Source organism: Elephas maximus, chromosome 1 (genome assembly GCF_024166365.1).
Source record: "Elephas maximus indicus isolate mEleMax1 chromosome 1, mEleMax1 primary haplotype, whole genome shotgun sequence".
In the NCBI taxonomy this organism is placed as follows: Eukaryota; Metazoa; Chordata; class Mammalia; order Proboscidea; family Elephantidae; genus Elephas; species Elephas maximus.
This window is the reverse complement of record NC_064819.1, coordinates 161,304,452-161,448,630: the sequence shown is the minus strand read 5'-3', so window position 1 is coordinate 161,448,630 and position 144,179 is coordinate 161,304,452. Positions and strand designations below refer to the sequence as shown.

At 39.0% G+C, this 144,179-nt stretch overlaps 1 protein-coding gene across 5 annotated transcripts; it reads left to right on the top strand.

Annotated features, from left to right (window-relative positions):
• The first annotated feature begins 49,732 nt into the window (after positions 1-49,732).
• On the top strand, positions 49,733-94,484 carry GPR63 (G protein-coupled receptor 63). 5 transcript variants are annotated; one of them, XM_049897528.1, is made up of 4 exons: positions 49,733-51,230; positions 52,384-52,614; positions 71,724-71,816; positions 89,005-94,484. In XM_049897528.1, exon 4 carries the CDS (start codon positions 89,155-89,157, stop codon positions 90,412-90,414), a length of 1,260 nt encoding a protein of 419 aa, XP_049753485.1. In that variant the 5' UTR covers positions 49,733-51,230; positions 52,384-52,614; positions 71,724-71,816; positions 89,005-89,154; the 3' UTR covers positions 90,415-94,484. The 5 variants fall into 5 exon arrangements, with proteins under 5 accessions (XP_049753485.1, XP_049753490.1, XP_049753488.1 ...); XM_049897533.1 differs by lacking the exon at positions 52,384-52,614 and having other exon boundaries at positions 49,733-50,162; XM_049897531.1 differs by lacking the exon at positions 71,724-71,816 and having other exon boundaries at positions 52,384-52,598.
• The last annotated feature ends 49,695 nt before the right edge of the window (positions 94,485-144,179 follow it).

The window sequence follows — 144,179 nt, the reverse complement described above, 5'->3', positions numbered from 1 at the left end:
CTGTGCAGGCTGTTCCACATCACATCTGTATGTCCTCCAGGTCCCCAAGTGTTGCCAATATTATCAGGCAGCCTATGGGCAGAGCAAAATCTGTGTTCCATCAACCATAGCTCTGGTTGGCCTTCTAGGTATGAAATCCAGGGGTTATATCATTTAGAGCTTTGGGGAAATTGGCGGCATTAGTTTCAATTAAGGAATTACATGTTTTATTTAGTTAATGTTGTAAAATATATATAATGCAACATTTGCCAACTCAACATTTTTCAGGTGTACACACACACACACACACGTCCATGTGTGGAGTAGATTCTGACTCATAGCAACCCCTATAGGACAGAGTAGAACTGGCCCCATAAGGGTTCTTATGCTGTAAATCTTTATGGAAGCAGACTGCCACATGCCTCCCTTGAGGAGTGGCTGGTGAGTTTGAACTGCTGACCTCTCGGCCAGCAGCCGAGTACCCCAACCACTGCACAATCAGGGCTCCTTTCAGGTATACAATTTAGTGACAGCAATTACATTAATCATGTTGTGCAACCATCATCCATAATTGTTGCCAAATTTCATATCGTATACTGGAAGAGTTTTAACTCACATTGTAGGGTTATTTGGAGTGTCTTGGAGAAAGCGGGTGGTGATTGTGGGGTTGCTAAGGTGCGGTGGTTAAAGCAGTTGACTGCCAACTAAAAGGTCTGCGGCTGGAAACCACCAGCGATCCTGCAGGAGAAAGATATGTACAGGGATAGCAACTAGAGTCACATAACAATTATTGTATAAATTTTTGGTTAGGCCATGATTCCCAGTATTGTGTGATTGTCCACCATTTTGTCATCTGAGGTGATTTTCATAGGTGTTGTAAATCTTAACCTCTGTGATGTTAATGAGGCAGGATTAGAGGCACTTGCGGTAATGAGTCAGGATTCAATCTACAAGATTAGATTGTATTTTGAGTCAATCTCTCTTGAGACATGAAAGACAGAATGAAGCAGAGAAATGTGGACCTCCTCCCGCCAAGAAAGTAGAGGGAGGAGCAGAGTGCATTTTTTTGGACCCAGGGTCCTGTGCTGAGATGCTTCTAGACCAGGGGAAGATTGATGACAAGGACCTTCCTCCAGAGCCGACAGAGAGAAAGCCTTCTCCTGGAGCTGGTGCCCTGAATTCGAACTTCTAGCCTCCTAGACTGTGAGAGAATAAACTTCTGTTTATTAAAGCCATCCGCTTGTGGAATTTCTGTTACAGCAGCACTAGATAACTACGATAGCAACTTAATTGGGTGGCTGCATGCATGTGTTGGGCAAGGAGTTGGAAGGGGCTTTGTATTTTACGTACTTTCAGTTTTCCTTAACTTTAGTATTACTTTTATTTGGAAAAAAAAAAAAAAAAGGAGTTTCCCGTGGGAGAAAAAGAAATAAATGTTGCAGTTTGGTGTGGACCCACTCTGCTTGGGCCCTGACTACTCTCAACATTGTTGCTGTGAGTTGTCCTTGAGTCAGCTCTGACTCATAGAGACCTTATATATATAAGACAATGTTTTGTTGTGTTATATGCTCCTCAACATAGCTAGGTCCAAATTCTAGTTGTTTTGCAGTTGCTTTTTGCAGTTCCATTCCACTGCTTTCTTTTTGCTCAGTGTTGCTGTCCTTATCCTGGGGCCCCTCTTGCTTTCCTCAACCACCCTCTCTCTCAACACCTTGAGCAAACCAGAGTGAACTATTCCTCCCACCCACGGTCAGATTAACCAGTAAGCAAGGTACACAGGGTTTACTTGTGTTTACTTACTAATATGTGATGAACAATCCCATCTCTCCTATAGCCTGCCTTTGCCTTCCAAACAAAGAGCTGTTTGTGAGATCCAGGGACTTTTTTTGACCTAATTTCTGGAGAGATCTTGCTGCTTCCTTGATATGATGAGTTGTGTGTCCAGACTCTGTGCCTTTCCTCACCCAGGTCCTGTCTGTCTGCACAGTATCTGACAGATATCTCTTGATATGGTTGGTAATTCAATGGCTCATTTCCCCTGCTTCCAGTGCTGATGTGGGCTCTGCCTCCATTTTTACATTTCCTTAATTGTTTTGGTCTGGATCAGAAAGTGGGGAGTTGACTGTCTATATTCCTGTTACCAACTTCAGTTAGAAGTCACAGAGGCCAGGCCCGGGGGAGTGTTTAAAGCAGAGGGAATAGTACAAGCAAAGGCACAGAGATGAGAGAGAACAGAGTACATTGAGGAAACTGCAGGTAATTAGGCGTGGCTTTTTTTGAAGGGGATGTTGCAGGAATATAAAACATATGCCCTTAGGCCATAGCTACCCTTCTTCCTGTACACATAGACAGCCACCTCGTGCCTGTGGCAGACATCACAGATTTGTTATGGAAGTGACCTCAGAATCCCTCTCTACGGAGCTCTCCAGCAGGAAATCATGTGTGGGAACTGGTATATAAGAGGACACACATTTTTCCATCTCAGCTGTGAAGTCTCCCTTGAAGCCCCAGGAAAAGTTGATCACTATCTGTGTAACCACTATCTATTGCAGTCATGGCAATAACATTCTAACCATTTTCAATGGGTGACACTCATTCTAATTATTTAGTAATTAAGGATTTTCGCTAACCTTCCTATTCATCTTTGGTGGGCAAATGGCTGTCCAAAGAGATGAAGATTGCTTGATACTCTGGAATAGAATGTTACTGTGTGGTTGAGAAGGAAGCCCAGCACTGAAAGAGTCATTTTGATTTAAGAGTGATAGAGGGAGCCACTTTTCTCTGCTGATGTATGAATTATCTCTTGAATGCTTCTCACATTTTCCATTGGATTGGTATTTCTTAAGTTTTAAGCTATTTACTCTCCTTGTTTATTTGCTGACAAGATCCATGACACGGAACTTTAGGGCATTAAAATAAATGTTTCAGTGTTAGTATTTGGGAAGCAAAGATGTTTATTTTATAGTTGTTTTTATTTCTGAAGCAATTAAGATGTACTTAGAGCTATGTTTGACAATCCACTTTTTCTCTTGGAAGAATAGAGTTTTGAAGTTTTTGCAGTCTATACAGCCATGAAATTATGGGCTAAATCTAAGTGTTAAGAGGGTACTCTTTGAATCCTTCGGTATAGTACTATTTCAAGTTCTTTCTGTTTTCAGTTAGTAAGACTTTTAATGATCATCATTTAAGTGTTCACGGTTAAGTTTAAATCCAATTCTTGTAACAAAATGCCTCAAGCAATATTCAGATTAATAAAAAAAAACCTTGGAATTTTTATGTTTTTGAAATTTACTGACCAAACCAGATAAATAAAATGAAAATAAAGGAAGAAAGCATCCTCTCACGATCCTGTTGTTGGTGACGTTAGCTGCCATAGAGTTGACCCCCGACTCATGGCAACCGCAGGTACAAGCAAAAGAAACTCTGCCCAGTCTTGCACCAGCCCCATGATTGGTCACGGATCAGACCATTGTGATTCATAGGGTTTTCATAGGCTAATCTTTGGAAGTAGATTGCCAGGCCTTTCTTCCTAGTCCATTTTAGCCTGGAAACTTCACTGAAACCTGCTCAACATGTAAGCCTCCTCAGACGCTCCACTGGCAGAGAGGTGGTGTCTATGCATGAGGTACATTAACTGGGAGTCAAACCCAGGTCTTCCCATGGAAGAGAATTCTGCAAGTGAGCCACAAGTAGTGCCCCCTCACAATCTTATCCTCCAACATATCAAACAGTTTTCAGTTTTCTCTGTTCTCTTTAAATTCTTGTCTATGTATATCAGAAATTTAAAAAATAAATGTACTATAACGTTAGAAAACCGGTGTTTGTTATTATTTGGAAATTACATTTTACCTTTTATGACCAAGCTGTAGGTCTTTATAAATGTAAGTTTCCTATCATGCTTTCATGTTTTCTGATATTGAGATTTCTTGGATTCTCTACAGACTCCTTTTCTGGTGCTTTTTCTCACTGAATTTATGTGTTACACGGCCTCATCACTCATAAAAATACTCCCTTATTCATTCCATGACACAAAAGGCAAGAGAGCTCTCAAATTTTGAACTGGTTGGCTTTTTGATAAAAAATGATGGACAGAACTTCCTCTCTCCCAATACGGCAACTTGATATTTATTGAATTTTTGTTTTTACAACATGACATTTATACTCTTATCAGCCTAATGTATTTGATACTGGATGAAATTGAAATTTTATAGACCATCAGCACAGCAGATCCATTTTAAATAAGGAAGGCGGCGGGGAGGGAGCACTAGGTTTGTATCTAGCAGGTGGTTTCACTACAGAACTGGGCTAATGAGGCCAGTGACCTGGGATGATTTAGTGAAGAGGGTGCTATAAGAGATTGTGGCCATGGAAGTCCTGAAATCAAGGTTATATTTATTTCTTTAAAATACATTGACCTTGGAAGCATGGGAAGAGTTACCACTTTCTTTAAGATGGCCCTGAATGTAATTCAGATATTAACATAAAGGATTGGTATTCTTAGCAGGTTTATGCCACAAAGAAACTTGGGAAATGCGATTTTTAGTTTTAAAATCAAGATATAATTTTTTTTCTGTATACCAAGGCTTTTAATTTTCCTCGTAATGTCAAAATCCCACTGATTTTAGGAGTTTGGTACTAACGATGAATATGATTATCAAGAGCTTACAATATGCTACGTCCTTGTCGAAAGAATTTTTGTTTAATTAACTTGGTCCTTATAAAATCCTGTGAATTAGGCACTATCATCATTCTCACTTTTAAGATGAGTTGATTAAATTTAAGTAACCCGCCCAGCACTAAGTGGAGGAGCCAGGTTGATGAGTCCATGTGGTCCCACTCCAGACCTACAATCCTAACCCACCTGCAACATGGCATAGGGTAACAGAAGACTGTTGGCATGTTCAGAAGTCTGAAAATATTCAAGAAACCGTAGCTGCATTAAAAGGAAATAGGTATTGATAGAAATATCTAATTTGTAGTAATTTTGAATGTTTCAGAAAAAGTATTAGAATTTCAAATTCTTTGTGAAAGATAGTGAAAGTTTCCTGTTTTGTAACCTCTCTTAGGATGGAAAGGAATTGCTTGGAAGCAATGTATCAATGGAAGTGGTATAAGCCATATGGCATTAAAGCTCCTTCAGAATCTGGGTGGAAGTCTTTTCAGGCTGCATTTTAACCTCGGCTTTCAGGGAATGCCCTGGGTATCTTCACACAATAATAAGACCCAGACTCTTTCCCCTCATTTTTTTCTTTCAACATAAATCATCTTGCCTTGTCTTTTCCTTCAACTAATGCTCATGAGGTAATGTGCATCCTCATTATCATGCTACATGTCAACACCTATGCTTTAGCAGGTCACCGGGAGCTCAAGCCAAGAAGAGTTCATTAGGATAAAAAAAAAAAAAAAAAAGGATACTTAGGGGTAAATTTAAATTTCAGGCTCCTGAGCAAATTTCATGTTCTGAGGTGGTTATGTCAAAGGAACAAAGAGAGTCTGGCAACAGAGTAATTGAATGTAGAGAAGAAAAAAGATCCTACTTAAGATTTTGCCCAGGGCATGAACAGGGAGATCCCTGCATCTTCCCCCTCACTAGGCAACAGCTGGAAGGCAGGAGGCTTGCTTTTAATGGAGATTTGGCTTCCATCTGATTCAGTTGTTTGGATTCCTTGAAGCAACCAAAAAGTAATTTAGTTTAACTAGTAAAGAATGTCTGCTTGAGCATTGTGCTCTTTTAAGAACTATCTATATGGGATCAAACTGACAACAGCAACTTGGAAGATTAAATAAGAACCTCAGGGGGCAGTGAGTTCATGTCAGCGGAGGAACAACTTAGAAAAGGAGAGTGAGGATGGTTGCACAACTCAAACAATGGAATCAGTGTCACTGAATTGTACATGTAGAAACTGTTGAATTTGTATATGCTCTGCAACCACAAAATAAATAAAATGAAAAAAATCTTAACAGGTGCAAAAATGGGACAACTAATTTAGGATTCCAAATTTGGAGCTTCACTGCCTTAATAGACTGAATGCTTCTAATTAATGTGAAATTTAAGCAAGACTCTTTAAAAAATAGTTTTTTTTTTTTTTTAGTAACAATGACAAAACTAAAAACAGGAAAAAAAAAAACTTCTTTCCTGTAAATAAGGGCTGTTCTGTGAATGGAAGCATGAAAAACCCAGCCTGAACCAAGAGGGAAGAAGCCATCAGGTGCACTGACAAAAGCCAAGAGGAGGCATGAAGAATCTGAGTGTTCGCAAATTCCTGGTGTCTCTTCTAAACTTGATTCGGTTTTTGTTGCTTGCAGCTAAAATTGTTTTAACTAGTGTTATAAATAATATGAAAAACAAAGTCTTAAACATTTAATTCATGACATGGGTTTTTTGCAGAAAGGAGTATGCTGGAAATACTCAAATGCTGGGATTTGTTAGCCTTTCAAGGTTGTGCAAAGACGGGCCTCCTGGGGATGGAAGAGCTACTGCTCCAGCTTCAGGCCAAATCTGTACACCCAGAGGGGAAGGAATGTAATCTAAAGGCAAGGGGGGACCAGAGAGTCTCTACAGAAAGGCATGGTCCTGTCAGGGTAAGAGAAGGCTCAGACTCTATTTTTATGCAAATAACTTGCGCCTTCTACGTTTGTTTGCCAACTATTCCCTCCCCCCTCCCCGAGGTATTTTTGTAAGTGCACTATGCTAATTTTTTCACAGCAACTTGTAAAAAAAATTGGCATAGCAACACTTCTGAAGATACCTCATGGGGGGAGCAAGTGGTTGGCAAACAAATGTAGAAGGCATGCATTATATGAATAAAAATATGGTACTTCTGTTGGCCTATTAGTACTTCTGACTCATGAAGTTGATCACATATGAACAATAGAAAAATGTTGGATCATTTCAGGAAGGGCTTATGGGACACAGCTACTGGTGGGAGATGTCATCCCGACCAGATCTCTCATCCTGACAGGGCTTTCTGTTTTCATAAGATGCTTGAAAGGAAACCAAAACACCAAAATCCAAACCAGTTGCCCTGAGTTGATTCCGACTCATGGCGACTCCATGTGTGCAGAGTAGAACTGAGCTCTGTAGGTTTTTCAAGGCTCTGACCTTTCAGAAGCAGATTACCAGGACTTTCTTTCAAGGTGCCTCTTGGTACATTTGAACTGCAAACCCTCGGTTAGTAGTTTGTTTATGCCACTCAGGAACACAAAAGGAACTAGGAAGTAGGAAATGGAGAGAGAGGAAATCAAGATTTTAGAATAACTTTAAAAGAAGTAATGTAAGATTTACACAGGTAAAACACAAAAGAATATCTCTTGAAGTTGCTTCAACTGGTAAACAGAGAAGGGGCATGGGGATGTGTATACTTTAGAACTTAAAAATGGTTTGTGAAAGGAAATACAATGTGTGGATGAAGACAATATGGAACTGTTGTGTTTGTGAGGTACATAAGAGTATAGTACTGAGAAAATAAACACAGATGAGTCAGAATGTGAATGTTCATACTTGCTCAATTTAGATGCTGTATGTTTTAGGCTTGTCTTCTCATTTTTTTTTTTTTTTAGATACACAAACTAAAACAATTCTCTCACCCTAGAGGAATGTTAGTCCTTCCTTCCCTCAAGGAAAGAGGAACTAGTTTTAAGACTGGAACTCTGGGTATAATGGCCCTTCACAATTCATTGTGAAAAAATGAGGAGTATAAAGCAAAACCAAATCCTTTGCCATCGAGTGGAGTGCAACCCTATAGGGTTTGCTAGGCTGTAATCTTTACGGGAGCAGATTGCCAGGTCTTTTCTCCCATGGAGTGTCTGGTGGGTTCCAACTGCCGACCTTTTGGTTAGCAGCCAAATGCTTTAACCACTGCACTACCAGGGCTCCTTAGAGGGAGTATAGGGTTGTGGAAAGAAGCAAAGTGACTTGGAGCTGAGATAGGAGGAACTTCCCCAGCCAGCTTAGAATGAGATTCCCCTGGAAGTTGGGAGTGAAAGGACCTTGGGGCATCCATGAAAGCGCCCAGGAATGGCTGCAGGTGTGCCTGTGGAGGTGAGCTCCTAGGTATAGCGTTGCCAGGCTCCCAGAAGATCCTCATATCCTACTCATGGCATCTCAGCTCTGTCAATGAGGATACCTGCACTAACTATGACAAAAGATATTAGAGGACTTCCTCTTTCTCTGGACATCATGAATGCCTTCTGATTCTGATGCAGCTCTGGGATGGGAATAGGGATCCTAATAATGACCCAAAATAGAATTTACCTCCATCCCAGTGGGATGGGCTTTAAGACAGAACTTTGATTGAATAATGAAAATTAAATGATTGTACTTTTATGCCTAAAGTTGTGGACTGAGCTACATAGCCCAAGCACCAATGATGCACCTGCTCTCTTATTTTGTGAAGGCAATTTAGGTGCTCCCTTCTCTAGGAATGGTGTGAAGCATAGTTTACTTCCCTTTACAACACAACGTGTGCATTTTTTTTTTCCCTTATGAAACCTAACAGAAATACTGAAGATGAGTAAAATTACCCCAGATTTACAGGATACCATGTTTTCCCGAATAGATAAAAGTACTCCATACTCATCATTTCATTTAATCTTATTTAAAAAGATTAGGTATTAATATGTTTGACAAGGATTTGTTTGGGAGAGTTGGGCTTCAGTGCATTTGGTCATAAATTTACTTGTAATTCTCCTTCTGAGTAACATGGATATTTGGAACTCAGATTTATATAAGCAACTGAATTGTTTTATGTAATTGCAAGCCTGGAATTTAAACAAAAAATACTTTGGCTGAGGTACTTCCTGGTTAGAAAGGATGTCAAAGCCCCATTTTCTTTTCTTTGTGTTAATTCTCAGATAAAAAGACCTGAAGTGGAAAGAGCAAAGTTCTTCAATCTGAAATGATAGCTCAGGGGTCTTGACTTGAGAGAAATTTCTGTGAAGTAGAAGCAGTTGGAGGGCAGGTTTGGGTTTGATTTGGCAAGTGTTACAAAATACTGCAGGCTTTGCAAAGAGAAAGTAGTTTTCAAGGTGGAGACCCCCACTGTCAGTAGACACGTGGGACTGTTGGTAAAACTTGTTGGATCATATGTGTTTAAAAGCAAAGTTTTATTTCCCAAAGGAATTAAACACTAATAGGAGCCCTGCAGCTGACACTTAGACTGACCTGAAGAGAGAACAGGAGATAATATCTCTTCATTGACCCTCACAAATTGAGTTGAAAAATGTCCACCTGTAGTAAATCAGATCTGGGTTCCAATCCCAGTTGTTACTACGAAAGAAAGTAGGTAAATTAAACTCTTCCAGTATCCGTTTCTGAGTTCATCAGATGGTGAGAGTCATCTGTTCCACAGAGCACCAATCACCTGTTCAAACTTAACTATCTGTCTTCCACACTCAAGTGTGAACATTTTAGGACATTTTTTTTTTTATTAACTTTTATTGAGCTTCAAGTGAACGTTTACAAATCAAGTCAGACTGTCACATATAAGTTTATATACACCTTACTCCGTACTCCCACTTGCTCACCCCCTAATGAGTCAGCCCTTCCAGTCTCTCCTTTCGTGACAATTTTGCCAGCTTCCAACTCTCTCTATCCTCCCATCCCCCCTCCAGACAGGAGATGCCAACACAGTCTCAAGTGACCACTTGATATAATTAGCTCATTCTTCATCAGCATCTCTCTCCTACCCACTGTCCAGTCCCTTTCATGTGTGATGAGTTGTCTTCGGGGATGGTTCCTGTCCTGTGCCAACAGAAGGTTTGGGGACCATGACCGCCGGGATTCCTCTAGTCCCAGTCAGACCATTAAGTATGGTCTTTTTATGGATCATATGTGGAAGGGGAGAAAGCATGAAGATACCAAATTTGTTCTAAAAGAATTATTTTTCCTAATGATAAAAGTAGTACATGCTCAATTGAAGAAAATTTGGAATATAAAATATAGAGAAGAAAACATCCATAAATTTGTCGAGAAATAACTATATCATAATATAATAGGAATAACTACTATAAACATTTTGATGCATTTCTGTACAGTCTTCTGAATCTATACATACGTATATATATAGTTGCTATAGAATCAATTCTGACTCATGGTACATATATTCAGAATATACCTTATATTCTGTATACTATACATGTATTATAGATACTATTTTGTATCCTGTTATGTTCACTCAACAATAAATCATTAGCCTTTTGCCGTGTCTTTAAAAATCCTTCACAAATATAATCTTGAATGACTACATGGCCCACCAGAGGACTGTATCATAGCTTATTAGCCATTCTTCTTTTCTTAGGGATACTTTTATGGTAAAAATCATTGCACATAAACCTAAGACATGCCTTGATTATGTCCTCATGACAGATTTCTAGATGTGGAATTACTTGGAGGGGGGCGGGGACAGTGTAGAGGAGATATAAGCTTTTTTTTGTGGCTCTTATCATATTGTTTTCTAGAAAGTTTGTACCAGTTTATGTGAGAATGACCATTTTATTATACCTTGAAGGCCTTGAATAGTGTCTTCTAAAACTCTTTGCAATATAAATGGTTAAAAAATTGCAATTGTTCAAGTTTATATTTCTTTGATTACCAGTGAGCTTGAACATATTTCATGTTTTTAAGAGTCACATACATTTCCTCTTCTGTAAATATGACTTTTCTACTGGGAATTTTAGAGTTTTTCTTAATACATTGTATGACCTTGCTATAGATTGAAGACATTAATCCCTTGTTGCTTTTGTGATGGATTCCTGGTGGCACAGTGGTTAAGAGCTTCGCTGCTAAGCGAAAGGTCAGCAGTTCAAATCTACCAGTTACTCCTTGGAAACCCTGTGGGGCAGTTCTACTCTGTCCTATACGGTCGCTATGCATCAGAATTAACTCAATGGCAAAGGGTTTGGTTTGGATATTTGCGATACATTATCAGTTATATGGTATATATGTGCTTTCTATACCAAGGATATTAACTCTTTGTCTTCGTTGAAGTGTATTTTCACCAAAAATACATATCTTCCTTTGAAGTTCTTATCAGTTCTTTAAGATTCAAGGCAAATCTTATTTCCTCCTAAAAGCTTCCCAAGATTCCTGTGGTGAAATGAAGCTTCTCCTCTTCCACACTACCACCACATTTAGTTTTATTACTCCATAGCACTTGCTGTAGTCTGCTGTAGAAGAAAGCTGCCCTCTTTGAAAAGCAGTGATCCTGTTTCACTTACGCTGATATCCCTTAGAGTATTCAGTACAGCCCTTAGTACAAGTGTCCAATAAAGGCTTGTTGTGCTAAATAAAATTAAATTGAAACCGTTACAGCTTAACTTTGAGAGAAAATAGATTCCTACCACCATCCTGCAATTGCATGACGGGTAGACTTGAGAAAAATCAGCTACAAACTAGATGAATGATAAAAAGTCACCATGAATTTTCTCTTCATAATCCAGAGTTTTTAGTACAGGCATATACGGCCCCATTAGTAGTTTGGTTGAAATTAGTCACTCATATGAGCTTTTCTTAAACTATAACCTTGAGTCCCTATAATTGAATTTCACTATGAAAAATATATCAGAAAAACTAAGTTGACACAGTTATTTAAAAAAAGGAAATAAAAGCAAGACAGGTACACTTAATCACAACTTCTAATGAGATTAGAAATGGGAAAACAACAACCAAAAGAGCAAAGCATCCCAGAATACTGTGTTAAAATTTCCAGGAATGAGTCTGAATGGCATAATTGTGTTTTATAGGTACCCGGGGCTTTTAAAGATGCAGAATAGAGTGATAAACAGAATCAATAGACAGGACAGCAGATAATATAAACCCAAAAAAAACCCCAACTCACTGCTGTCGGGCCGATTCCAACTCATAGCAACCCCATAGCGGCAGACAATTCACCAGGAACACAGATATAAAAGGCTTTGACTCTTCCATTTAAAAAATCAAAACTTTAATTTTGAGAAGTAAGGGTTGTCTTGCTTATTTGAAAAATTCATATGAATATATGAATGGGCCTTGCAGCTAAGAGTAGTTAACCAAAAAAACCAAACCCATTGCTGTCGAGTTGATTCTGACTCATGATGACCCTAAATGACAGAGTAGAACTGCCCCATAGAATTTCCAAGGAGCACCTGGTGGATTTAAACTGCTGACCTTTTAGTTAGCAGCTGTAGCACTTAACCACTACACCACCAGGGTTTCCAAGAGTAGTTAAGGGGCCATTTAACAGCATGATTACTTGAGCCTCAGTCCCTTTTGGCGCTCAGTGGGCTCCTTTAGGATTCTGGTGGTATCTGGATGTGGTCACTCACTGGGTAGCAGAATCTATACCCTGAGGCTGGTACCACAAGGAGGAAATGATTTCCAGGTAAGCAGATCCTCCAGAACTTGGAAGCCCCCAAGAAGGAACCCCTAAATATATGATGTGCTGTTTTTTTAAGCTTTTAAGTTCAACATGTACAATCTGGGTGTGAAGCAGAAGAGATCTGGAACAGGCACACAAACTGCCCTGCTAACAAGATAAAAAAAGTTCTAATATTGAGTCATAGAGACTGAAGAGAAGTTATGTGCAGCATTCTGCCTCTCCCGTCTTCTCTTCCTGCCTCTCTCTCCTGTCTTTACTCCCTCTCTCAGGAATAAAATTTTTTGTTGAGAAGGGGATAAGAGCAGGGGGAGCTCTTCCCCTTTACTTTTGGGAGATTCCAGTGTAAAGGGAAACATCCCAGCAAATATTTCCAGTGCCACCAGCCACAGGATGTCTAACAGTGATGGTGGCAAAAGGGTAATGGCATGGTGTGTATGCCCACTGTGATCGTTAGGGTTGTGTGTCAGCTTGGCTGTACCATGATTCTCAGTGGTTTGGCAGTTATGATGTAGTTTGGCAGTCATATGACAATGTGATCACTTCCATGATGAGATTTGATATAATGTGATCCCTCCATGATGGGATCTGCTGTGAGTAACCCATCAGTTAAAAGGGAGTTTCCTTGGGCGTGTGGCCAGCACTGAATATATATGGACTCTCTGGCAAGGCTTGGGGGCTTTTGCTCACTCTGGACCTCCAACTGGCTTCTCTTCGTCTGACCTGTGGTTCTTGGGACTTGAGCTAGCAGCTTACCTGTGGTCTTGCCCACTGTTATTGGAATTCGTAGGTTTTTGAAGCCTGTGAGCAAGAGCCCTCCCTGCTGTCTGACCTGAAGATCTTGGCTTAAACAGTCCCTGTGGCTATGTGAATCAGAAGAAGCTTCCTGCCTGACCTACGGATTTGGGTAGTTCCAGCCTCTACAACCACATAAGCCATTTCCTTAATACAAATCTCTATATAGATATTTTATATGCTTTACTGGTTTTGCTTATCTTACAGTCAAAAATTAAGTAGTACACTGGGATAATAGTAGAAAAATTGTATTTTAGAACTGGACTACACCTAATGATGACCTATTCAAGCTCTCACATTTTAGAGATGAGGTGAGCTGACCAGAAAGTTTACTTACCCAAAATAATCCACCTGGTTGGTGGCAGAGTCAAGATTAGAACCCTAGTCTTCTATTTCCTAGGAAAAAAAAAAAACAAAACTTTTTTTTTTCATGTTTCCCAGTACACTAACTTCCAATAGTCCCAGAGTTTCCAGGCTCTCATCCCCAACATCTTTTATAGCTTTGTATTTTATATTTTCCCACATATTGAAAATATCTTATCAGGGTAAATATATTGACATCGTTGAATTTTACCTGAACCCTGTGATCCTGGAAGATATAGTGGTTAAAGATCTCTCCCACCCTTTGCATTCTAAAAAACCTCCTCACTGCAAATAACCACCCTTCCCATATGACTTAGATAAGACTCACGGATGCGCCCTTGTTTACTTATGACAAGGCCAGACACTGACCCTCCAAATTCCCATCCCTTGCCTCATAAATAATAAACTGAACTACATGCCCTTAGTCATTAATCAGAAACAAAATGCTTGTTAAGCTTCTCTCCTCCCAATCCCTGTACTTTGATCCACCCAGAGCCTGAGCGAACACATTATACCTGTTTAAGGGCCTTTCACAGAGAATAGGCTGGCCTCAGTGTAAAACCTGATACACTTCTTTCCTGGTATACTGTCCAATCATATGACCCTCCTCACCCATTTCTCAACAACTTGCTTTTTCTAGTTTTGTTCATTCTTATCTCTGTAAGAGAAAAACCTTTTTTTGTCTAACTATGGACACACTTGCTGATCTTATTGCCAGTGTTCTCCCTATTGCAATAGACCCCATCCCTATTGTAGTAACCCCTTTCCCCTTTTGTAATAGTCTTTTGTTCTGAAAAAACCCAAAGGCCAGATTTGTTTTTTATTTGACAGTTTCTATAAAGTTATTATTATTTTGTTTTAAAAGCAATAAACAAAACCACGGAAGACCTAGGAAGAAGACGCAATGAGCCCTTGGCTCAGCTTTCCTCTACCCTACTCTACAAAGGCAACTATGTTAACCCTCTATTTCTCTATTATTTCTTTTGGTCTTTATCTCAAAATAAAGAGCCCTGGTGATGTAGTGGTTAAGTGATCGGCTGCTAACCAAAGTGTCAACTGTTCCAACCCACCAGCCTCTCCGCAGGAGCAAGATGTGGCAGTCCACTTCCATGAAGATTTATAGCCTTGGAAACCCTATGAGGGCAGTTCTACTCTGTCCTATAGGGTCACATGTGTTGACTGCTTGATTTATCAGTTTTACATTTTACTTATGGGCTTAGTAGAAGAGAATTTAGCTCATTACACCTACCCTACCTCCCTTTCCTCCACCTCCCACACAATGCATCACCTTTTATTACCACTGACTTTCTTTAGCTTCCTGTTGCTCCACAGCTACTGGCACGCCATCACTGATCTGCAGAGCATTGCTCTAAGCCTTTTTTTTTTTTTTTCCTTTTCATTAGTTTTTAAAAATGTATATGTTTTTGTTTATAAATGTATATGGAAATTATATATTTTTTAACTCATGCATCTGATATAAAAATATACTGTTGATTTTTTTTTTAACTAATAGTTTTTATTTTTTTGGAGTAAAGAGCCCTAGTGGCACAAACAGTAAAGCATTCTGCTGCTAAATGAAGGCTGGCTGTTCAAACCCATTCAGTGACCCTGCAGGAAAAAGACCTAGTAATCTGCTTCCATAAAGATTACAGCTTTGAAAACCCTATGGGCAGTACTACTGTGTCACATGGGGTCATCATGAGTTGAAACAGACTCAATGGCAACTAACAACAACAGTGAAGTATTTTTTTTTTTTGTATGTCTATTGGCCTTTTTCGTATCGAATTCCATATTTATTTACTATTTTTTTGCCTATCCCTTTTCCATTTTTAGAAGATTTTTGTATATTCTTTGTAGCACATTGTATTTCCAGAAATTTCGAATTCCATATTTACTTACTATTTTTTTGCCTATCCCTTTTCCATTTTTAGAAGATTTTTGTATATTCTTTGTAGCACATTGTATTTCCAGAAATTTCTGGACCCACATACTCTTCCAGAACCTTGTCACTCCTCTTGAACCTATCCCCCTTCCCTTGTACCTGGGTGGGCCTTTGAAACTGCTCTGATGAGTAGAATGCAGCGGAAGTGATGCAGCATGATTTCAGACCATCTTATAAAAGGCACCAGCGTTTGCCTCACTCTCTTGCTCTTGGGGCAAGTGTCTTTGGACTATGTAAAAAGCACAGCTCCCCTAAACCTGCCAGGCTGGAGACGCCCCGTAGAGGTGCTATCTAAAGAGAGAGATGCTCAAGGGGCCCCAGCTGTTCTAGCCTACACACCAGACACGAGCGTGAAGGAGGCCTCAGATAATTCCAGAACCAACTACCACATCTGATTGTAATTCCATGAGAGATGCTGAATGAGAACGCCTAGATGAGTCTAGTCAGTTATACCTATGAGGGATAATCAAAAATGTTACTGTTTTAAGCCACTATTTTTTCATATATATTCAAGTATTTTCTCTGTAATTTGTCTTTTGACTTTGTTTATCATACAGTAGACTTTATTTTTTCAGAACAGTTTTAAATTCACAGAAAAATTGAGAATATGGTATAGAGAGTTCCCATATACCGAATACCCAATTTCCTCTATTGTTAACATATCAGTATGGTATATTTGTCACAACTAGTGAACCAATATTTATGCATTATTATTAACCCCAATCCATAGTTTATTCAGATTTCCTCAATTTTTACCTAATGCTCTTCTTCTGTTCCGGGATCCTGTCCAGGATACCACATTACATTTAGTTGTCATGTCTCCTTAGGCTCCTCTGAGCTATGACAGTTTCTCAGACTTACCTTGTTTTTGATGACCATGAGAGTTTTGAAGAGTACTTGTCAGGTATTTTGTAAAATGCTCCTATGTTGGAATTTGTCTGATTTTTTTCTCATGACTAGACTGGGCTTATGGGTTTAGGGGAAGAACGTCACAGAGGTAAAGTGCCATTTTCATCGCATCCTATCAAGGGTACATTCTATCATCATGACTCATCACTGTTGATGCTAACTAACCATGACCACTTGGCTCCTGCTGGTGTAAAGTTTCTCCTCCCTGCCTCCTTTCCATACTGAGCTTTTTGGAAGAAAGTCACTGTGTGCAGCCCACACTTAAGAAGTGCGGAGTTATAGTCCCCATGGATTTTTATTTTATCTAAACTGAACCGTAAACCTTTTCTTTTATGGCTTTCATGTTTTCTTTCTTAAGGAGGTCTCCCCACCGCAGCTATATGAATGTTTTCCTAAAATTTCTTCTAACATCTCTATAGTGTTTTTTTAACATTTAGATTTTTAGTCCATCTGGAATTTATTTTTATGTTGTTGTTCATTTTGTACTTAGATTTTTAAAAAGTGCACTTTCTGAGTGGGCCTACTTTTTCCAAATAAAGAATTATTTCTTTTCTATTTCATTAGATGGGAAGTCTGATATTAAATGATCCTTGCACTGTGTGTTCTAAAGCCTGAAGTCTTACAGTGGCTGATAAGAGAAAGGAAGACGCTGATTACCTATAAATGCTTTCCTGAAGTTTTAAAAATTTTATTCACCAACTTTCAATAGACTGCATGGTGCTGCAAGGGGTATAATTTTTATGCATTTAGAGTTCTGAAGGTATATCATAGAGCATTTTTGTCTGTTTAAAATGTACAAATATATGTAGGTGATCTTAGAATAGGATTCTTCATCTTACCAGAACACAAATACAAATGAATAGTTAATTTTTAAACAGATTTTATTTCTCTTTGAAATTATACATTTGCCTGAATTTTTTCTCTCTCTCACTGTTTCTCCTGTACATGCAGTATTTGACAAAAATCATATGTAGCCTGTACTGTCTGAAATTTTTAAATTAAGACTTCTTTTGTCAACATGCAAAGATAAATTATTAACATTTAAAAAGTATACATTTTCTCAACATAGAAAGTAGTTTAAGTAATGGTAAAACTTCAGTAAAAACAAGACTACATAATCTGTGTCTTATGGTAGCAATTATCTTACTCTGAAATTTTATCAAACTTCTCTCCCTATCAGCTATTTCCAGCTTCCATTTCACAAACACTAAATTCCTAAAAATTTTCTATTTACCTGGTAAGTTTATGAGTATCTCCTCAATTGAAGAAGAGATATTATAACCATAAGTTAAGGAGTTAAGGAAGAATTGTCATAGTGTTATGAATCTACTGTATTCTTTTTTAAAAAAAATTTTAATGTGGTAAAATATATATATAACAAAATCTGCCATTTTAACCATTTTAAAGTGTATAATTTAGTGACATTAATCACATTCACTATGTTGTTCAACCGTCACTATTATCTATTTCCAAAAATTTTTCATTACCTCAAATGGAAACTCAGTTCCCCATGAGTACTAACTCCCCATTTCCCCTCTTTCCCCACGCCTGGTAACCACTAATAAATGTCTCTATGCATTTGCTTATTCTAGATATTTCATACAGCTAGGATTATATGGTATCTGTCCTTTTGTGCCTGACCTTTCATTTAACATAATGTGTTCGAGGTTCATCCGTGTCGTAGCATGTATGAGAACTTCATTTCTCCTTAGGGCTGAATAATAGTCCACTGTTTATCAATTCATCTTCTGGTGGACACCGGGTTGTTTATACCTTTTGGCTGTTGTGAATAATGCTGTAATGAACATCGGCATACAAGTGTCTGTTTAAGTCCCTGCTTTCAATTCTTTTGGATATAGATTCATGATTGGAATTGCTGGGTCATAACATAATTCTGTGTTTAACTTTCTGAAGAAACACCAAACTTTTTTCCTCAGTGACTATCCCCTTTTACATTCCCACCAGGGATGCACTTGTTAGTTTCTGTTTTTCCTGAATTCCTGGGATAAATCCTACTTGATCATGGTGCATAGTCTTTTTAATATGGTGTTGAATTTGGTTTGCTAGTATCTTGTATCCAGTTTTTCTTCTGTTACTAATTTCTAGTTTCATTCCATTGTGGTTGGAGGAGATACTTATCTTTTAAAATTTCTTTATATTTGTTTTATGACCTGACCTGTGGCCTGTTTTAGAGGATGATCCATGGGCACAAGAGAAGAATGTTAATTTTTCTTTTGTTGGATAGGGTGTTCTATGTATGTTTTTTAGGTCTAATTGGTTTATATTATTAGTATACCTACTGTGCTCTTGAGGGATTAAAAAAACAAACATTCAAAGGCTAATACACTTCTTTGGAGGGTGAAAATTAAGTAGGATAGAATTTCCCCCTAAGATTTTTATTATTTGTTCTTTTTTTTCCTCAACTTCTTTTTATTCTCTGTTTTATTGGCATTTGGGTTGAAATAAACAAAAAGCCACACAAGTGGCAAGTTGTTAATAGCTCTGATATTTTCTACTCAAGTCTGTACTAATTGATGCTTTTCTAGTAAACTGTGTACACATGAAACCAGCTGAAGAGTGCTGTTCCCTGTGGGAATGTGGATTCCCTAGGTGGTTGGCAATAGCATAATCTTGGTAAATATATAACTGATTGTCAGTAGAAAAGCCGTGAACTAGCACTAGATGCTTTAAGAATATTCATGGAGTGAATTTCTAAACAACAGATTGTTCTTCAGGAATTGTATTAGTATCTGTTTTTTTTTTTTTTAATTTCTTTACAGTTCAGAAACAAAGGCTGTTATAATTTAGAAATGAAAACAGTATATATACACCATAGGCCTTTTGAAAACACTCTAATTTTATTATGAGTTATTTAATTGTTGATATGTAGTACATGTAAGTTAATTCTCTATTATCCATGCTTTCAGGGGAAGAATGAGGCTTTCCCAAATCCCACATTCATACCTCTTCCCCTCTGGAGTTCCCTTGTTGATAGTACAGTATATACAGGGACTAGGCCAATGGGGAAACAAAGATTAGGTTCATTTTTTTTAGGGGCATAGGCTCTGCTAAGTGCCTGAATTGAGCACATTCAGGCTGCTGGGCCTACCTCACTGACTTACCCAGTAAAGGACGTAGAAGTGAGCAGAGGAGTTCATCCAGGTCTGACTGGCCAGCGGTGTGGTTGGCTCACCACAGGAAACTGAAAAGCTTATTCTCTGTATACAGAAACAGAACCTGAAAGAAATGATTGGTGTGTTTTCTTCCTTGAAGGCTCAGTAACCCTGTGTGTTCTTTAATAGTGGCCTAATGAGGGTCGATCCATTCAGCAAATACTTCCTAAGGATGCATTTGACCAGCTACAAAGAATTTCACAGGCTAGAATGGCCTCTCCTCAAAATGTGTGCTCCAAAACACAGGTGGCACCACTCAGCAGAGATGTGTGGTCAGGAAAGTTTGAGAAGTGAGGATTATCACAACTAAGCAGGCTTCCTCTGGGAGCATTTCCTAGAGCTCTTAATATGCAGGTGGCATTGTGATTCTCCACTGGGGGCAGAACATTATAGTATTTCCCAAACTGATTTCTTAAGGGCCTGAAGTTCCATTGGAACATTCTTTAAGAAACATTGAGCCATCTCCTACACCCCACCCCCTCCTCTGCTCCAGCCACACTGGTCTCCTTGCTGTTCTTTGACTATTCCAGGATCAGAGGCTTCATCCTTGCTGTTAATCCCACCTGGGACACTCTTCCCCCAGATGTGCACTTCCTTGGTCACTCTGTAGGGATTTTATTGTTTATGGCTCTTCAAACACTCTTCATCTCCTTTCCCATCTTTATTTTTCTCCATGGTAATTATCATCTTCTAACATACCACCAAAAAAAAAAAAATTTTTTTTTAACATACCACGTATTTTATTTATTTATTTTGTTTATTGTTTGTCTACCCCAGAAGAATGTAAGCTCCCTGAAGGCAAGAGTTTTGACTGTTCTGTCCACTGCTGAATTCCCAGCTTCTGTAATGGCTCTTGGCACTGCATAAGTGACTGAGGACAAATTGCCCTACATCCACTGCTGTGAGTAATTAAAAGAGATAACATGAAACCACTTTAAAATTCTACACAGCTATTCTCATCTCTGAATATTTCACATTGTCCTTCCTCCCTTCTTCCCCATTTTTAGGAAATCTAATCCTTTAATGTTAATAATTTATAGCTTAACTTTAAAAAGAAAAATTACTACTTGATTTTAAAACTTGCCTCACTAAGATACTGCTTGTAGATAATTGAGAGATTGGTGTGCATGTTAAGGAAGTAGGCCTTGCTATAACATTTTTTCAGAGCTTAGGAAGCAGAAGTTCAAAAAGAAAAGATAAATATAATGTGTCTAGATAGATAAGAGTCTAAGAAGAGCTTCCTATTTTGATTTTAAGTTCATCTGTTTCCCTACATTGTCACTCTTAGAATGAATTCATTTTACAGAAATGTATCCTTACAAAGGTCCTGTGAACCTGGAAAACATACTCCTCTACCTTCCTCTTCCCCCAATCTTAAGTTAAATGCTGGTATACTAAATTGTAGTCAAACGTAATTTAGTTAGATTGTGTTCATTTATGCTTATATATTATATACATGTATATCACAACAAAGCTAACTTGTTAGAAAACTCAACACAAATAATAAAGAAGAAAATAATACAACTTATATTAGTTTCACTTCTCTTTTTTAAAAAAATACTATGAAAAGCTGTGCTTGAAATTTCTAACGTTTGATTTTTAAGAAGCATTGGGTGTGAATTCAAAGTTTTAAATTGGAGTGGAGTAGACATTGAAAGCCTTTTTATTAGGGAAGTTTTCATAACCAGTCTCCTCTGGCACTTATTATCTCCATGCATGCTAACAGCACTTCCACTTCTCAGCATCTGTGTCTGTGTCTAAGGCCTCTTTCTGACCTCTGCAGCCAGCTTTGTCCCAGCTTTGGGTAGGCCAGATATAAGGAAATTAGTAGCTTTCAAGAGCAACCTTATATTAGTGACTGATGGGAGTTCGTGGATAAATACCTCAGGTCCCTCACCTTTGGGCAAGATAACTTTAAGGTTGCTTGCTTTGTACCGGCTCCAGAGTTTTGTTTTGTTTTTTTTAATTATTATTTCTTTCTAATTTTGTGCTTTAAGTGAAAGTTTACAAATCAAGTCAGTCTCTCACACAAAAACTTATATACACCTTGCTACATACTCCCCATTGCTCTCCCCCTAATGAGACAGCCAGCTCCTTCCCTCCACTCTCTCTTTTCCTTTTCCTTTCGCCAGTGTCTAACCCCCCTACCCGCTCATCTCCCCTCCAGAGAGGAGATTCCAACATAGTCTCAAGTGTCCACCTGACCCAAGAAGCTCACTCCTCACCAGCATCCCTCCCCAACCCATTGACCAGTCCAATGCCTGTCTGAAGAGTTGGCTTTGGGAATGGTTCTTGTCCTGGGGCAACAGAAGGTCTGGGGGCCATGACCTTCTAGTCTCAGTCAGACCATTAAGTCTGGTCTTTTTATGAGAATTTGGGGTCTGCATCCCATTACTTTCCTGCTCCCTCAGGGGTTCTCTGTTGTGTTCTCTGTCAGGGCAGTTATCGGTTGTAGCCGGGCACCATCTAGTTCTTCTGGTCTCAGGATGATGTAGTCTCTGGTTCATGTGGCCCTTTCTGTCTCTTGGGCTCGTAATCGCCTTGTGTCCTTGGTGTTCTTCATTCTCCTTTGATCCAGGTGGGTTGAGACCAATTGATGCATCTTAGATGGCCGCTTGCTAGCGTTTAAGACCCTAGACGCCTCTCTCCAAGGTGGGATGCAGAATGTTTTCTTAATAGATTTTGTTATGCCAATTGACTCAGACGTCCCCTGAAACCATGGTCCCCAGACCCCTGCCCCTGCTACACTGGCCTTCGAAGCATTCGGTTTATTCAGGAAACTTCTTTGCTTTTGGCTTAGTCCAGTTGCGTGGACCTCGCCTGTATTGTGTGTTGTGTTTCCCATCACCTAAAGTAGTTCTTATCTACTATCTAATTAGTGCAAACCCCTCCCACCCTCCCTCCCCCTTCTTGTAACCATCAAAGAATATTTTTAATATTTAAATATTTAATATTGTTTAAACTATTTCTTGAGTTCTTATAATAGTGGTCTTATACAATATTTGTCCTTTTGCAACTAATTTCACTCAGCATAATGCCTTCCAGATTCCTCCATGTTATGAAATGTTTCAGATTCAACACTGTTCTTTACTGATGTGTAGTATTCCGTTGTATGAATATACCATAATTTATTTATCCATTCATCCATTGATGGGCACCTTGCTTGCTTCCATCTTTTTGCTATTGTAAACAGAGCTGCAATGAACATGGGTGTGCATATATCTGTTTGTGTAAAGGCTCTTATTTCTCTAGGATATATTCCAAGGAGTGGGATTGCTGGATCATATGGTAGTTCTACTTCTAGCTTTTGAAGAAAATGCCAGATCGATTTCCAAAGTTGTTGTACCATTTTACATTCCAACCAGGAGTGTATAAGTATTCCAACCTCCCCACAGCCTCTCCAACATTTACTGTTTTGTGTTTTTTGGATTAATGCCAGCCTTGTTGGAGTGAGATGAAATCTCGTTGTAGTTTCAATTTGCATTTTTTTTTTATGGCTAATGATCGTGAGCATTTCCTCATGTGTCTGTTAGCTATCTGAATGTCTTCTTTAGTGAAGTGTCTGTTATATCTTTTGCGAATTTTTTTAATTGGGTTATTTGTCTTTTTGCAATTGATTTTTTGCAGTATCATGTAGATTTTAGAGATCAGGTGCTGATCGGGAATGTCATAGCAAAAAACTTTTCCCTAGTCTATAGGTAATCTTTTAGCTCCTTTGGTGAAGTCTTTGGATGAGCATAGGTATTTGATTTTTAGGAGCTCCCAGTTATCTAGTTTCGCTTCTGCATTGTTAGTAATGTTTTGTGTACTGTTTATGCCATGTATTAGGGCTCCTTATGTTGTCCCTATTTTTTCTTCCATGATCTTATTGTTTTAGATTTTATATTTAAGTCTTTGATCCATTTTGAGCTCGTTTTTCTGTGTGGAGTGAGGTATGGGTCTTGTTTCACTTTTTTACAGATGGATATCCAGTTACGGCAGCACCATTTGTTAAAGAGACTGTCTTTTCCCCATTTAACTGTTTTAGGGCCTTTGTCAAATATCACCTGCTCATATGTGGATGGATTTATGTCTGGATTCTCAATTCTGTTCCATTGATCTATGTATCTGTTGTTGTACCAGTACCAGGCTGTTTTGACTACTGTGGAGGTATAATAGGTTCCAAAATCAGGTAGAGTAAGGCCTCCCACTTTGTTCTTCGTTTTCAGTAATGCTTTACTTATCCGGGGCCTCTTTCCCTTCTGTATGAAGTTGGTGATTTGTTTCTCCATCTCATTAAAGAATGTCATTGGAATTTGGGTCGGAATTGCATTAAATGTATAGATTGCTTTTGGTAGAATAGCCATTTTTATAATGTTAAGTCTTCCTATCCACGAGCAAGGTATGTTTTTCCACTTATGTAGGTCTCTTTTGGTTTCTTGCTGAAGTGTATTGTAGTCTTCTCTGGTTAGATTTATTCCTAAGTATTTTATCTTCTTGGAGGCTGCTGTAAATGGTATTGATTTGGTCATTTCCTCTTCGATGTTCTTTTTGTTGATGTAGAGGAATCCAACTGATTTTTGTATGTTTATCTTGTATCCTGATGCTCTGCCGAAGTCTTCAAGTAGTTTTCTTGAGGATTCCTTAGGGTTTTCTGAGCATAAGATCATATTGCCTGCAAATAGAGATAATTTTACTTCTCCCTTGCCAATCCAGATGCCCTTTATTTCTTTATCTAGCCTAATTGCACTGACTAGAACTTCCAGCACAATGTTGACTAAGAGTGGTCAAAAAGGGCATCCTTGTCTGGTTCCCAGTCTCAAGGGGAATGCTTTCAGGCTCTCTCCATTTAGGGTGATGTTGGCTGTTGGCTTTGTATAAATGCCCTTTATTATGTCGAGAAATTTTCCTTCTATTCCTATGTTGCTGAGTTTTTATCATGAATGGGTGTTGAACTTTGTCAAATGCCTTTTCTGCATCAATTGATAAAGTTATGTGATTCTTGTGTTTTATTTATGTGATATATGTGATAGATTACATTAATTGTTTTTCTAATGTTGAACCATCCCTACATACCTGGTATGAATCCCACTTGGTCATGGTGAATTATTTTTTTGATATGTTGTTGAATTCTATTGGCTAGAATTTTGTTGAGGATTTTTGCATCAAAGTTCATGAGGGATACAGGTCAGTAGTTTTCTTTTTTTTGTGGTGTCTTTACCTGGTTTTGGTATCAGGGATATGCTGGCTTCATAGAATGAGTTTGGTAGTATTCCGTCCTTTTCTATGCTCTGAAATACCTTTAGTAGTAGTGATGCTAACTGTTCTCTGAAACTTTGGTAGAACTCTGCAGTGAAGCTGTTAGGCCAGGGATTTTTTTGTTGGGGTTTTTCGATTACCTTTTCAATCTCTTCTTTTGTTTCTTTTTCTATTTAGTTGTTCTACCTCTATTTGTGTTAGTTTAGGTACGTAGTGTGTGTTTCTAGACATTTATCCATTTCTTCTAGGTTTTCAAATTTGTTAGAGTACAATTTTTCATAGAAACCTGACATGATTCTTTTAATTTCAGTTGGGTCCATTGTAATATCACCCATCTCATTTCTCATTTGGGTCATTTGTTTCCTCTCCTGTTTTCTTTTTGTCAGTTTGCCTAATGGTTTATCAATTTTGTTGATTTTTTCAAAGAACCAGCTTTTGGTCTTTTTAATTCTATCAATTGTTTTTCTGTTTCATTTAGTTCTGCCCTAATTTGTATTATTTGCTTTCTTCTGGTGTCTGAGGGTTTCTTTTGTTGCTCTCTTTGTGTTTGTTCAAGTTGTAGGGATAATTCTTTGATTTGGGCCCTTTCTTCTTTTTGTGTGATAGAAATTGGCCTCTGAGCACTGCTTTCACAGTGTCCCAAATGTTCTGATAGGAAGTGTTTTCATTCTCATTGGATTATGTGACTTTCTTTATTCCATCCTTAATGTCTTCTATAATCCAGTCTTTTTTGAGCAGGGTATTGTTTAGTTTCCAAGTGTTTGATTTCTTTTTCCTGCTTTTTCTGTTGTTGATTTCCACTTTTATGGCCTTATCGTCAGAGAAGATGTTTTGTAATATTTCAATGTTTTGGATTCTGCTGAGGCTTGCTTTATGACCTAATATGTGGTCTATTCTAGAAAACGTTCCATGTGCACTAGAAAAGAAAGTATACTTGGTGCTGTTGAGTGGAGTGTTCTGTATATGTCTACAAAGTCAAGTTGGTTGATTGTGGCATTTAGATCTTCCGTGTCCTTATTAAGCTTCTTTCTGGATGTCCTGTCCTTCACTGAAAGTGGTGTGTTGAAGTCTGCTACTATTATTGTGGAGGTATCTATCTCACTTTTCAATGTTGATAGAGTTTGTTTTATGTATCTTGCAGCCCTTTCATTGGGTGCATAAATATTTAATACGGTTATATCTTCTTGATTGTCCCTTTAATCATTATATAGTATTCTTCCTTATCCTTTGTGATGGATTTAACTTTAAAGTCTATTTTGTTGGAAATTAACATTGCTAGTCCTACCCTTTTTAGAGTGTTGTTTGCTTAATATTTTTTTTCTATCCTTTGAGTTTTAGTTTGTTTGTGTCTCTAAGTCTAAGGTGTGTCTCTTGTAGGCAGTGTATAGACGGGTCGTGTTTTTTAATCCATTCTGCAACTCTCTGTCTCTTTATTGGTGCATTTAGCCCATTTACATTCAGCATAATTATGGATAAGTATGAATTTAGTGCTATCATTTTGATGTCTTTTTTTGTGTGTTGTTGACAATTTCTTTTTCCCACTTAATTTTATGTGCTGAGTAGATTATCTTTATATATTGTCCTTGCCTCATATTCATTGTGGTTGATTTTGTTTCTGCTGAGTCTGTGTTTTATTTATTTATTTATTTTATTTTGATGAGTAGGATAGTTTGTCTCCTTTGTGGTTATCTTATTATTTACCCCTATTTTTCTAAATTTAAAACTATCTTTTATTTCTTTGTATCTTCCTCTCCATATGGAAGATCTATGATTACATTTATTAGTCCCTCTTTAGTGTTTCAGTTTTGTCTTATTTTATATAATAACATCGCTGTTACCCTGTTTTGTCTTGTTTTTTTTTATCTTGCTTTGTTTTTTGATTTCCCTATCTGGATTAACGTCTGATTACTCTGCCCAGTGTTCTAGTTTTGGGTTGGTACCTGATATTATTGATTTTCTAATCAAAGAACTCCCTTTAGTATTTCTTGTAGTTTTGGTTTGGTTTTTACGAATCCCCTAAACTTCTGTTTATCTGGAAATGTCCTAATTTCACCTTCAAATTTAAGAGACAGTTTTTCTGGATATATGATTCTTGGCTGGCAATGTTTTTCCTTCAATTTTTTAAATAAGACATCCCATTCCCTTCTTGCCTGCATGGTTTCTGCCGAGTAAACCAAAAACCCAGTGCCGTCCAAGTAGTCCGAGCTTACTCTTAATTCTTACTGGCTCTCCTTTGTAGGTGACTTTTCGTTTATCCCTAGCTGCTCTTATAATTCTCTCTTTATCTTTGGTTTTGGCAAGTTGGATTATGATATGTCTTGGTGACTTACTCTTAAGGTCTACCTTATGTGGAGTTTGATGAGCATCTTGGATAGATATCTTCTCATCTTTCACGATATCAGGGAAGTTTTCTGCCAACAAATCTTTGCCAATTCTGTCTGTATTTTCTGTTATCCCTCCCTGTTCTGGTAGTCCAATCACTCGTAGATTATTTCTTTTGATGGAGTCCCACATGATTCTTAAGATTTCTTCATTTTTTTAAATTTTTTATCTGATATTTCTTCAAATATATTAGTGCCAAGTGATTTATCTTCAAGTTCAGAAATTCTGGCTTCTACTTGCTCAATTCTGCTCCTCTGACTTTCTATTGAGTTGTCTACTTCTGTAATTTTACCATTCATCTTCTGAATTTCTGATTGCTGTCTGTCTGTGGATTTTCCCAGCTTATTAAATTTTTCATTATTTTCCTGAATAATCTTTCCAGTTTCTTCAGTTGCTTTATCTGTGTGTTCCTTGGCTTGTTCTATATGTTGCCTCATTTCCTCCCTGATGTCTTGAAGAGTTCTGTATATTAATCTTTTGTATTCTGCCTCTGGTAATTCCAGGAATGTACTTTCATCTAGAAGATCCCTGGATTCTTTGTTTTGAGAGGTTGTTGAGGTGATCATGGTCTGTTTCTTTATGTGGCTTGATATTGACTGTTGTCTCCAAGCCATCTATAAGTTATTGTATTAGTTTATGCTTGCTTACTATATCGTAGCTTCTTGCTTTGTTTTGTTTTGATATACCCAAATGGGTTGCTTGAGTGAGCTAGCTTGATTATTTTCACCTTTGGAGCTCTGACGTCCTGCCCCCAGCTGGCTAGAGCTGTTATCAGGTATATCAGTCTGGGAGTCCATTCAGTTTTCTTGTATGAATTCAGCTCAGGTTCCCAGGTAGCTGATCATCAAGTGTGTGGTGTAGGCTCTGTCCTACAGTCTTAGAGGGGCAGGGGTGATTGCGTGTATACTGGTATCTGATTGCAACAGGGTGTCACGCTCTGAACAACACAGAGGGCTGAGAACCAACCCCCGAGTGTTTCTTAGGAAAGCACACCCCTGTTCCCTAGAGCATGCAGGTGGGTGGGTTCTGCAGATGGACCATGGGCACCCAATGTTTTTGTTTGTAATGACTGGGAGATACCAGTTATCCTTGGACCCCTGTCGCAGGTGGCTGGGTGACCTGAGTGGAGCTACCAGTCCTTAGGTCCCTGATGTGGGTAGCTGAGGGCCCCGTTTAATAGGCAAAGCAATGTCAAACATCAAACAACCACCTCTCTACCACACAGCTGAAATGGCTGGAGTCTGTCAACAAGGGTCTTTTCTCCTGAAATAGGCCCACGCAGGTCCATGCAGAAGGGAAAGGTGCTCAAAGTCCACGGACCGTTTATGCCTGGACAGGAGCTGCTTCTGTCCTGATCTCCCCCGGTTAGTGGAGCTGGCAAATTATCTTTTCCCCCAGTTGCAAATTGTTTCCTTCTCCAAGGCCGGGAGGATGGCTCTAGGTGCTCAACAGGATCTATCTCAGGCCCAGGGAATTCAGCCGCTGAAGCCAGCTTGCGGGGGGTGCATGGTAAAATATACACAAGTACTTAGGTTTTGCCGATAGTACCGTTCTTCTCAGGTTCCGGAGGTGTGAGTAGGCTGTGTGGCTGGCTTCATCTCCCTGAGGAAACTGCAGCCGAACGGTAGTACTAGCCTGGTGCCGCGGCTCTGGGAATGGTGCCCGAGGGCTCCCTGTGGTTCAGGTCTGGTAACTCTTTTCCACTTCTGAACCTTCTCTTCCTCCCCCTGCCCCTCTGTTCGTTTTCTAAGCTCACCTATGATGCTCAGGGCTCCTAGCTTGTCATAAATATACTCGTATCACTTGTTTTTTTTTGGTCTTTGTGGTAAAGAGAGCTCACCAGAAGTGTCTATCTGTTCTGCCATCTTTGCTCCACCTCCCTCCAGAGTTTCTCAGCAGCATTAAATTCCAGTTGTGCACAGTGGGAATTTGCTTGATAACAAACCCTTTGTTGGCTTTCTCCCTTTCCTGCCTCATTTTTCCACATCCTAAATTAACTGCTTTCACTCAAATCCTTGTCTCTGCACCTTCTTCTAGGAGCACTAAGCCTCATCATATGCCTCAGATTCCTCAACTGTAAAAAATGAAACTGTTGTATAAGATTATTTCAAAGAATTCTATAGTTCTATTATGTTATAGTATATATTATGCTAACTGTAAACCAGACATCAAGTGACATCTTCTTGCTCCTTACGAGTCAGATAAAATGAGTTTACCTACCTCATTGCCAATTTCATGGCCACAGAATTCCAAAGCCTCCTTAAGATTTTTGAGAATTTCTGAAGAACTCATGCTTTTCTGGTCACAAATACTTCCTAGGTTTTTGTTTGTTTAGATAGATATTCTAGTCTGTAGTCTATAAACCTTGATAGAAATCTCAACTTCTTTGAATTCTCTTTAAAAAAAAAAAAAAATTCCTAAAAGCATTTGTGGCCTTGGTCAGACTTTTAATGAATTTCAGGAGAAAAGACGGAGGAGTGGTTTGGGATACAGTCACACATATAACTGAAGGAGAACAGCTCTTATCACAATCCTTACAATGTTCTTTGGAGAACCGCACAACTGAGGTGCTGGATCACTGGCCCTTCCACTCATCTATTTTCAGGCTCTCTCCCTCTCTTTCTTGTTTTCCTCTTCCATTCTTCACTTATCTCTCTGTGTTTGTTACTCTCAGGAGCAGTAACATTCAATCCCTTTGCCTGTCTCATGTATACTTTTGGAATGTTTTATTTGTCATCTAAATCTTTATGGTCTTATTTATATCAAGTGGCCTCATCAATTTAATTCTCCCAATGACACTTCCTTCCTTATGGAGAATTCTGGTACCAGCTGTTCAGCTAATCATCCCCTCTCCCCCTTCACATAAGTTAGAAATTTAAGTTAGAAATAGCTTTTTCTTTCTCTTCCTGTGGGCACTCGTGTTATCTCTTTACCTTGACAAAACAGGAATATTGGATTAGTTTTTACTTTTTCTTCTTCTTACTCCTCCGTAACAGTAGAAAAATCTTATTGCTTCATATATAAATATATCATATATATATATATATATATTTCTTTTTTCTGTCTTCTTTTTTCTCTGTGTGGCACATACCTTTAGTCCTGTCTTTCAGGCAGTCCTTGCTGTTGGTCCCTGCCTTGTTATAAACAGGTTACGCCTTTCTTAATGTTGCATTGGCTTCTCATTCTTTTACAGATAATGTACATGATGGTCCTTCCAAAAAGTCATCCTGTATTGAGAAAAGAAGTACACACTAACTCCCTGTGGCTTCCCTAGGCTGGCTATGCTACAACCCGCTTACTGTTTCTAACCAAACCTCAATTACACTCTTATCGTTGTCTCCTAGCTGTCAAATTCACGTTACCTGGGTTTGTTTGTCTGGACGCCCCAAGAAGCAGACACCAAATGGGATGAGACGTGCAAGAGATTTGTTGGTAGAAACGTCTGTGAAAGATAAAGAAGAGGAAGGAGAAGGTAAGTAAAGTCTTCAGACCGTGATGCGGGTCTTACATCAGAGGAAGGAGAGAGAGAAGGAAAGAGGTTGTGTAAGAGTCTCAGAGTGCAGCACGGTTCTAAGACAGTTTTGGTCTGGCTGATGCGGAGTCCTTGAGACAATGCTGCCCATTAGAGGAGTCCCATGTCTTTAGGAATGGATCAGCATTAGTATCCCAGCCATCGTCTGTGACTGGTAGGAGTAGACTCAGGGAAGCATGGTACATTGTGGTGGTGGATCCTTAGGGCAGCAGGCTGGCAGTTATCTGGGCTCCCTGCAGCTGGAAAACAGTGGTGCATTTTTATGGCCACCACACCGGGCTTATGTATGATTCAACACTTTCCTTTCTATTAGTATATTGATTTATTATTTTTTCCATTGTATATATGAATCATGTATCTATCTAAGATCAGCAGAAACTCTTTAGATAGGTGAATATTATAAGTAAAATAATTATGTGTATGAAGAAATTAGGAAAATGGCTCTACATAGTAATTTTGAGAATAATAATTGTTTTCTGTTAGTGATTTTTATTCTAACATGGAGGATTTTGACTTTTGACTTCCAAGAAAACCAATTTGAAAACAAAATTTATTTAAATTTAAATAAATGTTTATCCATTATCTTTCTTTAAAAATGCCAAAATTACTGAGATTTTATAACTTCTAAATATTCTTTAAAGGTTCTTGAAGTAATGCATTATTTTTAGGGCCAGTTATAATTGTTTTTAAAGACTTCAAATTGTGTGAAAAATGAGTGACTGCTAAAGAGATAAAAAGTGATAGAGCTATCAACCATGTAAGAAGCATTTCACTTGTGAAAAAATTCATGCTGTTGGTGACACTGATATCAAATATTGTTAGCTATATTCATTATTTTTTTATTGTACTTTTAAAGGTTTACAGAACAAGCTAGCTTCTCATTGAACAATTAGTACACATGTTGTTTTGTGACATTGTTTGCCAACCCCACAACATGTTGATACTCTCCCTTTCTCAACCTTGGATCCCTATTACAAGCTTTCCTGCCCCCACCTGCCTTCTCGTCCTTGCCCCAGGGCTGGTATGCCCATTAAGTCTCATTTTGTTTGATAGGCTTGTTTAATCTTTGGCTGAAGTGTGAACCTCAGGAGTGACTTCATTACAGAGCTAAAAAGGTGTCTAGGGGCCATATTCTTGGGGTTTCTCCAGTGTCTGTCAGACCAGTAAGTCTGATTGTGTGTGTGTGTGTGTGTGTAAGTTAGAATTTTGTTCTACATTTTTCTCCAGATCTATCCAGGACCCTGTATTGTGATCCCTGTCAGACTACTTGGTGGTGGTAGCCGCTAACCATCTAGCTATGCTGGTCTCAGTCTGGCAAACGCTGTGCTACTTGTGATCCATTAGTCCTTTAGATTAATGTTTCCCTTGTGTCTTTGTTTTTTTTTTTTTCATTTTTCTTTGCTCCAGCGGGGTAAAACCAGTGGAGTATCTTAGATGGCCACTCATAAGCTTTTAAATCCCCAGATGCTACTCACCAAAGTAGAATGTAAAACATTTTCTTTATAAACTATGCTGTGCCAGTTGAACTAGATGTTCCCTGAGACCACGGTCCCCACAGCTCAGTAATTCAGTCCCTCTGGGAGTTTGGATGTGTCTGTGGAGCTTCCATGACCTTGCCTTGTACAAGTTGTTCTGGCTTCCCCAGTACTGTGTACTGTCTTACCCTTCACCAAAGTTACTACTTGTCTATTGCCTATTTAGTGTTTTTCTATCTCCACTCCTCCCCTCGCTCGTAACCACCAAAGATTGTTTCTTTTTATGTGTAGGCCTTTTCATGAGTTTTTATAGTAGTGGTCTCATACAATATGTGTCCTTTCGTGATTGACTTATTCCACTCAGCATAATCCCCTCCAGATTCCTCCATGTTGTGAAGTGCTTCACAGATTCATCATTGTTCTTTATTTTTGCACAGTGTTCCATTGTGTGTATGTCCCATAATTTGCTTATGAATTCATCTGTTGATGGGCATCTAGTTATTTCCACCGTTTTGCTATTGTGAACAGTGCTGCAATGAACATGGGTGTGCATATGTCTATTTGTGTGGTGGCTCTTATTTCTCTAGGATATATTCCTACGAGTGGAATTGCTGGGTCATGTGATATTTCTATTTCTAGCTTTCTAAGGAAGCGCCATGTCATTCCCACCAGCAGTGCATAAGAGTTCCAATCTCCCTGCAGCCTTTTCAACATTTGCCATTTAATGATTCATGCCAATAATGTCAGGGTGAGATGGTATCTCATTGTGGTTTTGATTTGCATTTCTCTAATGGCTAGTGATCTTGAGCATTTCCTCATGTGTCTGTTAGCCACTTGAATGTCTTCTTTTGTGAAATGTCTGTTCATATCCTTTGCCTATTTTTTAAGTGGATAATTTGTGTTTTTGTTGTACAGGTATTGGGTTTTCCTGTAGATTTTAGAGATTAGACCTTTGTCAGATTTGTGATAGCCAACATTTTTTTCCCAGTCTGTAGGTTCTCTTTTTACTCTTTTGTTGAAGTCTTTTGATGAGCATAAGTGTTTAATTTTTAGAAGATCCCAGTTATCTAGCTTATCTTCTAGAGTTTGCGTGCTGTTAGTTACGGTTTTTATTCTGCTAATGCCGTGCATTAGGGTCTCTAGTGTTGATCCTATTTTTTCTTCTCTGATCTTTATAGTTTTTGATTTTATATTTAGGTCTTTGATCCATTTTGAATTAGTTTTTGTGTATGGTGTGAGGTATGGGTCGTGTTTCATTTTTTTGCAGATGGACATCCAGTTTTGCCAGCACCATTTGTTAAAGAGACTGTCTTTTCCCCATTTGATGGACTTTGGGCCCTTGCTGAAGATCAGGTGACCATAAGTGGATGGATTTACATCTGGGTTCTCATATCTCTTCAATTGGTCAATGTGTCTGTCATTGTACCAGTATGGGGCTGTTTTGACTACTGTAACTGTATAGTAGGTTCTGAGGTCAGGTAGTGTGAATCCTCCTTCTTTATCCTTCTTCTTCAATAGTGCTTTACTTATCCAGGTCCTCTTTCCTTTCTATATAAAGTGAATGGTTAGTTTTTCCATCTCTTAAAGAATGCTCTTGGTATTTGGATCGGGATTGCATTGTATTTGTAGATTGCTTTGAGTAGAATTGACATTTTTTTGCAATGTAGAGTATACCTATCCATGAACATGGTATGTTTTTCCATTTGTGTAGTTCTCTTTTGGTTTCTTCCAGTAGTGCTTTGTAGTTTTCTTTGTATAGGTCTTTTACATCCCTGGTTAGATTTATTCCTAAGTATTTTATTTTTTAGGGGCTATTTTTTATTATAAATGTATTGTTTTCCTGATTTCCTTTTCATTGCTCTGTTCATTGGTGTGTAAGAATCCAACTGATTTTGTATGTGTATCTTATATCCTGCTACTCTGCTGAATCTTTCTATTAGTTCCAGTAGTTTTCTTGTGGAGTTATTTCGGTTTTCTACGTATATCACATCATCCACAAATAGGGACAGTTTTACTTCTTTGTTGCCAATTTGGACGCCCTTCATTTATTTTTCTTGCCTTATTGCTCTAGCTAGGACTCCCAGCACAGTGTTAAATAGTTGTGGTGATACAGGTCATTATTGTCTTGTCCCTATTTTCAAGGGGAATGTTTTCAGACTCTCTCCATTAAGAATGATGTTGGCTGTTGGTTTAGATGACCTTTATTATGTTGAGAAATTTTCCTTCTATACCTATTTTATTGAGAGTTTTTATCAGGAATGGGTGTCAGACTTTATTGAATGCCTTTTCTGTGTTGATAGAGATGTGATTCTTTTATTTATGTGGTGGATTATGTTGATTGATTTTCTGATGTTGAACCATCCTTGCATACTTGGTATGACTCCAACTTGGTCATCCCTTTTTGATATGATGCTGAATTCTATTGGTTAAATTTTGTTGAGAATTTTTGCAATACAGTTAGCTGTTTTCCATGTAAAAGAAGATAGGCAGAATTTCAAATACTCAAATTTTCAAGTCAGCTGACTACCATTCTACAAGTTTCTAAAGAGGAATGGAATAAAAGGACATGCCAGAAAAATGCAAACTCTGTGTATTAGTGATGACTCTAACATGAATTAACATTTACTTTGTCAGGGACTGTGTTAAGTGTTTTAGATACATGTCTTATTTAATCCTCATAACACCGTCAGTCTTATTCTCATTTTATAGATGAGGAAACTGAGGCTTACAGAAGTTAAGTAACTGCCTAAGACCTCTCAGCACAGTGGAGCTAGAAGTAGAAGCTGTGATTATCAATTGCCAAAGCATTTACTGGTTTTCAGTGGTTAAGAGCTTGGCTGCTAACCAAAAGGTTGGTAGTTGGAATCCACCAGCTGCTCCTTGGAAACTCTATGGCGCAGTATACCCTGCCCTATAGGGTGGCTGTGAGTAGGAATCGACTCGACGGCAATGGATACGAGTACGGGTAAAGCATTTACTTAACTCCTGTACTATTCTGTACTTTGAATTAAGCCCCAGGTGAAATGGACTAGCAGCGTATGGGCCATGAGGCCTCCTCCTGCTTCTATAGTCATATGTGAAACACCTTTGTGAACTTTTCCTTATCTTCAAAGCACCTATATTTCTAGTCACTTAATATTTTAAAAAATTGATTCATTTTTAAAAAATACTCTCAACCTAAGAAATAATATCTACGAAATGATGAGATTGATACGCTAGTATCTTTTCTAATTAATAATAAATTAAATAGACATTAAAGCATTTTTGTTAGTTGCCACTGAGTCTGCTCCAACTCATGGTGACCTTATGTATAACAGAGTGAAACATTGCCCAGTCCTACGTCATCCTCACAATAGTAGATATGTTTAAGCCCACTGCTGGAGCCTGTGTGTCAATCCATCTCTCAGTTTTGGAGAAACACTACATTAAGAAATGGACTAAAAGCAAGTTGAGTGGCTGCTCTCCAGTTCCTTTCACTTCTCTTGGCCTCTTAAATCTTATCACTGCAATGTTTATTTGTTGTGTGTGTAAGTGTCTGTGTGTATACATGTATGAACTCATGTTGAGGGGTGGGAGATGGCATGATGGGATAAGAGAAAAGCACAAGAGATCATGTCTCCACTAATGTTTACAAAAAGGATAAAAGTATCCAGCCAGGTGATGCACAGTGACTTGCCTGTAGACTTCACCAGGGACATTCTAAGGTGAAGGCAGCCCAAGGTAGTCATTTGATATCAACCACATGAGAAGGATCCAAACGTAGAGCTATTTGGAGAAGGGGTACCTGCAACACAGAGAGACCCATCTGTGTGGGGTGGTCCTGTACTCTCACCACAGAGACTCATGTAGACTACTCTCCTGACTCAATCCTATACCACTGATGCCCCCTTAGAAAAAAGGCTGACACTAGAGCTTCATCCTCAGGGCAAAACGAGTTGAAGGATGCCTTGAACTTTCCAGAGGTTACTGAATGTGACCAGTCAATATTGGTTTAAAATGTTATAATTAAAAACTTTTAAGCCTAAAAGCTTGTTTCCAAAGTTATTTGAGATACAACCAGGCTGAGACCCACATATATTTATAACCGTCCTATTAGCAAAACCAAGAGAAGAATTTTAATAAAGATTAACTCAATATCAAATAGAAGGTTAAAAAAAAATTAGCATGGAATTTCCCAAACATACACAATAGTAGGGAGTATAGGATGATAAGCCCCCATTTACCCCTCCTTCGTCTCCAAAAGTTGTGTCTTTTTTCATCTGTTTCTCCTTCCATCTTTTTTTTTTTTTTGCAAGATTATAAAATTCTCCAATATTCACCTCAGACATTTTTTGTTTTATATGTAACTGCCATGCCATTATTACATCTAACAAAATTAACAATCATTCATTTGTAGTATCTAATTCCTAGACTATATTCTGATTTGCCTGCTTGTTTCAAGGAATCTTTTCATAGGTGGCTTGTTGAAAACAGGACACAAAGTTCACATGTTGCATTTCATTATTATGATTCTTAAGTCTCTTTTATTCTCTTTGTAATCTGCTCCCTGCTTTTTCATGCCATTGATATATTTGTTAAAGAAACCAGGTCATTTGTCTTATTGTAAGTTCCACATTCTGATTGCTTCCTTTTAAAACTTGATCCTCTGTCCCCTGTATTTCCTGTTAAATCTAGAGGCTTGATTAGGTTCAGATTCGCTGTCTTAGGAAGAAGACCTCAGAGTGGTTCTGGGTACTTCTGATTTTGTCATCTCTTGAAGCACACCATATCTAATTGTCAGGTCTTTCCCTCCCCACCCCCCCCCCCCCCCCGAATCTTGGTTGCTCTGGCTCTTTGGGAAGATTCCAAATTATGCTACCTTATTATCTTTCCCCAACTTAAGTCCAAAAAAAGTCTGAATTTACATAGATAAAATGTATAAATATACCAATTATTACGATCACTTAAGAGGGATTCCAAACAAACAAACCGTTTGCTGTCGAGTTGATTCCAATTCATAACGATCCTGTAGATCAGAGTGGAACTGCCCCCATAGAGTTTCTAAGGCTGTAATATTTACAGAAGCAGATTGCCACATCTTTCTGCTGTGGAGCCACTGGGTGGGTTTGAACTGCCGACCTTACCACTGAGCCATGAGGGCTTCTCTTAAGAGGGCTTACTGTACTCAAAATTACAAAAAGCACAATACAAGTGACTGAATTTAGAAGCTATACTATTACAAGTCAGGATGAAAATGTTATGTCATTAGGCGCTGTCCAGTTGGTTCTGACTCGGTGATCCTACGTACAACAGAAAAACACTGCCCAGTTCTGTGCCATCCTCACAATCAGTGCTATGCTTGAGCCCATTGTTGCAGCCACTGAACCGCATGTTGTCTTCCCTCCCATGAGACAGAGAAACAGGCCGGTGGACAGTAGCAGACCCTCTGCTCTCCCCAATCATCCTTACTCAGGCTAGTAGGGTGATCATAGCTGCTGAACTGAGCCCCTTAGGATGAAAATAGCTGATATTTAATGAGTGACTTGCTAATTATTCAGCTTATAGATTTCCATTGCCATTTGCTTCTGGCATTTTCCCTTTTCCTTAGGGAGTTTTTGGTGGTATTTTACTATTTTTTTAACACCTCCAGGAACTACTGTATGCTGATAGCTGATGATAAATTATGTGCCTGGAAAGACACATAAGAGATTATGACTCAGAATTCATGCTGTATTACTGGCTGAGATAAACCATGCACAGTCTGCACAGCAGTTGGAGATTTTCAGAGGCAATGCTGAGCAGAAAGTACCTAGAATTCAGCTGTCTACCTAGCATGCTATCTATCAATACTTGGTAAAGAAATAGAAACATAAATCATGAAGGTCAATGTGCCTTCTGAAGAAAAAGACAGTGTGTCATCATGCTCCTCAGATGCTTGATGTGTTCTGCCATGGGTCTAACCCAAGGGTCCTCGGCCATGACTGCACACTGGGATCACTGATACCCAGACTGTCCCCCCAAACAGAGACTAGGTCTCTAAGGTCCAAGCACTGGTATTTTTGAAAAGCTCTTCGGGTGATTCTAATATGCAGTCAGGAACTGAAAATCTCCAATGTAGTCAGCAAGTAAGAGGTATCATTTATAAGTCTTACTGTGTGTTGATAACTGTGCTAAAAACCTCTTGGACATAAGGAAACTGATACTTAGAAAGACGTTATTTGCTCAGTGTCTTGTCACAAAGCAGAGTTTCACGCCTGGTCTATTCTCTAAACCAGGGGCTTTTGAACTCTTTTGACCATGATCCAAAGTAAGACATGGACAGAGGCAGGGCCAAGATGGCTGACTAGGTAGAAGCTACCTCGGATCCCTCTTGCAACAAAGACTCGGAAAAAACAAGTGAATCGATCACATACATGACAATCTACGAACCCTGACCATCAAACACAGATCTAAAGAGTTGACCTGAGTGACAGAGACTGAGAACGAGCAACCATAGGGAAGCAACGACTGTTTTTGGAGCCTGGAGCCACTGTCCCAGTTAGAAAACCTTGGTGCCGGGCTTTGGACTGGGCACATGGGAGCTGAGCACAGAACCCTGAGACGGCGCAAACATGGGCTGCAGCCCTAGCCCCCAGAAGTGACCTCGGGGGAAGCCCAGCCAGTGCATGCAGGCAGCGCAGCAACGCAGCTGACAGGAGGAGAAGTCACTGGGAGGCAGCGACTGGTTTTGGAGCTTGGAGTGTGGTGTCCCACCCAGGGAACCTTGGCACTGGGCTTTGGACTGGGAGCGGAGGAACTGACCACGGCTTCTGAGACACCGCAAGCATGGTACGCGGGCCGGACCCTTGGGGACAATCTCGACCCAGCCAATGCACACAGGCTACACACCCCTCAGGAATCTCAGATAAAACAGTCATCAGCAAGCAAGATAAGTAACTGTATATTCCTGGGTGCTACTCTCTCCTATCTATCTGATCCCTGTCCTCCCCTTCCCAGGAGGCTTCATTAACATTGGAATTTCCTGAGCCAGAGAGTGAAGTGCTCTGTGGGTTTTTTTTTTTTTTTTTTTTTTGGTCTTTTCCTAACCCATTCTCTTGGCCTGAGAGAAGCACCTACTAACAACCCAGGAAGGAAATATCCTTCCCTGACTTCCCGAAATTGGACTAAAAATACAGAACCAGCTCCAGCCAAGCATTTGAGATCCACAGTCTTGGGCTTTCATTCCTACAGGAAACAAGGTGGCTATTATACTGCAAAGGCAATTCTGATAGGGATCTGACTGTAATTGTTTTAGCAGATTACTGGAAAGACAAGTTTCCCAGGTCTGATATCACTGTGTATTAAACAGAGTCCTCACTGACCCACAACGGGGAACTGAGGGCTTAAGCTCCCCCCAGACCACCTAGCCTCCTGCCTTAGGGGTCTGAGGATGGTGACACCTACCAATCTGTAGGGGTACATGCATTTGGTGCCTAAGGTACAGCTGCAGAGCCCACCCAACAAAGTGCTTTAGGAATAGAGACACACCTACCTCACTGGCACTTGGGGGAAGACTGTCAGCATCCTGCCCGCCCTGGAGTGTGACCCCTTACTGCTACTAGAATCTGGTGCACACAACTATCACCACTACTCCTCTAGGTGGATAGGTGACAGTCTGCACCACACACTTGGTGACCCAAAATTAGATTCTACTCAAGAATGGTGAATGGACTCTTAGGCTTATATATCTGGTAACAGTCCGAATCAGCTGATAATAGGATATAAGTGATTCAAGGGCTACAACAATCAAGACAGCGCAGTCTAGTAGCCCAACTGAGTATACTGAAAGAAAACAAAACAAGACTCAGTGAGCAAATATAAAATAAATCATTACAATATCTTAGTGATGGCTTGGAGACAGCAGTCGGTATCAAACCACATAAAGAAGCAGACCATGATTGCTTCTACAACTCCCCAAATTAAAGAATCAAAATCTTTCCCAAATGAAGATACAATCCTGGAATTGCCAGATGCAGAATATAAAAAACTAATTTACAGAATGCTTCAAGACATCAGGGATGACCTCAGAAATGAAATAAGGCAATCTACAGAAAAAGCCAAGGAACACACTGATAAAGCAGTTGAAGAAATCAAAAAGATTATTCAAGAACATAGTGGAAAAATTAATAAGCTGCAAGAATCCATAGAGAGACAGCATTCAGAAATCCACAAGATTAACAGTAAAATTACAGAATTAGAAAACTGAATAGGAAGTCAGAGGAGCAGACTCGAGCAATTGGAATGCAGAGTGGGGGAGCTGGAGGATAAGGCAATTGACACCAATATAGTTAAAAAAAAATCAGATAAAATAATTTAAAAAAATGAAGAAACCCTAAGAATCATGTGGAACTCTATCAAGAAGAAGAACTTGCGTGTGATTGGAGTTCCAGAACAGGGAGGGATAACAGAAAATACAGAGAGAATAGTTGAAGATCTGTTGGCAGAAAACGTCCCTGACATCATGAAAGACAAAAGGATATCTATCCAAGGTGCTCATCGAACCCCATATAAGATTGACCCGAAAAGAAAATCACCAAGACATATTATCATCAAACTTGCCAAAACCAAAGATAAAGAGAAAATTTCAAAAGCAGCCAGGGATAAAAGAAAGGTCTCCTACAAAGGAGAATCAATAAGAATAAGTTCAGACTACTCAGCAGAAATCATGCAGTAAAGAAGGCAATGGGATGACACATATAGAGCACTGAAGGAGAAAAACTGCCAGCCAAGGATCATATATCCAGAAAACTCTCTCTCAAATATGAAGGTGAAATTAAAACATTTGCAGATAAACACAAGCTTAGAGAATTTGCAAAAACCAAACCAAAGCTACAAGAAATACTAAAGGAAATTGTTTGGTCAGAAAATCAATAATATCAGATACCGCACAACACAAGGTCACAGAACAGATCATCCTGATATCAACTCAAATAGGGAAATCACAAAACAAATTAAGATTAGTTTTAAAAAGAAAAAAATGCTCAAAACAGAGAATCATTGAAGTCAATATGTAAAAGATCATAATAATCAAAAAGAGGACTAAATACAGGATGCATAGAACTGCCATATGGAGACAAAAACAAGGTGATATAGGACAATAGGGGTAAATATTAAGGTAACCACAAAGAGGTCTAACAATTCCATAACTCAAAATAAATACCAAGAAAAACATAACGACTCAGCAAACATAAATTCAACTACTACGAAAATGAGGAACACAAAATTTACAAAGAAAAACATCTCAGCACAAAAAAGTAACTGGAAAAATGAAATTGTCAACAACACACACAAAAAGGCATCAAAATGACAGCACTAAACACATACTTATTTATAATTACGCTGAATGTAAATGGACTAAACACACCAGTAAAGAGACAGAGAGTCTCAGACTGGATAAAGAAACACAATCTGTCTCTATGCTGCCTACAAGAGACACACCTTAGACTTAGATACACAAACAAACTAAAACTCAAAGGATGGAAAAAAAATATATCAAGCAAACAATAAGCAAAAAAGAAGAGGAGTGGCAATATTAATTTCTGACAAAATAGACTTTAAAGTTAAATCCACCACAAAGGATAAAGAAGGACACTAAATAAAGAAAGAAGGACACTACATAATGATAAAAGGGACAATTGACCAGGAAGATATAACCATATTGAATATTTATGTATCCAGTGATAGGGCTGCAAGATACATAAAACAAACTTTAACAGAACTGAAAAGTGAGATAGACACCTCCACAATTATAGTAGGAGACTTCAACACACCACTTTCGGAGAAGGACAGGACTTCCAGTAAGAAGCTCAATAGAGACACGGAAGACCTAATTGCTACAATCAACCAACTTGACCTCATAGACTTATACAGAACACTCTACCCAACAGCTGCAAAGTATACTTTTTTTTCTAGTGCACATGGAACATTCTCTAGAATAGACCACATATTAGGTCATAAAACAAACCTTTGCAGAATCCAAAACATTGAAATATTTATTACAAAGCATCTTCTCAGACCACAAGGCCATAAAAGTAGAAATCAATAACAGAAAAATCAGGGAAAAGAAATCAAATACTTGTAAACTGAACAATACCCTGCTCAAAAAAGACCGGGTCATAGAAGACATTAAGGAGGGAATAAAATTCATAGGATGCAACGAGAATGAAAACACTTCCTATCAAAACCTCTGGGACACAGCAAAAGCAGTGCTCAGAGGTCAATTTGTATCGATAAATGCACACATACAAAAAGAAGAGCCAAAATCAGAGAACTGTCCCTACAACTTGAACAAATAGAAAGTGAGCAACAAAAGAATCCATCAGGCACCGGAAGAAAACAAATAATAAAAATTAGAGCTGAACTAAAGGAATTAGATAACAGAAAAACAATTGAAAGAACTAACAAAGTCAAGAGCTGGTTCTTTGAAAAAACTAAGAAAATTGATAAACCATTGGCCAGACTGACTAAAGAAATACAGGAAAGGAAACAAATAACCCGAATAAGAAATGAGATGGGCCATATCACAACAGACCCAACTGAAATTAAAAGAATCATATCAGATTATTACGAAAAATTGTACTCTAACAAATTTGAAAACCTAGAAGAAATGGATGAATTCCTGGAAAAACACTACCTACCTGAACTAACACAATCAGAAGTAGAACAACTAAATAGACCCATAACAAAAAAAGAGCTTGAAAAGGTAATCAAAAAACTCCCAACAAAAAAAAAAGCCTGGCCCGGACGGCTTCACTGCAGAGTTCTACCAAACTTTCAGACAAGAGTTAACACCACTACTACTAAAGGTATTTCAAAGCATAGAAAATGATGGAATACTACCTAACTCATTCTATGAAGGCACCATATCCCTGATACCAAAACCAGGCAAAGATACCACAAAAAAAGAAAATTACAGACCTATATCCCTCATGAACATAGATGCAAAAATCGTCAACAAAATTCTAGCCAATAGAATTCAACAACATATCAAAAAAATAGTCCACCATGACTGAGTGGGATTTATACCAGGTATGCAAGGCTGGTTTAATATTAGAAAAACCATTAATGTAATCCACCATATAAATAAAACAAAAGACAAAAACCATATGGTCTTATCAATTGATGCAGAAAAGGCATTTGACAAAGTCCAACATCCATTCATGATAAAAACTCTCAGCAAAATAGGAATTGAAGGAAAATTCCTCAGCATAATAAAGGGCACCAACAGCCAACATCATTCTAAATGGAGAAAACCTGAAAGAATTTCCCTTGAGAACGGGAACCAGACAAGGATGCCCTTTATCACTGCTCTTATTCAACATTGTGCTAGAGGTCCTAGCCAGAGCAATTAGGCTAGACAAAGAAATAAAGGGCACCCGGATTGGCAAGGAAGAAATAAAATTATCTCTATTTGCAGATGAGATGACCTTATACACAGAAAACCCTAAGGAATCCTCCAGAAAACTACTGAAACTAATAGAAGAGTTTGGCAGAGTCTCAGGTTATAAGATAAACATACAAAAATCACTTGGATTCCTCTACATCAACAAAAAGAACATCGAAGAGGAAATCAATACTGTTCACAGTAGCCCCCAGGAAGATAAAATACTTAGGAATAAATCTTACCAAGGATGTAAAAGACCTATACAAAGAAAACTAGAAAGTACTAGTGCAAGAAACTAAAAAGGACCTACATAAGTGGAAAAACATAGCTTGCTCATGGATAGGAAGACTTAACATAGTAAAAATGTCTATTCTACCAAAAGCCATCTAAACATACAATGCACTTCTGATCCAAATTCCAATGACATTTTTTAATGTGATGGAGAAACAAATCAACTTCATATGGAAGGGAAAGAAGCCCCGGATAAGTAAAGCATTACTGAAAAAGAAGAAGAAAGTGGGAGGCCTCACTGTACCTGATTTTAGAACATATTATACCGCCACAGTAGTCAAAACAGCCTGGTACTGGTACAACAACAGGCACATAGATCAATGGAAGAGAATTGAGAACCCGGATATAAATCCTATTTGACAAAGGCCCAGTGTCAGTTAATTGGGGAAAAGATAGTCTTTTTAACAAATGGTGCTGGCATAACTTGATATCCATTTGCAAAAAAATGAAACAGGACCCATACCTCACACCATGCACAAAAATTAACTCTAGGTGGATCAAAGACCTAAACATAAAGACTAAAACGATAAAGATCATGGAAGAAAAAATAGGGACAATGTTAGGAGCCCTAATACAAGGCATAAACAGAAGACAAAACATTATCAAAAATGACGAAGAGAAACCAGATAACTGGGAGCTCCTAAAAATCAAACACCTATGCTCATCTAAAGACTTCACCAAAAGAGTAAAAAGACCACCTACAGATTGGGAAAGAATTTTCAGCTATAACATCTCCGACCAGCACCTGATCTCTAAAATCTATATGATTCTGTTAAAACTCAACCACAAAAAGACAAACAACCCAATCAAGAAGTGGGCAAAGGATAAGAACACGCACTTCACTAAAGAAGGTATTCAGGCAGCTAGCAGATACATGAGAAAATGCTCTCGATCATTAGCCATTAGAGAAATACAAATTAAAACTACAATGAGATTCCATCTCACTCCAACAAGGCTGGCATTAACCCAAAAAACACAAAATAATAAATGTTGGAGAGGCTGCGGAGAGATTGGAACTCTTATACACTGCTGGTGGGAATGTAAAATGGTACAACCACTTTGGAAATCTATCTGGCGTTTTCTTAAAAAGTTAGAAATAGAACTACCATAAAAAAATATAACTACCATACAACCCAGAAATCCCACTCCTCGGAATATACCCTAGAGAAATAAGAGCCTTTACACGAACAGATATATGCACACCCATGTTTATTGCAGCACTGTTTACAATACCAAAAAGCTGGAAGCAACCAAGGTGTCCATCAGTGGATGAATGGTTAAATAAATTATGGTATATTCACAGAATGGAATACTACACATTGATAAAGAACAGTGAGGGATCTGTGAAACATTTCATAACATGGAGGAACCTGGAAGGCATTATGCTGAGTGAAATTAGTCAGATGCAAAAGGACAAATATTGTATAAGACAACTGTTATAAGATCTTGAGAAATAGTATAAACTGAGAAGAACACATTCTTTTGTGGTTACAAGGTGGGGAGAGAGGGAGGGTGGGAGAGGGTTATTTACCGATTAGTTAGTAGATAAGAACTACTTTAGGTGAAGGGAAGGACAATACTCAATACACGGAAGGTCAGCTCAACTGGACTGGACCAAAAGCAAAGAAGTTTCTGGGATAAACAGAATGCTTCGAAGGTCAGCGGATCAAGGGTGGGGATTTTGGGGACTATGGCTTAAGGTGACTTCCAAGTCAATTGGCAAAATAATTCTATTATGAAAACATTCTGTGTCCCACTTTTAAGTGTGTCATCTGGGGTCTTAAATGCTAACAAGCAGCCATCTAAGATGCATCAATGTGTCTCTACCCACCTGGATCAAAGGAGAATGAAGAACACCAAGGTCACACGATAACTATGAGCCCAAGAGACAGAAAGGGCCACATGAACCAGAGACTTACATCATCCTGATACCAGAAGAACTAGATGGTGCCTGGCCACAACCAATGACTGCCCTGACAGGGAGCACAACAGAGAACGCCTGAGGGATCAGGAGAACAGTGGGATGCAGGCCCCAAATTCTCATAAAAAGACCAGACTTAATGGTCTGAATGAGACTAGAAGAATCCCGGCAGTCAAGGTCCCCAAACCTTCTGTTGGCCCAGGACAGGAACCATTCCTGAGGACAACTCATCAGACATGGAAGGGACTGGACAATGGGTTGGAGAGAGATGCTGATGAAGAGTGAGCTACTTGTATCAGGTAGACACTTGAGACTGTGTTGGTATCTCCTGTCTGGAGGGGAGACGGGAGGGTAGAGAGGGTTAGAAACTGGCAAAACTGTCATGAAAGGAGAGACTGGAAGGAGGGAGCGGGCTGACTCATTAGGGGGAGAGTATGTGGGAGTATGGAGTACGGTGTATATAAGCTTATATGTGACAGACTGACTTGATTTGTAAACTTTCACTTAAAGCACAATAAAAATTATTTAAAAAAACAAAACAAAGTAAGACATGGAATTTACATTGTAACTCAGGACACATAAGATGATGAAAAGAAGTTTAACAAATAATACTTAACTTTATTAAGTATGATACACTCTATTTTCTGTTTTATTTGAAAACAGAAAACTAAAAAAAGTTAATTAAAAAAATCAATGAAACCCAGTAAATTAATTTATGACTTGTAATTTTAAATATTCTTCTAACCCATATCAGTACAGATTTCCTTTCTGTTCCAACATGCTCCAAGTTTTTTTTTTTTCCATCAATGGCTTCTCATTTTGCTTATTTTCTTACCTGGAAAGTCCCTTCCATCTTATTCTGCATTTTTTTTTTTAAAGGCCATCAAGCTGTGAAGCTTTTCAAAGACTACTCCAGTCCAAAGCGTCTTTTTCCAGTGCCTACAGTAAACACACAGAACTAATCACACCTTTTTTTTTTTTAAATTTTAACCACTGTATTATATGGTTGTGATGCTCTGTAATTGTTTTATATCTTAGTTATGTCTCCTTGACTAAATTCAATCCTTTTGAGGGCCATCTTCTCTGTGCCTATGTGCACGTTTGTGCTCATGTTGAGGGGTGACCATCTTCTAGGCTTTGTTTTAGGTACCCTCCACACAGAGCTAGGCATATCACAAATGCTAAAAACAGCTATGTGACCCTAGACAAGTCAATGTTTCATTACTTCAGTTCTGAAATGAAGGAGAAAACCCGTTGCCATTGAGTCGATTCTGACTCATAGCGACCCTATAGGGGTGTAGATTATTTCTAAAGTCTCTTCTAGGTTTATAAATCTATGTTTCTATGATACCTAAGAACTTATGAATAAATAAAGGAAGAAAATATGACTTTTTTTTTATTAGCGACTACAGGAAAAGTTCTTGCGTGGAAAGAAAACAGGCTGCAACTGTGTGGCATTTTTGGTACATACAAACTCCCTGCTACCTCTGAAAAGATAACTTATCAACATTTAAAAATAAAGTTGGGCCTTATGTCACTTGGATACAGTAATGTGATTATTCATGGGCTACAAATGTTTTCAGGTTGAATGGATACATATATAACAAGGACTATTCATGACCTCTATCAAGTTGCACCTATGACCCAGTGAAACAAAGCTTAACAATGAATGTGTGGGTCAGGTGTGTAGAGGCAGATTTAACATGATTTAGGAAAAAAAATTAAATGAATACAATTAAGTTTTAGATATTGTTTGTTTACAAATAATTTCTTAAACATCACTGAGAATCTTCCCAGTGGCTTCTGAGGTCAATGGATGTGGCTGGCTTTGGTTGTTCACAAGTACTTGCAGCCTTATGACCATCAGCTTTCTTCTGATCATGAGGCTACTGACAAAGGAAGCAGAGACATAGTGAGTCCCTTTGGTGGTATGTTCCAGTGTGTGTGTTGTGGAGAGAGGAGATTGTAGTTGGCATCTGTGGTCTTTGCCTACTCAATATTCATTCCCCTTTCCTTTGTTAACGCTTTAATTTTCCTTTGGGGTGTTTCTTCTCTCCCACTCAGTCCATGGGGTTTGGGAGTATATTTGGGAGGGAGGCACTCCCTTTTCAGGGGTAGGTAAATGACCCCAGCAGTGTGTATTCCATTACCATTGGGCCCAGTGAGACTCATTCCTTGTTCTGCTCTCTTGCTGATGGAATAAGTTACTAAGGTGGTTGGAAGTAAGCCTAGAGTTGCAGGTGGCCATATATTCCCAGCTTAGAGAAAATAAAACTAGTGCAAAGGAAAGTACAACTTAATTGTGGAGAGAAATAGTTCCAACACTCTTGGAGAATATGGAGAAGAAAAAACAAAACAAAAAAAGAGGATTTTAAGAAACTCAGATGTCCTTTCCAACACTAGTCTTGGGATTTACAAGCATATGAGCCAATAAATTCCAACCCCTTCCCCCATAGGTTTTCTTAAGTTAGCTTGAGTTTGGTGCTTGTCACGCCCAACAGTTCTGACCATACAGGAGTTTATCATAAAATCACAATACCTTTACTCATCCTCACTGCTAACCTCCTCATGTCTTAACTCCTGGTTCAGACAGGGCCATGTCTCCTGATTTTACAGCTCTTAGTTCTCTCTGGTAACAGAAGTTGCTCCAAACTTTTATGCAGTTTATCCCTGATCTCTTCCTCCAGAAGTTCAACATGTGCTTGCTGCATAGCAGTGGGGGTGGCAGGAGGGCAGAACTGAATTGGTCAGGTCCAGGCTCAGACTGCTGGCAAATGAAGGTGTCTTTCTATGACTTAGAACACTGACACTCCCTCTGAGCAGATATAGCCCAGCACTGGGAAGCATGAGTTAGAGCCCAAGGTGGATCTAAAGTCCAGATTGACTGCCTGCTTATCTTCCACCTCAACAGGAAGACCCTGTGTAGGGTACAAACGACACAGCACTACTCTGAGGCTCAGCAGCACTAAGAAGCAAGAGTTGGAGGCACGAGATAGAGAAACAGGTTGGTGGACAGTAGCAGGGCCTCTGATGTCCCACTCATCATGACTCAAGCTAGTAGGGTGATCATAGCCACTGGTGCTGTGTAATTCCTGGGCATCCTCACTTGTGGCTGTGGGCTCAGCAATTAACACAAATGTTGGTGACAGCTGTCCTTGTTACCTAAAGGAGCCCTGGTGGCACAGTGGTTAAGAGCTCATCTGCTAACCAAAAGGTTGGCAGTTCAAATCCACCAGCCCCTCCTTGGAAACCCTATGGGGCAGTTCTATTCTGTCCTATAGGGTCGCCAGGAATCGGAATGTACTCCATGGCTACAGGTTTGGGTTTTGGTTTGTTACCCAAAAGCAGCATTTGTCAGTATCCTTCAGTCTGAAGGTGGCCTCTTTCTGGAAGGCCTCCACGAGTCCAGTTTGGCCTTCTCGACAATGGAAAAGAACTTACAACTTTTGTGGATCAAAGTTAGTAGCCCATGAACTCCAGTTGGAGACCACCTGGCAACTGACCATGGGAAGAGAACCCAGTACCCGGTAAAGCAAGGCTTCTGGCAAGTCCCCCATGTCACGACCAGTGACACTTTCAAGGGTCTGTCTAGGGCCCCCAGCTGCACGTTACATTTATTTCTATCTCCTGAGTTCCTGGATGAGACCCTCATCACAGTGGAGGGGTAGAGGAAGAAGAAGCAAGAAACTAGGAAGGAAATGCAAGCAACCTCGAGAAACGCAATTCCACTGGCTTTGGGGGTGTCTGCGAGGGTGGCGCCGCAAGCGCCGCAATGCGAGCAGGAAGCCAAGACCCTAAAAAGGATGCAGGCGGGTAAGAGGAGGGGCAAGGTTCTGGGGACAGTCCAGGAGCGTAGACCAAACAACGGGGGTGGCCCCACATGCAGGTTACAGCACTAGTTCTGCCCTCAGTGCCTTTGCACAGGCGGAGAGGCAGTCGGACCCGGGTGGGGGGCGCCTTAGAGGGGGGCCAGCCCCTCAGCCCGGGAGCAGCCTGGACAACGGCCTCCCGGAATCTCTGTCTCTACTTGCTCCCTCCCTTTTTACTCGCCTCCTCCCCACGCCTCCTCCCCACCTCTCCTCCCCGTGTTCCCCTTCCTAAAAATGGGCGGGCGCCTTTAAGAGGGAGCTTTGGTGATCCTGGGGGCGGGAACCCCTCGGTAGATCTGGAAGCGATAGCGCTCGGCCGTGATGCTCCTCACTTTCTGCTCCAGCTCCCACCGCTGCTGCCGCCTCTGCCACCGCCTTGATCGCCACCACCGCCTCCTCCGTCTCCTCCTCTGCTTCAAAACGTTGTTTCCTGCTGCGGAGGAGAGAAGTGCTATGTCAGAAAAGTTCCGGGAGGGACTGGATGGGGCCATGCTCCCGGGGCTCTGCTGCAGGCGCCCGCGCGCTGCCCTTTGTATGAGGTGAGACCTGGGATCTTTGCCCACCCCCCCACAGGTAGCCGCCCGGGGTGTGGGGTGCAGTGGGGGGAGCGCCTGGATCCTCGGCATTTGGAAGGGTTTGCGGTGTGGTGGAGTGTATATCCGAGAACGAGGCTGGTTAGACTGAAGTTGTGCCGGAGAAGCGGGGGTTTTCGGGAAGATTTTGCAGAATAAGAGCAGATGGACTTTAGTTCTTCCAGCAGCCAGCGCCACTCGGCGGGCCCGGGCCAGCCCTCGGTGTCTACGCTGCCGCCCGCGCCCTGCCGCCTGCCTCCCCAACACCCCCGGCCCCCATCCCCTGCCCGCTGCAGCAGTTGGGCCTTCTAGGAAACCGGTCTGCTGCAGCTGGGCACCCAATTTCAGATTTTCCACTCCCGGGCTTCCCTGGTCGAGGAGCTAAGTGCTGGGAGTGAGAGGAAGGAGATGGAATCCTCTTGAACTTTTTACACTGCGGTCTCGTTATTCTTTAGGGGAGAAATTCCTGTCGTTTGCTGAAGTGGGAGGGCTCCTTGCGAGCTCCTGCAGTTCAGAGAGGTTGCCTCTTACATGTGGTTAAGCTTTGCGGAGCTCTGTGTCTTTCAGTGGTGGGCAGTTTCTCAATGTCGCCCTGATTGTAGTCTCCCCTCCCCCCGCCCCTTTTGGGAAATATTTAATTTTTTTGTTTTTGTTTAAAGAAAAAAAAAATCCTGTATTCTCAGGCTGCTTACAAACAAACAAATATATCTTTATGCAAAATTTCTTCCCAGGTCTGGCCCAAATTTTTAAAGCGATCGTTTAGTCGCTGATGAAATATTTAGACTCAGTCAATAAAGGTATCCCCATAGTAGGATGCGGTTTTTCAGTGAGGTGGGATGGGGTTAACCATCTTTTTCATTGGATTTTCTCTTGTTGGTGTGTGTTTACTTATTTATTTATTGGTGAATTTGGTTTTCGTCACGTCTTAGATTAAGGCTTCAACAAATTGTAGGGCTTGTTATTTCTAAGAATCATAAAACCTGATGTTTCTTGCATAACCTGACACTGCTTCTGACAGTTTTACCCTTGGATAAGGTATGTAATACATGTAATTATTTGATGAAAACTAATTTATTAATACACTAATGGGTAACTTTTCTTTTTTTCAAGCATCCTATGGGGAACAAAGTCACAAATGTTTTATATGCCAGGTGTCTGCACACCTGTCTGTTACTGTTTCTGTATTCTCCCCTCACACTGTGTACTTCTGATGTCAGCTACAAATCAAAGGTGCAGATGAAAACCACTATATTTTATGAGGTGTTGCATAGGCAGAATTCTAGTGACATGATTGATTATATCACCCAGATCATTTTGAACAGTAAAAATAGAATGTGGGGTTTTATTTAAAGAGTATCATGAAGTATTTAAAGTAAATTATCAAGTTAATGTATAAAATAGAAATTCTGTGTGTGAGAAAAGACGTATGTTTGCAAAGTAGTTGGGGAATAGTGTAGGAAACATCACATTAGCAATAGGGAAGTTTTGAAAGGAAATCATTCTGGAATAACTATTAATATTGTCTAATTTTGCTTGGGATATAGATTTTCACCTCTGAGCACTCTGCTATGAAATATAACAGAAGTAAAATTAAAAAAAGAAAAAAAAAACTAACATCTCAGACATTCTCTGAAAACTTACAGCAAAGTGGACATTCTCAGAAAAAAAAAATTTAGAAAAGTCATGTGCTTAAAACCTCAACTGCACTTACCATTTTACCTTAAATTTGCTGTATACCAGGCAAGGAAGCATTGCATTCAGTAAGAATTTGGGGTTCTCAGGGGGATATGAATTAGTTCCTAGAATTGTATTGATTAATGTACATTGAGATTTCATACATTATTTATTTGATTTGGGATGATTGTTTTGTGAATGATTCTTTCTGAAACTATTTAAAAATATATATCTTTATATAACCACAATAGGGAAAGCCAATCAGTGACTTGATAATACAGAAGCACTAAGAACAGCAGGTCTGAAAGATCAGAAGCTAAAAATAGCTCGCTAGGGCTGATCATCTTCTTCAGCATTTTAGTATAAGTTGAGTTAAAAAATACTATTTTTCCAACATGTTCTCGTTCTCTCACAAGGGAGCCATATGCCAGGGGTCCTAACCATATATTTATCTTTTAAAATGGACTGAATTGCCCTACAAGGATGATTGAACCAGGCATTTCTTAACTTTCAGTCATTTTTCTTCAGTACGGGTCCATGGGTGGTGCAACGGCTAATGCGCTTGGCTACTAACCGAAAGATTGGCGATTCCCGTCCATCCAGAGGTGCCTTGGAAGAAAGACCTGGGAATCTACTTCCAAAGAAATCAGCTATTGAAAATCCTGTGGAGCACGGTTCTACTGACGCATATGGGGTCTCCATGAGTTGGTGTTGACTCAACGGCAATTGGTAGGGAAACCCTTAGGTAAAATTTAGCTGTCAAAATGGTGTTTTCTTCTTTAATACACACTTCAAAAATTACCTTCAGGACATTCTCTATAGATCTATGACCAAGAAAGTAGACCTCAAAGGTATGAGAGGAAAATCTTGGGAGAGTTTTAGATTCAGTTTTGTGATGTCTTAAATATTTGATTTGAAAGAGCAACCCATTAATGCTTGGGAAAATAATACCTATAATACAATCCTCCAGTCACTGCAGGCAAAGCTGTCTGCCTTCCTTTGGAATATTTCTTATCACATTGCACAGTGAATGCTACTGCATTTCAGCATATGTATGAGTGTTTGAAATGAAATGAATTAATCTTTCAGACTGGTTTTTGCACTAATTTGTGAGACATTTACCAGAAATGTGTTTATATTTGTGACAGATGCCCTTTATCGCATGTAACAATTTTCTCCTCTTTTTGCAACTCTGGTGTGTATTTAGGATGAGTTCTTAGTGTTTACTTATAAACAAATTGACATATTTCATAGCGTCTACATCGTGTCCCTTCAGTTTTCAAAAAATAACTGTGAGCCTGAACTCACAGACTTTCAAAGCTAACAGGGTCTTGGTCAATTATAGTTTCAGGTTCATGGGAATTTTCTGTTTAAGATCAGATGTTACCCCTGATTTGAACTGGGTGATCCACCAAATATGTACTTTTGCAGCCACGATACATGGAGAACATTCCAAATAATTTGCACTGTGGTAGCCCAACATACTTTGGTGTTGAGTTGGCTCGAGGCAGTGTGCTGTGCTTATAAAAAAAACGGTTTCTGAAGTTGACAACAAGCTAAGTTTGTCTTTGAGACTGACACATAGGATAAAGGGTTTTTAGCCTCTGTGCCAGTAAATATGGGCAGAATTGGTAAAAGTAATTTGTGCCCACTTCTGACTGCGTGACAGAAGACTCAGGGAACTCAAGCCTGAATCTCTAGCATAATGTACTAGAATGCTCATTTATGTTCTTTAAAAACCTACTGAAGAGTTAGAGAGGTTGAATTTTAACAACTTTCAGGTCTTGGGCTCAAGCATTCACACACAAAAAAATTTGTCTAAAATTTTTGCATATTTGCAGTTAGTAAGGTATTGAGGTTACCTATTGAAATTAATAATAACACTATTATCAGTATTCTTTCTAATTGATTATGCTAAGGAAATTCTATCCTCTTAGGCTCAATTAGGAGCCCTGGTGGCACAATGGTTAAGCATTCTGCTCCTCACTAAAAGATCAGTGGTTTCAACCCACAGCAGCTCCTCAGAAGAAAAGGCCTTGTGATCTGCTCCTGTTAAAAATTCAGCCTAAGAAACCCTATGGGGCAGTTCCACTCTGTCCTGTAGTGTTGCTATGAGTCGGAATTGACTTGATGGCACACAGCAACAACAGGCTCGACTTAGATTAAAAAAAAAAAAACAAAAAAACCTGCAGTGGACACTCCCAGCTAGATACTGTACCAGTCACCCGGCCCAAACCCAGTACCCAGTGCCGTCAAGTTGGTTTTTCCTTTAATTGCTACTTCATTCTCAAAAAAGTTATTGATATAGGTTCACAAATACTAATTACCACAACATTGTAGCTAGAACACCAGAAAATTTGACAAAATCACCATCTGTAAAAATACCAGCAGCAACGAAAACATGCTTGTAGCACGTGCAGATGAAACCATGGGCACGTGATTCAAAGTGTAATTGTAATTGGGTAATAACAATAGCTCTGACCCGAGTGCATTAGAAGATTCAAAAAGTGAATTAGCATAGAGTTTTAGCCTTGTAGATATCAATACATGTAAGGTGGGCTTACGAAAAATGTTTTTGTTGTTATATAAATATAGGGATATTTTTCTAAAAAAATAATAAATTTCTGCTGAAACACTGCATAAAAATTTTATAGGCAGTCGTTTTGGTGTCACCCCCTCTGCCGCTGTCACCTGGTGTGGTCTGCACCCACTATAATCCCTAGTGATGTCACCGTTCCTTTCATAATTTTAGCTTATTTGTCCCATTCCCTCCAGCACTAGCAGAAATTCTATTTGTCCCATTCCCTCCAGCACTAGCAGAAATTCTATTCTTGAATTCTTTCAGCTTATTCCTACCCATTACTACTTCAAACTTTTTCCTTCTTTTAAATTGTCGAGCTCTTTAATGATACATTATGAGTTATGAATTTAAAGTTTCCCAGTTTTCCATAATAGGTCTTGGGTACATTTGTTCCCACTTAAAGGTGTAATGATGTTGGGAAACCCATTTTTGTGTCTATCATCATGTATAGTTGCTATAATTGTAAGATTCACATTTCTTATTCTTTATTCTTATACTATAAAATCTATTTTTCCTTCTTATGTAATTGACACATGTTCATTGCAGAAAACAACGTAGAAACCATTTTATCATGCATACTCATCTTACTCAAAGTTAATCAGTACTTTGCCCTCTTTTAAAAAAAGACAGATTTCTAAGAATTTTTTTTAACTCTGCAACACCCCCTTCCAACTTGTATGTCATGACTGTTGAGTGTTTTAGTTCTAGCATGTTTTTCACTCTCATAAATTAGACACTATTTTTATTGTTTTATATATTATTTCTTATATTTAAACACATATTTATCATTCTCTTTTCTCACCATTCTTTCTAGTATATCAGATCTTCTATTTGGGATCATTTTACTTCTGACTAAGGTATATCATTTCCTTCTCCTTTATTGAGAGAGAGAGGGAGGGAAGGAATGAGGGAGAGAGAGAAGGAGAGAAAGACAGACACTGCATTTTTGTTTGTGTATGATAGTCCTTTTATTTCACCTTTCTTAAAAGGGTAATTCCCTGGATATTGAATTGTAGTTCACTAGTTAATTTCTTTCAGCACATCAAAAAATATCATTCCATTGTCTTCTGAATTGTGTTGCTGCCATTGAAAATTTAGCAGTCAAGCTACTTTTTTTTCCATTGTGGGTGATCTATCTTTTCCTTTTTATCTTGGTTATCTAGTGCTGCTATAACAGAAATACCATAAGTGGATGGCTTTAACAAAGAGAAATTTATTTCTTCACAGTAAAATAGGCTAAAAGTCCAAATTCAGGGTGTCAGCTCCAGGGGAAAGCTTTCTCTCTCTGTAGGCCTTCTAATCAATCTTCCACTGGCCTAGGAGATTCTCCGTGCAGGGACTTGGGGTCCAAAGGATGCGCTGTGCTCCTGGCACTGCTTTCTTGGTGTGTGAGGTCCCCATCTCTCTGCTTACTTCTTTCTTTTATATATCAATAGATTGCCTCAAGACAATCCAGTCTTGTAGACTCAGTCCTGCCTCACTTAGCAACTGCCACCCATCCTCCTTCATTAACATCATAGAGGATTTACAACATATAGGAAAATCACACAATACCGGAATCATGGCCCAGCCGAGCTGATCCACACATTTTCGGAGGAACGTAATTCAATCCATGACACCTTTGGTTGCTTTTAAGATCTAAGAATTTTATGATTTTCTTCTGGTACTCCAATTGCATGTTTGTTGGACCTTCTATAATTGTCTTCCTTGTCTGTTATCTCTTATCCTTTTTCATTCTTTCTTTTACTGCATTCTGGAAAATGTCTTCTGTTCTGACTTCCAGTTTACTAATTCATTTTAGCTATGTCATATATGCCACTTTGTTGATTTAATTTTTAATATCATTTATGGTATTTTTCAATGTTAGATATTTGGTTCTTATCAGTTATGCTTACCTCCTGTTTATAATTTGAACTATCTTAATTAAATGATTATTTTATATACTTTGTTTAATAATTTCAGTAAGTGAAGTCTTTTTGTGGATCTGCTTCTGCCTTTTTCCCCTTGCCCCAAATCATTCTTATTACTTAGATTGTTTTAAGGTTTTATTATTTTTTTGACTGTGAGCTGCCCTTGAAATTTCATCTGTGGTAATTCTTTAACAGGCTTGGGTTGAAAGTGAATTGCTCCAGAGGGGAAATATATTTGCTTCTGCTACTATTAGCTGGAGTGCCCTACTGGCCTGGGTACATTTTTAATCATATTTCTTCTTGAGGTTCCCCCCCCCCATCTCAGAACTAGCTTGTAGTTACAGATCCTCTAAAGAGATATGTATAGCACCAGGGTCGAGACCTGCACATTTCATTGCTGTCCCTTTCTGCATGGTCTATATTTTTCTTCACCTTTAACATAGCAAATATAGCCCTTAGAAGTCCCTGGTTGCTGTTGGGGTCTTTGGAAAAATGCTATAATTTTATAATCCCAACTCAAATTATTTAAATTTGACTGTACTAAAGAAACTGTTTTGTTCCTGAGATTATAGACATGTAGAAAAGAGGACATCGTTGTCATTATGATTAATTAGCAAATATTAACTAGGAACTGTGGGTTGTTTGCTTTTGAACAGAAAAAGCAGACAGTAATGTGTCACGGTATGATACAGGATACTTTTCTTTTTAGCACCAATTTTATAATTTGTCATTTACCTTTGCTGATGAATTTGAAATTTCCATATAGGATATTGACATTAGCAGTTTCTGTTCCTAAGCTCCAAATTTTATCTTGTTCACAGACATTAAGTATTTAGTTTTGTATTTTGTTCTTCAGGATTTAGTGCAGGTATCTTATTTTAAGCCATTAGGTTTCACCTTTCAGCTTGAAAGACACTACCAGTCACATTTAGTTTTCTGTTACATCCAAATTCTATCACATTCTGCTTTCCCTTTGATGGCACTAGTAGGGGAAGTTAAAAGCCACCCATGGTCTTCTTTGCCTTTATTTATACTCTCAAAAGCAAGTTAAAAATGACAAACTGTGGGGTTCTTCAGGGTAGTGCACTTTTAGAAGGGGTGATTATTCTATATTTATTTAAAAGAGTTATATCTTGGTCAACATTTTAAGAAATATTTAATTTTTTGCTCTTGCTGTTATAACATCCTGAAAAATTTTTTCAACCCTACAGATTATAGTGATGTGGGTGCAGCCTTGGTTGTAATGAACAATTAATACAGAAATCACTTAAGAACCTCAGCATTTATGTTTCTTAGCACTCAATTGCTATGGGATAGCAATAAAAACTTAGGTACAGTGGTAAAATGAAGCTAAATGCAAAAAATACTAAAGTAATTGGTTTAATTGCTTTTTGATATTCCATTCATTGTGTGATGATTATTCATGTCATAGAATTAGGCTTTTATTATTTTCTGTGCTCTTTTTTAGAAATATTTTTTCTTTTGCATTCTGAGTTTTAAAGTCTTGTCTTTTTTTGTCCTATTAATTTGTTCTCATCTTGCATAATAAAGAGGCACTAGAATAGAAAAGATCTCTGAAGCTCACACTCTAGAATCTCACTCTGGTGAGGTCTTTGCTTATATCCAGATTCTAGGTTAGAATAAAGTTGCAGGGAAAGGTCATTCTAGTAATTAATTTTTAGTGGATAGACAGGGGACATTCATATCAAAAGCCATGTGTCTTAGTATACACATACACATATATATGTGTGTATATGTATATATAGAGAGATTAATTTTGGGGAATTGGCTCATATGATTGTGGGGGGCTGTAGTTCAGGTGACAAAATCTGTAGTTCAGGTGACAGTGAAGATTCCTGCAGTTTTGTGTCCCAAAATCAATAGGTTAAGTGATGGGAACAGTGAAGAAGTTCTGGCAAAATATCTTCTAGTCTGGAGGCAGAACACATTGTAGGGAAATGACCTTTTTGCTCTTAAGGTCTTCAACTAATTGGATGAGTCCTACCCACATTATGGGGGTAATCTTCTTTACTTAATGTCAACTGATTTAATTACATGTAACTACTTCATAAGAGCATCTATACTAGTGTTTGACCAAACAACTGGGTACCATAGCCTAGCCAAGTTGATGCATAAGATTAAAGATCACAGTGAATTATATAAAGCATTCATTTATATTAGGAAGAGAAATTTTCTTAGCTATCTAATATGAGCTTGAGACTTGGCGTGATCATTCAGTGAATGCTGTTCCTCCTGGAACCTATATTAAATTCTGCTTGTCCTACTGAATTACATTGTAATAAATACTTCACGTATAAGAAACATTTCACATTCTTTTCATTAGCCATTAAGCAAACTTTAAATTTGAACCATCTAGTGCATTGGTTCTTCCCATTAGTATGTTCAACAAACACACATACCACCCTCTGGTGTCAGTCATTATCTCATAGGCCGCTTCTATTAGAATAAATCAAATGAGAAGTGGGCATGAGTGGAGTATTAAAAAAAAAAGAAAAAAACGCAATACACCACATAAGGAGAAGCAGTGGTGTTTATACACTTGTGTTTAGTGCTTCTCTTGCACCTTTTTTGTTTAAGAAGAAATCCAGGAATTGAAGTTCTGACTATTATATGTACCGTTCACACTGGGCCAGTAAATCCCTATGGATCCTTGGTTGTACCGGTCATGTTTCAGTTGCATCAGTGCTTTTATTGATGGCCTAATCTTTGAGCTGAGGACTAGCATCAGCCATCAAATAGCAGCATCACTTGTGACATTATCAGTGGGAAATCCAGTAATAAACAAAGCATCATGGCCTCTCCCCCCAGACCCTGCTTTCCTTGTGATTTGGTGATTTCATGATGAGAAATTGTTCTTCGGTGTTCGTATCACAGCTGTTTCATCACCTTGATTATTTCTTCATTTCTGATGCTTCAAAATGGATAATGCAGATTTTCTGTAAAAAAAATTCTTTGCTAAGGCATTTTGGGGGAAGGACCCACGTGGATCTTCAGAGGTGATATGCAGCACGTTGAATTTAGAATGACACATGTGCAGTTCTTTCTACTTGGAGAGATTGTTCCCAGTGGTTGGATGTGCAGCAAAGTTGACTGAAAATTAAAATATAGAAATAAAGTAAACGGGGCAGGGTTACAGAAGATCTACATTTTATAGATGAATTGTTTTATGACATGATTTAGTAGAGAATCTTTCAGGTTGTGAAATTTCAAGAAACATTAAGTTTTCTTGAATTTAAAATAATCTATGAACAATTTGGTTTGAAAGATATTTTTCTGGACCATGTGTATTCTATAAAAATTTATCGATTTTTGCAATGGAAAATTCCTTGGTTTTTCCCCCATGATCTACTCTCTCCCACCCCTTCCTACCAAAAAATACAACAAAATTAAAAAAAAAAAGAAAAAAAAAAAACCCTAAAACTTAAAAACCAAAACACCCTAGTTTTCAGCCTAGGACTTTTTGGATTCATCTTAGTGGATAATATCATACTATTATATCTTAGTGGATAATATCATACTATTATAGAGCATGAGATTTAGGGAATGTTGTATGGATGCTTAAAAATGAGGAATTATGTTTTCCACTCTTAGAGCATCCTGGATTTTTCTTCACAACACATACCACGTGTTATATCTCAGTGGCTGTTTTTGTGTTTGGTGTGAGTCTTACTACTAAATATTTAAGTTACACAGGGTCAAGAAATACATCTGTTTTATTCTTAATTGTATACCAAGTACTTAGACAGAAGTTGGCTTATTTAAAAAAAAAAAAAAACCTTTGCCATTGAGTTGATTCTGACTCATAGCAACCCTATTGGACAGAGTAGAACTGCCCCGTAGAGTTTCCAAGGAGCACCTGGTGGATTCAACCTGCCGACCTTTTGGTTAACAGCTGTAGCACTTAACCACTATACCACCAGGTACGGGAAATATATCTGTTTTATGCTTAATTGTATACCAAGTACTTAGTCAGAAGCTGGCTTATAGTAGGTGCTTAATAACTATTTGTTAAAGGGAGGAAAGGAATTGAATTTAAAGAAGAGTGTAAATCAAATCAAGTATATGTCAAAACTAGATTTATAAAATGTACAGGAATAATATTGTGGAAGACGGAGTATTAGGGAAAGATATGCAAGTGAAGACAATTTCAGTTGGTAAATGATGATTCTCTGTTGACATTTCCTTTGTCTTTGTCTGGTGGCCACTTAGAATACCAAAACTAACGTCTTACTTCATGATTTTGAACCTCAGTATTTTAAGTATGACCTTTACATTTTTCAGAATTTTCCCAAGTGAAGCAGAATTATTTTGATCATGGCAGTGAAGCAAGGTCAAAACAGATTTGCCATTATTTCTGAGGATGAGTCAACACTGCTCTTCAGCAATCCTATTTTGAAATGGCTTACTGAGAGCAGAATGATCTTTAATTCTGTACTGTTTTTCTGTTATTTTCTAGCTTCCCACCCTAGAAAAAATTTAGGAATTCCATATTTTACCTCATGTTTGTTATTGGGATTTGCTATGGTAGTGACTTACACATACTACTGCAGGACTAAGGATTTTAGAGTCCTCTTTTTTTTTTTCTTTAAAGAGAGAGATATGATTGGCTGTTTTATATACAATCATGAGGTTATTTGAGGTCTTTGGTGATGTTGTGAAGGTCTTATGATTCTGCATTCTGTGAAATTCATATTATACCACAGGAGAAGATGTGTTAGGTTGGTGGCAGTGAGGTGGGGTGATAGGGTAAGGAAGCTTGAAGATTTGTCTTTGTCATGTCAAGAGATTATACTTCAACCATCTCAGGCAGTGGCATCCATTGGATGTGTTGGAAGACAAAAGAGGAGACCATGCTGTATGCATATATGTCCCACACTTGTATTTAGGAGACATAACATGTCTCAAACAAATCTCCAGCAATGGCACAATGGTTAAGCACTTGGCTGCCAACCAAATGTTGGTGGTTCAAAATTACCCTGCAGCTCCTTGGGAAAGACCTGGTAATCTGCCCCTGTAAAGATTATAGCCTGGAAAACGCTATGGGGCAGTTCTGCTTGTCACACGGGGTTGGTATATATTGAAATTGACTTGATGGCACCTAGCAACAACAACTACAGCAACTAGCACAGTGCCTGGCACATGGTTGATGCCAAGACATTTTTGTTGAGTTGACTTGGCTAGAGCTCTCTGGGACAATTACAGTCAACAACAAAAAGTGTTATGAAGAACAAGTAAGCTATAGTGCAAGTGCACCTGGCTGTATATGAATAAACTGGGCAAGGTTATAGTAGACTGTTTCTGGAAAGTCTAGGAAGGAGTATATAGACTTCCATCATGTTTACAGGAATTGAAAGAACAAGAGAAAGGTGTATTACTTTTGTTCTGAAAAGAGATTATCGAAAGTGACTTTTGTGAAGTGAAGGAAGCGGAAGCTGGAGAGGAGGTCAGAGCAAGAGAAACAAAGATAACACATCAAAATCACAGCGCAGAATCTTGCAGGTGAGAACAGACTTAAATTCAGTTTGAGCAGAAGTATGGGTTAAAAGAACCATTTGCATGGGTGAAGGAGTAGAATCCTAAAGTCACTGAAGTACTGATGTTGTGGAGAATGTGGTTTTCTTTTCTGACCATATTTATTGAACACTGACTATGTGTCAGCATTTTATCCTTAGAACAACTTCATGAGATAAGGTCCCCTGTGATTATCTCCATTTTTTTTGATGAGGAACCTGAGGAATCGAGATAATCTGCCCAATTACACACAGTTCATAAAAGGCAGAATCATGCTTTGTAGCCAGGTATTGTGATCACTGCCAAGGTGGACACAGAGGGCATGCTGGAGGAAGAGCGTGGAAGAGCTCAAAAAATAGCTTATTGTGTCCCTGACTGACTTTTTGTCCTTCCAAAGAACATACCAAAATCATTTGTAATAAGAGGCAACAAAGAAAAGAGTACTAGTGTTTTCAGAAGAAATACCAGTATGATAGTAGAAGGAATGAGTTTTGAGTAGATAAACTTATTTTTAAGGCTTTAGAAACTTTCACTGTGCTAGGTTTTTGAATGCTAAAGAAAAACAATGTTTTTTTATTGACTAATCCTTGTGTACTCAGGCCTATGGGATCAGATGGGTTATGAGTTGCTAAGGGAACAGGTTAACAAAGTGGAGTGGCAAGCTGAGCTGTACCCAAAAAGTCAGATGTCTCTAAAGCAGATTTTTATTTATTTTTTTAACTTTGTGGAATATAATAGAAACAAAGATAAGCAGCTCCACTCCCCCCCCCATTTTTTCATTTTTTTGCTTTTTACTTTCCTTTAAAATTGCTTTGATTGTGGGGAGAAATTTGTGGGAACCTAAAAAGTGATCTAGAGATTTAATATGAAAAATTAGGCACTGTTGTTTAGATTAGTAGGTAAATTGCTGTTATTGGCCGTCGAGTTGATTTTGACTCATGGTGACCCCCTGTGCAGAGTAGAACTGCTCCATAGAGTTTTCAAGGCTGTGACCTTTTGGAAGCAGGTCACAAGGCCTGTCTTCTGAGGTGCCTCTAGGTGAGTTCAAACTGCCAGTCTTTTGGCTAGTAGTCCAGCATGTAACCATTTGTGCCACCCAGGGACTCCAGTACTATACAAGAAATAGCAGGAAGTTTGGGGAACTTTTAAAAATGGTGATGGGACAAAGCACTTCCCTAAGGATAAGGTATATTTGAGTAGGTCCTCCTGCTATAATTTTGCAGATGTTTAAATATTTTATTATTTTCTACCCATGGGTAACGAGCATTATGAGATGGGCAGGAAAATGCTTACTTTTGCTTTTTTAATCTCTTTCCTAAGGAGCTCTGGTGGTGCAACTGTTAAGGGCTTGGCTGCTGACCAAAAGGTTGGTGGTTCGAACCCATCTGGTTCATGGGAGAAAGACCTGATTATCTGTTCCCATGAGAATTACAGCCTAGAAAACCCTATGGGGCAGTTCTACTCTGTCACTTGGGATCGATATGAGTCAGAATTGACTCAACAGCACCCAACAACAACGATCTCTTTCCTAAGGGCTTTTTTTTTTTTTAATTATTATTTAAAGAAATGTGTTTTGTGATTATTGAAGGAATATATTAAAATGTATACTTATGACGTTGGGTATGGGTATAATGTATAGAGATATTTTTCAAAAAGAGTGTTCTTTTCCTGAATGAAAGAAAACTATGTACTAACACAAGAATTGAAAAATACAAACAAATAAGAAAACTATATCACCTATAATTGTACTGTAGCCCTGGTGGCACAGTGATTAAGAGCTATGGCTGCTAATTAAAAGGTCAGCAGTTCAAATCCAGCAGCCATTCCTTGGAAACCGTATGGGGCAGTTCTACTCTGTTCTGTAGGGTCACTATGAGTCGAAATCGACTTGATGGCAATGAGTTTTGTTTGGTTTATAATCCTACTGGTCAGAAACATCTGTTAATATTTTGATACATTTCCTCCCTATCCTTTGAAATTTTTCAAAAATATATGTCATGGATTGATTTGTGCCCCCCAAAAATATGTGTACCAATTTGGCTATGCCATGATTCCCAATATTGTGTGATTGTCCACCATTTTGTCATCTGATATGATTTCCCTGTGTGTTGTAAATCCTATCACTGTGATGTTAATAAGATGGATTAGTGGCAGTTATATTGTTGAGATGTACAAGATTAGGTAGTGTCTGAAGCCGATCTCTTTTGAGAAATATAAAAGAGAGAAGCAAGCAGAGAGAGAGGGGGACCTCATACCACCAAGGAAGCAGCACCGGGAGCAGGATACGTCCCTTGGACTTGAGGTTCCTGCACAGAGAAGCTCCTAGACTAGAGGAAGATTGATTACAAGGACGTACCTCCAGGAAAAAAAAACCTCCAGAGCCAACAGAAAAGACCTTCTCCTGGAGCTGGCACCCTGAATTTGGACTTGTAGCCTACTAGACTGTGAGAGAATATATTTCTCTTTGTTAAAGTCATCCACTTGTGGTATTTCTGTTACAGCAGCACTAGGTGACTAAGACAACTTAGTGGAGAACATACTGTGCATGCAATTTTGTTGTCTGATTTCTTTACTTCAATATGCTAGTGTAATATTAAAAAACAGTTTTAATGCTTGTGCAACATGCTATTATATAAATCATGTAATTGACTTGATCTTTTCCCTTATTTTGAACTTTTAGGCTGATTCTAATTCCTTGCTATCATGTACATGAAAATTATTTTTGCAACCTTACTGAGTTTTATAAAATTTACCCATCTCAACCATATAGTTGATTTTTACTAACTTTACACAGTGGTATAACCATCACCATAAATCAGTTTTAGAACATTTTCATTCCTCCAATGAAGTCCCTCATGCCCCTTCATAGGTAATCCCATTCCTACACTGGCCCAGGCAATCAGTAATATACTTTCTGCCTTTATAAATTGGTTATTTCAAGTGATGCTACAATGAACATACTTGTACGTGACTTTTGGTGCATGTTTGTGAGCATTTCTGTTGAGTACATACCTAGAAACGGGATTGCTGGACCACAGAGTAGGCATAACTTCAAATTTACCATAAATGCCAAACTGCTTTCCATAGAGAGGTACTAATTTCCACTTCCATCAACAATGTATGAAAGTTTCACTTGCTCCATATCCTCAACACTTGGTACTTTCTATCTTTTTTAATTTTAGTTGGATTTGTATCTTATTGTAGTTCTTATTTGCATTTCTCTGATGAGTAATGAGGGAGAGTCCTTTTACATATTTCATTCTGCCATTTGGATATCTGCCTTTGTAAAGTTTTTGTTTAATTCTTTTGCTTGTCTTTCAACTGAGTTGTCGTTTTCTTGTGAATTTATTGACATTTAAAAAATATATTCATGATACAGATTCTTTGACAATTGTATGATTGCAGGTATCTTCTACCTTTTGGCTCGCCTTTTCATTCTCATAATGATGCCTTTTGGTCAGTTTATCAATCTTTCCTTTATAGCTAGTGCTTTTGATGTCCTGTCTTGAAAATAGATTTGAGTTGGAATCTTAATTATGATTAAAAACTGGAATGTGAGCTGATTAGAAGCTGATTTTTGGTTCTTATGAGAACTGGTCTGCTTCTCCTTCCTCCATATTCCTAGAGTGAAGTCATTCAGAAGTTTTGTTTACCACCATTTCCCCCTTCCCACCCCCCCGCCATGGTGGGCCCTGAGCTCTAGCTTCCAGCCCCTTTGAGACTGATGGAGCCTCTGCTCTGCTTCTCAGCTTTTTACTCAATTTTCAAATTTCTCAGCTGCTTTTAAGCCCCTCAGCTGCCACCTTTCAGGCTTTCAGCTTCTCAGCTATCTTGAGGCATCCTCTGAGCTGCTGTTTTGGAATTAGCACATGCCTCCAGGGGGAAAATATAACCAAATGTTGAGCTCACCTTTCCATAATTCCATTCTCTCTGAGATCTTGGCCTTTCAAGTCCTCCCTTCCATGGTGGCTTTTAGATGCCTTCAAAGAGATTTTTAAAAAATGATCCAGTTTTTTCTGGTTATTTTTGGTGGGAGGGTTGGTCTGCCACAAGCTGCCAGGAGAGGGAGTCCCTATGAATATTTTTAAGGCTGTTGATATAGCTGGCTGCATTTCCCTCAGCAAGTATCAGTTTGCTAGAATTATTTTCATTATCTTAAATCTTTGAAAATTGATTATGCAAAAAATAACATGTTTTACTTTTTATCCTAGTGAGAATGAACACGGTTTCAAATGATGATTGGTCTTTTGCATCTTCTATTTATGATTTACCTGTTAATGTCCATTATTTTTCATTGATTTTTAAGAACTGAGTAACATTACCTAGAGAATAAGTAAGAACTCATGCATCCAAAGATAAAAGGTTATTACCTTATACCCATTGCCATCAAGTTGATTCTGACTTGTTGTGACCCTATGGGACAGAGTAGAACTGCCCATAGGGTTTCCAAGGCTGTAAATCTTTATGGAAGCAGATTGCCACCTTAATGAACTTTAAAATAATTGGCCTTACCGTTGATCTTAACAATGTTTCAAGATTTTTTTTTTTAACTTTTATTGAGCTTCAAGTGAACGTTTACAAATCAAGTCAGACTGTCACATATAAGTTTATATACACCTTACTCCGTACTCCCACTTGCTGTCCCCCTAATGAGTCAGCCCTTCCAGTCTCTCCTTTCGTGACAATATTGCCAGCTTCCAACTCTCTCTATCCTCCCATTCCCCCTCCAGACAGGAGATGCCAACACAGTCTCAAGTGACCACTTGATATAATTAGCTCACTCTTCATCAGCATCTTTCACCTACCCACTGTCCAGTCCCTTTCATGTGTGATGAGTTGTCTTTGGGGATGGTTCCTGTCCTGTGCCAACAGAAGGTTTGGGGACCATGACCGCCGGGATTCGTCTAGTCTCAGTCAGACTATTAAGTATGGTCTTTTTATGAGAATATGGGGTCTGCATCCCACTGATCTCCTGCTCCCTCAGGGGTTCTCTGTTGTGCTCCCTGTCAGGGCAGTCGTCGATTGTGGCCGGGCACCACCTAGTTCTTCTGGTCTCAGGATGATGTAAGTCTCTGGTTCATGTGGCCCTTTCTGTCTCTTGGGCTCTTAGTTGTCGTGTGACCTTGGTGTTCTTCATTCTCCTTTGCTCCAGGTGGGTTGAGACCAATTGATGCATCTTAGATGGCCGCTTATTAGCATTTAAGACCCCAGACACCACATTTCAAAGTGGGATGCAGAATGTTTTCATAATAGAATTATTTTGCCAATTGACTTAGGTGTTTCAAGACTTTCGAAGGTGTGAGTTAGGTTCAGCTTTGCTCTTGTATTCTTTCTTGGTATCTGGTGCATGGTACAGTCCATGTTAACATGAACCAGAGTGCTTTTTTAGAAAAATTAATCATGTAAGGATAGGAGTAGGAAGTCTTTGATGACTTTCTTTTTGAGGGTTATGTTATGCTACTTTCAGTGATTAATCACTGTGAAAAGTTACTTTATTTATCAGCCATTGAAAATCCTGTGGAGCAAAGTTCCACTCTGACACACATGGGGTGGCCACGAGTTGGAATTGACTCAACGGCAACTAGTGTATGTCTTACTTTCTTCATATCAAGTTAAATTAATCTCACCTCTGGAAACATATAAACGCTGAGTGGCAACCTTGCCGTTTGCATCTTGAAGGAGTGTAGATCATGACTGACTTCACAGTTCTAACGCATGTATGAAATTTAAAAAAAAAATCTAAAGCATTTTCAATTTATATAATTTATCCAACTATAACCAAATGTTTGGATTTCAAGAAATCATACAATTTAATTTTTAGTCAGTGTTATGAGGGATGATAGAATTTTCCTTATCATGTGAGAAATACTTAGGCTCTTTTAATTGTGGAAGTATAATCTTATTCACAGAAACGTCCTTGTTTTAGTCACTGCCCTAATTTTTTTTTTTTTTTTGGTAATTTCATTGACTCTGCATAAAACATATTTGTTCTCATGCTGCCTTTGGCCCTCAGGGAATGGTGTTCTGAAGAAAAATTGAAGCCTTTGGGGAAGACTGGTCTAAAAATAAAATCTCCAAGGTATTAGACCAGGGGCATTGGCCAGATCTAGGGACAGTATTTTTAACACTGTCAATTGCTACGAAAATGGGATAAAGTTGCTTTCTCTTTTCTAGGATGATGAGAGAGGCAGCCTAGCATTTTGGAAAGAGCAAGGACTTTGGAGCCAGGCTACCCTGGATTCCAATTCCAGGTCTCCCACCAGCTGTGTGACTAGAAGCATGTCACCTCTGAGCCTCAGTTTTCTTCCTCCAAAGCAGAGAAAATAACTTCTACCTTTGGGGTGGCTTGTCAGGAATAGCAATAATATATGTTAAGGTCTGGCATATGGAAGGTGTTTAAGAAGTGGTACCTGTAATTGCACATCTTAAATTTTTATCTCTCATTCAGTAATAAGACCTTTTTCCCCTTCCCCCCTAATGTGAGCAGTGGTTAAGAGCTCAGCTGCTAACCAAAGGGTTGGCAGTTCAAATACACCATCCTCTGCTTGGAAATCCTATGGGGCAGTTCTACTCTGTCCCCTAGGGTCCTATGAGCCGGAATCACCTTAGCAGCAATGGGTTTGGTTTGTTTGGTTTGAATGTGAGCCCTGGTGGTTCAGTGGTTAAGCACTCGGCTGCTAACTAAGAAGTCAGCAGTTCAAATCCACCAGCCACTCCTTAGAAACCCTGTGGAACAGCTCTGCTCTGTCCTATAGGGTCACTATGAGTCGGAATCGACTTCATGGCAATGAGTTTGGTTGGTTTAACATAAGGGTGATTCACAGACTGGAGCCAGGTTGCTCAAGTTCAAATCCTAGTCCTGTTTTAACTAGCTGTGTGATCTTGGGCAACTTACCTAATTTTGTACCTGAGATTCTTCATCTGTAGATGAGGACAGTATGGATGCCCACCTTTTAGAGTTGTTAATTGTGTTAATATTTTAACATACTAAGAATAGTGTCTCATATGTACTAGGTGAGCATTTGATAAATAAAAGTAAATATTCAAAGTCAACATTAATTGTTATTATTAATAAAGGTAATGGGATTAGAAATGGGAATACCACTGCTTCCTGTTAAAAATAGACCTGCAGGTAGGACAAATAAGCTCAAAGAAGGTTAACCAAAAAACCTGTGCTGTTGAGTCGATTCCAACTCCTAGTGACTCTATAGGACAGAGTAGAACTGCCCCATAGGGTATTCAAGGCTGTAATCTTTACGGAAGCAGACTATCACATTTTTTTTCCTGTGGAGCAGCTGGTGGGTTTGAACTGCTGACCTTTCTATTAGCCACTGAATGCTTAACCGCTGCATCACCAGGGTTCCTTCAAACAAGGCTAAACCAAACCAAACCCAGTGCCATTGAGTCGATTCCGACTCATAGCGACCCTATAGGACAGAGTACAGCTGCCCCATAGAGCTTCCAAGGAGCGCCTGGCGGATTTGAACTGCCGACCTTTTGGTTAGCAGCTGTAGCACTTAACCAATATGCCACCAGGGTTTCCTCAAAGAAGGTTAGTGAGATAGAAATTGTCAACTTTGAAGCTGCAACAGATTCAAGTGGCTACTGTCGATGAATAGCTGTATCAGAGTGGTAGAGATTTTTGCTTTTATCCACCTCTTATGAGAACCTACAGAGAAATGTTCTCATGGGCATGGTTTCTGCTGTATTCTCCATTGTGAGGAAAGAGACCAACAGGAAAAGAAAGGAAAGTGATTCAGGAAGAAAATACCAGCAGAGGAATACCATATCATACATTTGCTCTGTGGATTGTTTCTTGAATGACCATCAAATGTCACTGTGCATAAATATGTTTTATATTTTCTCTTGCCTTGAATTGGTGCAAATAATACCAGAGTAATCTTCTTTTTTGTTGAATTTTTATAACTTCCTTTTATTGTCTACATCTCAGGTAGTGTGAATCTTTATGTAAAATTTTGTTTCAATCCAAATTTAATATCTAATAGACTCATGCAGATGTTCTTATGTTGCCATTCACATGGTTCACTCTTAGGTTAATAAACCATAGTAACTACTCAGAGAGAAATTAAAAAATAGAAGACATCTTGAAGAAAAAAATTTGTAGGAGAGACTCAAGAATGTGGATACATCTATAAAATGGGAAAGGAAATACTTTATATGGCAGGATGATTTTCCCTCCAGCTCACAGGGATTTTTTACGTCTTGTAGAGCTTTTTTTTTTTTTTTAAAGGAAAGAATAAAAATGGATGAGTTCAGTAATTTTTTAGTTTGAATTTGAGGGTACTTTCATGACTGAGGATTTTAAAAAAGTTCACTCCACCTTGTTTTACATAGACTTCCATTGGCCATAATAGGTATTTTAAGTTAATGTTTACAATGATGTCTAAGTGCAATGAAAGATTAGAGGAGGAAGTAAAATGAATAGCTAAGCTGAGCACTATCTTGCAGTTTGATTTTACTCCAGCTGCACCCCCAGCATGTAGAGTAGAGCAGATCAACATTTTATCCACCCAGGTTAAAAACTAGGCACCTCTTTTTTCAAGAAGTTATGGGAACTGCCTAGGGGAAATTGGGGCTGCTAAGAGGAGTCCAGGATAAAGCCAATGTGTGTATACGTGTGTGTATATATATATATATACATACATACACATTTGCTTTATCATCTTGTACATACAAAGTACTTTTACCAAATATGACATCAATCACTAAGTAAAGTTCAGAGTTTCTTTGCAGATTTTTTTTTGTCTTTAGAATATAGCTCACTAAGGAGTACTATGTTCAGAAGATTATTATTTTTTTTTTTTTCAGTGTGGTTGTCGATTTAATATATGGGTTTAGGTTCATTTATCTCTGTGTGTATTAAATTTTGGGGTTTATTTTTTGATCCTATTTATTTAATATAATTTTTGAATATGTATAATATTTTCATAATTCAGAAGTCAAAGCTGTATAAAAAAGCATACTTAGAGAAGCCTCACTAATATCTCTATCCTTTTCATCCTGTTCTTCCCCCAGACCCCATTTTTGGTCTGTGCTTTCTTCAAAAGTAAGGAAATACATATATTCACATTTACCCATTTTTATTTCACAAAGATAGTATATATACATATACACACATGTAAACATACACACACACATACACACACACACATTTTTTTCCACTTTGCAGTACATCCTGGAAATCACTGTTATTGGTTTATTGAAATCTTCATTCTTTTTAAAGGCTCCATAGTATTCCACTGTATAGATAAAAAAGTTTATTCAGTTTCCTAGATACACATTTAGATTGTTTTTCTATTACAATCAGTGTTTGCAATGAATAACCTTGTATTTATGTTGTTTGATATCTGTGAAGTTATTTCTTTAGGGTAAATTTTTAGAAGTGTGATTGCTGAGTCAAAGGGTAAGTGCATATATGGTTTTGTTAGCTATTGCCAAATTCCCCTTTATACAGGTTATATCATTTTTCACTTCCACCGAAAGTGTATAGAAAGTCTGTTTCCTGGCAGATATACCAATATCAGATATTAGTAAGGTTTTAGATTTTTCCTAGTCTTATAGATGGGAAATGGTATCTCTATGAGTTTATTATTTGCCTTTCTCTTATTAAAAATGAAGTTGAGCGTCTTTTCGTATGTTTAAGGGTCATTTGTGCCTTTTTGTGAATTGTCAGTTCATGTTTTTTTGCCCATTTTTCCTTTTTTTCTTATAAAGATACTTCTATAAACTTTCAAAATTTATAACATGCTCATACATTAAAACGCACAAATATAAAGCTTATACCTTGATATATTTTTTAAACATACCCAGGTAACCATCAACAAATCAAGATAAGAGAACATTAGCCACTTCCCAGAAGCTTTCTCTGAGCCTCCCTCATCTTTACTTCATCCCTGCACAAAGGTATCCACTGTTCCAACTTCTGTCACCGTAAATTAGCCTCGCCTGCTTTGGAACTTCATAGAAGTAAAACCATGTGGTATATCTCCCTATTTCCACTCAATATATGTCTTTAAACATAATGTTTTGTGTTGTTGTATGTAATAGTATATTAATAGTTTTTTTTTTTAATTGCTGTGTATATTCTGTTGTATGAATATGCCAAATTTATTTAACCATTCTACTGTTGATGGGAGGGAGCCCTTGTGGTGCTCAGCTGCTAACCAAAACGTGGCAGTTTGAACCCACCCAGTGGCTCTGTGGAAACCCTGGTGGTGTAGTGGTTAAATGCTACAGCTGCTAACCAAAAGGTTGGCAGTTCGAATCCACTAGGTGCTCCTTGGAAGCACTACAGGGCAGTTCTACTCTATGAGTCGGAATCGACTCGATGGCAACGGGTTTTTGTTTTTTTTTTTAGGTTTTTGGTGGCTCTGTGGAGAAAGACCTGGCAATCTACGTCCATAAAGATTACGGCTAAGAGAACCCTATGAGGCAGTTCTACTCTGTCACACGGAGTTGCCATGAGTCCAGATGGACTCAATGGCACCTGACAACAACAACAACTGTGGATGGACATTTGGGTTGTCTCTGGTTTGCCTCTTATGAACAAATATACCTGGGAATATCCTTGTGTATTATGTATTTTATTGCATATATGTACTCAAAGTTACATGTATGTTCAGCTTTAGTAGAATAACCAAATAAAAGTGATTGTACCAAATGACACACCTGCCAGCACTTTGTTGGGTACAGGTTGCTCCAGACCCTCTGCAACTCTTAGATTACCTGTAGGGTTGCTAGGAGTCAAAATTGACATGATGGCAACGGGTTTTGGATTTGGTTTATTACCGAAAAGTACGTAAGACAAAGTATTACCATCCTTGCTTCTAAGGAGCACTCTAGCTGTACAGCTTCCAAGACAGATTTGTTCTTTCTTCTGGCAGTCCATGGCATATTCAGTATTCTCTGCCAGCACTATTATTCAAAGACATCAATTCTTCTTCCTTATTCATTGTTCAGCTTTTGCATGCATATGAGGCAATTGAGAATACCATGGCTAGTACTCAAAGTGACATCTTTGGTTTTGAGCACTTTAAAAAGTTCTTTTGCAGTGGATTTGCCCAATGCAATACATGTTTGATTTCTTGACTGCTGTTGTCATGGGTGTTGATTGGGGATCTAAGTAAAATGAAACCTTTGACAACGTCAGTATTTGTTCCATTTATCATATTGTTGCTTATTGGTCCAGTTGTGAGGATTTTTGTTTTCTTTGTCTTGAGGTGTAATCCATACTGAAGGCTAGAACTGCCCCATAGATTTTCCAAGAAGTGGCTGGTAGTTTCAAACTGCTGACCTTTTGGTTAGCAGCTGTAGCTCTTAATCACTGAACCACCAGGGTTCCAATCTTTAAACAGGCCTCTAAGTATTGGTCATTTAGGTTGAGACGTCCTTAAAGAGCTGTCAGCATTTGGAATATATGTGGCGAGATGTGAAGTAGAGGAGAAATATTACATGAAAGGAAATGTTCTTACTTTTTTTTTTTTTTTAGCTTTTAGTGTTTTTTGCTCTAAGTTTAAATTTATCTCTAAATCTTGAAAAGTGTGAGACAGTTCTGCTACTTCAATAAAGTGATTCACACTATGACGGGTATTTTACTGGGTGGGTAGTTATATTTAAGAGAATATATTTAATCCAAAGGAATCCCAGATTGCTGGGCTCTATTTAAAATCAATCTTTCCTTGCTTTCTGGTCTTAGTTAAAGACCTGATAAAAAGCTTACTAACAGCTGCCTTGCTTGTGGGGTGATAATGTCACTACAACACAGTGCTAACCTGAGAATGCATCTGTAAAGAAAGAGTGCTTATCCAAGCTGCAGGCATAAGGCTTCCTGGAAGTGATGTCTGAATTCAGTGTTAAAGGAAGTGCAAGAGTGGCCTAGTGTGGAAATATGGAAGGTTTGTTAGGTAGAAGGACCAGTAGGTACCATGGGCCCATCAATTTGGACTTTTAGCCTCTAGAACAGTGAGAAAATAAATTTCTGTTCTTTAAAGTGTTAAAGGAAAGGTGTGCCTCGGGGCTGTATCCTTTCACCGTGATTATTCAGTCTGTATGCTGAGCATATTATCCGAGAATCTGAGCAATATGAAGAAAGCCGGGCATTAAGATTGGAGGAAGACTTATTAACAACCTTTGATATGCAGATGACACAATCTTGCTTGCTAAAAGTGAAGAGGACTTGAAGCACTTTCTGATGAAGATCAAAGACCACAGGCTTCAGTATGGATTGTACCTCAACATAAAGAAAACAAAAATCCTCACTACTGGACCAATAAACAGCATCATGATAAACCAAGAAAATATTGAAGTTGTCCAGGGATTTACCTGGAGTCACAATCATCACCCATGGAAGCAGCAGTCAAGAAATCAAAAGACACATTGCGTTGGACAAATCTGCTGCAAAAGACCTCTTCAAAGTGTTCAAAAGCAAAGATGTCATTTGGAGGACTATGGTGACTAAGGTGTGCTTGACCCAAGCCATGGTATTTTCAGTCGCCTCATACGCATGCAAAAGCTGAGCAATGAATAAGGAAGATAGAAGAAGAATTGATGCCTTTAAATTATGGTGTTGGCGAAGAATATTGAATATATTATGGACTACTAGAAGAATGAACAGATCTGTCTTGGAAGAAGTACAGCTAGAATGCTCCTTAGCAGTGAGGATGGCAAGACTTTGTCTCATGTACTTTGGACATGTTATCAGAAGGGATCAGTCCCTGGAGAAGTACATCATGTTTGGTAAAGTAGCCGGTCAGTGAAAAAGAGGAAGACCCTAAATGAGATGGATTGACACAGTGGCTACAACAACGGATGAGCTCGAATATAGCAGTGATTGTGAGGATGGCACCGCAAGGGGCAGTTTCGTTCTGTTGTACATGGGTGGCTATGAGTCAGAACCCACTTGACAGCACTTTACAAAAACAAAGTGTTAGAATAAAATTAATATTAAATGAATAATAGAAATTGATTGAAGTTTTTTAATATACTAATTGTAAATTGTGGCAACAATTCCGATTAAAAAGTCAAAGATGTTCCAAAGAAGAAAGATCCTTTACAGATTATTATACCTCAGAATTTATCACTAGTAATCACACATTGGCATGGGAACAGGGCCAGAATAAAGTTTACAAAATAACTTGTGGACATGCAGGATTCCATACAGCATGTTCTTGAAGAACAATTCAAATAATTACTGATTGACTTTAAAATGTAGCTTGTATTCTGACCTTTGGAAGTTGCTCTTGTCAAAACTGATGGCAGGTAGATAATTCATTAAAAGAGCACAGGCTCAAGGCAAAAGCTCTTTACTAATTAATGTAAGCTATCCTTTGATTTTAAGATGGCTTTCAGGAAACCAGTTTTGGCTCACAGTTTAAGGTTCAAAGATTACCTCAGAACATTGGTTTTGGGTGGGTCCTATTAACGTCAATGGCTTCAGAAAGTCTGAATTCCATGAGAATTAAACAAAAGCCACCCATTTTGGCAACATTAGTAAACTAAGGGAGCCCTGGGGGCACAGCGGTTAAGAATTGGACTACTAACTGTAAGGTTGGCAGTTCGAATCTACCACCTGCTCCTTGGAAACCCTGTGGGGCACTTCTTCTCTGTCCTATAGAGGCACTATGATTCAGAATTGACGGCAATAGGCTTGGTTCCCCCCTCCTCTTCCCCCGTGAACTAAGACAATGATGGTGAGGCGTCTCACATACTTTGGACATGTTATCAGGAGGGATCAGCCCCTGCAAAAAGATATCATGCTTAGCAAAGTGGTGGGTCAGCGAAAAAGAGGAAGACCCTCAATGAGATGGATTGACACAGTGGCTGCAACAATGGGCTTAAACTAACAATGATTGTGAGGATGGCACAGGACTGGGCACTGTTTCGTTCTGTTGTACATATGGTTGCTATGAGTTGGAACCAACTTGATGACACCTAACAACAACAACAACAAGACTATGAGTTATCTCTTTTTCAACATTTTTTCTCTTAGCTTAGGTTTCCTAGAAATCATAGCCTGAGGCAGACATATCACCAACTACCATATTGGGAGGTGCAATCTCAGGGCAGCAAGAGTGAGGGGAAAAGATATAGGCAGGGATGGAGAAGAAGCAAATATAAAGGGTGTGTTATTGATCTGGCCACAACTTGATCATCCACCAGCTGAGTCCCTGGGTGGTGCAGATGGTTAATTGAAAAGTTAGGAGTTTGAGTTTACCCAAAGTGCTTTGAAAGAAAGGCCTGGTGATCTAAAAAAAAAAATCGCCCATGGAAAACCCTGTGGAACACCGTTCTACCCTGACTCACATGCGGTCACCATGAGTCGGAATTGACTCCATGGGAGCTGTTTTCACTGACCTGGTGGGAAGTCGGGAGGGAAGGAAGGGAGAGACATTTATTTGTCAGCTCTTTTCTGTTTCTCAGATATCAAAGTTTGCCCCCTGGGGTGTTACTTGACCTGTACTCTAGGGTTGGGTCAAGCAGCCACTCTGGGCTGTTACTGGGAAGGCAGAGCCCATGCCCCCTGGTATGCCAATTAAGAGAAGTGAGTTGAGAAGTGGTGGGAGGAACCAGAACCTTTGTGGGTTCTGTGGGGTCAGGCTTGAGCAAGCAGCTAAGGCCCAGGTGGCAAATGGGACTGAGTGAATGGGGAGGGGGACTGTAAACAAGATCCAAAGCACTTTTTCAACTTCCCTCAACCCTGTTCTCTTTTCCTAGTTTCCCATTTATACACTATAAGAGTTTTCTAATGTTCTGACTTCTATTATGCTGTTTAATTTTTATTACTAGTTAGGTTTTGTTACAAATAATCAAAACTCAAGGAAATGGAAGCATAAAGTTTATTCTGAGCAGTTATTCCATTAGCATATAGGGAGACCATTCTGATCCCCCAGAAAACACAAATGGCAAGAAATAGGCTAGTTGCAATGAGGTTTATCAAGTAAAGACGCAGGAGAATAGAAGATCAGTCACTGGCTAATCTTAACATGATTGAACCCTGTCTTCCCCTTTTTACTGAGATCAACTGATAGCAGATTACTGTCTGGTGTCTGACCTGGCAGCTAAAAATTTAGTTTTGTGGGTAAGAAAAAACCTTAAAATCAAAGTAAGATATCTGTTAATAATTTTTCTCTTGGACAGTTTTCATTTTAGATTCATATCCCCCTAGTTTAGGAGCCATCATGGCACAATGGTTAAGCACTCCACTGCTAACTGAAAGATTGGCAGTTTGAACCCACCATCTGCTCTGCAGGAGAGAAGACTTGGCAATCTGTTCCCATAAATATTCCAAACCCCCCTGCCATCAAGTCAATTCCAACTCATAATGACCCTATAGGACAAAGTAGAATTGCCCCATAGGGTTTCCAAGGCTGTAAATCTTTGTGGAAGCAGATTGCTACATCTTTCTCCCTGGAGCGGCTAGTGGGTTCGAACCCCTGACTTGTTCGTTAGCCGTGGAGCACTTTAACCTCATGAAGATTACAGCCTAGGAAACCTATGTTGCTGTTCTACTCTGTCATCTAGGATCTCTGTGAGTCGGAATCTACTGGAGGGCACACAGCGACAACCCTCTAGTTTCCATGAACCTGATGCCTCTATTTACATAATTTCTCGACTATGGGTTTAATATCATTGTGTTCCTCTGCTTACTCTCAGGCTCATTACTTAGAGGACAGAAAACTGCCCTGACAGTCAGATCTCACTAGCTACTTAATTTCATCTATTCCTTTGGTATTACTATGCTAATCTCTTTTGCTTGCCTCCCACATGGACAAGATTCACCAAATGTTTCAATAAAGAACTATTGAAGGCCAATAGCTAATCAGAAAATTAGCATTTCTGAAGGTAAAGTTGTAAATTCTTCTTTTAAAGGTTTTGTAAATGGAATAAAAGGAGGCATTGGATTATGAATGCCTTGACAGGGTTATTTTAAGTTAATGACTCAGTAGCTTTTAGTTGAGTGTATATTACATGTCAGGCCCTGAACTGGGTTTAAGCACATGTTGCTGAGCAGGAAAAAAAAAAAAGTCACATTTCTGATTTTGGACATAAATCAAGGAATCATAGGATAACTGTAAAATGACTGCTGATGACAGTAGATGACTATAACAGAGAATTACTTGATGAAATAAGACAATGGGGTTGGGAGAGTTGGGTTGGTTTGGGTTGAGAGACTTCCCTTAGGAAGTAATGCTGAAGGAAGAGTGAGAATAAAGTGAAGGAGTAAGAATTAACACAGATGGGTGGACAATTAGGAGGAGGCCATTAATCATTTAGCAGATATTTACTAAACATCTACTATATTGTGGGTACAGTTGTAGATGTTGAGAATACAGCTGTGAATAACACAAAAATTCCTGCCCTCATGGGAATTGCTGGTAATTTGAACCAGGGTGGTGGCAGAAGGGTTAGAGAGAAATGGCCTGATATGAGTGATATTTAGGAATTAAAATTGATGGTTCTTGGTGAAGGAATGATTTTATGGCTGAGGGAAGAAGCTATCAAGGTGACTCTTAGGTTTCTGGCTTTTTTTAACTAGATGGTTGGTGATCCAATCACTGAGCATGGGTTGGGGGCAGTGGGCGATATGAGTTTAATTTGGATATGCTGAGTTGGAGATGCCTGTCAGATATCCAGGTGGAGATGTTAAATAAGCAGTTGGGTATATGAATCTGGAACTCGGAAGTAAGTGTGGGCTGTAGAAACACGTTTGGCAGGTATCTGTATACAGGTAATAGTTGAAGGAATGGCCAGGGAAGAGATTGCCTATGGCATGAGAATGCCAAGAACCAAGCTTTTAAACCTTTTTTTTTCCTTTTTATGTTTTTCAAAATCAGACTATATTGCTTTTAATTGTTGTTGTTAGCTACTGACAATTTGGCTCCTGACTCATGACAATCCCACGCACGACAGAAAGAAATGCTTCCAGGTCCTGCGCCATCCCCATGATCAGTCCGTTGTAATCTGTAGGATATTCATTGGCTGATTTTCAGAAGTAGGTTGCCAAGCCTTTCTTCCTAGTCCATCTTAGTCTGGAAGGTCTGCTGAAACCTGTTCAGCATCATAGCAACACACAAGCCTCCACTGACAGACAGGGGGTGGCTGCCCATGAGGTGCATTGGCTGGGAATCAGACTGGTTCTCCAGTATGGAAGGCAGAATTCTACCACCGAATCACCAGTGCCTCATCGCTTTTAATTAGCATACAGACTTCAATCTGAATGCTTATGTACTGCCTTAAGTTAAAAAACAAAACAAAGCAAAGAACTTTTCACCCTTGCTCTGTAAATAGTTTTTAGGGGATAAAACATATTTAAATTTTAGCATAGCAGTTAAAGATCTAGGCAGGCTTATGTTTTGTTTTATGATTTCAGATTTATTATTTAATAAGACTTCATATTTCCTGCTAGTATGTTGAATTTGCAGTCAAATACCATTCTAAGAAATGCCAGGCAAAGGTAAGGAATGTGTCCGTAAACTCTTTAAAAAGACTGATGAAATTAAATTGGCTTGTATTTTTCCCAGTAGTAGTTTCAAGACAGGTAAAGGCTTGAATTCTCAGCAGAACAATGGCCTGATGAATATGAACTAAAGAATAAGAAATAGACGTAGGAGATGAAGAGAATATGAACAAAACTCATCACCCATGAGGCTCATCATTTCTTTTGCGTTTTGCATTTCTGAAAGGTTCCAGAAGGTTAATCTTCTACTAGCCACTTAAAAAATACATTTTCTAGTTTTTAATTATAATTAATTTACTATTCTATTAAATGCTGGCCTTTCCTGCCACTTGACTTTCAAAACATTAACCCTGCAACTTGAACAAATGGTAAGAGAGCAGCAAAAGAAGCCCTCGGGCACCAGAAGAAGGCAAATTGTAAAAATTAGAGCAGAATTAAATGAAATAGTGAATAGAAAAACAATTGAAAGAGTTAATAAGACTTTCAGTTTTAATCATCATCAGAAGTCATTTAGGATATTGTCCCCTGAAACAGAGCCCTTTGCTGACATTTACTATAATTTCCCCTTAGTATTTGTAAGGAAAAATAACATGAATGCAAATAAATTACCATGCTTAATAATCTAATTTTAAACAGATCTGTGGAAGGACTAAATGTTTCTTGGAACATTAGAGAGGAAACCCTTTTTTTGCGGTGATTATTCTAGTTGGAGTTAGAAATATATTAGGAATGGAACAGTGTTATAAATAGAGCACTGCTATGGTTCATATTTAAAATGTGCATACAGCACTTTTTCCCTTAAGCTTTGTTGCTTATAGGTTTTAAGTTAGTTGTACCTCGAAAATAAGTGATATTTTGAAGCAATGATGGTTTTTTCTTTATAAAAATAACATTAAATAAGCCCTCACTCGCCTGTACTCCATTCCACCCACTGGATCATTGCATATTCTCTTTGGTTAGTTTTTTCAAAACTTCCTTTCACCTGTTTACAAATAAACCAAATAGTAACAGAATTCAGGCCACAAAAAAAAAAAAAAAAAGACATTGCTAGTTATATAAATACATTTATAGACTATTCTTTAGCTGTAGAGTAGGTTGCTAATAAAAGTAATTGCTTTTCCTATAGTTTTTATCTTAAATGTAATAAAGTTGAAATTTGGTGAAATGCTCAGTTTCTTTTTTTTAGTTCCATCTTCCTCATAAAAGAAACTCAGGAGTATACCCAGGGTGATATACTTGTTGCCATCCTGATGTGTATGTCCCTTGTTTACCATTCCTTTTTTCCAATTCAAATCTCTAGATATGTCGTAAGGACTTAATAAAACTAAAAACTCACTGCCGTTGACTTGATTCAGACTCATAGCGACCTTATAGGACGGAGTAGAACTGCCCCATAGCGTTTCCAAGGCTGTAATCTTTATTGAAGCAGACTGCCACATCTTTCTCCCACAGACCACCTGGTGGATTCTAACTGCTGACCTTTTCTTAACAGCCGAACATTTTAACCACTGCACCACAGGGCTCTTAGGGGCCTAATAAAAGCAAAGAATATGGATATATGTGTGATAGAGCTCTCTCCTCTGTTAGTTACAGTTTTGAAGGAGAGGAAAGATTGGGGTGAAGGGAGGAAGCCTTTGGGACCAAGTGGCATTCGTCTTGCCTAAGAGTGTAGCAATTAACAGATGATGACAGTGGTGTGACACTGTTGTTCCGGAAGCATAGCCTATAGACCAGGGAGGGATACTCAGTAAAGCCAAGACAAGAGTGCCTCTTCCTCACTCTTGGGCATACACATTGACTTTGTTCAAAACAAAAGCAGACAGTCTGAATAAGGTCAATACACTTGATCCTCATTATTTCCAGCCTCTGTGTTTGTGATCTCACTATTTACTGAAACTTATTTGTAACCCCAAAATCAGGGTCTGTGGCACTTTGTGGTCATTTGCAGACACATGCAGAATGGGTAAGAGAACACTTGAGTCACCCACCATGTACATTCCTAGGTGAAGCAGTGAAAGGTGATGATGCTCTGCCTTCTTGTTTCCGCTGTCATGCTAAAAACAATCTTACTTTTTGTGCTCTGTTTTGTGCCATGTTTTTTGAATTTTTGTACCTTATGTTGATAATTTCGCAGTTTAAATGGCCCAGAAGCATAGTGCTGAAGTACTGTCTACCTAGTGTTTCTAAATACAAAAGACTGTCACATAGTGCCTCACAGAGAAGATGCATGTGTTAGATAAGATTCATTCTGGCAGGAGTTATAGTACTGTTGGCCATCAGTTCATGGTTAAAAAAATTAACAATACACATTAAATAAGGTGTCTTTAAACAAAAACACGTATAAAACAAGGGTGTATATTGATTGGTTGATGAAAATGTGTGACCAGAGGTTTGTAGGACCCTAATCCCGTATTTCTCTAGGAGCAGTGGTTCAGGGACACTAATTCAGTGTTCACAGTGACTTTATAGAACATAATTACCACAGCTAATGAGAACCTACTCTAATTCACAACAATGTGATTATCAATTGAGATGTTTCAACAAACAGATGCAGCGCTGGAGGTGCTCACTTGTCTATGCCAAGAAATATGGTAGACAGCTTCCTGGCCAACTGATTGGAAGAGATCCATATTTATGCCTATTCCCAAGAAAGGTGATCCAACCGAATGTAGAAATTATAGAACAATATCGTTAATATCACACGCAAGCAAAATTTTGCTGAAGATCATTCAAAAACGGCTGCAGCAGTATATTGACAGGGAACTGCCAGAAAATCAGGCTGGTTTCAGAAGAGGACGTGGAACCAAGGATATCATTGCTGATGTTGGATGGATCCTGGCTGAAAGCAGAGAATACCAGAAGGATGTTTACCTGTGTTTTATTGACTATGCAAAGGCATTCAACTGTGTGGATCATAACAAACTATGGATAATACTGCGAAGAATGGGAATTCCAGAACACTTAATTGTGCTCGTGAGGAACCTTTACATGAATCAAGAGGCAGTTGTTCGGACAGAACAAGGGGATACTGATTGGTTTAAAGCCAGGAAAGGTGTGTGGCAGGGTTGTATTCTTTCACCACACCTATTTAATCTGTATGCTGAACAACTAATATGAGAAGCTGCACTACATGAAGAACGGGGCATCAGGATTGGAGGAAGACTCGTTAACAACCTGCGTTAGGCAGATGACACAACCTTGCTTGCTGAAAGTGAAGAGGACTTGAAGCACTTACTAATGAAGATCAAAGACCACAGCCTTCAGTATGGATTACACCTCAGCATAAGGAAAATAAAAATCTTCACAACTGGACCAATGAGCAACATCATGATAAACGGAGAGAAGACTGAAGTTGTCAAGGATTTCATTTTACTTGGCTCCACAATCAACAACCTTGGAAGCAGCAGTCAAGAAATCAAAAGATGGATTTCATTGGGCAAATCTGCTGCAAAGGACCTCTTCAAAGTGTTGAAGAGCAAAGATGTCACCCCGAAGACTAAGGTGCGGCTGACCCAAGCCATGGCATTTTCAATCACCTCATATGCATGTGAAAGCTGGACAATGGATAAGGAAGACCAAAGAAGAGTTGATGCCTTTGAATTGTGGTGTTGGCAAAGAATATTAAATATACCATGGACTGCCAAAAGAAGGAACAAATCTGTCTTGGAAGAAGTGCGGCCAGAATGCTCCTTAGAGGCAAGGATGACGAGACTGCATCTTACATACTTAGGACATGTTGTCAGGAGGGACCAGTCCCTGGAGAAGGACATCATGGTTGGCAGAGTACAGGGTCAGCGGAAAAGAGGAAGACCCTCAACAAGGTGGATTGACACAGTGGCTGCAACAATGAACTCAAGCATAACAATGATTGTAAGGATGGAGCAGGACCGGGCAGTGTTTTGTTCTGTTATGCATAGGGTCGCTATGAGTCAGAACCAACTTGACGGCACCTAACAACAACAACTCTAATTCAAATTCCTATCTGTGTTGTATTCTGCCTTGTCAGCTCTGAATTTGCTGGTACACTTGGTTGTTTCCCTTAGTCCTCTGCTGGTCTTTATAAGCAGGCAATTACTGTGCTCACTTTGTTTCGTAAGGGGAAAGGAGAGGTAGAGAGCAGCAGTTGTTTCAAATGATGCAGCTTGATCCTCCGAATAGCCTGTGATCAGTTGGAATCAAGGACAACCTTTAGAGCTTGTGCAGTGAACACAGTGTTGGGACTTGGGGTGATGGGAAGTCTCTGTTGGGAGCTCTGAAAAGTTTGGAACATTCTGAGCCCAAGGCCTTTTCAGGGCCCAGTTGTATAGAGGATCCGCGAACTGTGATTTGCTCCTCACCCTTCTGTCCATGATTACAGGGTGGGATAAGTGGCTATTGCACTTAAGAATCCCCGGAGCGCACAGCTCTGTGTTAGGCTTGATAGCTTACAAATACGATAGGTTGTAGCCTGCATCCTCAAGGACTTTTATACAAGAAAGAGGTGAAGAAAAGTGTGACAGAAAAATAAAGAACAGCACTGACTTAACGTAAAAAAATTCCACAAGTCCAGAAGTGAATAAGGAAAGTGTATTTTTCTTCATTAACTTCGCATCAGAGAAGAAACCCTTTTTGTAATTTGGTATATAGCCTTCTACCTGTGTCTGTCTATGTATGTATCTTTACATATGTCGTTCTTGTTAGGTGCCCTCAAGGCAGTCCTGGCTCATAGCAACCGCATGTACAACAGAACGAAAACACTGCCTGATCCTGCACCATACTTATAATCGTTGTTATGCTTGAGCCCATTGTTGCAGCCACTATGTCACTCCATCTCGTTGAAGATCTTCCTCTTTTTGATGACCCTTTAACTTACCAAACATGATGTCCTTCTCCAGGGACTGGTCCCGCCTGATAATATGTCCAAAGTATGTGAGATGAAATCTCACCATCCCTGCTTCTGAGGAGCATTCTGGCTGTACTTCTTCCCAGACAGATTTGTTTGTTCTTCTGGCAGACCATGGTATAGTCAATATTCCTTACTAGTGCTGTGATTCAAAGGTGTCAGTTCTTTTTCCATCTTCTTTATTCATTGTTGAGCTTTCACATGCATATGAAACGATTGAAAATACGATGGCTTGGGTCAGGTGCACCTTAGTCCTCAAAGTGACATCTTTGCTTTTTAACACTTTAGAGAGAAATTTTGCAGCAGCTTTGCCCAATACAATATGTTGTTTGATTTCTTGACTGCTGTTTCCATGGGCGTCTATGATAGACCAAGTAAAATACAACCCTTGACAATTTCAATCCTTTCTCTGTTTATCAGGATGTTGCTTAATGGTCCGGTTGTGAGGATTTTTGTTTTCTTTATGTTGAGATGTAGTCAATACTGAACGCTGTAGTCTTTGATCTTCATCAGTAAGTGCTTCAAATCCTCTTCACTTTCAGCAAGCAAGATTGTGTCGTCTGCATGTTGCAGGTTGTTAATGAGTCTTCCAGCAATTATGATGCCACGTGCTTCATATAGTCCAGTTTCTCGGATTATTTGCTCAGCATGCAGATTGAATAAGTATGGTGAAAGGATACAACCCTGACACACACCTTTCTTGATTTAAACCAGACAGTATCCCCTTGTTCTTTTCAAATGACTGCCTCTTGGTATATGAACAGGTTCCTCATGGGCAAAATGAAGTGTTCTGGAGTTTCCATTCTTTACAGTGCGATCTGTAATTTGTTTTGACCCACACAGTTGAATGCCTTTGTACAGTCAATGAAACACCAGTAAACATCTTTCTGGTATTCTCTGCTTTCAGCCATGATCTGTCATCAGCCATGATATCTCTTATTCCATGTCCTCTTCTGAATCTGGCTTGAATTTCTGGCAGTTCCCTGTTGATGTACTGCTGTGACCGCTTTTTGAATATCCCTTGTTCCATGTCCTCTTCTGAATCTGGCTTGAATTTCTGGCAGTTCCCTGTTGATTTACTGCTGTGACCGCTTTTGAATGATCTTTTTCAAAGTGTTACTTCTGTGTGATATTAATGATATTTGATAATTTCCACAGTTTGCTGGATCACCTTTCTTTGGAATGAGCACAAGTATGGATCTCTTCCACTTGGTTGGCCAGGAAGCTGTCTGATGACACTGATGAGTGAGCACCTCCAGCACTGCATCCATTTGTTGAACCATCTCAATTGGTACTCCATCAGTTCCTGGAGCCTTGTTTTTCATCATTCCCTTCAGTGTAGCTTAGACTTCTTCCTTCAGTGCCATTGGTTCTTGATCATATGCTGCCTCCTGAAATGGTTGAATGTTGACCACTTCTTTTTGGTACAGTGACTCTGTGTATTCCTTTCATCTTCCTTTGATGCTTCCTGTGTTGTTTAATATTTTCCTCATAGAATTCTTCAGTATTGCCACTTGAGGCTTGAATTTTTTCTTCAGCTCTTTCAGCTTGAGAAATGCCAAGCATGTTCTTCCCTTTTGGTTTTCTACCTCCAGGTCTTTGCACATGTCATTATAACACTTTACTTTGTCTTCTAGAGCTGCCCTTTGAAATCTTCTGTTCAGCTCTTCATCATTTCTTCTGTTCGCTTTAGCTACTCAATGTTCGAGAGTAAGTTCCAGAGTCTCTTCTGACATCCATTTTGGTCTTTCCTTTCTTTCCTGACTTTTTAATGACCCTTTGCTTCATGTATGATGTATGTCCATGATGTCATTCCACAACTAGCCTGGTCTTCGGTCATTAGTGTTAAGTGTGTCAAATCTGTTTTTGAAATGACCTCTAAATTCTGGTGGGATATACTCAAGGTCGTACTTTGGCTGTCATGGACTTGTTTTAATTTTCTTCAGCTTCATCTTGAACTTGAAATGAGCAATTGATGGTCCATTCTGTAGTTGGCCCCTTGCCTTGTTCTGACTGATGATATTTAGCTTCCCCACTGTCTCTTTCCACAGATGTAGTCAGTTTGATTTCTGTGTATTCTATCTGGCAAGGACCACGTGTACAATTGCTATTTATGTTGTTAAAAAAAGATATTTGCAGTGAAGAAGTCATTGGTCTTGCAAATCCTGTTATTTGATTTGTAGCATTATTTCTACCACCAAGGCCATATTTTCCAACTACCAATCCTTCTTTGTTTCCAACTTTTGCATTCCAATCACCAGTAATTATCAACGCATCTTGATTGCATGTTTGATCAATTTCATACTACAGAAGTTGGTAAAAATCTCCAATTTCCTCATCTTTGGCATTAGTGGTTGGGATGTAAATTTGGACAATAGTCGTATTAACTGGTCTTCCTTGTAGGCTTATGGATATTATCCTATCTCTAACAACATTGCGGAGCCCTGGTGACACAGTGGTTAAGAGCTACAGCTGCAAATCAAAAGGTCAACAGTTAGAATACACCAACTGCACCTTGGAAACCCTATGGTATCAATTCTGCTCTGTCCTATAGGGTCACTGTGGTGGGTTTTTTTTTTTTTTTTTTTTTCAATAACACTGTTGTACTTTAGGATAGATTTTGAAATGCTGTTTTTGATGATGAACGTGGTGCCGTTCCTCTTCAATTGGTCATTCCGGGTGTAGTAGATCATATGATAGTCTGATTCAAAATGGCCAATACCAATCTATTTTAGCTTACTATGCCTATGATATGGATCTTTATGTGTTCCATTTCATTTTTGACACCTTCTAATTTTTCTAGATTCATACTTTGTGTATTCCACATTCCGATTGTTAAGGGATGCTTGCAGCTGTTTCTTCTCATTTTGAATCATGCCACCTCAGCATATGAAGATCCTGAAAGCTTTACTCCATCCATTCATTAAGGTCCACCCTACTTTGAGGAGGCAGCTCTTCCCCAGTCATATTTTGAGTGCCTTCCAGCCTGGGGGACTCATCTTCTGGCACTATACCAGACAGCGTTCTGCTGCTGTTAGTAAGATTTCCACTAGTCAGTTTTTTCAGAAGTAGACCGCCAGGCCCTTCTTCATAATCTGTCCTAGTCCCAATGCTCTGCCGAAATCTGTCCAACATGGGTAACCCCACTGACATTTGAAATACCAGTGGCATGGCACTAGAAAAAAAAAAGAAAAGCTTCTAGCATCACAATAGCACATAAGCCACCATAGTACAACAAACTGTGAACGTGCATGTGGATATATATATACACACACACAGACACACGTCTATGTACATAAAAAACAGTAGGCCCATGTATGTTACTCTGCAAGTGTTGATTTTTTCACTCAGTATATGATGAACATTCTCTGGTATCACTATTATAGATTAACCTTTTGATTTTGATAGCTACATGGTTGGTGTTCCCTACTATGTGTATACCACAATTCAATTAATTGTTATCATATTGATGAATATTTTGAAGGGGTCTAGTTTCTCACTATTAAATAATGCTGCAGTGAACACCTTTATCTGCATGTCTGTGCTACTATTTCTGCAGCACAGAATCCTCAACAATATTTAAAATGTTATTTTTAATATTAAAAAATACTGTAGTCTTATGCTCCAGAAAAAAACTTGTCTATTCATCTATGTATGTATATACAAAAAAAATTAAGTTTTTCTTACTTAGAAAATGTAGTTAGGGTTCCTAATAAATTCTAAGTAAAGACTACTCTAAATTAGGATTAAGTTTAGGACTATTGTATAAATATCACCAACCTAAGCTAATGGTCTGTTATGCTGTCAGTGTCCCAGAAGTTGAAAATAGAAATTATAAGCATAAGATTTGTACTTAGTCTTATTTAAAATTCAAAGAAATTTTGGGTTACAATAGCATTTGATGGTAATTCCTGAGAGGAAAGACTCTTTTGACCTAGTTACTATGAGAATTCAAAAGCACAGCTTTGGTTATTATACTTCTTAGTAAGAAAAGGAAGAAGGCCAGAGAATATTTGTATTCGATGAGCCAGGAGTATGGTAATAAAGAGCACTCTACAGACACTGGGGCAAAGGCATTATTAAGTCTATACATGCCATGTTCCCGGATATCATAAATTCTGTTTAATGCTTAACTCTAAATCTGCTTTTGTTTAATCCCTTTGTAAATGCTATAAATTAGGGAAATTGATCATTTATATTTGATAGGCACTGAAAAGCTGGTTAGAAGCTCTGCATGCATAGTCTGGGCTCGACAGTGAGTAGGTGCAGTACAGGGTGACTGGGAACCAAACCGGCATTTTTCCTGGGGTAATAGCAAATGTTAGTGTCTAGACATTTTTTTTTCCCCCTCTAAGGCTGTTCCCTAGAGGAAAGAAGAAGTCTGCTTAGGTAGCATATGTCTGGCTTCTGGCAGTTTGGGAACCAGTGGGGAAGGGGGATAGGCTCTCATGTTGAGTATGCAGACATACGTTCAGTCTCCCTATTTTCAGTCCTACACAATATTCTCAAGTTTGGTGCTTATCCACAGAATTGGGCTGGTGAAAGGGGAGTATATGCTTTCAGATGGTTTCTCGGAGGAGAGGAGGAGACTTCAGAGGGTGTGGGGGCGGGTTCCAGTGGCTCTGTATATAAATTTTTAGTCAGTTTTTAAAGGATTAAAAAGAGCTAAACTGATCCTCTGTGATGAAAAGAGGTCACATGTTGTTTACAAAACTCATTTCTCATTTACTTTTTGTGTTTGGGTTTGTTTTCAGGCAAAAGGACGCCTGTGGAAGATGGAACTTCCTGTCAGTTTTCCAGAGTGTGTTTCCAAGTTCATCAGTGGAACGTGATACTGCTGCTCTGTGTTGAAATGCTTGAAGAACATCCACTTCTCTGCCCGCGCATCCAATTTTACCAAAACCATGGTCTTCTCGGCAGTGTTGACTCCATCCTATACTGGGGCGTCCAACACAACATTTGTAGTCTATGAAAATACCTACATGAATTTTACAGTTCCTCCACCATTCCAGCATCCCAGCATCAGTCCGCTGATTAGATATAGTCTTGAAACCATGGCTCCCACTGGAATGGGCTCCTGGACAGTGAATAGCACAGCTGTGCCCTCAACACCAGCAGTTTTCAAGAGCCTAAACTTGCCTCTCCAGATCTTCTTTTCTGCTATAATGATATTTATTCTGTTTGTGTCTTTTCTTGGGAACTTGGTAGTTTGCCTCATGGTTTACCAAAAAGCTGCCATGCGATCTGCAATTAACATCCTCCTTGCCAGTCTAGCTTTTGCAGACATGTTACTTGCAGTGCTGAACATGCCCTTTGCACTGGTAACTATTCTCACTACCAGATGGATTTTTGGGAAATTCTTTTGTAGGATATCTGCTATGTTCTTTTGGCTGTTTGTGATAGAGGGAGTAGCCATCCTGCTCATCATTAGCATTGATAGGTTCCTTATTATAGTCCAGAGGCAGGATAAGCTAAATCCATATAGGGCTAAGGTTCTGATCGCTGTTTCTTGGGCGACTTCCTTTTGTATAGCTTTCCCTTTGGCTGTAGGAAACCCTGACCTCCAGATACCTTCCCGAGCCCCCCAGTGTGTGTTTGGGTACACAACCAATCCTGGATACCAAGCTTATGTGATTTTGATTGCTCTCATTTCTTTCTTCCTACCGTTCCTGGTGATACTGTATTCATTCATGGGCATCCTCAGCACCCTTCGGCACAATGCTCTGAGGATCCATAGCTACCCGGAAGGCATATGCCTCAGCCAGGCCAGCAAACTGGGTCTCATGAGCCTACAGAGACCCTTCCAGATGAGCGTTGACATGGGCTTTAAAACGCGGGCGTTCACCACCATTCTGATTCTCTTTGCTGTCTTCATTGTCTGCTGGGCTCCGTTCACCACGTATAGCCTGGTGGCAACATTTAATAAGCACTTCTACTATAAGCACAACTTTTTTGAGATAAGCACCTGGTTACTCTGGCTCTGCTACCTCAAGTCTGCATTGAACCCACTGATTTACTACTGGAGGATTAAGAAATTCCACGATGCCTGCCTAGACATGATGCCTAAGTCCTTCAAGTTTTTGCCTCGTCTTCCTGGTCACACACGACGACGAATACGCCCCAGTGCCGTCTATGTGTGTGGGGAACACAGAACGGTGGTGTGAATATTGGAACTGTGGGACATTTTGGGTGATGGATGTTATTTATCTGACTCTGAATTTTATTTCACATGAATTTCTCATATACAACTTTTTTTTTTAATAGGATTTGTGTGTGTGTGTGTGTGTGTGTGTGTGTGTATGCAGTGTGAAGAAGAATGTTAATTAGCTCTGTTACCAGGGATTGTTGTTAGTTGCTATTGAGTTGATTTCAACTCATGGCAACTCCATGTGTTTCAGAGTAGAACTGCTTGTAGGGTTTTCATGACTGTGACCTTTCGGGAGCAGATCTCCAGGCCTGTCTTCCGAGGCACCTCTTGGTGGGTTCAAACTGCCAACCTCCCTGCTTGTAGTCCAGCCCTTAACTGTTTCCATCACCCAGGGACTCCTGTTACCAAGGACACACAATAGGAAAGGGATCACAATGTTACCTCCAGAGTTCAAGAGAAATTCTTGATTTAGGGTAAACAGATGATTTGTTGTGATTGATCTTATTTTTGTAGTGGGAATCAGGATTATGCTTTACTGAGCCTACAATTGCTTCAAATTGTAGGTGTTTTAAATATGCTGCTTACATATGCTTGGTTAAGTTTATCAATCTTTTTTTCTGGAAGACACTGCTGCTTTTTGCCATTACATTGGAGCCAAAACCCCCATACATCTCAATAGATAAATATTTAGTTTTATTAAAAAAATAACTCAAGGGGGCTAGTGATATTTCGAAGGTCATTAATATTTACTTTGGTGCACTTTAAGAAACAACGTACAAAATAATTCAGTCATATCTTTGAGAATTGTTTTTATACATAACGTGCTTTCGGAAACGTGCACTACCGTTTCTAGGAAGATAGTTCTTTTTTTTAATGTTTTATCTGCATGTACAGTTTTAAAGGAGAGGACTTAAAAATGTAGACTTTTTTTAGGTACAACAGTGACTCTTTAGAGCAATAGGGCAAAAACCGAGAAGACAAAGCACCCTTGCAAATCTAAAAGGGGAGTGCAGTAAGGGGGAAGCTGGCGCAGGCTGTCGGGATTCCTTTCATTCAAGGATTCTCATTGGGTGTAGTGGGGAGAAGGGGATACCATTTATTGGATACCTAACCATGTGCCAGGCACTGTGCATCATTTTATCCTCACAGCATTGTGTGAGGTAGGTATTATTATTATTATTTCAGATGAAGAAAGTAGATCTCTGGTGACAATCTTGCCCAAGGTTAGTGGTGGAGCTGGGACCCAAAAATCTGTCAGATTCCTGAGACTGCTGATACCACTGTACGGCAGAAGAGGGAATGCTGAGTGTCCCTTAATTTCTCTAGACTAAATCTCTCTTTTAAAAAATTGCTTAAAAATTTTTTTTTTAATTACCCAAGGAAATATGAAAGCATCATAGAAAGGCTGGAAAAAAGAAAAATAAAATTATAGTGGCACCACCCCTTTAAAAAGGAACTTAAAAGGCTTGGATAAATAAGGCTTTAAGGTAGCTTTTTGATTTGCAAAACAGGTTACTGACAATTATTGAGAAGTTAGATACTATTTGTAGGTCTTGGCTTTGCGGGCTTGCCTGTCTCTAATTGGCCAGCTGTGCTGTTTCTGAATGTGCCGGGCAGAGCAGCATTGTCCCAGTGCTTACCCACAGCAGAGCTGGAGTTTGAGAATGTGCTCAGAGGTGCGTCTCCTACAAAGAAAAGTTAAGCCATGGTCTAAATCTAGAGCAAGCTTTAACAGGGCAGGTTTCAAATGATTTTTCTGTTACTGGTGATCTGCCCCCTAGGTGCATCCAGGTCCTCTGGTCAGTTTCTCTGTAAGTACTGGCATGCTTTAGCAAACAGCCAACAGGGATGGGCCTGTGGACTAGGGCCATAAGGGCTGAAAGCACAGCCTCACGGCTGCATCATGGGCTAATAAGTCGGTAAGTTTACCACGAAAAATACTTTTGGGTTTATAGCTTCTTTTCCAAATTTTAGTAGTTTGTGAGCCATTGGAAAAATGAGCTTCCGTTTCTTTAATAGTAAAATCAGTGTAGTTGTATTAGATGAATCCCGAAGGTCCTGTTCAACTCTAGTGTGCTTTCCTCCATACAAGGGTGTGGATCTTTGAAGAGTCCAGCTGACTTCAGCATCACTCTTTGGTCTTCAGTATTACTTTTTTACATTTTACTTCATTAGCTATTTCTCACAATTGAATGCCTGAGGAATGCGTGGCATGGTGTCAGGAGTTAGGACTTTGGAAAGTTGATGACATCATGAAAGACGAGAAACGCTGCTCTTAAAGGCAGTTGTAACGGTGTTGGAACTCATTGTCTAGTTAAGAAATTTTGGGGGACTTGAGCGTATCAATCAACATGTTTTCGAATCATCTTCAGATGATAGTCACCTACCTCTTTTATTTCTAATTTATATTATTCACAGGTAAAATTGCTGTTGTCCATAGGGATCTGATAGAACTTGAACACTGTAGTAAATACTAGTAGCATATTGAAATGTATCACACTTTCCATTATCATTATAAACTGGGTTTAAAGCAGATACTAATACATATATATGAAATTTAGACTTTCTGTCAGAAAAGTCAGCATGATCTGTATTCATCTTACATATTGGCAGTGGGTCTTGGGACTCCTCCTGTGGCTGGAATTGAAATCGAGCTTTGCTTTGTTCTTTTTTATGAGCAATCTTCAGACACTTTTGTGCTGCTGAGTAGGCAGCGCATCTTTTGGTGAGTACTCTGGACTGCCTGCTGAGGTGCTCAGTGTTTGTGAATGAAGACCATGAGGGACCTTTGTAAGAATTCAGCAACAGCACCAAACAGCAGTTCTCTTACACTGGATAAGCTTGATCAGATGACAGTTTACAAATCATTTTGAACACTTTTATTATATATACATTTTCGAAGGCTTTAAAAAAAAATACTATGGTGCACCTTTGACAAGTCTAGGTGCAGAATTGTTGTATGTTGCCTATTCCTCTATATTTCCTTGAGGGAAGAAAAATGCCACTACTAATATCACTGTGGGGGCCTGGTGGCACAGTGGTTAAGTTTTTCGCTGCTGACCAAAAGATTGGCAGTTCGAATCCACCAGCTACTCCTGGGAAACCCTATGGGGCAGATCTACTCTGCTTTATAGGGTCACTACGAGTCGGAATCGACTCGACAGCAACGGGTTTGGTTTGGTTTTTAATATCACTGCTGACTGATATAAATAAGTTTTTTTTTTCCCCCCTGGCAAATAAGTAAGAAGCGTGAAAGAGATAATGAAATATTTGTGGTCAAAAGAAAGAATCAGGAGAAATCCCAAATAGTCTGAAAAAGTGATCTTCAAACTTTATGTAAGTATCCCCAGGGGAGCTTATTAACCATGCAAATTCCTGGCCCACAGAGAGTCTAGATTTGGGCCCAGGAATACACATTTTTACTTTATTAAGCACTCTGCGTGATTCTGATTCAGGTGGTCCCTCTGGCATACTTCAGGAAACATATCTGTAGAAAATATGTCTATTAAGATATCTGTTTTATCTTAAAATGTTTGTTTTGTGCTGGAAAGCACCATCTAGTGCATGGTTAGCCCACACTGAGAGGGGTATCTGCTTATCCCTGTGCCTGCTTTGCTGCCAAGTGTTGTTTGTGCTGAATCCCACCAGTGTTCCCTTTACCTTCTTTCAATTGGCAAATTCTGATAAACCATCTAATTTCACAATAGAGCAAAAAGTGACTTAAAATTTGAGTCATGACTTTCAGGAGTCTTAATTACTCTAATATTTTCTTTTCACTGACAGAGAGAGTGTCTTTGTTGTATGCAACTTCCTGAAAAGAGTGTGAGGGGAATGTAGAAGATTCATCTAAATGTATTGTTCTGCTTATGCTAGTCATGTTCAACGGAAGCATGAAATAAAATAAAATAACCTTTTTAGTATATGTATCTCTGTTGCTGACAATGATAATTAATTTTTTCTTGATCTTCGTGTTTACATGAAAATATGTATATATCAAAGAAAAAATTTCACGTGCTTGGATTTTTAGTTTAAGTTTAAAGGACTACTAAATTCAATTTTTTTTTCACAACCATAGTCCTGCTAAACTGCCTTCATTAAAAACTCAATTTTTATAAAAATACACAAAAATATCAAAGCACATGTTTGTTATTACAGGTAAATGGTAATAAATTTCTTAGCTATCATATCTATTGGTACTAGTCCTTTGTAATTAAAATTAATTTTATTTTATAATAGTAGCTGATCTGTATGGGGGACAAACCCATAGAATTTTGGGTTGTAATATTTAAATCTCAAAAGTATGATTATTTGTACATATTCTCATTACAACCAGGAAAATTGCTCCCAACAAGAAAATGAAGACGTGTTTAAGGATTTCTCGAGTTTTCTTTTTTAAAGGACTACTTCATCTTACCTTAGAAAAGTTTGTCATGAGTCATATTTTCTGTTACATTAAAATGTTAATTTAGCATCGGATCTTACTTCCTTTGGATTCTTATTTTAGATCAGTGCTGAAAGCCTCTGTGTGCTTAACTATATTCTAGTTTTAGAAGTTTTCCGAGTACTTCAGGATAAATGAAACTTGGCAGAAGAAACAATTTTAAGAAATTCTGCCTAGGAGAGTAATGAACATTTTACTGCGGAGTCGTTTAAAATTAGATTGTCACTTCACAAAGCTGTAGCAAGTCTGCTTTTATCGTGATGAAATGATTTCATACTGCACTTTCATTTCTAAAATCCAAGGCCTTTCTAAAACCCATTTACTTACAAATTCATAGCAAACATGTATTTGCATATAAGGGCTTTGGTTTTATGCTAATTAAGCATGAGAACTTTATTTTCCTCTTCACATGTATGTTGTTGTTAGGTGCCGTCAAGTCGGTTCTGACCCATAGCGACCCTATGCACAACAATGAAACACTGCCCGGTTCTGAGCCATCCTTACAATCGTTGTTATACTTGAGCTCATTGTTGCAGCCACTGCGTCAATCCACCTCGTTGAGGGTCTTCCCCTTTTCCACTGACGCTGCACTTTGCCAAGCGTGATGTCCTTCTCCTGACAACATGTCCAAAGTATGTAAGGCGCAGTCTCGCCATCCTTGCTTCGAAGGAGCATTCTGGTTGTACTTCTTCTAAGACAGATTTGTTCGTTCTTTTGGCAGTCCATGGTATATTCAGTACTCTTTGCCAACACCACAATTCAAAGGTATCAACTCTTCTTCGGTCTTCCTTATTCATTGTCCAGCTTTCACATGCATATGATGTGATTGAAAATGCCATGGCTTGGGTCAGGCACACCTTAGTCTTCAAGGTGGCATCTTTGCTCTTCAACACTTTAAAGAGGTCCTTTGCAGCAGATTTGCCCAGTGCAATGCATCTTTTGATTTCTTGACTGCTGCTTCCATGGCTGTTTCTTCTTTTTTAAGTTAGAAAAGAAGGTTGAGTTACAAAAGGAGGTTGTCATTGAGTCTGCATTTGATGTTTCCTTTTGAAATGGAAAGGTAAGAAAAGTATAGCAAAACAGAGCAACAAGGTGAATTAAATGCATTTTCACATCTACCATGAAAATAAGGAACCTCGTTTAACTTGTCCACAATAAAGAGAAGCTTTGTGGAAAAATCTGTACCTTAAATATTTAGGTATAACCAGTTAGATTTTGAAAAAGCTGAAGAAAAAATTCAAGCTTGGGGTTGCAATACTGAGGGATTCTACAGGGAAAATATTGAAGAACACAGGAAGCATCAAAAGAAGATGGAAGGAATACACAGGGTCACCGTACCAAAAAGACTTTTTTGATGTTCAAACATTTCGGGAGGTAGCGTATGATAAAAAAAAGCCAAGAGAACTGAAGGAAGAAGTCCAAGCTGCACTGAAAGCATTGACAAACAACAAGACTCCAGGAATTGACAGAATACCAATTGAAATGTTTCCACAAACATGTAGCACTGGAGGTGCTCACTCATCTGTGTCAAGAAATTTGGAGGGCAGTTGCCTGCCCAACCAACTGGAAGGGATCCATATTTGGGCCCATTCCAAATTAAGGTGATCCAACAAAATGCAGAAATCATCAAACAATATCATTAATATCACACACAAGTAAAATTATGCTGAAAATCATTCAAACAAGTTTGCAACAGTATGTGGATAGGGAACTGCCATAAATTCAAGGCAGATTCAGAAGAGGACGTGGAACAAGGTATAGCATTACTGATGATGGATCATGACTGAAAGCAGAGAGTACCAGAAAGATGTTTACTTGTGTTTTATTGACTACAAAAGCGTTTGACTATGTGGATTATAACAAATTATGAATAACATTTTGAAGAATGGAAATTCCAGAACACTTAATTGTCCTCATGTTGTTCAAACAGAACACGGGGATACTGCATGGTTTAAAGTCAGGGAAGGTATGTGTCAGGGTTGTATCCTTTTGCCGTACTTTTTCAATCTGTATGCTGAGCACATAATCCTAGAAGCTGGATTATATGAAGAATGTGGCATCAGTATTGGAGGAAGATTCATTAACAACCTGTGTTACACAAATGACATAACCCTGCTTTCTGAAAGTGAAGAGGACTTAAAACACTGATGAAGATCAAAGACTATAGCCTTTCAGTATGGATTACACCTCAACATAAAGAAAACCAAAATCCTCACAACTGGACCAGTAAGCAGCATCATGATAATGGAGAAAAGATTGATGTTGTCAAGGATTTCATTTTACTTGGATCTGCAATCAATGCCCATGGAAGCAGCAGTCAAGAAATCAAACGACATATGCATTGGGCAAATCTGCTGCAAAAGAACTCTTTAAAGTGTTAAAAAATATCACTTTAAGGACTAAGGTGTGTCTGACTCAAGCCATGGTGTTTTCAATTGCCCATATTCATGTGAAAGCTGGACAATGAATAAGGAAGACCAAAGAAGAATTGATGCCTTTGAATTATTATGTTGGCAAAGAATATTGAATATACCATGGACTGCGAGAAGAATGAAAAAATCTGTCTTGGAAGAAGTACAGCAAGAATGCTCCTTGGAAGCAAGGATGGTGAGACTTTGTCTTATGTTCTTCAGATGTGTTTTCAGGAGGGACCCGTCCCTGGAGAAGGATATCAAGCTTGGTAAAGTAGAGGGTCAGTGAAAAAGAGAAAGACTCTCAATGAGATGGATTGACACCTTGGCTGCAACAATGAGCTCAAGCATAACAACAATTGTGAGGATGACACAGGACTGGGCAGTGTTTTGTTCTGTTCTACATAGGGTCACTGTGAATCACAACTGTCTCGACAGCACCAAAGAACAACAACAACAACAACAGTTAGGTTTAAGGGAAAAGCAAAAAAATACATGACTGTATCACTAAAAAAAAAAAAAACTAGTCAGGGTTTAATCAGAGAAGCAGAACTAGTACAAGGTATACGTTAAGGGATTCATTGCAAAGAGTTGGTTTATGTGATAGTGGGGGCTGGCAAATCTGAAATCCGTTGGGAAGGACAGTCTGAAACTCTCAGGCACAGACTGAGGCTGTTGTTCAACAACAGGATTTCTTCTTTAGGGAAGCCTCAGCTCCATTTTGAGGGCCTTTCAAGTGAGTGATTCGGGTATACCAGACTATCTAGGATTAGGATAATTTCCCTTACTTAATGTAGACTGCTTATGGACTTTAGTCACAACTACAAAATACCCTTACAGCAACACCTACATCAGCGATTGGATAGTGACTGTAGCCTAGCAAGTTGACTCATCAAAACACCATCACAATAGCAATCCCCAAATTTAAAAGGCAATGAGATCCTATAATGCTGTCGGTAACCTGAACCCATTGCCATCGTGTTGATTCTGACTCATAGTGACCCTAAAGGACAGAGTGGAACTGCCTCCATAGGGTTTCCAAGGAACTCCTGGTAGATTCGAACTGCCAAACTTTTGGTTAGCAGCCATAGCTCATAACCACTATGCCACCAGGCCACCAGGTTTTCCATGCTGTCAGTAGTTGTCCAAAAATTTAATCACATAAATGTCAGTGTTGCATTAGTGGGAGGTTAATAAAATAACCAAATTATGCTTGTTGCAGAGGATGGGATACATATTCGGACTTCATTATATTCAAATTCACATAAACACATGGCACAGTATTTATCTCAGGGTTTCACTATTTTGAAATTATTAAAAGGGATTAATCAATTGATAAGCAATTATGTAAACCAACTTCTATACAAGCTTTCATTACCTGGGTTACTTGTCCAAGTTGCTTTTCTTCTAAGGAATTTGAAAATTTAGGTATAACAATATTAACACTGATAATAATTGGTGCCACTTTGACCGCTTATTGTGGTCAAAATACACTTTATCTATTATAATTTAAAGTATTGTTTTCCAGCTGTGGAAACAGAGGTTATGTAACTTTGCCTGGCATAGCTTGGATTCAACTCTAGGTCTAGCACGAAAGCTCATATTTTTCTAGGCCACCTTATCCCAATTATTCTATGATAACAGAACTGAGCCCCCAGTGAGAAGAGCTTACTAAGCATCATTCTTGATGATTTACTCCCCACTTATTAGATAATCAATAATCATAACTGCAAAATCTATTACAGCTTCCGATATTACCTCTAAACTCAAGTCGGTTCGGTCTTTAAGTCATTTCAGCTGTATTTGGCCGGTCAGAAATGAGACTACTAGGCTTACTGCACCCCTACGAATCATGTGCACACCATCTCTAATGTCAGAACCTTAAGGGGAACTTACTGACTGGCAGAAATTTTAGATTTATTCAGATACTCAGCCACTTCCTTTAAAGGATGGACCCCAGATACCCTTTGGAAAGGCCTTCATTCTGGTGCACAATTGGAGTTCAACTATGTGCTGATTTGTGTGAAGTACACCCGTTGCCATCGAGTCAATTCCGACTCATAGCAACCCAATAGGACAGAGTAGAACTGTTGCATAGGGTTTCCAAGGCCCGGCTGGTGGATTCGAACCACCGACATTTTGGTTAGCAGCTGCACTCTTAACCATTGCACCATCAGGGCTTCGTGTGAAGTACTAGGGATTACCTATATTAAGACTAGGGGGAGGAGAGGTAGAGCTGATGAAGTTTGGCAGAGATGCCAAGACTGGGCGCAGCCTAAATATTGGGAGGAGGCAGTATAGGCAGTGTGAGCCTTCCCTGACCACCCCTCCATCCTATCCCCTACTAATGCTGGGAGCACTTGACTGACCCTTCTGGCTGGGAGAACCTCATAGAATAAAGAATTGTCACTGCCGCTCCAACAGGTTGGGGTAGGAAACACCTCTGAAAGAGCTGGCCCTGAGAAGCTTTGATTTTCCCCACTAGTTTGAGTACCTTGAGGGGGAATCATGCTTGTTTTTTGCTCATTGCTGCATCCCAGTGTAGAGCTCACTGCTGATTCATAGTAGGCACTCAACAAATACTGGTAATACACATTTGTTTTCCAACAATGCCTGGAGAAGAGGAAATGACGAGCATTTAAACATTCAGAAAAAATCTGCATTTGGAGGTCAGAATGAGGTTGGCATCTTTATATCTAAACTGAACCAGAGGGACTTTTCTGAGTGTCAATAAGTAACTTATCACTTTAGCATTTGTGATTAGCAGGGACTGGGTGATATACGGTTAACGTTTCAAAAATTAATTATATAAATAATGTTGAAGAGTAGCTAACCTGTCAAAGATCAGGTAAGTCTGTAGTGCTAAGGTGGGAATCAGTGGTTCTGGGGTCATCACTTCAGTTTTGAGATTCCTGTTGTGTTGCTAGACTTCTTCCAGCCTCACAATAAATGGCAGTATTTTAGGACACCCATTGGCTTGTGATTGTTATAGTAATTAGAAATGCTTATATAATTGGAGCACTTGTACCAAAACAAAACAAACAAAAAATCCCAAAACAACTCCAAAACCAAAACTGTACCAAAAAACTGTTATTGTAGTTTGTTGTATATTTTTGAAATAATGAAACTATTTTTTAATTGTGTGATTTATCATATTGAGCACATTTTATGTGACAGTACCACTGTTAGAGGGTTTCAAATATACTATATGCTAATAAACAAACAAGGAAACAATTTTGGCGCAATGACATGATTTGACCAAATTCTCGCAGCAATTAGGAGGCAGAAGCAGAATTCAAACCCTACTTGCCAGCTTCCAACTTTGGAGCTCTTCCCACGTTACCCTTAGTCAGTGGGATTTTCCTGTCAGAGAGAGAGAAGAGCTAGGATAGGGAGGCTCCAAGTTCTGGAAAAAACAGTAACTGAAGGAGCAGAGGATAGACAAAGGAACCTGAAAAGTGTCTGAATTTAATAGGTGCATTTTTATAATAGGAAAAAAATGGAATTTTTACATTGTAAAGAAAATGACAATTCTTATGAGTTCTTCACTGAAGCTTAATCTCTTTAACAAACAAAACAAAAAAGCCGTACTCATAGAGAAAGGAACATGGGCAGATCAATGTGATGAGGCCAGGAATTGCTGCTTCCCAGTGTTTGTGCCAACAATTTGTCCTCAGTCTGGACTGAAACCTTGGAGGGTTCCTAAGCTGGTCCTAACCACCCCACTTGCTCTGGTAAGTATTGCTGTTGCTCCTGCCCCTATGGACTGGTGGTGCTGGAAGAACTTTTCCTTCAGGGATGCTGAGTGCTTCCTGGGAAGCTGTCAATAGCCAGGGAAGTCTTTTCTGCTCTTACCTGCCCTCCCTGACTCATCTAATGAGAAAGGTAGCTGCAAATGGCAAATCTCTCTGACAGGAAGAAGGATGGAGTTTTCTTGTATGACTTCCCCCAAAGGTATTCATAATCTCAAAAGCTATGATTAACTTAGATTGCAAAACATCACAACATCTTATGGTAATCTGTGTGAAAGTTACTTTTGCTAAGCAACTGGCTCTATTTGATGTCTCTTGAGGGCTAAAGGCTTCTCATGAAAACAAATATAAAGTAAAACAAGATGCACACTGAGGGAAATACAGAAACAAAGTCTTGGAGGGAGGTGATCACAGCGAGGAGTGAAAGCCTTATCAGATAGATCTTGATCTCTAGCCCTACTTCCCCTTGAACTCACACACATGTCTCTTCCACTAGATATTAAGATCCCTGGGGATACTCTACTTGTTTATTACTTCCCCAGCACCTAGCATGGTGCCAAAAACTCTGGAAATGGACCTTTTCATTCTGGAATCTCGGTAAAAATCATAACGGACGTATTCAAACCTGTCTTAACTTATCTACTGCTACTATAACAGAAGATACCACAAGTGGATGGCTTTAACAATAAGAAATGTATTTCCTCACAGTAAAGTAGACTAAAAGTCCAAAATCAAGGTGTCAGCTTCAGGGGAAGGCTTTCTCTCCCTGTTAGCTCTGGAAAAAGTTCCTTGTCCTCAGTCTTCCCCTGGTTGAGGAGCTTCTCAGGTGCAGGGACCCTGGGTCCAAAGGATGCCCTTTGCTCCTGGTGCTTCTGTTTTGGTGGTATGACATCTCCAACTCTCTCCTTACTTCCCTTTTCTTTTATCTCTTGAGAGATGAAAGGTGGTACAGGCCACCCCCCAGAAAAACTCTCTTTACCTTGGATCAGGGAAGTGACCTGAGTAAGGGTGGTGGTACAATCCCACCCTAATCCTTTCAACATAAAATTACAAACACAAAATGGAGGAAAACCACACAATACTGGGAATCATGGCCTAACCAGGCTGATACACACATTTTTGGGGGGACATAGTTCAATCCATGATAAAACATAATAGATTCTCAGTAGTAAGAACTGAGATTAGGGCCAGGACTTTAGTCTCCAAGCCTCGCCATCCTCACTTCTAAGGAACATTCTAACTGTACTTCTTCCAAGACAGACCTGTTCATTCTTCTGGTAGTCCATTATATATTCTAAGGCATCAGTTCTTCTCTGGTCTTACTTATTCATTGCCCACCTTTCACACTCATATGAGGTGATTGATAATATCATGGCTTGGGTTAGGGGCACCATAGTCCTCAAAGTAATATTTTTTATTTTTAACACTTTGAAGAGGTCTTTTGCAGCAGATTTGCCTTATGAAATATGTCATTTGATTTCTTGACTGCTGCTTCCGTGAGCGGTGATTGGGGATCCAAGTAAAATGAAATCCTTGACAACTTCAATCTTTTCTCTGTTTATCATGATGTTGCTTATTGGTCCACTTGTGAGGATTTTTGTTTCCTTTATATTGCGATGTAAACCATATCAAAGACTGTAGTCTTTGATCTTCATCAGTGAGTGCTTTAAATCCTCTTCACTTTCAGCAAGCGAGGTTGCGTCATCTGCATATTACAGGTTGTAATTGAATCTTCCTCCTATACAATCTGCTTTTTTTTGACTTTTCAGTTCCAGATGTCCTGGAGTCTATTGCAACTCGTGTCACCCTCGTGTGTATCAGAGTAGAGCTGCACTACTGCACTTCACCCTCATGTGTATCAGAGTAGAGCTGCACTACTGCACTTCGCCCTCGTGTGTATCAGTGTAGAGCTGCACTACTGTACTTCGCCCTCGTGTGTATCAGAGTAGAGCTGCACTACTGCACTTCACCCTCGTGTGTATCACAGTAGAGCTGCACTACTGCACTTCACCCCCATGTGTATCAGAGTAGAGCTGCACTACTGCACTTCACCCTCGTGTGTATCAGAGTAGAGCTGCACTACTGCACTTCACCCTCGTGTGTATCAGTGTAGAGCTGCACTACTGCACTTCACCCTCTTGTGTGTATCAGAGCAGAGCTGCACTACTGCACTTCACCCTCGTGTGTATCAGTGTAGAGCTGCACTACTGCACTTCACCCTCGTGTGTATCAGAGTAGAGCTGCACTACTGCACTTCACCCTCGTGTGTATCAGAGCAGAGCTGCAGTACTGCACTTCACCCTCGTGTGTGTATCAGAGCAGAGCTGTACTACTGCACTTCACCCTCGTGTGTGTATCAGAACAGAGCTGCACTACTGCACTTCACCCTCGGTTGTGTATCAGAGCAGAGCTGCACTACTGCACTTCACCCTCGTGTGTATCAGAGTAGAGCTGCACTACTGCACTTCACCCTCGTGTGTATCACAGTAGAGCTGCACTACTGCACTTCACCCCCATGTGTTTCAGAGTAGAGCTGCACTACTGCACTTCACCCTCGTGTGTATCAGAGTAGAGCTGCACTACTGCACTTCACCCTCATGTGTATCAGTGTAGAGCTGCACTACTGCACTTCACCCTCTTGTGTGTATCAGAGCAGAGCTGCACTACTGCACTTCACCCTCGTGTGTATCAGTGTAGAGCTGCACTACTGCACTTCACCCTCGTGTGTATCAGAGTAGAGCTGCACTACTGCACTTCACCCTCGTGTGTATCAGAGCAGAGCTGCAGTACTGCACTTCACCCTCGTGTGTGTATCAGAGCAGAGCTGTACTACTGCACTTCACCCTCGTGTGTGTATCAGAACAGAGCTGCACTACTGCACTTCACCCTCGTGTGTATCAGAGTAGAGCTGCACTACTGCACTTCACCCTCGTGTGTATCACAGTAGAGCTGCACTACTGCACTTCACCCTCGTGTGTATCAGTGTAGAGTTGCACTACTGCACTTCACCCTCGTGTGTGTATCAGAGCAGAGCTGCACTACTGCACTTCACCCTCGTGTGTATCAGTGTAGAGCTGCACTACTGCACTTCACCCTCGTGTGTATCAGAGTAGAGCTGCACTACTGTACTTCACCCTCGTGTGTATCAGAGTAGAGCTGCACTACTGCACTTCAATGACTGATATTTTAGTACATCACCAGGACTTTCTTCCAAGGTGCCTATGGTTGAACTCGAACCTCCAGTGTTTTAGTTGGCAGTGGAGGACATTAACTGTTAGAACCACCCAGAAACTTATTTCCTTAATTTAGGGGAGTAGTAATCTGGCATTTCTCTAAAGTCTTATCTTGGCTAGTTTGGGGAACGTATAGGTAGAGTGGATAAACCAAACCAAAACCAAACCCAGGGCCGTTGAGTCGATTCCAACTCATAGCTACCCTATAGAACAGAGTAGAACTGCCCCATAGAGTTTCCAAGGAGCGCCTGGCGGATTTGAACTGCCGACCCTTTGGTTAGCAGCCGTAGCACTTAACCACCACGCCACCAGGGTTTCCAGGTAGAGTGGATAGGGTTGCTAAGTTTCTACTTGGTAGAACTCTTAGAGTTTCTTTGAGGCAACCTAAGAGTGGAGAATAATTTTTTTGCCCTATGATCTTCAAATCATGCCATGGAGGAGGTCCTCTGTTCCACTCATTTGTAAGGCTAATCTGAGTATATCTTGTGTCTTGATTAAATATCCCAAAGGACAGAGGGAGTACATGACTCCTGATGCAGCTGAAGAATGTAGATAACACCAGTATGTAAACGGTGTGTCCCTGTAACTGGTTTTTATAGTCTCAGTTTGTCGATAAATGAATGTGGTGATGTAGACAAGACTTATTCAGTAAGCTCTTCCATCCAGGAGATTTTGGTTGGATCTATAGATGAAATTAGACATCCATATGTCGAATGCCATTTTGAACACTTTCAACAGATCCTTCACCATAGTTTTGGCAGGACTGTGAACACGTTTTTTCAGCTGTTCTTCCTGATGGGAACTATAAATAGCTTTGGGGAAGTATATAATTATCTCAAAGTAGAAGCTAAAGATAAAAGCTGCTTGAGATTTTAAAGGAACATTTAGTAGTTATTATTATGTAACATTTATTAAGTATGCACAGTGTGTTCATTGTCTTTGCCAGGAGGAAACTTGGAATAAAAAGTCAATCCAGGATGTGACATGTATAAATATACCAAGAGGTATATTAACATGGTGTCAGAACAAAAGGTTGGTTCAATAAAAAAAGAAAAATTAGAAGAACAAAAAAGGCAGCCAAACCAGTCTAGTACAGAAATGAAGAAAGCTTATATTTAGTAAAAAAATTTTTAAATACTGGCAGTTTAAAATAAAAAATGGATAGTCACATACAACAAAAAACATTATGGTGTGTGCATGGGGCAGAATTAAGTTTTCAGCAAATAGCTCTGATTTTTACATATAGAAAGTGTTTACTTTGCTCAATGGGTGAATAAATACTAAAAGATTTAAATACAAAATGAAAATTTATGTTGGCTGAAGCAAAGTAGGTGTCATGGATTGAATTATGTCCCCCCCAAAATGTGTGTATCAACTTGGTTAGGCCATGGTTCCCAGTGTTGAGTGGTTGTTCTCCATTTTGTGATTATAATTTTATGTTAAAAGGATTAGGGTTGGTTAGAAGAAACCATGTGAACAGATGGGACGATCCTTCCACAGAGGCCAATATACTAAATTGTTTGTACCTCAAGTTCTTTTATCTCTAAAGTGCTATATTTTTGTGTGTGTGGAATAAGTCCATTAGCTTATTGAAAGTACAGAGGCTTGGGCCCCAATCAAAACATGTTGAATCAGAATGTTTTTTAATAAACAGTTTGGCTAATCCTCATTCTGTTTTCTAGGAGGTTGGTTCTCTTACACTGCCTTCCCTGGCTGCATCTCAGACGTGTATTGGGGAGGATGAGCCTTCCAGGAGTTTTACCTTGATGCAGTCTGCTTGGGGTTAGTAAAATTTCAGGGTCCTAGGGAATTGATTTAATGCACAAAATAGGCAACTTCCTTAACAATTTATGAGACTCTACAGCCACCATCTCCATGTCCATTCCCTGAGTTTCATGAACTAGTAACCAAAAGTCAGACGTCACGTCAAGACATAGGCTTTGAATTGTGAATTTGAGCATGGGAATTTCAGTCCTTTAGCAGTTGGCTTTGCTTTAGTCCCAGACATCACTTATGCACTTGGTGCTTGACTAAATGGCTTCCATTTTGGCCTCTGCCTAGTGATAAGATGAAACAATAGTTGTGGTAGCAGGTACCAATAATCTGCCTCTTGCCCTACGCTACATCTGAGTAGCCAAAAGGTAACTCTCTCTTCTTCAGGAGTTTGTGATACATGGTGATGAGTTCCAGAACTCAGTGTCTCCTTCCTGTAGACTGAGGATGAAGCCAATGCACAGAGGAGAGGAAAACGAGGAGAACCTCAGTGAAATGGAGTAGAAGCCCATGGTTTATGTCATTCCTAAAACTACATCATTGTTGGACCTCCAGTTGTATTTACCAATAACCGTCTTTATTTAAGTTTGTGCTGGTTTTAATATTGTAGTTTGCGTTGGTTTTAATATTGTAGTTGAATGCACTATATCTAAGATATATGCCCAGTCCCTAGCACTCAACAAATACTTATTGAATTAAATAAAAAATGCTCATATAAGGTGCATGGGTTTTCCCTGATATATTATTTGTGTTTTCTTCCCTTAGATTTTTTTGTTTTGTTTAATAATATAATATAGGTTCATTTTCAAAAGTCAAAGCAAGATAGAAATATGTAAAGAGAACTTTACTCTCTGTTTTTGCTTTCAAATTACACCTTTCTAAGGTAACCAATGTTAACCATTGGCTATATGTATTTACATATTTTTCTCAACGCTCATAGAAACATACCTCTATTGTATTGAGTTTTGCTTATTTGTTTATTTTGCAAAAATGGAGTCATACTGTTTATTTACCATTTAGTTTAACATTTTGAAATTTAAAATTTATTTTTCTTAAAAAAATAAAGCAGATTGTTCTTTCTTCTACTTCTAATAACTGGAAATTTTATCTTTGTACTCTTTGCAAGAAACCACACCTGGGGAGCAGCCAGAGGGAGACTGTTCATGTGTAGGTAATCAAGTAATGGGTTCACAAAGGCTCTAGAAATTAGATAAAAACTAGGAACATCTAAGATTTTAACCCAATTCAGCTTATCAGGATTTCTTTTTCCTTTGAAATGACTTAACTGTTATGCATATCAATTTATCATCAGTGGGACATACACATTTTATTTCTTAATGCCTCTATTATATACTAATTCTTACTGATTGGGGATAGTTTAATTCCTTGTCAGTAGGTCTGCAATAAATAGTTAAAAGGTTGAGTAGTAAGTGACTTTATAAAGATTGATTTTCTCCCTACCTGCCTTCAAAGACATGTAAGAACAGTAAACAGTGATTCTCAACAGAGGGTAAACTAAGCTACCTGACACACTTATGCTTACTGTGACACACAATCAAGATTTTTATTCCTAGTTTCCCTAAGGGATAATGCATTTGTTGCAATAGCAAAAAGCTAATTTCAGAAAGACAGGAGAGAGAGACAGAAGTGGCAGGATCTGAACCAAACTGAACAATATAATTGGGGTATGACACAGGTAAGTCATGATATTTCTAAAGTTTTTATAGGTAAACCAAACCAAAGAGAACCAGACAGAGACACCCTATGGCAAATTAACCTATAAGCCAGGTAGATAAAGGCAGCTGTGGTTTCGCATGAGATCAAAGCAGAGATGAGAATAAACTCCTCCGGGTATAGTCCTTTTAGACTCCAGGAACATAGGTAATTTTCTGATGTTGGAAATATTGAAAAGGAAAGCATGATTTTTCCTGAGATGACTAGACTCAGCTTGTCTAACTCTGAAGTGATCCAAGGCTTTGGGAGAGTAAACCCCTAGTTGTTCATGGACTCACTGAAAACAAAAAAACAAAAACAAACGAACAAACAAAACAAGGAAAACTTTTATTTTTAGAATGTGTATAGACATATTTGAGTTTCCTTGGTTTTGTTTTTTCCCCCCCAGTAGAGGAGCTAAAGGCTGCTTTGTGAAATACATCTGTTTTGGATGGAATAGGCTGGTAGCCTTGATCAGTGTAATGATACATAGAGAAGCATGAGGCTGATGTATCAAGCCAATTCAGACTCGTGGCAATCCCATGTGTGTAGAGTAGAACTACGCCATAGGGCTTTCAAGGCTGTGACTTTTGGAAGCAGATCACCAGGCCTGTCTTCTGAGACGTCTCTGGGTGGGTTCAAACTGCCAATCTTTGGCTCATAGTAGAGCACTTGCTACCATTTGTACCACCCAGGGACTCCAAATCACAGGAACAGAGGGATATTCTCTCAGCTGAATAAAATAGTCCAGTGTTTGTAATTCACTGAAGGGAATGGAAGCAGAATAGAAAGTATGTGCTCCAGAGTGAATGTGGATTCTTTTTAATATAATCATATATTTTTTGTTCTGTAACAAGTAATATCTGAAAATGATGTTCCAGATAATTTTAGTTTGCTCTTTAGGTGATTTCATTGTAGCACATAGGGGCTCATGTATTTCTAGGAAGACTACATTTTGAGTATAAGTTTCTAGTTTAATTTAAAGGCTCCATGTCTGTTAGTTTCAGAGGTTATAAGCAGAAATCTAATCTTTAATAGCTTAAGTTGATTTAACTAGGTAGCAATTAAAATATTAGATGATTGCTCTAAGCTGAAAAGAGTTTTGATGTGCCTTGACTACTAAGAGGTGCTTGACTACTAACTAAGAGGTTGGTGGTTTGAATCCACCCAGAGGTACCTCAGAAGAAAGGCCTGGCAATCTACTACCAAAAGATCACAGCCATTGAACACCTATAGGCATGATTCTACTCTAAAACACATGGGGTCATCACTATGAGTTGCAATTGACTTGATGCAAACTGGTTACAGTTCCAACTATGACTTTTTTGCAATGTTTAAAAGAATAAAAAAATGAGGATAATTTGAATATTTTATTTACACCCTATCTTATTTAAAATTAATTTATGAGATAATACAATACACATAGTTTACCAAACCAAAAAAAACCCATTGCCGTCAAGTCAATTCTGACTTATAGCAACCCTACAGGACAGAGTAGAACTGCCCCACAGGGTTTCCAAGGAGCGCCTGGTGGATTAGAACTGCTGACCTTTTGGTTAACAGCTGTAGCACTTAACCACTACACCACCAGGGCTTCCACACATAGTTTATCAAGACAAAATAATTTAAGGAAGAACAGGGAAAAGAAGGGTAAGGAAGTAAGATAGAGTTGGGAGTAAAGTGAGCACACATTTTGCATGTGTGGGCCACACATTCAAATCTGAGCTTCCTTACAGCCAAGTCAAAGAGGGAAATGTGATCATCTGTGAGTCTTTGTTCATGGGTAAACAAATCAAGTCTTAGTAGAAATAAGACCAGGAATTGCTTTCAGTTTTCTTTCAAAGAGAAGACACTGGGTACCATGATGAATAGCATTCTGGGTAGCACCTTAACAATAAAAGTAATTTTCTAGAATTTCTAAAGACAGTTTCTTATAATCCCTTTCACTATACACTGAGAACATCACTTAAGATCAAATTTAGTGAAAACAGTTGATCAGGAGAGGACCCTAGAAAGCGGGACAGGTACATTCCTCTCCATCAGTCTGGCTTATTCTGGGGATAGATCTTACCGAGCATAATTAGGGGAATTGATACACTGCTGAACCTTCAGGGAGTCTTCCACAGAGAGTGCTCCTCTCAGTGGATTTGTGAATTTGAGGTAAGGTAATATTCCCCGACAAATAGCTGGACTGTGGCAATTTATGTTTCATTAAATGCATAGCCAGGAACTATGACCACTGGTGTTGCTGATATAGAGTGACAGCCTCTGGTAAAACTGCCCAGATGCTTGGACATGAGCCTGAAAGTTAATGATTTCCAAGACAAATGAGACATAACTTAAGGCTCCAAATAAAAGAGTGATAGTAATTTTACCTTGTATGTATCTTTGTATATTCTTAACTTACCTCTATTACCACAGCTCTTACTTTTCTGTATCTACCACTAATAAGTTTATCGAGGACTGGGACTGTATAGCTTGGAGATTATGTACTCTAGTTCCTGAGTTCGAGTATGGAGACTTGATTCTTGGTGGGCCACTTAGCCGTTATATGTCCTGGGGAATTTTATTTAAAAGTCTCAAATTCTCATCTGTAAAATGGCAATGGTAATAATATCTACTTCATAGAGTTGTTGTGAGGATAAAACATATAAACCCACTGCCGTCGAGTCGACTCCGACTCATAGCGACCCTATAGGACAGAGCAGAACTGCCCCATAGAGTTTCCAAGGAGCACCTGGTGGATTTGAACTGCCAACTTCTTGCTTAGCAGCTGTAGCACTTAACCACTACACCACCAGGTTTTCCGATAAAACATATAGTCGATGTAAAGTACTAAGTTTTATTGCTTCTCTCTCTCTCTCTTTTATTCTTTGGGAAGAGAGAGAGCAGAGTGGTGTAATGGATATTGCATTATCTCAAAATTAGATCCGATTTGTGTAGTCTTAGACAATTTACTTAATATTCTTGTAACTCAGTGTTCTTATCTGTAAAATAAAGGACCATTACATAGTAATGAGGAGTCCTGGTGGCTCAGTGGTCAAGAGCTTGGCTGCTAACCAAAGGTCGACAGTTCAAATCCACCAGCTGCTCCTTGGAAACTCTGCAGGGCAGTTCTACTCCACTATAGCATTGCTATGAGTTAGAATTGACTCAACAGCAATGGGTTTATATAGAAATGAAGAAAACTAACAAAAATCTCTGCCAGCAATTGTTTATATTCTAGCGGAGATACACTCTTTGTCCACATGTTTGTCTCCATGTGTACCTGATGGTCCACAATTATGGAGAAGCCTTGATGGAGAAGCTCCAGATACTACCACCCCCAAAGGCCTGTGGAACTGAGTACACGTATAAGCCTAATGAAATCCTAAGCTTCTGTCAGTGTGCCCAAGCTGCTCCAAGCAGGTGAGAGGGTGAGGTAGCAGGCAGGGATGGTGCATTGTGTTCCTGGGGTAACTCCCTTGCTTCCTGGTACTTTGTAGGGTCTAATCTCACTGCTTGGCCTCCCCAGAGAGGCCACAGGAATGCTCCGCCCTACTTAAATCCCCACCTCTTCTTTCTTATTGCTCATCCTCTTGTTCCCTCTTCTCCATTTTCCCAGGGTTCATTTTTTTGTCAGTTTGTCATACTGTGGTAGCTTGTGTGTTTCTGTGATGCTGGAAGCTATGACACTGGTATTTCAAATATTAACAGGATCACCCATGGTGGACAGGTTTCAGCGGAGCTTCTAGACTAAGACAGACTAGGAAGAAGGACCTGATGGTCTACTTCTTAAAAAACTGGTGAGTGAAAACCTTATAAAAAACAGTGGATTATCGTCTGGTATAGTGCTGGAGACTGAGCCCCCAGGTTGGAAAGCACTCAAAATATGACTGGGGAAGAGATGCCTCCTCAAAGTTGAGTTGACCTTAATGGTGTGGATGGAGTCAAGCTTTCAAGATCTTCATTTTCTGAGGTAGCATGACTCAAAATAAGAAGAAACAACTGCAAACATCCATTAATAACTGGAACATGGAATGTAAGAAGTATGAATCTAGGAAAATTTGAAGTCATCAGAAATGAAATGGAATGCATAAATATCAATATCCTAGGCATTAGTGACCTGAAATGGATAGGTGTTGGCCATTTTGAATCAGATAATCATATGGTCTACTATGCTGGAAATGAAAAATTGAAGAGGAATGGCATCACATTCATGGTCAAAAAGGACATGTCAAGATCTATCCTGAAGTACAAAGCATTGATTGATAGGATAATATCCCTACACCTATAAGGAAGGCCAGTTAATACAACTATTATTCAAATTTACACACTAACTATTAATGCCAAAGATGAAGAAATTGAAGATATTTACCAACTTCTGCAGTCAGAAATTGATTAAATATGCGATCAGGATGCATTGATAATTACTCGTGAGTGGAATGCAAAAGTTGAAAAAAAAAAAAGAATCAGTAGTTAGAAAATATGGCCTTGGTGACAGAAGCAACACCAGAGATCGAATGATAGGATTTTGCAAGACCGATGACTTTGTCATTGCAAATAACTTTCTTCAACATCATAAATGGTGACTGTACACATGGAATTCATCACATGGAATACACAGGAATCAAATCAACTACATCTGTGGAAAGAGGTGATGAAGAAGCTCAATATCACCAGTCAGAACGAGGCCAGGGGCTGACTTCAGAACAGACCAGCAGTTACTCATATGCAAGTTCAAGTTGAAGCTGAAGAAAATTAGAACAAGTCTACAAGAGCCAAAATATGACCTTAAGTATATCCCACTTGAATTTAGAGACCACCTAAAGAGTAGATTTGATGCACTGAACACTACTGACTGAAGACCAGATAAATTGTGGAATGACATCAAGGACATCATACACAAAGAAGGCAAGAGGTCATTAAAAAGACAGGAGATAAAGAAAAGACCAAAATGTACATCAGGAGAGACTTTGAAACTTGTTCTTCAATGTACGGTACCTAAAGCTAACGGAAGAAATGATGAAGTAAAAGAGCTGAACAAAAGATTTCAAAGGGCGGCTTGAGAAGACAAAATAAAGTATTATAATGACTTGTGCAAATATCTGAAGTTAGAAAACCAAAAGGGAAGAATATGCTTGGCATTTCTCAAGGTAAAAGAACTGAAGAAAAAATTCAAGCTTGTGGTTATGATTTTGAAGGATTCTATGGCCATTAAAAAAAAAAAAACAAACCTTTTTTTTATGGGCAATATACTGAATGACTCGGGAAGCATCAAAAGAAGATAGAAGAAATACAAAGAGTCACTATACCAAAAAGAAATAGTGATGTTCAACCATTCCAGGAGGCAGCACATGACCAGGAACCGGTGGTACTGAAGGAAGAAGTCCAAGCTGCTCTGAAGGAATTTGCGAAAAACAAGGATCCAGGAATTGATGGAATATCAACTGAAATGTTTCAACAAATGGATGCAGCACTGGAAGTGCTCACTTGTCTATGCCAAGAAATTTGGAAGACACCTACTTGGCCAACTGACCAGAGGAGGTCCATATTTATGCCCATTCCCAAGAAAGGTGATTCAACTGAATGCATAAATTATTGAACAATATCATTAATATTACACACAAGTAAAATTTTGCTGAAGATCATTCAAAAGCAGCTGCAGCAATACATTGGCAGGGAACTGCCAGAAGTTTAACCCATGTTAGAAGAAGACATGGAAACAGGGATATCATTGTTGATGTCAGATGGATCTTGGCTCAAAGAAGAGAATACCAGAAAGATGTTTACCTGTGTTTTATTGACTATGCTAAGGCATTGAATGCAAAGGCATTTGACCGTGTGGATCGTAACAAATTATGGATAACATTGTAAAGAATGGGAATTCTAGAACAGTTAATTGTGCTCATGAGGAGCCTTTACATAGATCAAGAGGCAGTTGTTCGGACAGAAAAAGGGGATACTGATTGGTTTAAAGTCAGGCAAGGTGTAGGTCAGGGTTGTATTCTTTCGCCATTCCTATTCAATTTTTATGTGGAGCAAATAATACGAGAAGCTGGGTTATATGAAGAAAGGGGCATCAGGATTGGAGGAAGACTCATTAGCAACCTGCATTATGCAGATGACACAACCTTGCTTGCTGAAAGTGAAGAGGACTTGAAGCACTTACTAATGAAGATCAAAGACCACAGCCTTCAGTATGGATTACACCTCAACATGAAGAAAACAAAAATCCTCACAACTGGACCAATGAGCAACATCATGATAAACGGAGAAAAGACTGAAGTTGTCAAGGATTTCATTTTACTTGGATCCACAATCAACAGCCATGGACGCAGCAAACGAGAAATCAAAAGACGCATTGCATTGGGTAAATCTGCTGCAAAGGACCTCTTTAAAGTGTTGAAGAGCAAAGATGTCACCTTGAAAACTAAGGTGTGCCTGACCCAAGCCATGGTATTTTCAATTGTATCATATGCATGTGAAAGCTGGACGATGACTAAGGAAGACCGAAGAAGAATTGATTTCTTTGATTTGTGGTGTTGGCGAAGAACATTGAATATACCATGGACTGTCAAAAGAACAAACAGATCTGTCTTGAAAGAAGTACAACTGGAATGCTCCTTCAAAGCAAGGATGGCGAGGCTATATCTTACATACTTTGAACATGTCGTCAGAAAGGATGAGTCCCTGGAGAAGGACATCATGCTTGGCAGAGTACAGGGTCAGCAGAAGAGAGGAAGACCCTCAACGAGGTGGATTGACACAGTGGCTGCAACAATGAGCTCAAATATAACAGCGATTGTAAGGATGGCTCAGAACTGGGCAATGTTTCGTTCTGTTGTGCATAGGGTCGATATGAGTTGGAACTGACTCGAAGGTACCTAACAACAACAAAAAGAAAGGCATTGAAAACAAAGATGTTTCTTTGAAAACTAAGGTGTGTCTGACCCAAGCAGTGGTGTTTTCAACTGCCTCATATGCATGTGAAAACTGGATGAATGTAAATGGACTAAACCTAACAATAAAGAGACAGAGAGTGGCAGAATGGATAAAAAAAAACATGATCCGTCTATATGCTGCCTACAAGAGACACACCTTAGACTTAGAGACACAAACAAACTAAAACTCAAAGGATAGGAAAAAATATATCAAGAAAACAACAATCAAAAAAGAGACAAGCGGCAGTATTAATTTCTGACAAAATAGACTTAAAAGTTAAATCCACCACAAAGCATAAGGAAGGACACTATATAATGATTAAAGGGACAATATACCAGGAGGATATAACCACATTAAATATTTATGCACCCTATGACAGGGCTGTAAGATACATAAAAAAAAAAAAACTCTAACAGCATTGAAAAGTAAGATAGACAGCTCCACAATTATAGTAGAAGACCTCAACACACCACTTTCAGTGAAGGACAGGACACCCAGAAAGAAGCTCAATAAAGACACGGAAGATCTAAATACTACAATCAACCCACTTGACCTTATAGACATATAGAACACTCCACCCAACAGCATCCAAGTATACTTTCTTTTCTAGTGCACATGGAACGTTTTCTAGAATAGACCACATATTAGGTCATAAAGCAAGCCTTACCAAAATCCAAAACATTGAAATATTGCAAAGCATCTTCTTCGACCATAAGGCATTAAAAGTAGAAATCAATAACAGAAAAAGCAGAGAAAAGAAATCAAACACATGGAAACTGAACAATACCCTGCTCAAAAGCGACTGGGTCATAGAAGACATTAAGGATGGAATAAAGAAATTCAGAGAATCCAAAGAGAATGCAAACACTTCCTATCAGAACCTTTGGGACACAGCAAAAGCGGTGCTCAGAGGTCAATTGATATCAATAAATGCACGTATACTAAAGGAAGAAAGGGCCAAAATCAAAGAATTATCCCTATGACTTGAAGAAATAGAAAGAGAGCAACATAAGAAACCCTTGAGCACCAGAAGAAAGCAAATAATAAAAATTAGAGCAGAATTAAATGTGATAGAAAACAGAAAAACAATTGAAAGAATTGACAAGACCAAAAGCTGGTTCTTTGAAAAAATTAACAAAATTGATAAACCATTGGCCAAACTGACAAAAGAAAAACAGGAGAGGAAGCAAATAACCCGAATAAGAAATGAGATGGGAGATATCAAAACAGACCCAACTGAAATTAACAGAATCAGATCAGATTACTATGAAAAATTGCACTGTAACAAATTTGAAAACCTAAAAGAAATGGATGAACTTCTAGAAACACACTACCTACCTAAACTAACACAAACAGAGGTAGAGCAACTAAATAAACCCATAACAAAAGAAGAGATTGAATAGGTAATCAAAAAACTCCCAACAAAAAAAAAAAGCCCTGGCCAGGACGGCTTCACTGCAGAGTTCTACCAAGCTTTCAGAGAAGAGTTAACACCACTAATACTAAAGGTATTTCAGAGCACTGAAAAGGATGGAATACTCCCAAACTCATTCTGTAAAGCCAGTGCATCCTTGATACCAAAACCAGGTAAAGACACCTCAAAAAAAGGAAATTGTAGACCTGTATCCAAATATCCCTCATGAACTTAGATGCAAAATTCTAGCCAATAGAATTCAACAACATATCAAAAAAATAATTCACCATGATCAAGTGCGATTCATACCAGGTATGCAGGGATGGTTCAACATTAGAAAAACAATTAATGTAATCCACCACATAAATAAAACAAAAGACAAGAATCACACGATTTTATCAACTGATGCAGAAAAGGCATTTGACAAAGTTCAACACTCATTCATGATAAGAACTGTCAGCAAAATAGGAATACAAGGAAAATTCCTCAACATAATAAAAGGCATTTATACAAAGCCAATAGAAACATCATCCTAAATGGAGAGAGCCTGAAAGCATTCTCACTGAGATCGGGAACCAGGAAGGGATGCCATTTATCACCACTCTTATTCAACATTGTGCTGGAGGTCCTAGCAAGAGCAATTAGGCTAGATAAAGAAATAAAGGGCATCCAGACTGGTAAGGAAGAAGTAAGAGTATCTCTATTTGCAGATAACATGACCTTATACACAGAAAACCTTAAAGAATCCTCAAGAAAACTACTGAAACTAATAGAAGAGTTCAGCAGAATATCAGGATACAAGATAAACGTACAGAAATCAGCTGGTTTTCTCTATACCAACAAAAAGAACATCAAAGAGGAAATTACCATATCGATACCATTTACAGTAGCCCCCAAGAAGATAAAATACTTAGGAATCAATCTTACCAGAGAGGTAAAAGACTTATACAAAGAAAACTACAAGACACTACTGCAAGAAACCACAAGAGACCTAAATAAGTGGAAAAACACACCTTGCTCATGGATAGGAAGTCTTAACATTATGAAAATGTTTATTCTACCAAAAGCAATCTATAGATGCAATGCAATTCGCATCCAAATTCCAATGACATTTTTTAATGAGATGGAGAAACAAATCACCAACTTCATACGGAAGGAAAAGAGGCCCCAGATAAGTAAAGCATTACTGAAAAAAAAGAACAAAGTGGGAGGCCTCACTCTACCTAATTTTAGAACCTGTTATACTGCCACAGTGGTCAAAACAGCCTGGTACTGGTACAACAACAGACACATAGATCAATGGAACAGAATTGAGAATCCAAACATAAATCCAACCACATATGAGCAGCTGATATTTGACAAAGGCCCAAAGTGAGTCAAACGGGGGAAAAGACAGTCTCTTTAACAAACGGTGCTGGCATAACTGGATATCCATCTGCAAAAAAGTGAAACAAGACCCATACCTCACACCATGCACAAAAACCAACTCAAAATGGATCAAAGACCTAAATATAAAATCTAAAATGAGAAGGATCATGGAAGAAAAAATAGGGACAATGCTAGGACCCCTAATACATGGCATAAACAGTACACAAAACATTACTAACAATGCAGACATGAAACTAAATAACTGGGAGCTCCTAAAAATCAAACACCTATGCTCATCCAAAGACCACCAGAAGAGTAAAAAGATTACCTACATGCTGGGAAAAAATATTTAGTTATGACATTTTCAATCAGTTTCTGATCTCTGCAATCTACATGATACTGCAAAAACTCAACTACAAAAAGACAAATAACCCAATTAAAAAATGGGCAAAGGATATGAATGGACACTTCACTAAAGAAGACATTCAGGTAGCTAACAGATACATGAGGAAATGCTCATGATCATTAGCCATTGGAGAAATGCAAATCAAAACTACAGTGAGATTCCATCTCACTCCAACAAGGCTGGCATTAATCCAAAAAACACAAAATAATAAATGTTGGATAGGTTGTGGAGAGACTGGAACACTTATACACTGCTGGTGGGAATGTAAAGTGGTACAACCACTTTGGAAATTGATTTGGCGCTTCCTTAAAAAAAACTAGAAATAGGACTACCATATGATCCAGCAATGCCACTCCTTGGAATATGTCCTAGAGAAATAAGAGCCTTTACATGAACAGATATATACACACCCATGTTCATTGCAGCACTGTTTACAATAGCAAAAGGATGAAAGCAACCAAGGTGCCCATCAATGGATGAATGGATAAATAAATTATGGTATATTCACACAATGGAATACTATGCATCAATAAAGAACAGTGATGAATCTGTGAAACATTTCATAACATGGAGGAATCTGGAAGACATTATGGTGGGTGAAATTAGTTGGAAAAGGACAAATATTGTGTAAGGTCACTATTATTAGAACTCGAGACATAATTTAAACAGAGGAGGAAATATTCTTTGATGGTTATGAGAGGGGGGAGAGAGAGAGGAGTTTTCCCTAATTAGATAGTAGATAAGAACTATTTTAGGTGAAGGGAAAGACAACACGCAATACAGGAGACGTCAGCACAACTGGAGTAAACCAAAAGTAGTTTCCTGAATACAACTGAATGCTTGGAAGGCCAGTGTAGCAGGGGTGGGGTTTTGGGGTCCATCGTTTCAAGGGACACCTAAGTCAATTGACATAATAAAATCTATCAAGAAAATATTCTGCATTCCACTTTGGAGAGTGGCGTCTGGGGTCTTAAACGCTAGCAAGTGGCCATCTAAGATGCTTCAATTGGTCTCAACCCACCTGGAGCAAAGGAGAATGAGGAACACCAAAGACACAAGGTAATTATGAGCCAAAGAGACAGAAAGGGCCACATAATCCAGAGACTCCATCAGCCTGAGACCAGAAGAACTAGATGGTGCCTGGCTACAATAGATGTCTGCCCTGACAGGGAACACAACAGAGAACCCCTAAGGGAGCAGGAAAGCAGTGGGATGCATACCTCAAATTCTCTTAAAAAGACCAGACTTAATGGACTGACAGAGACTAGAAGGACCCTGGAGGTCATGGTCCCCAGGCCTTCTGATAGCCCAAGACAGGAACCGTTCCCAAAGCCAACTCTTCAGACAGGGATTGGAGTGGACAATGGGATAGAAAATGATACTGGTGAAGAGTGAACTTCTTGGGTCAAGTAGACACAGGAGACTATGTGGGCAGGTCTTGTCCGGAGGGGAGATGAGAGGGTAGAGGGGGTCAGAAGCTGGCCGAATGGAGTTGAAAATAGATAGTTGAGGGAAGGAGTATGCTGTCTCATTAGGGGGAGAGCAACTAGGAGTATATAGCAAGGTGTGTATAAATTTTTGTATGAGAGACTGACTTGATTTGTAAACTTTCACTTAAAGCACAGTAAAAATGAAAAAAAAAAAAAAAAAGAAGAAATCAAAGATACACTGCACTGAGCAAATCTGCGATCTCTTTAAATTGTTGAAAAGCAAAGATGTCACCTTGAAGATATAGGTGCTCCTGACCCAAACCATGGTGTTTTCAATTGTCTCATATGCATGGGAAAGCTGGACAATGAATAAGGAAGACTGAAGAAGAAATTACTCCTTTTTACTTTGATGTTTGCAAAGAATATTGAATATACCACGAACTGCCAAAAGAACGAACAAATCAGTCGTGGAGGAAGTACAACCAGAATGCTCCTTAGAAATAAGAATGGCAAGAATTCATCTCACATATTTTGGACATGTTATCAGGAGGTATCAGTCCCTGGAGAAGGACATCATGCTTGGCAAAGTAGAGGGTCGATGAAAAAGAGGAAGACCTTTAACGAGATGGATGGACACAGCGGCTACAACAATGGGCTCAAGCATAATAGGATGCTGCACGACTGGGCAGTGTTTGGTTCTGCTGTTCAGAAATGACTCTACGGTTGATGACACCTAACAGCAACAACAACAACACATGATAGTGCATTATTAAGGAAATGTACTATGTATATGGAATCCCTGGGTGGTGCAAACAGTTAACATGCTTGGCTGCTAACCAAAAGTTTGAGGTTTGAGTCCACTCAGAGGCTCGTCAGAGGAAGGGTGTGGTGATCTACTTTGGAAAAAGCAACCACTGAAAACCCTGTGGAGCAAAGTGATACTCTAATACATGTGGGGTGGTTATGAGTTGGGATCTACTTGATGGCAACTGGTTTTACTGTGTATGTAGATTGCAGATCTGGTGTATTCTGAGACTCTTTTTAGTGTGGGCTTTTTTCCCCTCGCTTGAAACGTGTGTGTGCAATTATGTGTGGGTAAGGGAAGCTATAAGCCTTTGGGTCTTGGGTAGATCGGAAATAGGCAAAGAATTTCACATGTGGGCACTTTCTCCACTAGAAGAGTCCAGTGTTTATGAGAAGAGGAGTTGTGATAGAACAAGTGATCATGTTTGTTGTTGTGGAAAAAAATCCCAAAGAGGGAATTTTTAAAAAACCTTCTTAATAGTGGTCTGGGGGTTAGGGGGAAGGCAGGGTTTGACTGCGAATGTGCATGAGGAAATTCTTTCAGGGGTTGGTAATGCGTGTCTTGATAGAGGTGTTGGTTTCACAGGTGAATGCCTTTGTCAAAACTCATCAAATGGTATATTAAGGTTTGTGATTTCACTAATGTAAATTTTACCTAAAACAACTGAAAATAAATATTAAACCCTACTCAATGATGGAGCCCTGGTGATGTAATAGTTTAAGTTTTATCTGCTAACCAAAATGTCAGCAGTTCAAATCCACCATCCGCATCTTGGAAACCCTATGGGGTAGTTTTACTCTCTCCTCTAGGGTGGTTATGAGTCAGAATCGACTCCATGGCAACGGGTTTGGGTTTTTGACTCAACGATATACGTGAGGCAGATACAAGGATGAAGTATTTGAGGGATGAAGTAACTTCGATCTTTGAAAATTCACTTTGAAATGCTTCAAAAAATAATGATGAACTAATGGGGGACAGATACATGATAAAACAAATTGAGCAACATGTTAGTTTTAGAATCTAGGTTGTTGTTGTTGTTAGATGCCATTGAGTCAGTTCCGACTCATGGCGACCCTATGTATAACAGAATGAAAATTTGCCCAGTCCTATGGCATCCTCATGATTGTTGTCATGCTTGAGCCCCTAGTTACAGCCACTGTTTCATTCCGTCTTGTTGAGGGTCTTCCTCTTTTTCACTGACCCTCCACTTTACCAAACGTGATGTCCTTCTCCAGGGACTGATCCCTCCTGATACTATATCCACAGTATGTGAGATGAAGTCTTGCCTTTTTTTGCTTCTAAGGAGCATTCTGGCTGTACCTCTTCAAGACAAATGCTAATTTTAGAATCTAGGTGGTAGAAATGTGATATTTATTGGAAAATTCTTTCAACTTCTCTGTATATTTGAACATTTTAATAATAAAATATTGGTGTGTGTTGAGAGGAGGAACTAGATGACAAAAGCACTGATTTTTAGCTCAGGTTGAAAAAGTCTCAATGTAGGCGGAGTACAGATATAAATGGGAAGAGAGTGCTTTTTCAGTGACTCCCCACTGCTCTCCTCCTTTGCCTTGTCCTTGGAAACTCTATGGGGCAGTTCTACTCTGTCCTATAGGGTCGCTATGAGTCAGAATTGACTCGATGGCACTGGGTACTGGGAGTTAAGGACAGTGGAGTTTTGGAGAAAGAAGCAAAATGTTTCAGTGCAGGAGAGTGCCCTTTGGAAGGAGACTTGCAAGCAGTTCCTCATCTATACCCCTCCCAAGCTGAGTCCTCAGACAGCAGTTCAGTGGAAAAGAAACCATTTTAGTCTGACACAACACCCAAGTTTCCTAAGGCTCCGCAGTGACGCAACAAGGCACCTGAGGCTTGCCCATGCTTCCGCAACTTCTTGGTAGATAATGAAGGACTGAAATGGAACTGGAAGATCCTGAGGGGTTTTATGGTTGTGATGAAAGGACTCAGTTCTGGATGGCTGCATGAACCATGGCACTGGAATCACTAAGGGGTATAAACATCCCAGGGGATGTCAGTGAGGGCATAGGTAGCAACTAAAGAGCATGGTGTCTGATGCTGGTGTAGGACCATGGCAGGCCAGACACTTCTTCCACATGGTGATGCTAGTTGAACCTCTATAGTAGACATGCCACACATAGGTGAGAAGATGGCTGATAAAATGTTCCTACCGAGGCTGCTAGCTCTGTGAGGACTGAGACTGGCTTTAACACCTTTGAATACCTCAGTGCCTTATATACAACGTTTAATAAATTTTCGTTGAATTAGTTTTTAGAAGTGTAGGCTTTTTAGCCATGAGTTTATTTGCTGTCATCATTTCCTTACCATACCTAACTCTTCAGTCCAATTCACTCAGGTTCTGGCTCCTTCCTCTCATTCTATCAGCTCCTGCTAAGGTCAGCAGTGACGTCCATGACACCAAATCTGAAGGGTGCTTTCGGTAATTATCTTACATGTTCTCACCGCCTCATTTGACACCACTGACTTTTCCTTCCTTCTAAAAATATTTAATCTCAGAAAATAATGATATAAACTCATGTACCTACTACCAACTACCCAGATTTAACATGTTAGCATTTTGCCATATTTGCATCAGATTTCTAACATTTTCTAAAAAATACTGTAATTGTAACTAAAGCTCCCGTCGTTTCTATAGTTGGTGTCTGTCATCATCATGTGGATTTTGTACTCTTATTAAATATGTATCTAACAGCAATATGGAATATTGCTTTATGTGTTTATACGATTTTAGGTGAATACAGTCATATGTTCAATAGCCTCATGCAATTTGTTTTCTTTTTTAGGTCGTGTCTTAAATCAATCTTTTTTTTTTTTTTTTTGCAGATTTTTTTTCTTTTTAATTTATTTATTGTGCTTTAGGTGAAAGTTTACAAATCAAGTCAGTCTATCATACAAAAAGCCATACACACCCTGCTGTGCACTCCCAGCTGCTCTCCCCATAATGAGACAGCACATTCCTCCTCTCCACCCAGTATTCCCCGTATCCATTCAGCCAGCTCTTGTCCCCCTCTTCCTTCTCATCTCACCGCCAGACAGGAGCTGCCCACATAGTCTCATGTGTCTACCTGAGCCACGAAGTTACTCCTCACCAGCGTCATTGTCTATCTTATAGTCCAGGCCAATCTCTGCCTGTAGAGTTGGTTTCGGGAATGGTTCCAATCTTGAGCTATCAAAGGGTCCAGGGACCATGACCATCAGGGTCCCTCTGATCTCAGTCAGACCATTGAGCCTGGTCTTATTACAAGAATTTAAGATCTGCATCCCACTGTTCTCCTGCTCCATCAGAGATTCTCTGTTGTGTTGTCTGTCAGGGCAGTGATGTTTTCTTTACTCGGTATTTTATTTTTGAGATTTTGTGTGTATAATATGTTCATTTTAAATTAAATTTTTATCCCACAAGCAATGGATGATTAGATTGTCTATATTTTTTAAATTATTATTATGAGCAATGGTGCAATAGATGTGTTTGGAATGCCTCTTTCTGCACTTGAGCAAGAGTATCTTTAGAGTAGATACCTGAAGTGGTATCGTTTAGTTCTATGGTATGCACTTCTTCAATTTTACTAGGTAAATTGCCAAATTTCTAATTGCTAACTTGTACTCCTAGCAGCAAAGTAAAGGAATTCTGTTTTATTACATCACTGCTAATATATAGAATCAACAGGATTTTAGTTTTTTTTCCAATTTGATTGCAAATGTAACTATGCCCACAAATTTAGATATCTAGGGCTTTTAATGTTTCATTCCTCCCCAAGTTCCTATTATGATATTTTTTAACTCATGAATTATTTAGAAGTGTGGTTTCCATCTGTAAAGCATCTTTTTAAAGGCTGCCTTTTAATTTATTGATTTCTGGTTTTATTGGATTGGAAATAAAACTCTGTGTTGAGTCTTCAGTGTTAAAATTTCTTTGTGGTATTTTGCTTGTTTGTTTTTCTAAACATGGAGGAAGTGAGGAAGCTAGCCATGCTGATGTCTAGGACAAGAGTGTTCTGGGCAGAGGAAAGAGCCTGTGCAAAAGCCAGAGCCTGTGCAAAAGCCCAGGGCCAGAGTATGCTTGGGATGTGGTAGGATTCAACAGTTTTGTTGGAGAGGTGTGAGCAAGGGAAAGCATGGCAGAAGTGGCCTGGGAGGTAATACGGGCCACATCTGGAGAGACTTGTAAGACATTGTAAGCAGCTCTGGCATATGCTCTAAGTAAAATGGGAAGCCAGAAACTTTTGAGCACAGGGGTGACTTACATTTCGAAAGGATCACACTAGCTGCTGTGTTAAGAACAGACTGGTATGGTGGAAGGTGTGGAAACAGAGGGATCAGGTATAAGGCTACTGAAAAAAATACATTCGGGAGAGGATGGTGTCTTGGATTAAAAGATGGTAAAGGAGGAGTAAGAGGTAGTGGATTTTGGCTGTACTTTAAAGATAGTGCCAACAGGATTTCCTGACCTATTGGATTTGGGGTCTGAGAGAATGTGAAGAATAAGGATTACTCAGAAGTTTTTGGCCTGGGCAACTTGAGCAAGGGAATTGCAATCAATTGAAATAGGGAAGATTGTGGGTGGGGTAAATTTATGGAGTGAAAATCAGGAGTTTGATTTTGAAGACTGACAGTCTATTAGATATCTAAGTGGAGATGCTGAATTTGAGTAATGAATTAATATACAACAAGCTTAGAATTATTATTCTTGTTAGTTGCCACTGAGTTAATTCCAACTCATAGCAACCCCATGTGTACAGAGTAGCACTGTGTTCCATAGGGCTTTGAAGGCTCTGACCTTTCAGAAGCAGATTGCCAGGACTTCTGGGTGGGTTTGAACCGTCAACCTTTTGGCTGGTAGTCAAGGACTTAACCATTTGTGCCACCCAGGGATGCCTAAGCTTAGGTTACTCATTGCCATCAAGTCGATACCAACTCATAGCAGCCCTATAGGACAGAGGAGAACTGTCCCATGGGTTTTCAAGGAGTGGCTGGTGGATTTGAACCATTGACCTTTTGGTTAGCAGCCAAGCTCTTAACCGCTATGCCACCAGCACTCCAAAGCTTAGATTAGCACTTGACAAATATTAATGCTACTGAATGCTGTATAAATATTTACTATTATCATTATTAAAAGAAATATGTTAAAATTTCCCCCACTATAATTGTAGATTTTTAAATATCTCCTTGTAGTTCTATCATTTTTTCCTTTATATAATTCATATATGTTAGGTGTATGCAAGTTTAAAGCTGTTATATCATCCTGCTGAATTGTTCTTTTATTACCATTACCATTTCTAATCATTATTTTTCCCTTAAAGTGAATTTTGAATGACATTGAAATAAATCTACCACCTCTTTTGGTTATTATTTACTTACTATGTCTTTTCTTTTTTTGGAAATCCTGGTGGAGTAGTGGTTAAGAACTATGGCTACTAACCAAAAGGTAGGCAGTTCAAATCTATCAAGTGCTCCTTGGAAACTCTATGGGGCAGTTCTACTCTGTCCAATAGGGTCGCTATGAGTCGGAATCGACTCCATGGCAATGGGTTTTTTTTTGTTTTTTGTTTTTTAATGTCTTATTTATCACTACTTTCAAACTTTCTGAATCATTATGCTTCAGGTATATTTAGGTATATAGGTATATGTCTTATTTTGTGCTTTCTATTTACTACCCATTTTCTTTGCATTCTTTTTCCTTTTAATTGGATTGAGCTAGGTTCCCTATTTATTTTCCCACTGGTTTGTGATTAATACCATAATTTCTATTTTTTTAATTGGAACTTTACTTTTTTTATATAATTTTTATTGTGCTTTAAGTGTAATTTTACAAATCAAGTCAGTCTCTCACACAAAAACCCATACACACCTTGCTATACACTCCCAATTACTCTCCCCCTAATGAGACAGCCCGCTCTCTTCCTCCAGTCTCTCTTTTCGTGTCCATTTCTCCAGCTTCTAACCCCCTCCACCTTCTCAGCTCCCCTCCAGGCAGGAGATGCCAACATAGCCTCAAGTGTCCACCTGACTCAAGAAGCTCAGTCCTCACCAGCATCCCTCTCCAACTCATTGTCCAGTCCAATCCATGTCTGAAGAGTTGGCTTCGGGAATGGTTCCTGTCCTGGGTCAACAGAAGGTCTGGGGGCCATGACCACTGAGGTCCTTCCAGTCTCAATCAGACCATTAAGTCTGGTCTTATGAGAATTTGGGGTCTGCATCCCACTGCTTCTTGCTCCCTCAGGGGTTCTCTGTTGTGTTCCCTGTCAGGGCAGTCTTCGGTTGTAGCTGGGCACCATCTATTGCTTCCGGTCTCAGGATGATGTAGTCGCTGTTTCATGTGGCCTTTCTGTCTCTTTGGCTCATAATTACCTTGCGTCTTTGGTATTCTTCATTCTCCTTTGATCCAGGTGGGTTGAGACCAATTGATGCATCTTAGATGGCTGCTTGCTAGCGTTTAAGACCCCAGATGCCACTCTTCAAAGTGGGATGCAGAACGTTTTCTTAATAGATTTTTATTATGCCAATTGACTTAGATGTCCCCTGAAACCATGGTCCCCAGACCCCTGCCCCTGCTACTCTGGCCTTCGAAGCATTCAGTTTATTCAGGAAACTGCTTTTGGTTTAGTCCAATTGTGCTGACCTCCCCTATATTGTGTGCTGTCTTTCCCTTCACCTAAAGTAGTTCTTATCTACTATCTAATTAGTGAATGCCCCTTTCCCACCCTCCCTCCCCCCTCCCCCATCTCGTAACACAAAGAATGTTTTCTTCTCAGTTTAAACTATTTCTCGAGTTCTTATAATAGTGGTCTTATACAATATTTATCCTTTTGCAACTGACTAATTTCACTCAGCATAATGCCTTCCAGGTTCCTCCATGTTATGAAATGTTTCACAGATTCCTCACTGTTCTTTCTCGATGTGTAGTATTCCATTGTGTGAATATACCATAATTTATTTATCCATTCATCCATTGATGGGCACCTTGGTGGCTTCCATCCTTTTGCTATTGTAAATCGTGCTGCAATAAACATGGGAGTGCATGTATCTGTTTGTGTAAAGGCTCTTATTTCTCTAGGACATATTCCAAGGAGTGGCATTGCTGGATCGTGTGGTAGTTCTATTTCTAGTTTTTGAAGGAAGTGCCAGATCGATTTCCAAAGTGGTTGTACCATTTTACATTCTCACCAGCAGCGTTTAAGTGTTCCAATCTCTCCACAGCCTCTCCAACATTTATTATTTTGTGTTTTTTGGATTAATGCCAGCCTTGTTTTTTTTTGTTGGAGTGAGATGAAATCTCATTGTAGTTTTGATCTGCATTCCTCTAATGGCTAATGCTCGTGAACATTTCCTCATATATATGTTAGCTACCTGAATGCCTTCTTTAGTGAAGTGTCTATTCATATCTTTTGCCCATTTTTCAATTGGATTATTTGTCTTATTGTGGTTGAGTTTTTGCAGTATCTTGTAGATTTTAGAGATCAGGTGCTAATGAGAAATGTCATAGCTAAAAACTTTTTCCCAGTCTGTAGGTAATCTTTTTACTCTTTCAGTGAAGTCTTTGTATGAGCACAGGTGTTTGATTTTTAGGAGCTCCCAGTTATCTGGTTTCTATTCTGCATTATTAGTAACATTTTGTATACTGTTTATGCCATGTATTGGGGCTCCCAACCTTGTCCCTATTTTTTCTTCCATGCCCTTTATCGTTTTAGATTTTATATTTAAGTCTTTGATCCATTTTGAGTTAGTATGTGTGCATGGAGTGAGGTATGGGTCTTGTTTCATTTTTTTGCAGATGGATATCCAGTTATGCCAGCACCATTTGTTAAAAAGACTATCTTTTCCCAATTCAACTGTTTTGGGGCCTTAGTCAAATATCAATTGCTCATATGTGGATGGACTTATGTCTGGATTCTCAATTCTGTTCCCTTGGTCCATGTATCTGTTGTTGTACCAGTATCAGGCTGTTTTGACTACTGTGGCGGTATAATAGGTTCTAAAATCAGGTAGAGTAAGGCCTCCCACTTTGTTCTTCTTTTTCAGTAATGCCTTATTTATCCGGGGCCTCTTTCCCTTCCATATGAAGTTGGTGATTTGTTTCTCCAACTCATTAAAGAATGTCCTTGGGATTTGGATCAGAATTGCATTAAATGTATAGATCACTTTTGGCAGAATAGACATTTTCACAATGTTCAGTCTTCCCATCCATGAGCAAGGTATGTTCTTCCACTTATGTAAGTCTCTTTTGGTTTCTTGTAGAAGCGTACTGTAGTTTTCTTTGTATAAGTCTTTTACATCTCTGGTAAGATTTATTCCTAAGTATTTTATCTTCTTGGGGGCTACTGTAAATGGCATTGATTTGGTGATTTCCTCTTCTTTTTGTTGGTGTAGAGGAATCCAACTGATTTTTGTATGTTTATCTTGTATCCCGATACTCTGCTGAACTCTTCTATTAGTTTCAGTAGTTTTCTGGAGGATTCCTTAGGGTTTTCTGTGTATAAGATCATGTCATCTGCAAATAGAGATACTTATACTTCTTCCTTACCAATCTGGATGCCCTTTATTTCTTTATCTAGCCTAATTGCTCTGCCTGGGACTTCCAGCACAATGTTGAATAAGAGCGGTGATAAAGGGCATCCTTGTCTGGTTCCCGATCTCAATGGGAATGCTTTCAGGCTCTCTCCGTTTATGGTGATGTTGCTCTTGGCTTTGTATAAATGCCCTTTATTATGTTGAGGAATTTTCCTTGTATTCCTATTTTGCTGACAGTTCTTATCATGAATGAGTGTTGAACTTTGTCAAATGCCTTTTCTGCATCAGTTGATAAAATCATGTGATTCTTGTCTTTTGTTTTATTTATGTGGTGGATTACATTAATTGTTTTTCTAATGTTGAACCACCCCTACATACCTGGTATGAATCGCACTTGATCATGGTGAATTATTTTTTTGATATGTTGTTGAATTCTATTGGCTAGATTTTTTTTGAGGATTTTTGCATCTACATTCATGAGGGATATAATTCTATAATTTTCTTTTCTTGTGGTGCCTTTACCTGGTTTCGGTATCAGGGATATGGTGGTTTCATAGAATGAGTTTGATAGTATTCCATCCTTTCCTATGCTCTGAAATACCTTTAGTAGTAGTGGTGTTAACTCTTCTCTGAAAGTTTGGTAGAACTCTGCAGCGAAGCCAACAGAGCCAGGGCTTTTTTTGATTGGGAGTTTTTTGACTACCTTGTCAATCCTTTCTTTTGTTATGGGTTTATTTAGTTGTTCTACCTCTGTTTGTGTTAGTTTAGGTTAAGTACTGTGTTTCTAGGAATTCATCCATTTCTTCTAGGTTTTCAAATTTGTTTGAGTATAGTTTTTCATAGTAATCTGATAGGATTCTTTTAATTTCAGTTGGGTCTGTTGTAATATCGCCCATCTCATTTCTTCTTCGGGTTATTTGCTTCCTCTCTCCTGTTTTTCTTTTGTCAGTTTGGCCAGTGGTTTATTAATTTTGTTGATTTTTTCAAAAAACCAGCTTTTGGTCTTGTTAATTCTGTCATTTGTTTTTCTGTTTTCTATTTCATTTAGTTCAGCTCTAATTTTTATTATTTGTTTTCTTCTGAAGCCTGAGGGTTTCTTTTGTTGCTCTTTCTATTTTTTTCAAGTTGTAGGGATAATTCCTTGATTTTGGCCTTTTCTTCTTTTTGGATGTGTGCATTTATTGATATAAATTGACCTCTGAGCACCGCTTTTGCTGTGTCCCAAAGGTTCTGATAGGAAGTGTTTTCATTCTCATTGGATTCTCTGAATTTCTTTATTCCATCCTTAATGTCTTCTATAATCCAGTCTTTTTTGAGCAGGGTATTGTTCAGTTTCCAAGTGTTTGATTTCTTTTCCCTGCTTTTCCTGTTATTGGTTCCCGCTTTTATGGCTTTATTTTCAGAGAAGATGCTTTGTAATTTTTCAATGTTTTGGATTCTGCTAAGGCTTGCTTTATGACCTGATATGTGGTCTATTCTGGAGAATGTTCCATGTGCACTAGAAAAGAAAGTATACTTGGTGCTGTTGAGTGGAGTGTTCTGTATATGCCTATGAGGTCAAGTTGGTTGATTGCGGCATTTAGATCTTCCGTGTCTTTATTGAGCTTCTTTCTGGATGTCCTGTCCTTCACTGAAAGTGGTGTGTTGAAGTCTCCTACTATTATTGTGGAGCAGTCTATCTCACTTTTCAGTGTTGATAGAGTTTGTTTTATGTATCTTGCAGCCCTTTCATTGGGTGCATAAATATTTAATATGGTTATATCTTCTTGGTGTATTGTCCCTTTAATCATTGTATAGTGTCCTTCCTTATCCTTTATGATGGATTTAACTTTAAAGTCTATTATGTCAGAAACTAATATTGCCACTCCTGCTCTTTTTTGATTTTTGTTTGCTTGATATATTTTTTTCCATCCTTTGAGTTTTAGTTTGTTTGTGTCTCTAAGTCTAAGGTGTGTCTCTTGTAGGCAGCATATACACGGATCTTGTTTTTTAATCCATTCTTCCACTCTCTGTCTCTTTATTGGTGCATTTAGTCCATTTACATTCAGGGTAATTATGGATATTTATGAATTTAGTGCTATCATTTTGATGTCTTTTTTTGTGTGTTGTTTACAGTTTCTTTTCCTCACTTGATTTTATGTGCTGAGTAGATTTTCTTTATATATTGTCCTTTCCTCATATTTGTTATTGTTGATTTTGTTTCTGCTGAGTCTGTATTTTTCCCTTGTATTTCATTTTGAGGAGTAGGATAGTTTGTCTCCTTTGTTGTTACCTTATTATTTACTCCTATTTTTCTAAATTTCAAACTAGCTTTTATTTCTTTGTATCGCTATATCTTCCTCTCCATATGGAAGGTGTATGATTACATTTCTTAGTCCCTCTTTATTGTTTTAATGGTGCCTTCTTTTACATAATAACATCACTGTTACCCTGTTTTGGGCTTTTTTTTTTAAAATAATCTTTGTTTTTTGGGATTTCCCTGTGTGAGTTGACTTCTGGTTGCTCTGCCCAGAGTTATAGTCTATAACTGGTTGCTATCTGATATTGTTGATTTTCAAACCAAAGAACTCCCTTTAGTATTTCTTGTAGTTTTGGTTTGGTTTTTATGAATTCCCGAAACTTGTGTTTATCTGGAAATGTCTTAATTTCACCTTCATATTTAAGAGACAGTTTTGCCGGATATATGATTCTTGGCTGGCAATTTTTTTCTTCTATTTTTAAAATATGTCATCCCATTGCCTTCTTGCCTGCATGGTTTCTGCCGAGTAGTCCGAGGTTATTCTTATTGGCTCTCCTTTGTAGGTGACTTTTCGTTTATCCCTCACTGCTCTTATAATTCTATCTTTATTTTTGGTTTTGGCAAGTTTGATTATAATATGTCTTGGTGACTTTCTTTTAAGATCTACCTTAAGTGGAGTTCAATGAACATCTTGGATAGATATCTTCTCGTCTTTCACAATATCAGGGAAGTTTTCTGCCAACAAATCTTCAACAATTTTCTCTGTATTTTCTGTTATCCCTCCCTGTTCTGGTACTCCAATCACTCATAGATTATTTCTCTTGATAGAGTCCCACATGATTCTTAAGGTTTCTTCATTTATTAAAATTCTTTTATCTGATTTTTCTTCAAATATATTAGTGCCAAGTGATTTATCTTCGAATTCAGAAATTCTATCTTCTACTTGCTCTATTCTGCTCCTCTGACTTTCTATTCAGTTGTCTACCTCTGTAATTTTATTGTTAATCTTCTGAATTTCTGATTGCTGTCTGTCTATGGATTTTTCCAGCTTATTGAATTTTTCATTATGTTCCTGAATAATCTTTCTAATTTCTTCAATTGCTTTATCTGTGTGTTCTTTGGCTCATTCTGTGTATTGCCTCATTTCCTTCCTGATGTCTTGAAGGGTTCTGTATATTAAACTTTTGTATTCTGCATCAGGTAATTCCAGAAATGCACTTTCATCTAGAAGATCCCTGGATTTTTTGTTTTGAGAGCCTGTTGAGGTGATTATGGTCTGTTTCTTTATGTGACTTGATATTGACTGTTGTCTTCAAGCCATCTATAAGTTATTGTATTAGTTTATGTTTGCTTACTGTGTTGTAGCTGCTTGCTTTGTTTTGTTTTGATATACCCAAATGGGTTGCTTGAGTGAGCTAGCTTGATTATTTTCACCTTTGGAGCTCTGGTGTCCTGTCCCCAGCTGGCTAAATCTGTTATCAGGTATATCGGTCTAGGAGCCCATTTAGTTTTGTTGTATGAATTCAGCTCAGGTTTCCAGGTAGCTGATCAACAAGTGTGTGTGCAGGCTCTGCCCTACAGCCTTAGAGAGGCACAGGTGATTGGTGTATATACTGGCATCTGATTGCAGGAGGTGTTCACTCTCTGAACAAGGCAGGGGGCTGAGAACTGACCCCCAAGTGTGTCCGAGGAAATCGTGTCTCTGTTCCCTAAAGCATGCTGGTGGGTAGGCTTTGCAGAGGGACCATGGTCACCCAAAGTTTTTGGTTGTAAGGACTGGGAGGTACCAGTTATCTTTGGACCCCTGTCACGGGTGGCTGGATGACCTGAGTGGAGCTACCAGTCCTTAGGTCCCTGATGTTGGTAGGTGAGGACCTTGTTTAATAGGCAAAGCAATGTCAAACATCAAACACCCACCTCTCCACCGCACTGCTGAAATGGTTGGAGTTTACCAACAAGGGCTTATTCTCCTGAAATAGGCCCTCACAAGTCCATGCAGAAGGGAAAGGTGCTCAAGGTCCATGGACGGTTTATGCCTGGACAGGAGCTGCTCCTGTCCTGTGCTCCCCTGGTTAATGGAGCTAACAAATTATCTTTTCCCCCCAGTTGCAAATTTTCTTCTTCCCCAAGGCTGGGAGAATGGCTCTAGGTGCTCACCAGGGTCTATCTCAAACCCAGGGATTCAGTTGCTGAAGCCAGCGTGGGGGAGGGGGCAGTAAAATATATGCAAGTACTTAGCTTTTGCCGAGAGCGCTGTTCTCCTCTGGTTCCAGAGGTGTGTGTAGGCTGCGTGGCTGGCTGCTTCTCTCTGAGGAAACTGTGGCCGAATGCTAGTACCAGCGTGCTGCTGATGCTGCCGCTGCTGCTTTGGGAATGGTGCCTGAGGGCTCCCTGCAATTCAGGGCCGGTAAGTCCTCTCCATTTCTGAATGGTCTCTTCCTCCCGCTTCCCCTCAGTTCATTGTCTAAGCTTGCCTTTGATGCTCAGGGCTCCCAGCTTGTCACAAATATACTCATTTCACTTGTTTTTTGGGGTCTTTGTTGTAAAAAGGGCTCGCCAGAAGCGTCTGTCTATTCTTCCATCTTGGCTCTGCCTCAGAACTTTACATTTTTAACATCACATGAGGAGAATGTTATTTTATTTTCTAAGTGAGCAGGAGGGGGAAAAGGGAGAGTTGGAGATATGAGGAAAGTAGATTGAAGCTCTGTGAAGAGGGAGAAAATGAGTTAAATAGTGCATCATAATTGGAATGCCTGGTAGTGTTGGTGAACATGAGTGTAAAATGGAAGTATTCTGTGTTTTATGTTACTTTCTTCAGTCAGTGCAGAGAATACAGTAGACGGAATTATCTAGGATTGAAGTTTCTCTTTATAGCAACAACAGAAGTCCATGAAGACAAGAAAGTTTAGAATATTTTAAGACTATTATTGAAATTACGTACTATGGACTCTGTGATGGTTAAAATTGGGTCAACTTGACTGGGCCGTGACTTCCAGTGTTTTCGCAGTGGTATAAGGTTGTGATCACTCCCCTGTTGAAATTTGATATGTGATCGTCCCCAAGATGGAATCTGCTGAGTGGTACTGGCGGGAGTGGGATGTGTGGTGGCTCACTGCTCCCTCAGCCTTCATGTCTCCACCCTCTGCCTCCTACTTCTTTCCTGCTCACCTTGCAAAAGTTGTTGTTCTGGATCCAGCAGCTGTCTCTTGTCTGGCCCCTGGTTCTTGGGACTTGAGCTAGCAGCTTACCTATCCACCTTGGGATATGCCAATTTTCATGACGTGCAAGCAAGAGTCCTGCTCCTTGACCTGCCTATCTTGGGTTCGCCAGCCCCTGCAGCTAAGTGACTCAGGAGAAACCTTGAGGTCTTGCCTGCTGACCTTGGGGATTCTGCAACCATCACAACCTGTGAGTGGGATCCCTACTCTCCAAACTGCTCATCTTGGGTTCAACAGCTTCTGCAGCTCCATGAATTGGGAAAGGGCTCTATTGTGATCCAAGGACTTTGTATGTTCCAACACTTTAGAATTGTGTGAACTATTTCCTTAATATAAATCTCTCTGTATATATTTATATGCGTTACTGGTTTTGCTTCTCTAGAGAATCCAGCCTAAGAATCAAAGATGGATAAGGAAGTAAGTAAACAAAAAATATTTGAAAGCAAGAAGGCTGATTAATGAAATAGAGAGCTCAAAGAGTTTGAAGTGGTAATATCACAAACTGTAAGGAGAGCAGTTTGTGGGATACTAGAATAATGATTTTGGAGGAAGTGGATTTAGAGGGTTAGAAAGTTCTGAGAAGGTAATTGCACATAAGGAGGGAAAACCTCAGAGATCGGGGTTTTCAATGAAAACTGAAGTCCCTCAGGATGGTGGCAGGGGCTTGGCGTAGAGAAGAAGATGATGAGCCAGGTATTTACAAAAGTGTTTTTTTTTTTTTTTTTTTTTAAAGTCTTTGTCAAATGAAAGGGCATAATCAAGAGGTCTGTAAGAATAGCAGCAAGGAAGAAATGAGAGAATACCCTCAAAGGAGACTTGTTTTTTAAAACTAAATTGTTTCTATGGTGCTTTCGGTGAAGGTTTACAGAACAAATTAGTTTCCCATTCAATAGTTCATACATAAATTTTTCCATGATATAGGTTGCATTCCCAGCAATGTGCTGGCTCTCTTCCCATTACCACTCTGAGTTCCCAATTTCCATTCTTCCAATTTTTCTGCCATTCCTGCCTTCTTATCTTTGCTTTTCATATGTTGTCCTTTTGGTCTCCTGTAGATGATTGTTCTAAGGAGCACTTTCCTCATGTGTGTAAATGCTTATTTACAGGCTTGTCTATTATTTGGTGGAAAGATGATCTCTAGGGATAGCTTCGGTATCAAGTGAAAAGGGTGTCTAAGGGATATAGTCTTGGGGGTTCCTCCTGTCTCTCTCAGACCAGTAAATCTGGTCTTTTTTTTTTATGAGTCTGAATTTTGTTCTACTTTTCCCCCCGCCCCCCAACCAGGACCTTTTATTGTGATCCTGGTCACAGCAGTTGGTTGTGGTAGCTGGGTACCATCCAGTTCTTCCGTTCTCAGGCTGGAGGAGGCTGTGGTTCCTGTGGTTCATTAGGCTTTGAGACTAATTATTTTCTTGAATCTTTGGTTTTCTTCACTCTCCTTTGCTCGGTATGGAAAGAGAACAATAATTATGTCTTAGATGGCTGCTGGTAAGCTTTTAAGACTCCAGTAGGTATTCATCAGAGTAGGATGTAGAACATTTTCTTTATGAACTAAGTTACACCAATTGGCCTGGATGTCCCCAGGGACTATAGTCCTTAGGCTTCAAGCACAGGGACTCATTCCTTTGAGGTGCCTGGTTAAGTCCAGGTTATTTTCATGACTATGTCCCCTATGTACTCTATTATATATATGAATACTATGCAGTACATACAGATACGTATATAGAAATATCCATAGCCAAACCTATATATGCATGTGGGTGTACTCCTATATTTACCCCACACCTATTCAGCATCCGTATCTACCTATATACCCAAATAAATTATTGTTTATTTTTACTGCTGTTGCAGAACCGTGTATGTCACAGTATTTGCCTTTGTTGCTTTTTATTCTTGTGTATCTCTCAGTGTCTTCCCTTGCCTTAGTTATGTTGTGCTGACTTCCCACATATTGTGTACTGCCTTTCTCTTCAACAAAGTTAAAAATGTGTCTACTCTCTAGTTAGTGATTTTCACTCCCTCCTCTTCCTATCCCTGGTAATCAAAAAATGCAAACATTTTCTTGACAATTTATCATAGTGAACTCATACAATATTTGTCATTTTGTTATTGTCTTATTTCACTCAGCATAATGTCTTCCAAATTCATCCATGTTGTGAAATGTTTCATGGATTCATCATTATTCTTTATGGTTGAGTAGTATTCCAATGTGTGTATTACCACATTTTGTTTATCCATTCATCTATTGATGGACAGTTAGGTTGTTTTCATCTCTTTGCTATTGTGAATAATGCTGCAATGAACATGGGTGTGCATATGTCTATTCTTGTCATGGCTCTTGTTTCTCTAGGACATATACCTAGTAGTGGAATTGCTGAATTGTGGAATTTCTGTTTCTAGCTTTTCAAGGAAGTGCCATACTGTTTTCCACAGTGGTTGTGCCATTTTACATTCCCACCAGCAGTGTATAAGAGTTCCAGTTGCCCCACAACCTCGCCAATGTTTGTTTTCTGTTTTTTTGATCAGTGCCATTATTGCCAGGGTGAGATGGTATCTCACTGTGGTTTTGATTTGCATTTCTCTAATGGCTAATGATCAAGGACATCTCTTCGTGTGTTTGTTAACCACCTGAAAGTCTTATTTGGTCAAGTGTCTGTTCATGTCCTTTGCCCATTTCATGATTGGATTGTTTGTCTTTTTGTTGTTGATGTATTGAAGATTTCTATAAATTTTAGAGATTAGTCCTTTTCACAGCTAAAGTTTTTTTCCCAGTCTGTACATTCTCTTTTGGTAAAGTCTTTTGATGAGCATAATTGTTTAATTTTTAGGAGATCCCAGTTATCTAGTTTATCTTCTGCTGTTTGTACATTTTTAGTTATGTTTGTTATTCTATTTATGCCATATATTAGGGCTCCTGCTGTTGACCCTATTTTTTCTTCCATCATCTTTATAGTTTTAGGTTTTACATTTAGATCTTTGATTCATTTTGAGTTAGTTTTTGTGTATAGTGTGAGGTATGGACCTTGTTTTGTTTTTCTGCAAATTGATATCCAGTTTTGCCAGCATGATTTGTCAAAGAGACCGTCATCTCTTCCCCATTTAATGGACTTTGACCCTTTGCTCAAGATCAGCTGTCCATAGGTGGATGCATTTACTTTTGTGTTCACAATTCTATTCCATCAGTCTATGTGTCTGTAGTACCAGTACCAGGTTGTTTTGACTGTGGTGGCTAGAATAGTAGGTTCTGAGATCAGAGAGTGTGAGGCCTCCTACTTTGTTCTTCTTGAATAATGTTTTGCTTATCCCGGGCCTCTTTCTTTTCCATGTAAATTAAGTGATTAATTTTCCCATCTCATTAAAGAAAGATGTTGGAATTTGGATCAGGATTGCATTATATTTGTAGACCACTTTGGGTATTATTGACATTTTCACAATGTTAAGTCTTCCCATCTATGAGCATGGTATGTTTTTCCACTTATATAGGCCTCTTGTTTTTTTTTGCAGTAGCGTTTTGTAATTTTCTTTGTATAAGCCTTTTACTTCTATAGTTAGATTTATTCCTAAGTATTTTACCTTTCTGAGGGCTAGTATAAATGTTATCATATTCCTGATTTCCCTTTTGGAGTTCCGTTTGTTGATGGAGAGGAATCCAACTGATTTTTTATATTGTTCTTGTACCCTCCCACTTTTCTGAATTATTCCATTAGTCCCAGTAGCTTTCTTGTGGAGTCTCTGGGATTTTCTATGCATATGATCATATCATCTACGAATAGGAATAGTTTTACTTTTTCCTTATCATTTTGTCTGCATTTATTTACCTTTCTTGCCTTATTGCTTTAGCGGACATCTAGTACAGTATTGAATATGAGTGGTGGTAAAGGGCATCCTTGTCTGGTTCCTCTTCTCAGGGGGAATGATTTCAGTCTCTCTCCATTGAGAATAATGTTGGCTGTTGGTTTTGCATAGATGCTCTTAAATATATTGAGGAATTTTCCTTCTATTCTTAATTTGCTGAGAGTTTTTATCAAGAATGGGTGTTGTACTTTATCAAATGACTTTTCTGCATTGATTGAGATGATTATGTGATTCTTCTTCTTTGGGACTTTTTTTTTTAATGTGGTGGATTACGTTGATTGATTTCATAATGTTGACCCATCTTTGCATACGTGGTATGAATCCAATTTGGCCATGATGTATTATTTTCCTGATATGCTGTTGTATTCTGTTGTCTACAATTTTCTTGAGAATTTTTGTATCTATATTCATGAGGGATATTGGTCTGTAATTTTCTATTTTAGGGGTATATTTGCTTGGTTTTGGTATCAGGGTTATGCAGGCTTCATAGAATGAATTTGGGAATATGCCTTCCTTTTCTATGTTCTGGAATAGTTTGAGTAGTATTGATGTCAACTCTTCTTGAATGTTTGGTAGAATTCTTCAGTAAAGCTGTCTGGGACAGATCTTTTTTTTAAGAGTTTTTTTATGACCTCTTCAAATTTCTTCTTTTGTTATGAGTCTGTCAGATTTTCTACCCGGGTTTGTGTTAGTTTGGGTAGGTAGTGTGTTTCCAGAATTTTGTCCATTTCTTCTAGGTTTTCAAATTTTTTGGAGTATACTTTTTCACAATATTCTATTATGATCCTTTTTGTTTCAGTTGGTTCTGTTGTAATGTCACCCATCTTATTTCTTATTTTGGTTATTTGCATCTTCTTTTCTTTTGTCAGTTTGGCCAGCTGTTTATTGATTTTATTAATTTTTTCAAAGAGTCAACTTCTAGTCTTGATTCTTTCTAATAGTTTTTCTGTTTTCTGATTCATTTATTTCTGCTCTAATCTTTGTTTCCATTTTTCTGGCAGTTGTGGGCTTTGTTTGCTGTTCTTTTTCTATTTGTTCAAGTTGTAGGGTTAAGGTGTTGACTCTGGCCCTTTCTTCTTTTTTGGTGTGTGTGTTTATTGCTATAAATTGACCTCTGAGCACTTCCTTTTTGGGTTCCAAAGGTTTTGGTATGCTGTGTTTTCATTCTTGTTTAATTCTAATATTTTTTAAATTTCATTTTTAATTTCTTCTATTATCCAGTGGTTTTAAAGCAAGGTTTTAAATCAGTTTCCATATATTTGATTTTTTCCCTTGTTCTTCCTGTTATTGGTTTCTAATTTTATAGTGCTGTGATCTGAGAAGATGTTATGTATTATTTCAATGTTTTTTAATTTATAGAGGCTTGCTTTCTGGACTAGAATATGGTCTATTCTGGAGAATGATCCGTGTGTGTTGAAGAAGAATATGTACTGTGCTGCTTTTGGGTAGAGTGCTTTATATATGTCTTTGTGGTCAAGTTGCTTAATTGTGATGTTTAGATCTTCTGTATCGTTGTTCAATTTCTTTCTAGTGCTTTGTCCTTCCTGGAAAGTGGTGTGTTAAATTCTCCTACTATTATTGTGGGGAGCCCTGGTGGCACAGTGGCTAAGAGCTCAGATGCTAAGAAAAAGGTCAGCAGGTCGAATCCACCAGCTGCTCCTTGGAAGCCCTATGGGGCAGCTCTACTCTGATCTATAGGGTCTCTGTGAGTTGGAATCAACTTGATGGCAATGGGTTTGGTTTATTATTGTAGAATTGTCTTTCTCTTTTCATTTTTTTGTTTGCTAGAGTTTTATGTATTTTGGAACTCTGTTGTTGGGTGTATAAATATTTATCACGGCTATGTCCTCTTGCAGTTCTACTCTGTCCTATAGGGTTGCTATGAGTCAGAATTGACTTGTCGGCAACAGGTTTGTTTATTGTAGGTTTTATGTCCTCTTGGTGGATTGACACTTTAATCATTATATAGTGTTCTTTCTTGTCTCTTATGTTGGATTTTGCCTTAAAGTCTATTTTATCTTGAATTAATATTGCCTCTTCTGCTCTTTTTTGGTTACTGTTTGCTTAATTTTTTTTTCATCCTTTGATTTTTAGCTAATTTTTGTCTTTGTGTCTAAGGTGTGTCTCTTGTAGGCAGCATATTGATTAGTCATGGTTTTTATCCATTCTGTTACTCTTTCTTTTGACTGGTGCATTTAACCAATGATTATCAATAGGTTTGAATTTGCCGATGTCATTTATTTGTGCTTTTTGTGTGTGTGTGTGTGTGTGTGGTGTTGACGGTTTATTTGTTCTCCTTTCTTTTCTGTACTAAGTTCTTTTTGCTTATGTATTTTCTTTTCATTTTTTTTCATTGTTATCGGTTTTGTGTTTGCAAGTATTTATGGTTTTCTTCTTTTCTATTTTGGTGAGTAGGTTTATTAATTTTCTTTGTGATTACCCTGAAATTTACTTTTATTTTTCTATTTTAAAGTAGCCTGTTATATTTTGATATCGCCTTGACTTCTTCACTTGCTGGCTCAGGGATTGGAGGGAGTGAGTGACTGGTGGGCATGTGCATGGTTGTGAAGTCACTGCTGCTCATCAAGTCAGAGGGGGGTGTGTGGGGGAAGTGGGAGGGTAAGTGTGCGGAAGCGCGCTTTGTATTGCTTTTTGGGTGGCTGGGTGGGGGGTGGCAGATGGGGCTAGGTTAGGGGGAAGGAGGACTTGTATTGTCTCCGATTGTGTTGGGTGGCTAGGGTATGGGACCCCCACTGCTTCTGATCAGAAGTGTGGGGGGAGGGGAAGTACACCTTTTTGGCTAGGAGATGTGGATTTCTGGTCACTTCCTATCTGTTGCAGCCAGCATTCGGAGTCTGCCCCAACCAAATGTGATGAGGGGAGGCTGTCCAGGTCTGGTCAGGTGGGGAAACTCCCACCTCCTGTGCATCACCTACCCCAGAGGTTAGGGATGCTGCTCACCAGTATACTTAGCTCTAGATCCTAGCTCTCTCCCTGCTCTGTGGACAGCAGGATCCCTGGAATTCTTGCCTTCCTTTCTGTGTTTTCCTTCCTTAAATTCTGATCATGATCTGCTCAGTTTGCCTCTCTTTGGGTGTGTTTATATCATTTCTCTATCTCTTATGGGCATGTCATGAGGTTGCCTTCCTGTGCTCCTCACCTGGGATCGTTTCTGACTTTGTCTCCAGATGGCTGCATTGAGCCAGTTCAGCTGGCAGAGCTCCTCTGCTCTGTTTCACTTCTCTTTCACTGTGTTTGTTCTATTTTTTCTTCCAGTCAGTGTTTGATTCTTTATTCTTCATTTTTGATGTTCAGGGTTCTAGAATTATTATCAGCATCTGTTTCACTTGTTTTTTCAGGTCTTTGCTATAGAGGGACAATATGGTGTGTCTGACTAGTCCACCATCTTGGCTTTTTCTTTAATTGTTTTTAAATAAGAAGCTGAGGTATTTATCATCTGGGAGACACCATGAGGAACAAGAAGGACCTCAACACTCTTTGTCAGGGTTTGGCTTAAAAGTAAAGTCTGATTATACTAAAAATCTGGATTTTACCTGAAGTGTGCTGGAAAGCCTTTCAAGCATTTTAGCAGAGGAATAATATGACCTGGTTTATATTTTAAAAGAGTCACTTTGGCTGTCTTGTGAAGTACAGGTTATAGTGGACAAGTATGGAAGTAGGAGTATTTGTTAGGAAGTTACTATACCAGTTGAGGTAGAAAAGATAGTGACTAGAGTGGTAGGTATGGTGATGGAAAGAAGTGGTCAAAGTCTGGAGATTTTTCATGTTTTGTTTCCTTTAACAACTCACTAGTTTAGGTGACGGCAAAGGATGCACAGTTGAAGATTGTACCCTGACTGAAAGCTTTGCCCACCTTCTGGAAGGCACTTTCAAACCACCTACAGGGTCCCTTCATTTCTGGAATCCAGTTTTAACCATATGAACTACTCACAGTCTACCGGGCAATCTGAACTCAGTGGGAAGGCAAATTTCAGGCCCAAAAGACCCAGAGCCCAAAATTAAAATTAGGTCCAAAGAATAAGATACTGGCAAAGGCCTTTTTCCTGTTTGACCAGCTGCTATAGCAACACAATGAAGAGCATGCAACTTATGAGGGCCTGGGTGAATACTGGGTGTGCTATACTCAGCACACCACAGGGACCAGTCACCCCAACCAAGGTGCTCCCGGAGATATGGCAGCCATACAAAGAGAGTGTTTTCATTGAAGAATTTGTCCTTAAACTCATCAGCACAAAGGTACTCTTGGGCAGGTGAGCAAAAGTGTCCTTAGCTTTAGGCTCAGTGTCCATCTCGTGCTCACGTTTGTGCTGTTTTTCCATTTATGCTGCTTTTTCTCCTGCAGACCTTTCCTTTTCCATGGGGGTTCCTTCTTAGGCTAGCTGTAAGCATCGACTAGGCCATATTCTCACAGCTACAGCTCTCTTAAGACAGTCCGTAAATACAGGTGACAAACCAGTAGTTGATATTGAGAAGAAGATCCTGGCAGAAGAGAAGAAGAGCCTGGCAGAAGAAGGCTCTGGGAAATACCTGTTGAGACACAGTGGGATGCAGAGAACTGTGATATTAGCTAGTGCATCATATTCAGCAACCAGAAGTGTCCTAGTTTTTAAGTAAGTATCCAGCAGCCCCGGGTTTACTTTATATTTTCCTTTGCATTCTCAGAGATACTACTATTGATATTTATGGTAGTCAAATGCTAAGGGTTGGGGTGGGGAGGAGAAGGACAATATTGCTGTCAACAAAGCACAGCTATTCATTTTGCACGTAGTAGACATGGAAGTTGCTCTCAATTATACAGAATTTATCACCTATAATTTTGTAACATCACTGGCAGGATACTTGCAGAGAAGGGCAGAGTGAGACAGTGCTGAGAGCCTGTGTGAGCCCCACTTTACTGAGCAGTGGTGAGGGTTTGAAGATCGCCACTTGTTTCAGGATTTGTGCACAGGGTCCCAGCCACTATGAACCTGCAGGGAAACAGGATGGCATAGAAAAACTTTGAATGCAGAGCTGACAGGACTTGTTGATTGATTGGAGTTTTTTTTTTTTTTTTTAATTTCATTGCGTTTTAGGTGAAAGTTTACAGCACAAATTTGTTTCTCATTCAAAAACTCATACACAAATTGTTTTGTGACATCGGTTGCAGATGATTGGAGTTTTTAAGAGTGAAAGAAGTCAAGAAAAATGCTTAGATTTTGAGTCTCTTTCAGCCATATCTTTAAAAATGTTCCATGTTCATTCTCTCAAGATGTGTGCATCTGTGTTTTGGCGACGTATATATCTGTGCATTAGTTAACGTAAGGGGTTTGGCACAAGCAGGTACTCAAGAGATTTTCCAGTGGACAATTTCTAGAGATTGACTAGTTCTCTATTTTCTTGTATAGAAAATTCACTTCATAAGCCTTTTAAAACTCCTACATAAGCTTACAAAACAAAGAATAAAACTCTGAAGCTGCTAACCCTTCACCAACAACTGACTGCTCATTTCATACAAATGCCAAATGTGCCTTTTAATCTTCCTCGGCAAATTGAAATTGTATTTTGGGAACTCCTGGTACAAGTTAATGAGATTTAGATTGATGTGATCTGTGAGTCCTTATTGAAGAGTGATTGAGGTCTTGTGGTTTTCTTATTACATGAACATATGAAGACAATGTGATAGGAAAAACAAAACAAACAAACAAACAAAAAAAAACAAGGAAATTTGTCAAGTGGTATGAAGTCTGGGATTTGAAGATTAAAAAATATAGGTGGAAAGTATTGTTCTGTTTGTTCTCTTAAAGTACAAATCTTTGCAAAATGCTTCAGATGAAAAACATTTTCTCCAGCTTCTCTATGTGATCATGCCTCAAATCCAGATTCTTTAGGACAGCATTTTTGGAAAGCTTGGATATGCAACGGACTTTTTCAGAAATGCCTAGGTTGTAGATTTGGCTGGAGCTGCAAACTCTACAACCCAAGAAACTCCTGAGAGTGTGTAACCCTTTAAATTACTTAACCTCTTCTCAAATGGGTCTGTTGAAAGTATCCCAGAAGCCATATGAATAACAGTGAATGGTTCAGATTGACCAACGTAAATGATGTCACTAAGAAGTAAGTAAGAAAAAAAGGGGGTTTTTAATAAATGCTATGACATAGACAATTTTGGAACAACAACCAAAATATACTTGTGTGGTTACATATGTATGTATGTATGTATGCATTCATATGTATAGATATGTGTATGTGTGTACGTAT

What these genes read in the sequence shown, in the direction of transcription:
- GPR63 (XM_049897525.1), top strand. Translation starts at nt 89,155, where the DNA reads ATGGTCTTCTCGGCAGTGTTGACTCCATCCTATACTGGGGCGTCCAAC.